The sequence below is a fragment of the Emys orbicularis genome, chromosome 19 (genome assembly GCF_028017835.1).
Source record: "Emys orbicularis isolate rEmyOrb1 chromosome 19, rEmyOrb1.hap1, whole genome shotgun sequence".
Taxonomy (NCBI): domain Eukaryota; kingdom Metazoa; phylum Chordata; order Testudines; family Emydidae; genus Emys; species Emys orbicularis.
Genome location: NC_088701.1, coordinates 20,396,453 through 20,538,277, shown reverse-complemented (window position 1 = coordinate 20,538,277; position 141,825 = coordinate 20,396,453). Strand labels below are relative to the sequence as shown.

At 50.0% G+C, this 141,825-nt stretch overlaps 4 protein-coding genes across 4 annotated transcripts; 2 read left to right on the top strand and 2 right to left on the bottom strand.

Annotated features, from left to right (window-relative positions):
• Window positions 1-9,377: 9,377 nt before the first annotated feature.
• Window positions 9,378-13,964, bottom strand: LOC135891671 (aquaporin-5-like). The gene is made up of 5 exons (XM_065419289.1): window positions 13,602-13,964; window positions 11,910-12,074; window positions 11,562-11,645; window positions 10,830-11,011; window positions 9,378-9,489 (listed from the first exon to the last, which is right to left on the bottom strand). Exons 1-5 carry the CDS (start codon window positions 13,962-13,964, stop codon window positions 9,378-9,380), a joined length of 906 nt encoding a protein of 301 aa, XP_065275361.1.
• Window positions 13,965-33,878: 19,914 nt separating this feature from the next.
• On the bottom strand, window positions 33,879-45,510 carry LOC135891662 (aquaporin-2-like). The gene is made up of 4 exons (XM_065419278.1): window positions 45,148-45,510; window positions 36,897-37,061; window positions 35,569-35,649; window positions 33,879-34,094 (listed from the first exon to the last, which is right to left on the bottom strand). Exons 1-4 carry the CDS (start codon window positions 45,508-45,510, stop codon window positions 33,879-33,881), a joined length of 825 nt encoding a protein of 274 aa, XP_065275350.1.
• Window positions 45,511-78,134: 32,624 nt separating this feature from the next.
• FAIM2 (Fas apoptotic inhibitory molecule 2) lies at window positions 78,135-110,678 on the top strand. Its single transcript, XM_065419257.1, has 12 exons — window positions 78,135-78,149; window positions 82,889-83,078; window positions 90,749-90,852; window positions 91,568-91,632; window positions 93,549-93,602; window positions 97,897-97,947; window positions 98,692-98,731; window positions 100,249-100,286; window positions 101,125-101,212; window positions 102,811-102,906; window positions 108,144-108,197; window positions 110,529-110,678. The coding sequence occupies exons 1-12, from the start codon at window positions 78,135-78,137 to the stop codon at window positions 110,676-110,678; spliced, it is 945 nt and encodes a 314-aa protein (XP_065275329.1).
• A 17,245-nt stretch (window positions 110,679-127,923) lies between these two features.
• BCDIN3D (BCDIN3 domain containing RNA methyltransferase) lies at window positions 127,924-135,934 on the top strand. Its single transcript, XM_065419776.1, has 2 exons — window positions 127,924-128,127; window positions 135,341-135,934. The coding sequence occupies exons 1-2, from the start codon at window positions 127,924-127,926 to the stop codon at window positions 135,932-135,934; spliced, it is 798 nt and encodes a 265-aa protein (XP_065275848.1).
• The last annotated feature ends 5,891 nt before the right edge of the window (window positions 135,935-141,825 follow it).

Below are 141,825 nucleotides of genomic sequence, written 5' to 3'. Positions count from 1 at the left end.
GGCTGCAGGTCTGAGCATCTCTGCTGGCGAGGGCGCAACATTGCCGGCCCTTAGCATTGAAAAATCATCAGTCAGGCCTCCAAAAATCACGAGATTGGCTTAAAAAATCATGAGATTAAAAAAAACAACAATGGTGGGGTTCTTGTCTTCTGGTGTCATTGCCCGTGGGGGTCACATTTTCAGACAGATCCCCCGCAACCGTGAAGGTTGGGAAACCTGCTTTTTATTTAAAATGACAGCTGAGATGTTCTAGTATGCAAATGACTCCAGGTCTGGTTGTAGAGTTGCCAATTTTGCTTGGGCGTATTCCTGGAGGTTTTGTCACATGACATCTTTAATTAAAGATTTATCTTTAATTCTTGGAGACTCCAGGACGATATAGGCAAGTTGGCAGCCCTACTCCGATAGCTGGGACTTTAAGGAAAGGACCAAATATTACAAGACTTGCAATAAAATCACCAGAGCTGGCAACAGCCAGTGCCAGATGCTTTGGGAAGGTGGGAAGGACCTTCCCAAAGGTAACCCCTTGTTGCAGGCCCCGTAGAGGAACAATATGGTCTGAGCTAGGGATGGGATTCTCAAATGGGCCTATGGGAATTAGGCATGTGGCTTCCATTGGGGGGAGGGATAGCTCAGTGGTTTGAGCATTGGCCTGCTAAGCCCAGGGTTGTGAGTTCAATCCCTGAGGGGGCCATTTAGGGATCTGGGGCAAAAAATCTGTCTGGGGATTGGCCCTGCTTAGAGCAGGGGGTTGGACTAGATGACCTCCTGAGGTCCCTTCCATCCCTGATACTCTATGAAAAGCTCTGTGTGTCTAATCTAAGCAGAGTTGCTGGGAAGAGAGAGCGAGAACTTGCTGAGGTCAGGGTTACATGCTGAGAGTTAGCTTTGCAGTGAAAACACACTGCCTAACACACACAAAACACCCCTCGCTCATGTGAGCTGGTGCTAGGACTATGGTTAGCTGGCATGGGCGAAAGCCACTGCTTCCCCCTGGAAAGGACAGACATATTCTCTCATAACATGCTGTGAACGCATTCACGGAACTGCAGGAGCCCCATGCACCAGTGCTGTGGCAGGCTATCCCAGCAACCCTTGCAGCACCCGATTGCAGTGTGCTGGGGAAGAGGGTGGACCACTTTGAGGTAACAGATGTTTTGCATTCCTGGGCCCTTAGTGCCCAGCAACCTAGGTCCCTCCTCCAACCTGACTTTCTCTAGCTCCCCTCAGGATACTACGCCCCACCCTTTTGGGGAAGGCCAGGAGGTTGATCTTACTTTGCAGCTTGGGGGGATCGAACAGTGGATCTGTAGGCAAGACGGTGTTGTTTTATGGGTGTATTAAAAGCTGTGCTGGAGATCTGTTGTGTGGAGGTTTTTTTGTTTTGTTTTGTGGAGGGCAACTGACTCCCCTTTTCTTCCGGATGAGCTGGCAAAGGCTTCTCCCTCCATCCTGTATCTCTATCATCTCTCCAGCATGTCGGGACAGACCAGACGCTCTGCTTTCCCAAATTCTGGGCTTGAGAGACCTGGCAGCTTCTGGCCCAGGCAGATTAAACAGGAGATAGTGAGTCCTGCTTCACCCATGACTTGGGGGCGATGAGACCCGTCGCCCCTAAGGGTGCTGATTTCCTTACTCGGCTCCACTGAGGCTCCCAAGTATTTGGCTTGGCCTACATGTTTCCATTCTAGACTCTGGTTTATATTCTGCTGACGCAAGCTACTGGCTCCTATCGTGGGATTATTTGAATCATCGCTGAGAACGGCTCACACCCAGGATGGAGGTTTTGGCTTTGATGCCTGGAGCATGCTGCTGCAAATGTAGGACGGAGGCTTTCTCCACCCCCACTTCGCCACGCGGTGTTTCTTTGACAGCAGCTGTCTCTAGAAGGTGGAGTTGGGATCACAATTGGTATTTCCACAGCATGGTAAATCATAGGACTGGGGTCAGGACTCCTGGGTTCTATTCCCGGTTCTGAGAGGGATAAGCGGTGAGAGAGGCCGAGTTGGTGACTCAGGAATCCTGCGTTTCGTGCCTGGCTCTGGGAGGGGAGTGGGTTCTACTGGCTAGAGCAGGGGTCTGGGAGTCAGGATTCCTGGCTCCAGGAGGGGGAAGGGGGTCTAGTGGTTAGAGCAGTGCTTTTCCCCTCAAGGCCACCCTATTCCATGTGGTCTCCTCTGCTGAAAAGCACTATAGAAATTCACGGTATTAAGTATCGTTCCAGGTGTTGATCCCACTTATGTAAAGAGATTTCAGATGAGGAAGCTTCTGTAACCGCTTCAGGTGCTTACCTCCTGACAGCTGCCTTGGGTTCGTTATCCGCCTGTCACTCACCAGAATCGAAAACCGCCTACAGGGGCGGCACGGTAACCAGGAACCAAGAAGCGCCCAAACAAAGCTCCAAAGGAACGGTCAGAAAACCAGCCAGTCCGCCCTCGCTTCTGAAAGGCACGAGGGGAAGGCTGGAGGGAGAAGCAGAGATGAAGAGGATGTGGCAACCCTTTCATCCATACGTGTGTGACAAGATCATGGGATTGGTGGATCAGCCCCCCCATCCCCAGCCCCCCTTTATTATGTGTGTTAATGGGAAGGCATAGGGTTAAGGCCTCGAAGAGAGGATGACTTTTGGGGGGCTGGGGGAGATGGTGGAGCTGAAGTAGTTAGCCCGATCTACATGTAAGGTGACCAGATGTCCCGATTTTATAGGGACAGTCCCGATATTTGGGGTTTTGTCTTATATAAGCGCCTATTACCCTCTACCCCCGTCCCGATTTTTCACACTTGCTGTTTGGTCACCCTATTTGGTCCTGCCATGAGGGCAGGGGACTGGACTCGATGACCTCTCGAGGTCCCTTCCAGTCCTAGAGTCTATGAATCTATGAATCTACATGCAGTTTGTGCCCCTGCATTGTAGGCACCAGCTGCATGCTAAAGGCCGCCGGGCCGCACGGGATCCAGGTTCTCGGCTGCCTGGCTGCAGGGTCCAGGCTGGCTGGCCCTGTGTGGCAGGGGCTTGGGGTCCAGGCCAGCCAGCCCTGTGGGTCGGGGCTGCTACCTGGCCCCGCCCAGTGGGGTCTAGGGTCCCTGCTGCCCGGCCCCCCCACCCAGGGCTCCACTCCTGACCCCACTCTGTGGAAGGGTTTCTGGGCGGGAGGCGCTGGGCATAGAGGTCTGTGTGGGGATTGGAGGGGTGCGCTGCGGTTCTCAACCTGCGGCCCACTGCACTAGGTATGGCATTAGCATGGGCTACAAAAACCAGACAGGGCTGTGTCCGTTGCCACGGTGCGGCCCGGAGGGTGCCCTCTGCGGCTTCGGAAGTGCAGACAACTCCCCCAAGGCAGGGGGACGTTAAGCAGCCATTCTGGAGGGGCTAGCTGATAACATGGTGGGGGATGCACGCTTCCTCCAGCGCCCCCCCTAGGCTGACGGATGAATTCCAGGCCCCTCCCTCCCCCCCGCAGTCACTCTCGCAGCTGCTAGATTTGGCTCTGGAACTGGCTCTGCTGCCTAATTGCTAATTGCCTGAGCCATTTGCACAATGGTATGTGAATAAAGGACATGCCAAGCCCTATTGCCCAGAAGGGAGCGAGGCTGCGTTCAACAGACAGACCTGAAGGGCTGCAGGCATTTTTCTGAGTGGCCCTGCGGAGCTACTTTGATTCTGAAGCCGCAGAGACAAAGATCCAGTGTCATCTGAATTAACTAAAGAGATGTCTTTACAGCAGAGCCGTTAAACCCTGGTGTGGCTGCGAATTCAAATGGCCTCCACTGGGTTTAGCTTAATTCACTTTGTCCCCATGTAGACAAGCTCTGATGTCACAAGTGTAATGAAGTTTGGTGAGTCTCATCATAATACCGCTTAGCGTTTGTGCAGCGAGGCGGGGTGGGTCTAATGGCTAAGGCACCCGACTGGGACTCAGGAGATCTCGGTGCTGTTCCCAGCTCTGTCTCTGACCTGCGGGGTTACCTGGGCAAGTCGCTTTTTCTCCCATCCCTGGCCTGTTTTATCTATTTCGATTGTCACCTCTGAGAGGCGGGGACTGTCTCTCAACGTGTCTGTGCAGTGCCCAGCACAATGACGCCTTGGTCTTGGTTGGGTATTGTAATGCTACTGAGCACAGTCATATTCTCCATCCATTGAGCTTTGCCGAAAGGGAGAGTATCATTACAGAGATGGGGAAACTGAGTCACAGAGAGGGGATGCGACCTGCCCACAGTCATGTAGCAAGACTGTGTGGGTTGCAGTCTGTCTCTCCCATTGGCTGAATTCTAGGGTGTGGGTAGCCGTCCTCATAAACATCAGCACCCACATTTTAATATTACCCCAGTGGCTTAATTGAAGGAAGATGATGCGGCCCGGGAGATAGAATTTAGCTATATCCATTTCTGTGCTGGGGGGTGACAGTGGATGCCTCAGGGTAGTGATGGGTGATCTTTCACTTTTGGGTCATGGCTCTGAGTTTAGTCAACCCTGTAATAAGTACCCTGTTGGGCAACCACAGCCGGTTCTTACGTTGAATTTTTTACCAGTAGCTCTCAAAGCACTTTACTCTAGGAGATCAGCATCGTTATCCCCATTTTACAGATGGGGGAAACTGAGGCACAGAGCAGGGCCATGACCTACACAAAGTCACGCAGCAGGATAGGAGCAGAGCTGGGACTAGACCCTCCGTGTTTTGAGTCCCAGTCACGGAGGCTACGTTCACAGCTGCGCTCCACCTAGGGTAACCAGACAGCAAGTGTGAAAAATCGGGACGGGGTGGGGGGTAATAGGCACCTATATAAGACAAAGCCCCAAATATCGGGACTGTCCCTATAAAATCGGGACATCTGGTCACCCTAGCTCCACCCCTGTGCATTAATAGTGCTGTAGCAAAGCAAGGAGCACAATCGAACCGTCGCTTGGTCCTGTCTCCAGGCACAATGGTTTTAACTGCGTTGGGGAGCTTCAGTGTTCTCCCTGCACCCCCCCAAATGCCAGCATGGGAGCTGCCAGGATGCAGATAGATCCGTCACCTTGTTACATTTACCATGGTACTAGCTATACGGTAGATGAGGCCTTCAGATCAGGAGGCTGCGTTAGGCCTTGACCACACTGCAAACTGGCGCCAGCGTCTGGCATGGTTGACCCCTACATGTGGTTTATGAGCACACCCCACATGGCTAGGGCTTGGCTAGGAACCAGAGGAGCTAACTAGTTCATTGCCGCCGGCGGCGTAGGCTCTCCTCAGCGAGGGCTCGAGTTCAGTGGTTCCCAAAGTGGGGATCCGTGGGGGATCTGCCGTGGTTACGTGGGAGGTCATGGCCTTGAGCCAGGGCCAGAATACACCAAAAGGGTGTTCTGGCAGTTTTGCCACATGGAGGACGCCATTTTCTCAAAATGGCTGCCTCCACACCATATGGGGGGGAGGAATAGCTCAGTGGTTTGAGCACTGGCCTGCTAAACTGAGGGTTGTGTGTTCAATCCTTGAGAGGGCCGTTTAGGGATCTGGGGCTAAAATCTGTCTGGGGATTGGTCCTACTTTGAGCAAGGGGTTGGACTAGATGACCTCCTGAGGGTCCCTTCCAACCCTGATATTCTATGCTGTCAGGGTAGGGGTGGCATTCCTGCACTGGCAGGGGTATTCTGGTAGTACCAGAAATGAAAGGGATCTGGGACATTTAGTTAGATGCCAAAGGGGTCCTTAGCGGGGCGGGGCGGGGGAGTTTGGGAACCACTTCAATAGTTCAAACAGGAATTAATTCAGGAAAGTCATGTGGTCTGTGTTATACAGGGAGTTGTCGAGGTGATCACAATGGCCCCTCCTGGCTTTATAGTCTATGATTCTCACCTCTGCTACTGCCTTGACCTTGGGCCAGTCACCGTGCCTCAGTTTCCCCTCCTGTAAAAGAACAGACACCTGCTTTTGTAATGAATCCAGCTCTCCTAACGCTGGACCGTGCTGCTGCTCATGGCGAGCGCTTGTCAAACATCCCAGAATTGCCAGGCCTGTGGGTCACAGTGCCCTGCACCTTGACGGAGTCACTTTCACCAGTGGGTATAAAGCGCTGCTAGATTGGAATGGTCGTGATTTGCACTGGTGTGAAAGACCCACACAAGGGGGTCTAGCCCCTTCTGGTCAGCTTAATTCACTAGAGCCACCAGGAGAAGCTCTTGTGATGAGCAGAACATCAGCATTGTCCACATTTTGCGCCTTCCATCAGGAAATCTACCCACCGCCAGTCTAACCCCGATCGAGCATCATATCTGTGGCCCTGTCATGATCAGCCCAGTGAGGCCTTGGAAATGTACAGGTATCTGGTATCAGAATGGGGTATGCTGTGGAGCCTGAATAGAAGGAGGGGTTTGCTTCTGGCTAGGATGGAGGTAGATCAGCTCAGTTGTGTGTCAGGGAGCCTCGGACTGGAACAGCAGGAGTTGCTGAAAATCAGCAATGAGGTACAGTGGCAGATGTGTGTGTGTGTGTGTGTGTGTGTGTGTGTGTGTGTAACCAGGTGCTGGTAAATTGCATAGTCAACTGCCTGACCATACTTTGGTTCATTATGAAATATACAAAAACAACCAGGAGTCTGGTGGCACCTTAAAGACTAACAGATTTATTTGGGCATAAGCTTTCGTGGGTAAAAAAACCTCACTTCTTCAGATGCAAAACTTAGGCCCAACTAAATCTGTTAGTCTTTAAGGTGCCACCAGACTCCTTGTTGTTTTTGTGGATACAGACTAACACGGCTACCCCCGATATATGAAATATACAGTCTCCAGAGACCAAATAATCTGTATCAATAAAGTTTATTGCCAAAAGTCAATGATAGTGCGGTCCAAGAAGAAAGCAATATGACACCAGTTTCTGGGAAGCCGTCTCGTGCAGTGTTGTTAAATTCACCACACGCGGAAGGCGTGCTCCCCGAGTTCCGCATTTCAGCTTGGAGTATTGAGTGGATGGTTTTACAAGTTACAAAACTCTTTGCACATCCCATAAAATCCAGCCCATCAGTTTGGACCGGTTCCTAAACTTGTTCTATACTTTTGCTTACCTTTGTTTTGGAGACCAGCACTCCAGGTACTAATTTGTGAAGGTACCTCCCCATCTGGTACCGGGATAGAACATTCATGTCTTTTGCCTTTGATACATTTCTTATTTTCTAATGCCAATATTGCCTTCAGCTTTGCAAAGTGTTATGGGCTAGAGAGTATAAGTGAACAGGATTATAGAAGAAGAGCTCGGCCCCGTGTGGCTTGAAAGCTTGTCTCTCTCACCAACAGAAGTTGGTCCAATAAAAGAGATTATCTCACCCCCTTTCTCTCTCAAATACCCCGGGACTGACATGGCTACAACTAAACTGCATAGGATTATAGAAAGACATAGGCCATGCAACTGCTAGAAATATATATACAATATAATGTTGTATTAATATTGTGTGCTTAATGCATATTAATATACATGGTGTGACAAATACATATTGATAATGTGAGATATATATAATTAGCCCATCATATATTGGTCAACACAGGGCTGGAATAGCAGAGGGGCTGTGGGTCAGGATGGAGGGGCATTGGTACACCTGTGTGGGCTAGCGGGGGCAGGAGGGAATTGTGGGTCAGGATTGAGGGGGCAGCGGCACAGCTGTGCGTGGGGGGGGGGCTGGAATAGCAGAGGGGCTGTGGGTCAGGATGGAGGGGCATTGGTACAGCTGTGTGGGCTAGCGGGGGCAGGAGGGAATTGTGGGTCAGGATTGAGGGGGCAGCGGCACAGCTGTGCGTGGGGGGGGGGCTGGAATAGCAGAGGGGCTGTGGGTCAGGATGGAGGGGCATTGGCAGAGCTGTTGTGGTGAAAGCCCAGGAGTGGGCTAGCAGGGGGGTACAGGAATGAGGTGCATTGGCAAATGCGAGTGGCAGAACTGGAAAAGCAAGCAAACAGCGGAAGGTCCGGATTAAGGTGTGTATTTGGCTAAGCTGCGTTGTGTATGAGCTCAGGACTGGCACGGCAAGAGGGTAGGAATTGTGGGTTGGGAATAAGGTGTGTATTTGGCCGAGTTGCGTGTGTCTGAAGCCAGGGCTGGAACAGCAAAGAGTCCGGCTGCTCAGGACTGAGGCAAACTGGGAGAGCCCTTGAGGGACGCTTGTCCAGTATTTGTTTGTGCTTAGGGTTGCCAGTTTTGGTTGGACGTCTTCCAGGAGGTTTCATCACATGACGTCCTCTTTAATTAAAGATTCCTCTTTAATTCCCTGGCAACTCTGGGACAATCCTGGAGCATTGACAACTGTACTTGTGCTCTTCCTCTTATCTCCCTTAATAAATGCCCCACAAAACATACATATAAATAATCCCCTGGTGATTTTTGCACCCTGGCCTCAAAGCCAGCTCTGAAATCTCGTCATGGGGCGAGCAGGCCTACCACAACACCAGACTACTCTTAGCACATTTACAATTCCAGTCCCAGCTCTGCCATGCAGCTGCTGAGTACCCAGGCCTCTATTTTTTGAGTGCCCACCCAAGACACACCTTGGACCTAATTTGCAGAGGGGCTGAGTGCCCACAATTCGCCTGGAAATTAACCCACGGCTGTACCTCAATTTCCCCATCTGCAAAATGGGCTTAATAGAGCTTAGCAGGGGTGCTGCCCGGGGTTAGTGCGACACATCACGGAACAAAAATGATCAGGCACTGGGGCAGCTGTGCTTTCAGGATTAACCCGTGGTGTCTTTTATTGACAATAAATAATACAATAATACAAGTACAAAGTCCAAAATCATATCCTTCATGCACCAAATAAACAGGACTCGCCGACACCAGCCAATGCAGGAAAGAACAGCTTCCCCCGGGGATAAAGGTTTGGGATGTAGGATGCGCCATGGGGAAAATATATTTGCCACAACTCTCTGTCGAAACCAGCCATGCTGGCCCTTAGGCCGCGTCCCATCCCTTTCTCCTCTCCTCCCACCCCCCAGGCGCCCAAGCTTCCATGGGGTTTAATGGGAGCCCTGGACGCACAAGGAATGCGGTCTCCGGCTTGTATCTTGGCCTTTTGCGAAAGGTCAGGGATACGGCTGTACGGAGGTAAAGACACAGCAGACTAGCGAGGAGATTAGCGCATCTGAAGAAGCAGCAGCCTCCTTTACAACAAACCACCTAGTCTCCCTCCTTTCCACTTGCTGTCTTGCCCTTTCCAAGGGCCTAAGCAGAGGCTGGAGAGTAATTCAGAGAAAGGCTCTTGTCCCGGGTTAATTCCTTACAGCGTAGTCAGTATTAAGTGGTTCTCGGGAGAAGCTTGGGAAGGGAAGGGGAAGAAAACAAGCAGAAGCTGGGGGTGCGGTTGGGGCTTACGGGATAAGGCGTCAGGACTATGGAGCAAACCAGGGGCCTGGACTGTTGAGGTTACAGGCCTTTCCTGGCTCCTCGGGCTACCTCCCAATTGGGCAGTTGTGACCTTGTGCTTCGTGGCTGGGGAACAATCGAATTTCCAGCCCCGCCAAGAAGACGCCGGGCCCTAGGGATGACAGAAAGACTTGGGCCTGTTAATCTCACCCATCCGCCCGGCCCTTTCCCCACTTTGCTGTATCTCCTTCCTTCTGTTTCCTGCTCCCCTTTCTCTGTCCCTCCCCCACTTCCCATCTCTGTTGTGCCGTGGGGTATAGCCCTACACAAATGTCGGCTGAGGGGGGAAGCCCAGAGACCTTCAGCTGCTTGGGCAGGGGTGGGGCGGGGGAAGGGAATATCATCAAGATATCTCCCTGCCCCCCATACCAGCCACTCTGATACCAAATGCATGGGGGTGAGGCCTAGTCACACTCTTCTAAAGCAGCAGCTGAATAATCCAAAAGGCCTTGTGCTTGTTTCTCATGGGCTTTTTATTTGCCCCCAACCCCCAAAGCCAATTATGGGGCCACAGAAATGGGCGCTCCAATCCCTTCAGGCCAGGCTGTCTCTAAGAGATACCCACCCTTGTTAAACTCCCACCCCACCCCACAAAGAGCTACTGAATGGCTCCCTGACCCTACAGAGGACTGTCCACGTTCCCATTATCCAGGACCACGAGGGGACCCTGTTGTGTTGACCCTGTAAGTGAAAGACAAGGCGGGCGAGGTAACAGCTGAGAGAGACAAGCTTTTGAGGTGCACAGAACTGTTTTTCACATCTGGGTTTCTTCAGGAAGAGCTCTGTGTAGCTTGGAAGCTGGTCTCTCTCACCCACAGAAGCTGGTCCAATAAAAGATATCACCTTGCCCACCTTGTCTCTCTAATATCCTGGGACCAACTCAGCTACAACAACACTGCATGCCACCCCGTTGGGGTATCTGTGGAGCATTAAAAGAAAAATCAGTGGAAATCACCCACACCCATTTGAGGTGGGCTGTGAAATTCAGACCAGGTTGAGGTGGGCTTTGAAATTCAGACCAGGTTATCACCTCCACCAATGCCCCCCCCCCCTCCAAAAAAGTAAAAAATAAAGAGAGAGTCTGGGGCTGTTTGGATTGGGGGAAATGTTCGGATCTGGGGCTCGTCCCAAAGACAAGTAGTTAAGGCACAATTGCATAATGCTAAAAATCCTGGCACACTCCAGCCATTGACAAGACCTTCTGAGGCGCAGGGGGTCAGTGCCAGTCTGGCCTAGGGCTGATGTTGGTGGGACCCCTTCTTCTGGGTGTGGGTCTCTATTCTTTGGCCAGGAATATTTGTATCAGTCACCCTCACAATCGCAGGGTATATACACAGATATCACATGCACCCTTCTTTTGCATATCGAGACTATTGGTCTTTGGGTTGTGAGGCCACAGATTGAGAGTCTTGGCTTGTTCTTTGGGTTTTCCCTTCCAGCCATCGCTCTTACGGGGAGGTCAGCTCCATGGACTTTGTCCTTTGCTCCTTCTGCTCTTCCCACTCCTCTTCTGGCTCGTAGGTGCCTTTCACGATGGCTACCCTCTCGGAGACATTCAGCGAATAGGGGAACAGGAAGTAGTTGTAAAGCAGGGAGGCCAGGACTGCACCGATGATGGGGCCGAACCAGAAGACCTGGGAAGCCAAGGGTAGAATGATCATCTCTAATCCTTCCATAGCGCTTTTCAGCTATCGATCTCAAAGCATTTTACGAAGATCGGCATCATTATCCCCAGTTTACAGATGGGGAAGTTGAGGCACAGGGCCGTGACTTGCCCCAAATCACACAGCAGGCCAGTGTTAGAGCCAGGAATAGAATCCCCATGTACTGAGTCCCAGTCCACTTCTCTATCCACTACGCCACACTGCTTCCCCACAGCAAGCCGTGGGAAAGCCCAGGGGATTTTTCCTTCCATGTTCATACAGCGCCTGGCGCAGTGGAGCCGTTGGCCTCTAAATGCTTCCTTAATGGCCCCCTTCAGTTGTCATCTCCTAGCGGATTCCCCTCGGCCCCAATTTCCTTATACTCAAACACACCCCTCGCTTCCTCAGCCCTGACCTCCCTCGCTCTTGAGCTGCCAACGACCAGTGGCTCAGCCCCTGCCAACCAGCAACCAGTTTGCTGCAGACCCCTAGCTCTTCTCCACCATGCTGTGAGCCACTGTTACTGGTGGGGGATTCTTACCCAATGAGCAGTGCTGAATCTTGTCACTACGACGGCAGGTGCAAAGGATCGGGCTGGGTTCATGGAGCAGCCGGTGAAGTAGATCTGTAAAGGGACACGGGAATTAAGGCTGATCACATTTCCCTTCGGTCTAGTCCTTCTGCGACTGGGGCATCGCTCCAGGTGTGACTGGAGTAACTGGGGGCTTCCCCCCACAGTCAGTGCTCCTGCCCTACTCCCTACATCCTCCCCATAGCCTGCCCTTCAGCCCTGCTACTTACAGCGCCCCCTACTGGGAGAAGTTGGGATGAGAGTATCTGGGAGCTTCTCCCATGGCCAGCTCTCCTGCCCAGCGACCCAGACACTCACCCCAACCAGGTGACCCAGGGTGACCGACAGGCCGATGGACAATGCTGGGGAGCCTATGACGTCGGTACGGCGTTTATCCGTGGAGGCAAAGATGCACATCGCCAGCTGGAAGGTGAGGATGATCTCGACCACCAGCGCCTGGCCTGGGGTTGTATTGTTGTTGAGCTGCACATGAACAAGAAGGATTGTGAATGGCTGCTGAGCTGAGCCAGACTGAGGGGTTTTGCTACCCCCTAAAAAACCACAGAGCTGTTTAGCGTGAGACAGGAATTCCCCCCGCCGCCCGTTCAAATTCCTAGTGAGGCGTTGCCTCTGGGTCTATCTTATCGATCTATCCATCTATCTATCCTCCATATACCCTCCTCTATCTTTCTGGAAGTCCCTTTCTCTCTGCCTTTCTCCCTCTAGGCATTTACAAATCACTTATCACCTTAAGATTTCTCCCTTTGCTAACACCAGATTGCCCCAGAGCAGCCAGAGACTGTCCGCTCTTCAGTGAGTGAGGGTGTGAGCGATACATGGAGGGAGAGGTGAGGACTGGGACTGGGGTAAGATCCCCCTGTATTGGGGGAACAGTGGGGATCTAGAGAGGATGCCATTGGGGTGGGATGAGCCATCACCACCTGGGGTCGGTGCACCTGTTTTCGTCTAAGGATCCAGCCCCATTGCGCTGGGATGAGGCTGAGGCCCAGTTAGGGGGAAGTGGCGAGGAAGCGCTGGGAAATGAAGGGACATAAGGCACAGTTTGGCTCATGATGACCGAAGTTATTTGGAGGGTGGAGGGGGAACATTTAGGGGCTTGGAGGGGCACAGAACAACCAGTGAGGAAAACACAGCCCCTGAAAACCCGCCTACGAGGCTGAAGGCTCCAAGAATCAACACCTGCACGGCAACTGGTCCACCTCAGAGTGGTCTGAAAGGGGGCCGGAATCCACCTCTTACTGGTCTAACTGGTCACACTCCCCACTGTTGATCTAAGAGATCTCCCAGGGCCCCCAGAGGGGCTCCCAAAATTGCCCTCATGCTGGTCTAAGTGGGCTTCTAATTTCACCCTCTCCTCCCAAAAAACAAAGAGCCCCCCCCTTCCTCCTCCAATCTCTCCTCTGCTGGTCTAAGTGGTCTCCCCAGCTACTTTCCTCAGACTGGTCATACTGGAAAAAGAGATCTTCCAACCACATTCCTCATACTGGTCCAAGTGGGTGCCTATCCTCCTCTCCACACTGGTTTAAGGGGTCTTCCAACCTCCTTCCTCTGACTAGGTATACTGGTCTAAAGGGCTCCTAACTCCCCCCCCCCCCATCCCCCTGGCACTGGCTTAAGTGGGTTCCCCTCCGATCCTGGCTTAACTCCTTTCCCTGCTCTGATCTCCCTGGCTCCAGGAAGAGAGGCTGGAGTCAAGCTCATCTGAAAGCCCTCAGGATAAGAGAAGCATGTAGGAAAAAACCCGCCTCATTAATTGCACAGCCCAATAAACCTGTGCTGTCAGTGCAGTGTCAGTTACGCAAAGGCTGCCGGCACCGTGCTCCCATCTCTCTCCATCTGCATGGACATAGGTATCTCCAGCGCCGGGGTGAACCGGCCTTCGTCAACCCTCGTGGTGGGTCCAATTCCTCCCACGAGGCCGGGAACCCGTGCGTAGGGTTGCTGAGGCCCTGGGCATAATTAATCATCCGTGGGCAGGAAGAGACTTACCGCGTTGACGGCCAGGTTTCCACGGGTGTTGATTGGGGTCACCAGGTAAAGGATGCCTGCCCCAGTGATGGCCCCCACCAGCTGGGCCACCACGTAGAACACCGACCGAAGGAAGGAGATGTGGTTCCCCACCAAGAAAGCGATGGTCACCGCTGGGTTGATGTGCGCACCGCTGACGTGACCGAACATCTGGATCAAGGTGCCGATGGCCAGGCCGAAAGCCAGGGAGATCTGTAGGATGCTCGGCAGGGCCGAGGGCCACTTCAGGGCTGAGCCGAGGCCAAAGAAGACGAAGATCATGGTGGCTAGGAACTCGGCTATGATGGCCCGCAGAAAAGCCATGGTACAAATTTCCTTACACATGGTGGGATCGGGACGGGGCAATCGGAGAGAAAGGAGTGGCAGGCTTCTTCTGTCTGGGCTCTGCGAACAACAGCAAGGCGCAGGGCCATATATATACAAGAGCAGCAGGTAGCTGCATTACCAAGGTGGTGGGTGGAGCCAAGGAACTGGCCAGCCCTCCTGGGCAGCTGGAAAAGTTTACAGCTGAAAATAACTTTAGCACCTCTCAGCCAGTGAAAGACTCAGATGATTGGCAGTGTTCCTTTCTCCTTTTTTTCTCTCCAGACAATGGCCCCCTATCTGATGTCTTTGTGGACTCGTTAGCTAACACCTTGCGTAACTAGCAGGCTGCCTCTTTGAGTCTCGCTTTTGTTTTGGAAGTGGAGCATGTATTTGTTTTTTTGCCACTTTAGATTTAAGGTGGCAAAGTCCTTATTTCTGGCCAGTTTCACTGCCTGGCTGGGGGAAGCTCTCCTGGTCATTTTCTCCTCTCAGTGTCAGTCCAGAGTGACTCTCACTGCTGATTTTACACCAGCATGTCTGAGATTAGAAGCTGGGCTCTGGTGCTTAGCTGATGCAGGATGTTGGGAGCGGCGGGCAGGTGGGGATTTGTTAGAGGATTTATATTGTGCACACCAGCAATCACTAGGAGGAACTCCGGGATTAGAACTGGGACTTCAATTATGTAGAACAAATGCTGAGGCTTTGCAGACAAGTCTCCTGCATGGCTCCAGTGCTCTAAAGGAGAGGTTCTCTGTCGGGATACACGTAGCCCTGGGGGTACGCAGAGGTCTTCCAGGGGGTACCTCAACTCATCTAGATCTTTGCCTAGTTTTACAACAGGCTGCATAAAAAGCACTAGCGAAGTCAGTACAAACTACAATGTCATACAGACAATGCTTTGCTCTCTATTCTCTACACTGAAATGTAAGTACAAGATTTACATTCCAACTGATTTATTTTATAATTAGATGGTAAAAATGAGAAAGGAAGGCCATTTTTCAGTACTAATGCGCTGGGACACTTGTATTTTTATGTTTGATTTTGTAAGACGTCATTTTTAAGTGAGGTGAAACTTAGGGGTACGCAAGACAAATCAGACTCCTGGAAGGGGGACAGTCGTCTGGGAAGGTTGAGAGCCCCTGCTCTAAAGGTTCTGCTCTTCAACGCTACAAAAGAGTTTTCACAAGTAAAATATTAACTGCAGAGAGAATTTTAGGAAGGTGGAATGCAATTCGTCGAGTTGAAATTTGGCTTGCAAACTCCCTAAACCTCGCGCACAAAATTTTTTCTGGGATTTGCAGTCATGGCTTCAGTGATGCATGTGAACTAGGGACGTTGCTCCACCCAGTAGAGCAAGTCCCTGATTCTTAAGTTAAAGGGGAATCTCCCCAAGCTTTTAACAGTATAGGGAATAGAACACACACAGTTCTGATTCCAAATCACTTTGCAAACTGTGTCCCTGTATGGGTTGCCAGAATGCAGCCACCTCTTGGGTGGAACACAGCAGCTGTTAGCAACACTACAAACAAGTTTTCACCAGTAAAATATAAACCGCAGAGAGAATTTTAGGGCGTTGGAATGCAACTCGTCGAGTTGAAATTCGGCTAGCAAATTCCCTAACCTTGCACACAAAAAATGTGCTGGGATTTGCAGTGAACATGAGGGGAGGGTCATGGCTTCAGTGATCCATGTGAACTAGGGACTTTACTCCACCCAGTGAGCTCAGGTGTTAAATATCAACACCACGTCAGCTTCCGGCAGTCCAGAGCTCAGAACCTGCACCCTCTTAGAGGCTTTGGGGGGTTTTGTTGGTTTTTTTTTTGTTTTTTGCTCTAGATGAGCAGGCTGACATGGGAAAAGAGGTGTAAATCTGGAATTATTCCCATTCAAACCCAAGGCGTTTACACCGGCATCACTGAGATCAAAATCTGGCCCTTGACCTTGTTAATGGGTTTAAAAAAAAAAAAAAAGGAAAATGACCAGGTGCCGCATACTCCTCTGCTGAAAGCATCCTGGCCTGGCTCCTGTTGTCCTCGTGCAGTGTCTGCGTTAGTCCAACCTGCCCACAACTCGTGCTCATAAAACCGCCGTCTCTCGCTGTGCTCTGAAGTAAGTGCCAGGGCACAGAGACACGGGGAATTTCACAAAGAGCTCGGGGCCAGGTTCCAAGAAATTGGATCATCTGGTGAGGCCAAAGAGCTTCGCTTCTCTAGAAGCGCCTAAAGGTGGTCAAGATTTTCAGGCTCCCGCTGTGACTCTCCCGGCCAGAAATTGTTTAAAAGGAGATCAGCTGACGAGGTGCCGAGCTCTTGTGAAAATCCAGCGCCTGAGTGGGCAGCTGAGCTGTTTTGAAAACCGGGCCCTGGCTGTGGGGGCAGAGATCTGCAAGATGGCAGCATGTATCTTAGGCTACAATGAGCCAGGTGCCATGGCGGCTAGCCAGGCTACCCTGAATGTCAGTTTCGCTCCCCTACCCACTACTGCCGGCATCCATTGTGATTTTTTCTTCTGGGTGCCACTTATCTGGAAGAGATACCTCTGCTCTATAACACATTCTGGGGGCTACTTTACCCCCTGAGGGCTCTGTGCTGATCAGTACCTTCACCTCCATGTCTCTGATATCTGGCTGCAGCTGCCCAGGAGAAATGGGGGGGAGGCAGGGGGTGCCCTAGAGCAGTGGTTCTCAATCAGGGGTATGCATACCCCTGGGGGTATGCAGAGGTCTTCCTGGGGGTACCTCGACTCATCTCTAGATCTTTGCCTAGTTTTACAACAGGCGACGTAAAAGGCACTAGCAAAGTCAGCACAAACTAAAATTTCATACAGACAATGCCTTGTTTATACTGCTTTATGTACTACGCACTGGAATATAAGTACAAGATTTAGATTCCAATCGATTTATTTTATAATTAGATGGTAAAAATGAGAAAGGAAGGCCATTTTTCAGTACTAATGCACTGGGACACTTGTATTTTTATGTCTGATTTTGTAAGAAGTAGTTTTTAAGTGAGGTGAAAATTAGGGGTACGCAAGACAAATCAGACTCCTGGAAGGGGGACAGTCGTCTGGGAAGGTTGAGAGCCCCTGCTCTAAAGGTTCTGCTCTTCAACGCTACAAAAGAGTTTTCACAAGTAAAATATTAACTGCAGAGAGAATTTTAGGAAGGTGGAATGCAATTTGTCGAATTGAAATTTGGCTAGCAAAGTCCCTAAACCTCGCACACAAAAATTTTTCTGGGATTTGCAGTCATGGCTTCAGTGATGCATGTGAACTACGCAGGGCCGGCTCCAGGCACCAGCCCACCAAGCTTGTGCATGGGGTGGCACCTGGAGGGGGGCGGCGCGGCGCTCCGGCCGCCGGGGAGAGCGGGGCCACGGCCGGGCTCGCCGCCCTCCCCCCGGCGCTCTGGCCGCCCTCCCCCCCCGGCACCCTCCCCCCTCTACCCCCTTGGCTTTCCCAAGACAGAGATTCACACACATTCAATAAATAAACAGAGCCCTTCTCCACCTCTGCAGGTGAGTGTTTGCAAGCCCAGAGTACACCAGGCAGGGGAGGGGGCTGGAGAGGTGCTATTGAGTGTTACCAGGGGGGCTGTTCTGTGCAAAGATAGGGGAATTCTGCTACTGGGCTTCCCCCCCAGCCACAGCCAATTCTCCCATGTCTGCTCCTCAGAGGCCCCCTCCTCCCACCCACCCCCTTCCCTGTCTGAGACCTGAGAAACCTCTCAGGCAGTAGTTCTTAACCTTTCCAGACTACTGTCCCCCTTCCAGGAGTCTGATTTGTCTTGCCTACCCCCATGTTTCACCTCACTTAAAAACTACTTGCTTACAAAACCAGATATAAAAATACAAACGTGTCCCAGTGCCCTCGTACTGAAAAATGGCCTTCCTTTCTCATTTTTACCATCTAATTATAAAATAAATCGATTGGAATCTAAATCTTGTACTTACATTCCAGTGCGTAGTACATAAAGCAGTATAAACAAGGCATTGTCTGTATGAAATTTTAGTTTGTGCTGACTTTGCTAGTGCCTTTTACGTCGCCTGTTGTAAAACTAGGCAAAGATCTAGAGATGAGTCGAGGTACCCCCTGGAAGACCTCTGCGTACCCCCAAGGGTATGCATACCCCTGATTGAGAACCACTGCTCTAGGGCACCCCTGCCTCCCCCCCATTTCTCCTGGGCAGCTGCAGCCAGATATCAGAGACATGGAGGTGAAGGTACTGATCAGCACAGAGCCCTCAGGGGGTAAAGTAGCCCCCAGAATGTGTTATAGAGCAGAGGTATCTCTTCCAGATAAGTGGCACCCAGAAGAAAAAATCACAATGGATGCCGGCAGTAGTGGGTAGGGGAGCGAAACTGACATTCAGGGTAGCCTGGCTAGCCGCCATGGCACCGGCTCATTGTAGCCTAAGATACATGCTGCCATCTTGCAGATCTCTGCCCCCACAGCCAGGGCCTGGTTTTCAAAACAGCTCAGCTGCCAACTCAGGTGCTGGATTTTCACAAGAGCTCGGCACCTCGTCGGCTGATCTCCTTTTAAACAATTTCTGGCCGGGAGAGTCACAGAGGGAGCCTGAAAAACTTGACCACCTTTAGGCGCTTCTAGAGAAGCGAAGCTCTTTGGCCTCACCAAATGATCCAATTTTTTGGAACCTGGCCCCGAGCTCTTTGTGAAATTCCCCGTGTCTCTGTGCCCTGGCACTTACTTCAGAGCACAGCGAGAGACGGCGGTTTTATGAGCACGAGTTGTGGGCAGGTTGGACTAATGCAGACACTGCACGAGGACAACAGGAGCCAGGCCAGGATGCTTTCAGCAGAGGAGTATGCGGCACCTGGTCATTTTCCTTTTTTTTTTTAACCCATTAACAAGGTCAAGGGCTAGATTTTGATCTCAGTGATGCCGGTGTAAACACCTTGGGTTTGAATGGGAATAATTCCAGATTTACACCTCTTTTCCCATGTCAGCCTGCTCATCTAGAGCAAAAAACAAAAAAAAACCCAACAAAACCCCCCAAAGCCTCTAAGAGGGTGCAGGTTCTGAGCTCTGGACTGCCGGAAGCTGATGTGGTGTTGATATTTAACATCTGAGCTCACTGGGTGGAGTAAAGCCCCTAGTTCACATGGATCACTGAAGCCATGACCCTCCCCTCATGTTCACTGCAAATCCCAGCACATTTTTTGTGTGCAAGGTTTAGGGAATTTGCTAGCCAAATTTCAACTCGACGAGTTGCATTCCACCTCCCTAAAATTGTCTCTGCGGTTTATATTTTACAGGTGAAAACTTGTTTATAGCGTTCCTAACAGCTGCTTTGTTCCACCCCAGAGGTGGCTGCATTCTGGTAACCCATACAGAGACACAGTCTGCAAAGTGATTTGGAATCAGAACTGCGTGTGTTCTATTTCCTATACTGTTAAAAGCTTGGGGAGATTCCCCTTTAACTTAAGAATCAGGGACTTGCTCTTTAAGAATCAGGGACTTGCTCTACTTCCGCCCCTGAAGTCCTAAGCGTGCAGGAAACTGACAGCCGTAAGGTCCTAAATGAATATGGATTGGAAACAGCAGAATTCATAATAATCACATTCCCCCAGCTATGTGGATCATGAGTTGAAAGTAAAGTGAAGGAAAAACCAGGTCTGTTAAGCCAAGAAACACCTAAGTCAGCTTGGCCCATTGGCATATTCTGGTCAAAGTTTTGTATGCTGGGTCGTCAAGATAACCTGGCCAGATTCCAACATGAGTAATGACCTTCCACCTCCCATAAACCCTAGCTGCAGTGTCAGTTGGATACCCATAAACTCTGAGCACTTTTTCACAACCTTGCTAGCACAACAGAAGTACTACTGTGTTCCCCCCCAGAGGACGCTGCATCTCTCTGTCAGGTGAGCGATCAACACACATGCCATCCATTGTGCAGTTTCAGACCCACTGGGCCTTAAACAAATCAAAAGACAGTCTATGGAGGACAGTCACCCAACACCGCATTTAAAGACTGTTAACAATCAAACCAGAACGAGTGTAAGTGGGTGAAACTCCCTTGACTTTAATGGAGTCCCTGCCCTTCTTCCATCAAGTCTGAATCTGACTCCAGACCTATTTCTTTGGGGGTGGGGGTGGTAGGGTGACCAGATGTCCCGATTTTATAGGGACAGTCCCGATTTTTGGGTCTTTTTCTTATATAGGCTCTTATTACCCCCCATCCCCTGTCCCAATTTTTCACACTTGCTGTCTGGTCACCCTAGGGGGCAGGGAACCCTGGTGAATTAGGTCTCAAGAGTGAAAATTCTCCAACTGGGAGTGGGGAGGAAGGCTTAGATAGATGAATAGGGAAAACTCCCAGGAATGCAAAAGAGAGGCACTTTGTGGTTGCGCTGAGGACGGGATGTTTCTTTGCCCTCCTTAATAATCTTTGCAATCTTAATTTTGTTCTTAGACAAACAATGTAACCTAATAAGATCAAAACCATCCACTTCCGGAGCTATTTTCTTCCAGAGTCTGATGGGTGTGAACAAATTAGAACTGGCAGCGCTTTTGCCAAACTGCTCTTTGCAAGGTTTGGCACACAGACATGTCCTTTCCCATGAAGGTGTGTGTGTTGTTCAGTGAATAAATCGCTGCTTATTGTAATCTCCGGATGGCTGATTTCATTTTCTGATCCTCAACCGGGAAGCTACTGATTTGTAATTTCCAATCAGCCCAGAGTTCTGACTGGTCAGTTTCAATGTGGGATTGCAAAGCATAGGAGATGGGCCTATCAAATTAGATTAGATTGTAAACTCCATGAAGTGGGCATCACCGTTTTCATCCTGGGTTTGTACAGCACAACTGGGGCTCATAGGTGGTACCGTAAAATATGTAATAACATTAGGAAATCGAATCCTTCCGATGAAACCTACCATCAGGAAAAATATAATGGGGTTAAGCAAAAATAACCGGATTCAGTTTTGAAAAATTTCAGGCATGTATTGATCAGAATAATGATAAAAGTTACACACAAGCAGACAAAATGGCAAGTATCAGCTGCCCCTCCCCTCTTCCTACCCACGTGCTCTTGCCACTGGAGTATTTAATAGTAACTGCTGACACCAGATGATACACGAAAGAATATTCAATGACAACGTGGACATTAACTGTGTATTGTAGTGAACTACCCTGTGTGTGTCCAGGCTAAGAGAGGTAGGTGCAGGGCCAGCGCAACCCATTAGGCAACCTAGGTGGTCGCCTAGGGCGCTACAATTTGGGGGGCGGCGACCGTGGCGGTATTTCGGCATCGGGACCTTCTGCCGCCTCTGTGGAGGGCAGCATTTCAGGGCGGGACCTTCCGCCGCCTAGGGCGGCAGAAAAGCTGGCGGCGCTCCTGGGTAGGGGTGTGTGTGTGTGTGTGTGTGTGTGTGTGTGTGTGTGTGTGTGTGTGTGTGTGTGTAAAAGCACCACAACCTTCCACTAGCAAGAATCAGAACTGCTCAACCATGCACCATCTATCCCTTCATTATCCAGGGTGTCACACTCTTAATCTTCCTCCCATGGTTAGAAGGCCTGGATGATCCATTGCCTTTCTTCCTTCCAGCCTCCAAATCACCAGGACATCTGAGCAAACTTTTTCTCACGGGGGGGAGGGGCAGGATGAAGTTATAGGTCTGCGCTGTTAAAGAAAGACCCCTGCTAGGGATCCTGCCTGGGGGAAAAGAGAGGATTGATACAGGGATATTATGTGTACGGCGCTGTTGCTGTGTGTGGGACTTTGCAGGTAAGTGAGAGACATGGGGCCTGGTTCTCTCCTGCCATGCACACAGGGGTGTTAATCACAGCCCTGCAAACTTGCTGCACACTTCTGCCATGGTAGGATTTCACGCCCACTGTGCACTTATGTAAATGGTGATGCAAGGTGCGTGGCAATGGAACGTCAGGCCCACAGCCTCTGCCCCAGCGATCGTATCAACACCAGGGAGTTGTGGTGTTACCTAGAGATGGGTGTGGGCCACAGTCTCACATCCAAACACTCCTCCTGACACTTGCAGGGGGGTTAGAGTTCCTGGTCTCGCAAACAGCCCCTCTCTTTGCAACGAGCTGCACCTGTGGCCTGGATCTGGCACTTGCAGATGCCTGGAAATGGCAAAAGTTTGGACGCTGACCTGAGTTTTGTGTCTCGAGCCCTGCTCTGGTTCTAGCTGTAACATTCTGGTAGGGACTCCAGGGCAGCTGAGGCAGACAATCAAAACTAGTCATGAACCCTCCCTTGTCAGGTGCAATGATCTAGCCTCTGTCAGTCAAAATAAAGATTGCTTGAGCTTGCCCTTCAGTGGAGCCACTTCCCTACCTGCCTTGTTTATTCATGAGACACTGACAGCCAGTAATTAGCTGGCACACAACTCCCTTTGTTAATCATTCCCTCTCCAGAGGGGATGGCTTACTGAGGCAACCATCAGCTCCAGTACTTCTTTAGAACCACATGTGGGGCATGTCTACGCGACAGATGATACAACCGGAGCGCTGCAGCTGTGTCACTGTAACGCTGTAGTGTAGACACTTGCTACTGTGATGGAAGGGTGTTTTTTCTGTCCCTGGAGTTAATCCACCCCCCTCGAGACGCGGTAGCTAGTTCGACCAAAGAATTCTACCATTGACCTAGTGGTGTCTATGGCCTGGTCTACACAAGAAAATTAGGTTGGGTTAACTGTGTTGGTCAGGGGTGTGAAAAATCCACACCCCTGCGTGGCATTGTCAAGCCAACTTAAGTCCCCGTGTAGACGTTTGGCTCCCACCGACGTAAGCGCCTCTCTGTGCCGATTTCGTTACACCACCTCCCCGAGTGGCACCGAGTCACGGTCGATGTAATTAGGTCGACGCAGTCTCCGTGTAGACCTGGCGTTGCTGACGTCAATTGTTACTGGCTTTCGGGAGCCGTCCCACAATGCCCCATGCCGACAGTAGAATCGATACAAGCGCTCCTGGTGAGGACGCACTCCCCTGACGCAAGGAGCCAAGGGTGCGCACGCACAAGCGATTTAATAACTGCGGTGGCTGGATGCCGACACAGGTCGGCATAATTTTGCAGTGTAGACATGGCCTTCGTCCTGCATCCATCTATGACGTGTATGTTGGAGGGGAATCTTTCAGGTGAGATCCTCAGGAGTGAGGTGTCCTGTACGGTCAGACTGATTGTTAAAGGTGCTGTGATCTTGTGGTTGGGAACTGGCGTGTGATCCAGGAGAGCTGGCTTCTGTTCCCAGAACTTTCACTGGTATAGGGCTGGGCAAGTCGGTTCCCTCTCGCACCCTCTGTCTCTAAGCTGTCTGAAGCAGGGAGTCTCTCTTGCAATGGTTTTGTCTTGATTAGGAATTGTGGTTGGGGTTAGCTAAAACCTCAGCCACTTTGTCTAGTCAAATCCTATGTGTCTGTGCAACACCCAGCACCAGGGGCCCTGATCTCGGTTGGGGCCCTCGGTGCTGCTATGTTCAGATGGCCCTTTAAAAGGAGAAGTTTATTCTGCAAACATTTCCCACTTCTCTGTGGTATACTTTGTCTATCTGGCTGTCAGCCTCCCCCCAAAGGTGACTGCATTTGGGAGGTATTAAATAGTACCTGTATTAACACTTTGCTAACAGTAATACTCCACTCTTTCCTAGTGGCTTCCCTGCAAAGATCTCAAAGCGCTAGACAAACTCTCATGCTTCAGGGTTTAAGTCAACCTCTAACTGTTGGAGGAGTCAGGAAGAAATTTTCCTTGTGGGCAGATTAACTCAAACTGCCTACTTCAGGCTTTCTTCCTCTGAAGCAGCTGATAGTGGTCACCCCTGGTGACAGGATACCGGAGTAGAGATGGACCCACTGGTCTGATCCAGTCTAGCAATTCCGATGTTCCTAAACATTATTTATGCATCACCATCCCTCCCGTGAAGTTGGTCTGTATTATTATCCGGGTGGGGAAAATGAGGCACAGCTAGGAAAAACGACTTGTCCAGGGAATCCGGGACAGAACTGGGATTAGAATCCAGGAATCCTGATTTTCAGCTTCAACCCTCTCACCCATTTCGATGCCACTTCCAATAACTTCCCAACATAGGCTCCAGTTCCTGTCCAACAACAACTGCAGACTTATCTATCTACCAGTTAAGTACTCTGTTTTCTCTTTAATGTGTCCAGTCACCACTGACTGATGTGCTAAGCATTCAGGCAACAAAGATCTGATCTGCCCTTGGGAGTGTGCATGCCTATTGAAATGCACCTAGCGTGACCAGAGGGCAAGTGTGAAAAATCGGGACGGGAGTGGGGGGTTATAGGTGCCTATATAAGAAAAAGCCCCCCAAATTGGAACTGTCCCTATAAAATCGGGACATCTGGTCACCCTAAGCACCAGCCCCTGAGCTGTCTGAATTTCAAGTCTCCCGTTACACCTGCTGGCCCTAAGGATTGGGTGGGATTCATGGGGCAGCAGGGTGAAGTCGTGCAAGGAAAATGAATGGCGTTGTGAAAGCTTCATTTCCATTTTGACACCGGTGCACCATTCTGATCTTGTGGCACCTTGCAGTGACAGAATGGAGAATCAGGCCTGATGGCTTGAGTCCCTTCTCTCCAAGAGGTGTCTGAGGAACACATCCATGCTCTGTCATGGGAGGCAAAGGGCAAGCTGCAGAGGTCCGCAATAGGTCTTAGCCTGGGGTTGCATTGCTGTTTAGTGGGAATGAAAACCACCCCAACAGCCCATTCTGTTTGAACCCGCTGCTGAATGCAATAGATCTTCAGTCCAGTCGCAAACTGGGGAGAGGGGCTTTGTAGACCTGGCGTGGAGAAGTGGGAATGCGGGGGGGGGGGGCACACAAAGCTGCTGGGTATGGGGGACGAAATGGGGGATCCTGGTATTGGAGGAAGGGCAATTAGGGGGGTTCACAGATCCTCTGGTAAGGGGAAGCTGGGGGGAGTCCCTGAAATAGAGGGGGACTGCAGGGCACCTGTGTGTGTATGTGTGGGAGCGGGAGGGGGATTGAAGGAATGCAAAGAGCCCCTGATGTGTGCCATACGCTTGGCCTATAGAAGTTACAACGTGCATGACTCTGTAATGATAAATCAACGATGTGCTTGCTTTCCTCCCAACATATTGCCGTTACTAACAGTAGCTACAATGCAGCCACCTCTGGGGTGGAGGCGATCAATATAGCATGCTGGAGCGGAAGTTGCCGCCAAGGATGCTGGGGCGAACCACCGCTCTAAAACCTCGGTGAGCTCCTTAATACACATGTAGAACTGCATGGACTCGAGACTGCATTGCACCTGGTGGGCCAAATCCAACCGGTGTAAATGGCCGTGGCTCCTCTGAAGTCAAAGTAGCTATGTGGGTTTACACCAGTTGAGAGCCTGGGCCAAGGTCACCTTTTACACCCATGCAAGATGGGTGGAAAACTGCCTGATCAGCATGAGTCTGGTCCGCATAGGCATCCGTGCCGGTGCAAGGTAGGGGAGAATCCAGCCCCTCGCATAGAGGTGGAGTGATCAGCCGGAAGAGGCAGTTTGGATCTGTTACCTGTTGGATGCGTTCCTGAGACAAATCACACAACCCATTCCCACTGCGCAAGGAGATGCACTCAGCAATCTTTGCTACAGTCTTAGCTGGTGTTATCCGCAGCATATCACCCCAGGGTGGGGCATGGGGGATATCGCAGCACGCCCCGTGAAGGTGCAGAGGCCTAGTTCTTGCAGTGGTCAAGGAAGTCCAATAAATGAATCCTCCAATGAATAATCTCTTGGTAAAGATGACGTATGCCAAGAGCTGGGAGGGAAGTGGTTTTTCCCGACCCGTGAGAATTTCCAAGATGTTGAAAAATGGTCCCCTCTTGCCTCAAAATCAAAATCTTGACATTTGTCACGAACGGAAAATCCCCCCAAAATGTTTTGGCTCAGCTTGACCGAAACAATTCATCCCTGCAACTTTGAAATGTTTTGTTTTAATTTGGACCATTTCATTTTTTTGTTTTTTTTTAACCTTAAATTTTGAAACAAAAGCTTGTTTGGAACCAGAAACCCCAAAACTTTTTCCTTTGGAAAATGTTGAAATGGGACATGGACAGTTTTGAAACGTTTCTCCAACGTTTCTGGAAACAGGAATTTCATCAGCGCTGATCCTTTCCCACAAACCCTTTTGGTTTGGATGAATTGGCATTTTCCAACAAAGAACTCCTGATTCCCTCTACATGTGACCCTCTCCACACCAAAGGCTTGATCCAACTCTTGTTGGCACCTAGGTCCACATGGAACATTGATTCCATGTCCCCATCAATGAACTTAACACCATCGGGCTCAGCTTCCCGTTGGGCAGCCCCTGGAATCAACCCACGCAGCAAGGCTGCTCTGACCATGGCCCTCGGAAGCTGGGACATAACATGGGCATAGCTTGAAGCAAAGAGATGCGGGCCCCCAAGAGGAAGGCTACTGCTGGGTTCATGTGGGTGCCACCCGCGTCTGTACCCAGGCTGCTGGCTGACAGGATCTGCAGGATGCATGGGAGGAAGTCCAGGGAAAGCCAATGCCCAGGCTGAAGAAGACAAGCAAGAGTGTCCCAAAGAGCTCAGCAAGAAACACCTGAGCAAAGTTACCTGTGCAGTTTCCTCCAGCGTGGCTGGCGTATGGTGTAAGAGCAATGGCTCCATTGCTTATCCCTTGGGGTGAGTGTATGTGTGTATGTGTGTGTGTAGGGCATCCCATAACTCAATGCCAACTAGAGGACGCTGAAAGCTCTTGCCACCTCTCGTCCCAGGTGGAAAAGTTTTGGACTCATAGAAGCTCCGACCTTTCTTTTCTCTGATTAAACAGTCAGATGCCACAGATGTCCCTTGGCGCCCTCCTCTGTGATTTAGTGTGTAAAGTACCCCAAAAAGGCAACACCCAGCAACCAAGGGCACAAGAGACACAGAGGGGTTGAGTCTCTCTCTCTCTTTCTTTCTCTGTCCGGGGCTCTATGCCATTCTCGGGGAGTTGGGGGAGAAAGGGGTTGATTCTCTTTTTTGCATTGATGTAAATGAGTTATTCTGGTGTGAGTGAGAGGAGCATCTACCCTAGATCTAAGCAAACTCCACAGACCAAATAATCCTTTGGATGAATTAGACTCATTTTATTCTATTTGTGAATTTTCTGGGGTTTTATTTATTTGGGGGACGGGACGGGAAGCAAATTGGCTCTTTGAATTATTATTGGTATCACAGTAGCCCAGCTGAGCTTGGGGATGTTGTTCATGCACATAATCAAAGACAACCCTTGCTCCAAAGAGTCTACAACCTAAATAGATGAGACATTTTAGAGATGGGGGAACTGAGGCACAAGGGATGAAAGCACTTGCCCAAGGACACAGAGAAGATTGTAAATTACACTCAGATCTTCAATTCCAAGCGAGTCCCTTTCCCATACCATTTTCTCTCAGTTGGCATTGTTCACCTTGACTCTTGCAGTACGGCCAATTCCAAACGTTCAAAAATCGTAAGTCAGACCCCAAAAAGCATGAGATTAAAATTAGTTAAATTGGGTTTCTTGTATTTGGGTTTCTGAACCTGTTTGGGGGATTGTTTATGGTTAAATAGAACAGGTCCAAAATTTGCCGGTGGCACACTTTTCCATCAGAAAAAAACAGTTTCATCAAAATCAAAGTCACTTCCAGCAGAAACATGGTGATTTTGATGCAAAAGGCTTTTGATGAGGTTCTTATTGGAATGGGATGTTTTGATTTTTCATTTTGAAGTTTTATATTATCTATTTAAAAAAAAAAAAAAAGTCAAAATCAGATTTTGATTGACTCCCAAATGAATTTTTTCGAAACGTTTTGTTCCACGGGGGATTCTGAAATGTCAGAATTTCTCAAGGATGGGAAATTCTGCCTTTCTATTTTTTAAGCTTTTCTTTGCAACCACAAGGACTAGAAATGAAAGCTGAGATTCTCACCTAATCACCTGACTTCAGGAACTGGGGCTTTCAGAAAAACACCGACTATCCTGTGACTGGCGATAAAACTGGCAACACTGCTATCATTTAGTACTTTGTAATAAGATGGGCCAGAATCAACCCCAATGCCTCTCAGATCTGAGGGGATCTCTTCACTGCATCTGGGACCAAGTCTCCCAGCCCGGGTCGACAGCCTTCTGCTAAGTAAGGCTTGCGCTAGCGTGCTAAAAATAGCTGTGTAGATGTTGCCTTGATGTTGCAACTTGGCCTGGAGCCTGGCCTTTCAATCCCTCTCCTGGGCTCCGAAGCCCGAGCCTCAACATTTGCAAGCTATTTTTAGTACACTAGCATACGTCTGTCTACCTGGGATGGGAGGCTCGCTTCCAGATGCAGTGGAGATGTACCCTGAGTGTCTTCTGGACTTTAGAAGGCCCAGAATGAATGGATCATGTTGCTGAACAAACTTAATTCCCCAGTAAGTCTTCCTACTGGATTCGGGATGACTGACTTTGATGGGGGAGTAGAGGGAGGTATTGGGTGCGCTCAGATGCAGTGGCGATCGTGCATGAAGCTTCGTTCCTCTGCAGTAGCTGGGGATAATTAAAGAACTTCTCCCTCCAGGACTGTCCATCTAGCACCTTTCACCAGCACTAAAGGATCCCTGCAGAAACGCATTATTTTCTGCAGAATGTCCGTGGTCCCAGAAAATCCAGTTCTGCGTGTGGATTCCCCCCGCCGTGTCCCTGTTGGACTGGAAATTCAGCCACCGAGCGCAGAGCCAGCACAGGAGGCCGGCCTTTGATAGCAACCAGCGGTGCCATCTGTGAATGAGGCAAGAGTCTCTTGACGCATATGCTGGTAGGCCCTGTGGCTGGTGAGGGCCAGGCGCAGGCTGGGAAGGAGTAAAAAGACCTGAGGACTTGTAATTCTGGCCCTGGGTGGAAAACTAGGAGGAAAGTCCCCGCGGCTTCTTTTATCTCCCCTATGGAGCTTGCAAAAGCAGCAGATTCCATTTTCCCACCTTGCACAACTGTTCCACGCAAGGTAGGTGTGACAGCTGATTTGAGGGAGCTGGGTTCAAATCCCTAGTGTACCACAGATTTCCTTGGGGACTTCAGGTAAGTTACTTAGGCCATGGCTACACTAGAGACCTTACGGTGGCACAGCTATACTAATACAGCTGTGTCGCTGTAAGGTCTCTGTTGTAGCCGCTCTATGCCAATGGGAGAGAGCTCTCCCGTCAGTGTAATTAAACCACTCCCAATGAGCGGTGGTAGCTATGGTGGCGGGAGAATGCTGTCCACACTGGTCCACACCCCGAGCGACGAACGTTATACCGACAAAAGTGCTAGTGTAGACCTAGCCTTGGCCGCCCCGTGCCTCAGTTTCCCCTCTGTAAAATGGGGTTAATAGTAGGGCTGCCAATTAACTGCAGTTAACTCAAGTGATTACCTCAAAACAAATTACCGCGATTAAAAAACTTAATTGCGATTAATCGCCGTTTTAATCGCACTGTTCAATAACAGTGGAATACTCGTTTAAACTTCTTATGAATATTTTGGATGTTTTTCTACATTTTCAAATATATTGATTTCACTTGCAAGGCAGAATACAACGTGTACGGTGCTCACTTATTATTTTTGATTACACATATTTGCACTGTACTAAAGGTAAACAAAAGAAATAGTCTTTTTCAATTCACCTCATACAAGTACTGTAGTGCAATCTCTTTATTGTGAAAGTGTAATTTACAAACGTAGATTTGTTTTTGTTACATAACCGCACTCAAAAATAAAACAGTGTAAACCTTTAGAGCCTACAAGTCATAAGAACATAAAAACAGCCATACTGGGTCAGACCAAAGTTCCATCTAGCCCAGTATCCTGACTCCCGACAGTGGCCAATGCCAGGTGTCCCAGAGGGAATGAACAGATCAGGTAATCATCAAGTGATCCATCCCCTGTCGCTCATTCCCAGCTTCTGGCAAACAGAGGCTAGGGACACCATCCCTGTCCATCCTGGCTAATAGCCATTGATGGACCTATCCTCTATGAAAGTCCACTCAGTCCTACTTCTTGTTCAGCCAATCCCTAAGACAAACAAGTTTGTTTACATTTATGGGGTCCTACCTGTAATTTCCCACCCTGTAATGCACGTTTACGATAAAGAGATTGCACTGCAGTACTTATGAGGTGAATTGAAAAATACAATTTCTTTTGTTTCTTTTTTTACAGTGCAAATATCTGTAATCAAAAATAATAGAAATTGAGCACTGTACACTTTGTATTTTGTGTAGTAATTGAAATCAATATATTTGAAAATGAAGAAAACATCCAAAAATATTTTTTTTTCTGCAACCATGAAGGTTAGAAACTTACTTTTTTCCCTTAAATGTGAGCTGATATTGTCACCTAATCACATACAGGAGCTGGGAGTTTAAGAAAAGCAGCAAATATCCCGAGACCTGCGACAGAATTATGAGAGTTGACAAACATCCCGCCAAACGGCTGATGGTTTTTAACCAAGGAGCAAAACGATAAAGAGGCCGTATGCCTGCTTGATGAGATGAGAGGCAGTATGGCCTAGTGGCTACTGCGCTGGCCTAGAGCTGGGTTCTGGTCCCAGCTCTGCCAGTAGGTGACCTTGGGCAAATCATCCCCCCCCGTGCCTCAGTTTCCCCATCTGTAAAATGGGGATAATTATATTGCTCACCTTTGTCAAGTGCTTTGCAGTCTACTGAGGTGTTATTAATATTATTCTCCAGGGACTGCAGCCATGAGACTGCGGCTTGCACCAAGCTATGAGAAGCATGAGAGCCCTACGGGCAGCTAATCTAGTGGTCACAGGGTAATGGCCAAAGTGATCCAGACGATAATTGAAGAAGAAAGAGAAGAATAAAAACCCTTTGTGGCAGCCCTCTGATGCTGAGTACCTGCATAATGCTGGTGGCTAGATTGCTGTTTTCGGAGTTAAAAGGACAGGTTCATTTTGGTGGCTTGGAGCCATCTCGGAGCAGCGTGGGGCTGATCATTTCTGAAATGATATGATCTCGCATATCTATAGCACCAGTGTTTCACCCTGCTCCACTGGAATCAATAAAACAATGGGCCTGGAGCATCAGGACTCAAAGGATAAACCTCAAGTCAGGGAGAGAAAGAGGTTATTCCGTGCAATATTTCCATTTCCTTCTTGAGGTGGCAGCCACGCTTTGAGGGTCGGTTTATAAAGGGTTAATAATAATACATGTTACAGACATACCATTATTCATGCTTCTAAGCGCCTCGGGAGCAGATGTTATAGTTGGTTATAAGCAACCCATAGACCTGCTGGATTCTACAGCAATCTATTGCAATTGATTAACCACTTATTAAAACAGTGCCTTCTCTTTTATTGACCCCCGTTAAACTATTTATAAACAGAAGCTTAGCTGCAAAGTGCGGTTCCTTCGGCTTAGTCTTGGGTTTCCTTCAGGCAACTCTGATCCCCGCGACACCAGGTGTGATCTGAGTTACACTAGTGTAAATCTGGAGCGACTCCACTGGTGTAAACGGGGCAGATTCTCAGCTAGTGTAAACTGGCCTAGCTCCATTGCAGCAAAGGAGCCGGATTCTCAAGTGGTGTATATTGCCACAGAGCCAGTGAAGTCAATGAACTGCTGCCCAGATCCTCAGAGGTATTTAGGCACCTACCTCACATAGGCACCTAAATACCTTGGAGAGGATGGGACCAGCTTCCCAGCTGGTATAAATTGGTTAAAGTCAATAAGCCATTACCCCAGTTGTAATTCTGTGTAACTCCCTTGACGTCAGTGGGTTAGATTCTCAATTGATGTAAATTGGTGTCGCTCCACTGGAGTCAAGGGGCCAGCTCCCCAGATGGCGTAAATCAGCATCAATCCATTGAAGTCACTGGCCAGATTGTCAGCTGGTGTAGCTCCATTGACTGGTGTAGTTCAATTGATGCCTGCTGAGAATTTGGCCTACAGGTGTCGCAGAGATCAGAATCTGTCACAAGTGTGTAATAAAAATGTGACATACTGGAGTACTGGTAAGGGACTGATCTTTATTTTGTGTCCCCAGTTGGATGATGTGGGCTGGGTTGATAAAAGGTTAATATGTCCAGTCTCAGCATCCAAAACAAATAAAAAAGCTGTAGTGAGTTGCTGGTGATAGAAAGGTGGCTGCGTTCCACCCCAGAGGTGGCTGCATTTCAGTGGTGGGTGAGTAATCATTACGGACCCACTTCTACCATCTGTTCTCATTCTGAGGAATACCTTTACTCTTGGAATAAATTACTATTCAGGGTCAGGATAGCAGAATTCCTGCTTTGAGCAGGGGGTTGGACTAGAAGACCTCCTGAGGTCCCTTCCAATCCTGATCTTCTATGATTCTATGAATATGGTCTTATGCGGAAGCAGTTTGTAAAGCACTTTGGGATGAAAGATACTATATAAATGTGAGTCTGTTATTTTATTGATTTGATATGTAAAAGCAAATTTAAAGTGCTTTATTTGAAATTAATACAACAAATATTCAACCATGTTTAAAAGAATCATTTTCATGGCTTCGTTCCATTTCATTTTAGCTTTACATACAATCACAATGAACAATAAGTTAAATCTCTATAGCAGAAAGAGAACAGTCACTGATATTGGTTAGTATGGAAATGTAAAAATGAAGAATCTGAATAGATATATACAGTCATTATTTATGCCATCTGATTGCTAAGGTAAGTTTTGGGTAAGTTTCTTGGGTTCTTCTGTCAGCCAGTGAGAATTAAGTTTTCCTTAGGAAAGTAACTAAAATAAGAAATATTTTTTTAAAAAAGAAAAGAAAATTGGTGATTTAAATTATATTTTTTGCAACTGACTCAACTCACATTTTAAATCAGTGAATTCGATCACTTTAGCTCAATCTACAGAGAGGCAGGGCAAGCTTTTTTTTTTTTTTTTAAACTATTCTGATTGGAAGAAGAGGCTTGGGGGCAGGGAGCCATCCTGACATAGAACAGGTTAAGCCACCGCTGCTTTACCTGCTGGGGCAAATGCAGCCACCTCTGGGGTGGGATGCGGCAGCTCTTTAAGAGCCTCACAAGGATGCCTGTGACAATTTAATACAGGAATAAGAAGGAGCTTGGGAATACAGTGAGTTAGACTTGGAGGCAAATGTCTAGGGAACAAGCAGGGAGATGGCTCTGGGGCATACAGAGGGGCTGTAGTTCTCTGTCGAAACATGGGAGCTGGCAGCCCGGAGGAACCAGCCAGATGAAGTTTATAAAAGCTCTCCTGGTAGGATGAATGAAGTATCCTTCATATCTCTGTGGAAAACCTTCTGTGCGGTTCCCTGCATAGAATGGGCCGTGTGTGAGACGCTTGCTGCTCGTTACATGGAGCAAACTCCAGTCTGGATCCAAGCAGCCTTAGTAGTGAGAGAAGTGTGAGATGGGGCGGGAAGTGGACCAGAATAGGTAGCAATCTCCCCGCTCCATTAAATGACAACAGTAATAAAAAACAATGCTAATATATAGTGCTTTCAAGTGCTCAGCAAATGTGAATCCATCCCGAGAGCTCAGTGAAGTGGGAAGTAGTCTTACCCTCCTTCTACAGATGGGGAAACTGAGGTACGGAGAAAAGACGTGACGTGGCACATGACGTTCGGTGGCAGAGCTGGGAATCGGACCCAGGAGTTCTGCCTCCTGGGGTTGCCATGCTGAGGCCGCTAGGGGTCAGTATGTTCTATAGGTGGAGCCGGTGTTTGGTTCAGGCAAGGGGATGTTGATGGATCGTAAAGGTGGAAAGCTGGCGAGCGTAGGGAAGGTTACGTGAATTGCCCAGGGAACGGGGCACAGCTAACAATAGGAGCAAAACTTTTATGGCTCATTGTGGCAACCTCTGGCACCTTTACTCCTCGGCAAAGGGGGGAAAGTGCATTTGTCACCCACGACGTGTGCTTGTCTAGAACAGATGCCGGAGAACGTGGCTAGCTCCTTTTGCAGCCCATGGGGGCTTCGCTAGACTTTCTCCGTCATGCCCCTTGGCAGAGTCTGCGGGGAGTGCAGCTCCATCGACTGCCTCCGGCGAACATCGCGCTCTTCCCAGTCCTCCTCAGGCTCGAAGCCTTTGAAGATGGCGAGTCTCTCTGATAGGGTCTTGGTGTGTGGGAAGAGAATATAATTGTAGATCAGCGAGGCCACCACTGCGCCAGCCAAGGGCCCCAACCAGAAGACCTGGGCAGATGGAGAGAGAAAAAAATAAGGCTTCCAAATGAGCTGTAGGACTCAGACATTTAGCTGGAACTTGAGATGAACACCAGATATTTATGGATCTGAGTCTGGTCTTCAAGCCACCTAGGCTTGAGTTCACTCTGCATTTGGGAACCAATGGGGCTCAAAATTTGCCCACGGCCATACACTTTTCATCCCAGTGGGACACATACATACATCTATATTTGCTCCATCCTGATCTCCGCTGCTGTTTGGACCACAGATGGACCCAAAACAGAACCTTTTGTCCGAACTCCCATCCCCCAAGCGCTAGTGGTTCTGATCAAATGGATCTGAAAACAACCCTGTTTTTTTTTTTTTTTTTTAGTGGTTGGTTTTGTGGAACCAAGATCAAACCAATGAGCTTTTGCAACACCAAATCTAAGTCCACCCCCAACTTCTCATAGCACGGTCCACACTGGTGGCTTAAATTGACGTCAATTATGTTGCTCCGGGGAGTGGCTAATTCACACCACTGAGCGACATAACTTATGTCGTCTTAAGCTGTAGTGGAGCCATTGCCTAAACCTGGTTTAGGGACTGTGATGAAACCAAGTCGTATAACTTCAGTTTTATTTATTTAGCCACCTTAAACCTTGGTGATTTGGGTAAAATGAGATTCAGGTGTCCACCAAACTTGGTTTGATTTACGCAAAACCCCAAACTGAACCAATGAAATTCTGCAAAACTAAAACACAGCTTCCATGGGTTCCCGGGCTCTAGTTCTGAATCTGCTCTTGGCAGGCACATTTTCCGGGTCAACATGCAAAAGAAACATTTTTCAAGATGGCTGTTGCCTGACCTCTGACCCAGGAAGTCAATCAAACTCTCAGAACTTTGCTAAAACTTGCCAAGAAGGAGCAAAGCATCTCTTCCCTCTACCCCTTTTCTGGTTCACTGACCACAAACCTTAGATTCCAAACAAATGCCGTCCACATCTGATGGAAGAATTGGACCACACTGGTTCAGACTAGAGTCAAGAAAGATTAGTTTGATAATAACTAGAGTTAAAGTCTCTGTAGGTTTTGTGCCTACTGCCAACTCACATACAATGAACCACACACCCTTTTGCTGTTGCAACTTAGTCCACTTGGTTAGGCAATTAAGGGCTATGGTTTGCTGCGTCTATTGCTCCCAATCTCTAGATCTTTCTTCCAGGCGGCAACCAGAGCCTCGTTTGGATAATATTATTATTACCCTTCTCACTGTCAAAATGCCAGCAGCTAAGTTGATTCTCGAGAGATCTAGAAATATTGACACGGGCTAGAGTCGGGTCTCCTGAACTAAAAGATGAATCTTTAATTAAAGGTTACGTCATGTGATGAAACTTCCAGGAATACGTCCAACCAAAATTGGCACCTCTATGCGCCGCAGCTCGTCCTGCCAAAACTGCACCCAGATCTGCAGCTATGAGGAGTGCAGGGGGCTGAATTCTTACCCAATGGGCGCTGAAGTCTCCTACTATCACAGCTGGGGCGAAAGATCTGGCGGGGTTCATAGAGCAGCCGGTGTAGTGGATCTGCGGGGTGGGAAAAAGGGGCACGGTTATTATTAACCACCAAGCCCTTTCAGCAACAAGACTATTTTAAAACGCCTTTGCCTGTTATTAACAGGCTTTGTTCATTGGCGCTAGCTTTCTGGCCTCCAGGCTGCCTTGTGCTAGGAAAAGAATGACTGGCATCTTTCACCAACCAGTCGCACGGCTGGCAAAGGGAGCTAAATTCTCTCATTGGCTCCTGCTGGAAGGGGCGGGGCCTGGAGTAGCTGGGAGTTTCCCTACAGCGCTGGGAGCTCTTATGGAAAGCATTGTCTAATGCAGGGTGGTGGCCAACCTGTAGCTCCAGAGTACAGGCACCGACTCCGGGGCTGGAGCTACAGGTGCCAACTTCCCACTGTGCCGGGGGGTGCTCACTGCTCAACCCCTGGCTCTGCCACAGGCCCTGCCCCCACTCCACCCCTTCCCACCCCCTCCCCTGAGCCTGCCGTGCCCTCGCTCCTCCCCCTCCCCCCCAGAGCCTCCTGCACGCCACGAAACAGCTGATCGGGAGTGGAAGGCGCTGGGAGCCAGGGGGCGGGGGAGAGCTGCTGATGTATTACTGTGGCTCTTTGGCAATGTACATTAGTAAATTCTGGCTCCTTCTCGGGGTCCACCCTGCTCTAATGGGTAAAGCACCGAATTGTTGACAGCCTGCTCTGCTACACAGATGTTGGGCAAGTCTCCTCAATTTCCTCCCCTGTAATATGGAGATGATACCGACCTAGATCCCAAAGGGGGTCATTCATGTTTGCAAAGGGCTTTGAGATCCTTGGAGGGAATCTGCATATTAGTCCCTGCTGCATCTTTAGCTTGGGGAATCTAGGGCCAGAGTGATCTATGTTGGGTATTTATTATTTGTAGTGTTACCATAGTGCTTAGGAGCCATGCACATGCACGTGCTAGGCACTGCACAAACACAGAATGTTCTCCATTACTGTAGTATCTCAGCACTTCACAATCATTAACGGACTTAGCCTCACAACACCCCTGAGGGCAGGGAAGTGCTACTTTCCCCCTTTGGGAAACTGAGGCACAGAGCGGCTAAGTGACTTGCCCACACAGGAAAGCTGTGGCAGAGCAAGGAATCAAACCCAGCTCTTACTACACCCAGGCTGATACCCTAACCACTGGGCCACTGTAGAGCACCCAACCTAGTGAAACTACCTGGGACATGGGCATGCTTGTGTGTCATGGCTCTAAAACGCAAAAGCCAAGCCGTTGTGACGCACCCCCAGCAAGTGACCCGCGGCGACAGAAAGGCCGATGGACAAGGCCGGCGAGCCGACGTTCTCGCTCCTCTGGTCATCGGTGGAAGCGAAAATGCACAGCACCAGCTGGAAGGTGAGGAAGAGCTCGACGGTGACGGCCTGGCCTGGAGTCGTGTCGTTGCGCAGCTGAAACGAGAGGAAAGCAGCTGCTCAGGAACAGGCGCGCGCCCTTCCCCGGTGCTTTAGGATGAGGAACAGGTCGCTGATTCAGAGGCATCGAGACGGCTTGGTGAACGGGGCACAAAAGCAAACCAGATGCGTTTTAATACGGCTGAATGTAAATGAAGACATCTGGGAGCAAAGCATGCAGGCCAGACTTACAGGGCAGGGGAGCTCTGTCCTCGGAAGCAGTGACTCTGAAAAAGATTTGGGGGCCGTGGTGGGGAATCACCTGGCTCCGAGCTCCTTGTGTGACACGGTGGCCAAAAAGGGGTAATGCCATCCTGGGAATCATAGCCAGGGGGAATCTTGAGTAGAAGTAGAGACAGAGACGCCGACTCCGTGGGTGCGCCAGCCCTGGAGCACCCATGGAAAAAAATGAGTGGGTGCTTAGCACTCACCGGCAGCCAGCTCCCCCCTTTCCCCCCCAGCGCCTCCCGGCTTCCAGCAACCCTGCCGATCAACTCCTCTCCCGCCCTCCCAGCGCCTCCCACTCGCAACAATCAGCTGTTTCGCGGCATGCAGGAGGCTCTGGCAGGAAGGGGGAGGAGTGGGGATGGGGTGCGCTTGGGGGAGGGGGCTGGAAAAGGCAGGGAAAAGACTGGGCAGGGGCAGGAAGAGGCAGGGACTTGGGAGAAGGGGTAGGTGGGGCGGGGCTTGGGGCAGAGCGGGGGCGGGAAGAGGCGGGACGGGGGTTGGGGGGGCTTGGGGGAAGGGGTCGGCTGGGGGCGGAGCCGGGGTTGAGCACCCCCTGGGCCTGGAGGAAGCTGGTGCCTACGAATAGAGAGTTTATTTTACCTCTGTATTTGGCACTGGTGGGAGCACAGCTGGAATCCTGTGTCCAGTCCTGGTGCCCACAATTCAAGAAGGAGGTTGGTAAATTGGAGAGGGGTTCAGAGAAGCGCCAGGCGAATGATTAAAGGATTGGAAAACGTCGAGATTGAGCGCTTTGAGTCTAGCTATTTAGCTTGCAAAGAGACGGTGAAGGGGGGACTGGATAGCACAGCCTACAAGTATCTCCACGGGGAGCAAATATTTAACAATGGGCTCTTCAATCCAGCAGAGGAAGGTCTAACACGATCGACTAGCTGGAAGTTGACGCTAGACCCGTTTAGACGGGAAAGAAGAGGTTCATTTTTAATGCGGACAGTCATGAACCACTGGAATCATGTACCAAGGATCGTGGGGGATTCTCCATCACTGACCATTTTTAAATCAAGACTGGGGGCTTTTCTAAAAGATCTGCTCTAGGAAGTATTTTGAGGGAAATTCTCTGGCCTGTGTTATCCAGAAGGTCAGAGTAGATGATCACAAATGGTCCCTTCTGGCCTTAGACTCTATGAATCGCCCTACTAAGCCCTGCCTGGTCCCTCCATCTGGAAGGCTTGGAGAAGGTACTTAGTAAGTACGTGCTGTGTAAGCTGCTCCACAGCACTGCCAAGGTCTTACCAGCATCACCCCCTGCAATCCCAGGTTCCCCACACAGCCCAGCTGATGCCCTATCCTGCTCTGCAAAATCCCTGCTCTGTCAGCCCTTCCTCCACTCCAGCTTTGTCACTACCCCTCAGTCCTCACTTGTGCTCCTCGTCTGGATCCCTCCATCTCTGTCAACGTATCCTCTTGCCTTGCAAGGAACATAGGAACTGCCAGAGTGGATCGGAGTCAGGGGTCCACCTAGTTTTTTTGAGCCCTTCAAAACTCTTTGGCCTCATTACTACCTTGTGGCAATGAGTTCCACAGGCTCGTTGTGCATTGCGTGCAAGAGTATTTTCGTTTTACAGAGGTTGCTGCCTTTCCGTATCAGTCAAAAGTCTCCTTGTTCTTGTACGGTGCTATTCCCATGCTGTGCCTCTTTTAAGGACATTCTGCCAAATGTCTAGTAATTGGGAGGTGTGCCGACAAAGACTGTAATGAGCCCCATAAAATTCATGTCACTTGTGACCCGAGACAGTATTTGAAAAGTTCAAGTGTCTGGAAATGAGAGTTTTATTTTTAACAATGGTAATCACTGATTTTCTCTCTCTCTCTCTCTCTCGTGCACACACACAAGCAATATGCACTCAGCATGTATATTTTCCAGGTCAACCTTTTCCAAGCAATCATTTCTGTGCTCAGCAATTGCACTAAACCTAATCTGACCACACTTCGAGATAACATCTCCAGTGTATGTTTTGCAATATAAATGGCAGCTCGTGTTTCCTTAATCCAACGTAAGTGGCGGTACCACTGGATGTTGCTGGTTAATTGTCCAATTTGTGGTGCCACTGGCACTCTGGGGTTGGCTGAGACACGCATTGTTAAATCTAGATGTTTTATACAGAACCAGAAATTTCACCTGCTGTTTTTTTTTTCCTCACTGTATCACCTCTTTGCCTGCCAGGAAGGTTAAGGGCTAGATTCTGATCTCCATTATGCTGGTGCAAATCCAGGGATTGCATAACTCCGGATTTACATTGGCGTTACTGAAGCCTGGTTTATACACAGGATATGTCTACACTGCTGCCGGAGTCGGAGGTGTGACCACAGCGCACGCAGACGTAGCTGAGCTAGTGTTGATCTAGTAGCTAGAATAGCAATAGCAGTGATGTAGTAAAGTGGTCATCAAAGGGTTAACTAGATTACTCCGGGTACTATGGGTTGGAGCTCTGATCCACTTCTCCCTTACTTTCTGTTTAGTCAATGGGAAGTTTTCCCCATACCACCGATTCTGTTGTGATGCAGTTAAACAAAGAAACAAGTTTCCTGCCTGTGGTCCTGTGAGTAGACTGATTTTTGTTGCCCTGAGCTGTCCCTTTGCAAAATCCGGCTAGCTGGGTTCTCTGCTATTGTTAGTGGCGCTAGCTATATCCAAAATAGGGATGTCTGTCTACATGTGTGGCAAATTAAATCACACCTCTGATTGCAGTGAAGACATACCCACAGACTTTGTACAGTCATTTAGGGAATGTGATTCCTTTTTAAGATGCAATAGTCATACCGGTACAGCTCCTACCGTAAAAGTGCTTTACACCAGCATACCTTATTCCTCCTCCCTTACAGGAATAAGTCATACAGGTGTGAGGAATTTTATACTGGCATAACTGCATTCACACTGGGGGAGGTTGAACTGCTTTCACTATAGCGGTATAGTTAAAGCAGTGAACTTTTGGGTGTAGACAAGGCCTGAGAAGAGACGCTAGTCCCTGTCTTCTTCAGGCTTTTAGTTCAGTGTTGCCAACTCTCATGATTTTGTCATGAGTCTCATGATCATTATTGTTTTCCTTAAAGCCCCAGCTCCTGGAATCAAGTGATGATATTCAGCCTTCCTTCTTCAAGAAAAAGTAAGTTTCTAGCAGTGGAGTAAGTAAGTTTCTAGCTTCAAAATGTGACCCCAGGGCACCCCCAAGGCTCAAAACGCAGAAGGCAAATAAAAAAAGCAGCAAATCTAGTATTTTGACGTAATTTCATGATTTTTAAAGCCAATCTCAGGATTTTGGGTGCGCATGACTCATGATTTATGAACATTTGGGGTTGGCAATACTGTGCTATTTACAAACCAGAGCTGATCCTTTCACCTCCCTGTGTAGTGTGAGGAGCTCTCCATGTCACAGGCAGGTTGCACCCTGGGGGGGAGAGTTATAGAGCTCTGGAACGGCAGGCATCTGTCTGTGCCCAGGACAGGTACATGCAAGGAGCAGCGGGACAGTGCAGGCTTCCCCCACCTTACTCACTGGCCTGGAGGGGAGCTCAGTCCCGTGGTCCTTTCACATGCGCAAAGCCTAGCTCTGTGCGTCCTTACTGCTCTGACTGATTCCAAAGCATAAACACGGTGAGCGCTACTGAAGGGCTCACCAACTATTTAAAGGGATAGTACGCTATTCCTATGCCTGACAGCAGCTAAGAGATGCTGTTACCTTTCTGTCGGTCCTGACCTGGATTTGATTCAAATTGCTAGATCACTTTAAAAATACAGGGCCTGACGCGACTTGCCCTCGACCTTGAGTAATCATTTACAGCTGTATAGACTTTAAGGTCAGAAGGGACCATCATGATCATCTAGTCTGAATCCTGCACATCACAGGCCACAGAACCTCGCCCACCCACTGCTGTAATAGACCCCTCACCTATGGCTGAGTACCTGAAGTCCTCAAATCGCAATTTAAAGACTTGTATAAAGCGCTACTATCTATTTAAGGTACTTGTATGTCCCCCCATTATTGTAATATCCAAAGTCTTTAAGGTATTTATCCTCACAGTTCCTCTATAAGGCAGAGGTGTGCTATTATCCCCATTTTACATGTGGGGAAACTGAGGCATGGAGCAGCCATGTGATTTGTATAATATCACACAGGAAATCTGTGGCAGGACAGGTACTTGAACTCTGGTCTCCATCATAGGTCCTGTTTTCTAGATCTTTAATCATTTGGGTTGCTCTTCTCTGGACTGTCTCCTGTTTGTCCATCTCTTTCCTTAAATGTGGCTCCCAGAACTGGACACAATACTCCAGCTGAGGCCTAATCAGCGCGGAGTAGAGCGGAAGCATTACTTCTTGTATCTTGCTTACAACACTCCTGCTAATGCAGCCCAGAATGAAGCTTGCTTTTTTGCAAGTGTTACACTGTTGATTCATATTTAGCTTGTGATCCACTATGACCCCCAGATCCCTTTCTGCAGTACTCCTTCCTAGGCAGTCATTTCCTATTTTGTATGTGTGCAACTGATTGTTTCTTCCTAAGTGGAGTATTTTGCATTTGGCCTTGTTGAATTTCATCCTATTTACTTCAGACCATTTCTCCAGTTTGTCCAGATCATTTTGAATTTTAATTCTATTCTCCACAGCATTTGCAATCCCTCCCAGCTTGGTATCGTCCGCAAACTTTATAAGTGTACTCTCTATGCCATTATCTAAATCATTGATGAAGATATTGAACAGAACCAGACCCAGAACTGATCCTTGCAGGACCCCACTCGTTATGCCCTTCCAGCATGACTGTGAACCACTGATTACGCTCTGGGAACAGTTTTCCAACCAGTTTTGCACCCACCTTATAGGAGCTCCATCTAGGTTGTATTTCCCTAGTTTGTTTATGAGAAGGTCATGCCAGACAAAAGTCAAGATATACCACATCGACTACTTCCCCACATCCACAAGGCTTGTTACCCTGTCAAAGAAAGCTATTAGGTTGGTTTGACAGGATTTATTCTTGACAAATCCATGCTGACTCTTACTTATCACCTTATTATCTTCTAAGTGTCTGCAAATTGATTGCTTAATTATTTGCTCCATTATCTTTCCGGGCACTGAAGTTAAGCTGACTGGCCTGTAATTCCCTGGGTTGTCCTTAGATGGGCACTATATTTGCCCTTTTCCAATCCTCTGGAATCGTACCCGTCGGCCATGACTTTTCAAAGATAATTGCTAATGGCTCAGATCTCTCCTCAGTCAGCTCCTTGAGAATTCTAGGATGTATTTCATCAGGCCCCGGTGACTTGAAAACATCTAAGTAATTTTTAACTTGTTCTTTCCCTATTTTAGCCTCTGAGCCTACCTCATTTTCACTGGCATTCACTATGTTAGATGTCCAATTGCTACTAAACTTTTTGGTGAAAACTGAAACAAAAGTCATTTAGCACGTCTGCCATTTCCACATTTTCTGTTGTTGTTCTCTCTCCCCCCATAGACTAATGGGTTCACCCTGTCCTTGGTCTTCCTCTTGCTTCTAATGTATTTGTAGAATGTTTTCTTGTTACCCTTTAGGTCTCTAGCTAGTTTGATTTCATTTCGCGCCTTGGACTTTCTAATTTTGTCCCTACATACTTGTGTTATTTGTTTATATTCATCTTTTGGAATTTGACCTAGTTTCCACTTTTTGTAGAACCCTTGTTTGAGTTTCAGATCATTGAAAATCTCCTGGTTAATCCAGGGTGGTCTCTTGCCATACTTCCTATCTTTCCTACGCTGTGGGATAGTTTCCTCTTGTGCCCTTAATAATGTCTCTCTGAAAAACTGCCAACTCTCTTGAACTGGTTTTCCCCTTAGACTTGCTTCCCAAGGGATCTTACCCATCAACCGTTTGCTAAAGTCTGCCTTCTTGAAATCCATTCTCTTTATTCTGCTGTTTCCCCTCCTCCCATTCCTTAGAAGCATGAACTCTGCCACTGCATGATCACTTTCCCCCAAGCTGTCTTCCACTTTCAAATTCTCAACCAGTTCTTCCCCATTTGCCAAACTCAAATCTAGAAGAGCCTTTCCCCTAATGGCTTTCTCCACCTTCTGAAATAAAAAAATGGTCTCCAATACAGTCCAAGAACTTGTTGGAAAATCTGTGCCCAGCTGTGTTATTTTCCCCAGAGATGTCTGGGTAGTTGAAGTCCCCCGTCACCACCAAGTCCTGTGCTTTGGATGATTTGGATGAGAATATGGTCCAGGGGAGTCAGGCTAGTTTACATCAGCCGAGAATCTGACTCGTAATTTTTTTGTTCTGGTGCCATGAGCGGCATGGTAAAGGAGAGCCCACATAATGAGAATGCTGGGAGTTAACAGCAATATTACCAACCCCAAGCATTAAAAGACACAAGTCAGGCCTCTAAAAATCATGAGATTTAAAAAAATTAATATATTTGGGGGTTCTTTTTTGTAGCCTTTTAGTTTTTGAACTTTTAGGATACCTTAGGGGCATTTTCAAACTTTTCTTCACAGCCATCAAGGCTGGAAACTTACATGTTTTAAAAATAAAAACTGCCTCTCTCAAAATCATATGACTCCAGGAGCTGAGGATTTAAGAAAGACACCAAATAGCTCAAGACTCGTGATCAAATTATGAGACTTGGCAGTGCTGTTATAGATGCTTTTCTTGTCCTCCTAGGACAGCATGGGGCCAGAGTCTCCACTGGCTTGCACCTGGTGTCATTTACAGCTTGCAAAGAGGATTCATAATGCTCACATTCTGATTTTGTAGCTGCTTAACTGCCCCACACCGCCCTTTTCCCAGGTGTCAACGATGGCACAAAATGCAAGGCAGTGGAGAATCGGGACCCTGTGTGTTAATGACAGGGCATCAGCTGGGGTTTCTAGATACAACTCCCCAAGTTCCCTTGTTTTTCTGCCTATAAGTCAGAGATTTAAATCTCTCCCCGCAATTTGATGTTGCACAGTGTACGAAACCAGAGTCAAATCCTTCTAACTTGCTCCAGACCAGGGCAGGTGAGGCCGAGAGGTGGCACTGCCAGGGTAGGGATGTCTACCGGGCATTGTGATTAACCAGGTGTGTCCGCTACCAGCCTTCGAAAGTAGAGCATTAAGTGGCATTATCTGATGTGAAGCAGCAATTGTATTAAAAAAAACCCGTCATACCAGCTCTGATGCCTGGGTGCCTGGAGTAGAACCAGCATCCTGGAAATACTGGCAAGACCTAACATGGTAGGGAGACAGACTACTACAGGGGGGAGGGATAGCTCAGTGGTTTGAGCATTAGCCTGCTAAACCCAGGGTTGAGAGTTCAATCTTTGAAGGGACCATTAAGGGATCTGGGGCAAAATCAGTACTTGGTCCTGCTAGTGAAGGCAGGGGACTGGACTCAATGACCTTTCAAGGTCCCTTCCAATTCTATGAGATAGGCATATATCCATATTCCCACACCAACAAGGATATTGTAGAGGTGGTGGAATATGCTGCCAGAGAAGGGTTAAGCATGGCAGTGCTAGGAACTACAACATCTCTTATGGCAGGTTGGCTGTGAATGTCCTGACTCTTGTTGGTTGGTCTCATAGGCAGCACTGGGGAATCCGTACGGTGGGTGGGAATTGGGAGCAGGACCTCCAAGTTCTATTCCCACGGCTAGAAGGAAGCCTGGTCTAATAGTTGGAACGCAGTACTGGGTGTCAGGACACCTGGGTTCATTCCCAGCAGAAGGAGGGAGTCGGGTTAGAGCAAGGGGGGTCTGGGAGGCAGGACTCCAGGATTCTATTCCCAGCTATACGTGACCTCGCTTGACTTGCCTTAGTTTCCCCAAAAGCCCTACCCATCCATCACTCCCGTCCCTCCTAAGAGCCCATACGTTGGCGGATTCCTTACCCTGTTGACGGCCAAGTGTCCCCGGATGTTCGGTGGGGTGAGCTCGTGCAGGAGAGCTGCCCCGGCGACTGCCCCCAGAAGCTGGGCCACCACGTAGAAGACAGCTCTGAGGAAGGAGATGTGAGAGCCCACCAGGCAAGCCACTGTCACTGCCGGGTTGATGTGCGCCCCGCTGACGTGCCCCAGGGCCTGGACCAGTGTGGCGATGGCCAAGCCGAAAGCCAGCGAGATCTGCAGGATGTCTGGGGGGGCTGAAGGCCAGTTGAGGGCAGAGCCCAGGCCAAAGAAGATGAAGAGCAGCGTGGCCAGAAACTCAGCAAAGACAGCCCGGGTGAAGGCTACTGAACGGAGTTCCCACATCATGGGGTGGGTTTGCCACGAGCGATCCTAAAAGCTGCTTGATTGCTGCTCCCGTGGCTTCTCCTTGCAAAGGTGCTGGGGTGCGAGATATCTATCTATCTATATATGTATATATGCAGAAAATCCAGGGATCTGCTGCTGACGGAGGTGGGGTCAGGGGCTTTGGAAACCTGATGCTTTTTTTCCTCTTATTCCAGCTGTATCTGGCTTCAGACCCTGCCCCCTCTATTAACCTGCGAATGTGACATTTGCCAAGTTCAGGAGCTCATAAATTAGCCTCGAGAGAATCCATAAAACACAAGGCTGAGCTGTGCTATTCCCTGCATTTTACTACGGTCCCTCTTCCTGTGTCATTCCTTTATCCTCTCTCTTCACCACCACCCACCTTTTCAGCAGGGATGGGAGAATAAGGAAGTGGTGTTTTGGGGGAACTAGAGATGGATCTGAACAGCTTGTCTCAATCTGGACATCCTCAAACTTTGTAGTTTGGATCCAGTCCAAATTATCTATCTATCTATCTATCTATCTATCTATCTATCTATCTATCTATCTATCTATCTATCTATCTATCTATCTATCCCCATACACCCCCTCTATCTATCTATCTATCTATCTATCTATCTATCTATCTATCTATCTATCTATCTATCTATCTATCTATCTATCTATCTATCTATCTATCTAATTGTTTTGCTTTCTTTTTTTCTTGCTCCTCGCCATGTCCATCTGAAGTTTGGCAGGACTAGACCATATTTTTTTTACTGGGCCAAACGATAAGTCCTGGCTCCCCAAGCCCCAGAAGTTTGAGAAGGTTTGAACACGGCTCTCGAGCTGCTCTTTGTGGCTCCGGCCCATTGCTGCACAAAACGTCTAGCTTTTTCAAACCCTTTGTTAGAACACGAGCAGAATGTGGTTGGTTGGGCTTAGCCTCGTCTGTAATGGGCATTTGGGTATATAGCTATAAACCACCCATCAATTTGACGTGTCTGCTGGTGTCTGCCAAGGAGAGACCCAGAACTGGACTGGTACAGTGATGCCAGCAAGTCTCTTTTGCAGTGGCAGAATTGGAACTGGGCGTGCTGCGGGTGAGGGTTGAGGTGCATTGGCAGAGCGGTGCATATGGGAGTCCAGGACTGGAATAGCAGGTTTGTGTAGGGAAGACGTATGGGTCCGGATTGCGGTGCATCCAGAGTTCTGGAATAGCTGGGGGCCTGGGGACTGTGGGTCAGGCCTGCAGTGCACTGGCAGAACTGTAGAATAGCTCAGGATTGGAATAACACTGGGGGCTCTGGGTTGGGACTGAGATCTGCATTGGCAAAGCTCGTCCTGCAAAGATGCGTCTGTAATACCAGAAAGAAGCTGGAGTCTGAAAGAGCCAGTTTTGTCCTGGACCAGCCATTCCAGCATTCCCACATGATAAAGCCATCGGTGACTGCCACGATGGTGTGTCTATAAAGAGATATATAAACTCAGTAGAGCTTGATTCAGCAGGCCTCCAGAGTGCATTAGCTTTCTGACCAAGGAATCCCTGTCTCAGAGTCCCTCCTGGGGAGGTGGGATCAAAAGTACCAGGCCGAGGTAGGACCTGGACTCTAAGAATGATTGGCAAGAAATTATGACCAGTGCAAATGATGCACCTTGGCTGGAGAGTTTAATGAACTTTTTAAAAGTTTCATTCAGAGTCTGGAGGAGGAGGAGAATTAGAGGATTGAGCCGGTTCTTTTTTGGTGACCTGGGCTGACCATCCCTCACCACGGCCTTGTGTTCAGAATCACAATCACGTTTCCTGAGCGCGTGGGCGTTACACACCCCATAATTGCCCTTTCCCTGTTGTTATGAACAATTGTTCCGCTTCCTCAACGAGCAGGTAATGACTCAGCGCGTCTAATTGCCGAGATATTTAAGTCGCTGAGCACAATAGTCAACTACCCAGCTGTTCCTAGGGTATCCAGCATTGCTTTTGTTTGCTCAGGGATCCCGACGACAGACATGGGTGATGCTGCTCCCTCTACCAGGTTAATAGGTCATGCTGAACCAAGGTGAACCCTACAGTTGCCAACACTGTATTTCAAAACTAAGGGCCTGTTGGCTTAGCACCTCCGCCCCACCCCACCTCCTGAGATTATCATCATTATTATTATAACCATCATCATTATTAATAATGATAATAGTTAATAAGCAGGGCTCACTTACATTCACCAGGGATATTTCCAGCTGCTTTTTGCAGCAACTCCCGATCTTGTTGTAAAGAGAGGAAAAAAATAAGGGACGTCCCTTGTAATAAAGGATTGTTAGCAACCCTATGAGCAGTGCTTAATTTGTGCCAGGATTAAGCCTCTGGGCCTGGCAGTTCGTAGCCCCGGCGCCTCTGGGCCTGGCAGTTCAGAGCCCCGGCGCCTCTGGGCCTGGCAGTTCAGAGCCCCGGCGCCTCTGGGCCTGGCAGTTCAGAGCCCCGGCGCCTCTGGGCCTGGCGGTTCGTAACCCCGGCGCCTCTGGGCCTGGCGATTCGTAGCCCCGGCACCTCTGGGCCTGGCAGTTCGTAGCCCCGGCGCCTCTGGGCTTGCTGCATCAGTTATGTGTGTGAAAATCTGTGTTTTGTCTAAAAGCCATTTTTCATGGGGAAAAAAAAGGTTCAATGAAAAGGTGCTTTTTTTTTTTTTTTTTTTAACCACCTCTGCAACAGATCCATCTTTATTTTCGATGGCTTGCTGAGACCATGATAGCCATGCACAGGCAACCCAAGTGAATGTATTCCTGACCGGCTTTGATTGATTTGTTGACACCGGTTCTCATGAGGTTTTGTTTTCTTCTTTCTCTAAGGCCTGGTCTCCCTTACAAAGTTAGAGCAACGTAAACCACCTTGTATCGACCAACTTGTGCACATGTCTACACGTAGGTGCTGACTTTTATTTTTCCCAAGGGGTGCTCCATCCCTGATCTGTCCCAAGACCCAACCCCCTTTCCCAGATTTAATTGGTGTTGGACTGGATGACCTCCTGAGGTCCCTTCCAACCCTAATCTTCTATGATTCTGAATCTTAACTTTCGCTTTCCATTGTGACTATACCGACAACGTACCTCCGTGTGTTTTATCTGTACCTGCTGCCATTGCAGCCTTGAGGGGCTCCCCCTCCACACCTGAGCCAGGTAAGGAGGACAAAGAAAAGGAGTCGGGATGACATGGTCAGTGAGATCCTGCAAGCTAGTGCTGCATCAGACCGAGGGCCTGGAGGATGAATACTGCAGACTGTACGGAGAAGGAAAAGGAGATGCACCAGGACATAATGGGGCTTTTCCGGCAGCAAACACAGATGCTGCAGACTCTTGTTGACCTACAGAAAGTCCCTGCTTGCAGCTTTCTGAACAGTCCCATGTTCCTAAAGATGCGAGCTTTGGGCACCTTCCCTGACCAGCCAACACTGATGTCGGTGAAGCGTTCCTGGTGATCCACCAGCACTTGCATAACCATAGAAAGTAGCCCTTTCTGTTGATGTACTCTGAGGCCAGGTGGTCTGGGGCCAAAATAGGGCTGAGTGTGCCATTTATCGCTCCACTGCACTTTGGGAACCCCATTGCTGCAAATCCATCCATTCTGTCCCGCACATTGCCGAGAATCACAGTCCTGAGTAGCAGGAGACGATAAACTACACGCTTGCATGACAACGGCTGCCCACAGTGGATTTTTTCAACTCCAAAATGATTTCCCACTGACCGGTAGCAATCTGGTGTTGCAGATTTCCACAGTGCAATTGCCACTTGCTTTCTCCACTGTCAGTGCAGCTCTCAGTCTGGTGTCCCTGCACTGGAGGGCTGGGGTGAGCTCGGCACACAGTTCCAGGAACATGGCCTCGTGCCTCTGAAAGTTCTGCAAATGCCGCTTGTCATCCGAACCTGCATTATGATGCAATCCCACCAGTCAGCACTAGTTTCTCGGGTCCAGAAGTGGCGTTCCACCATCTGCAGCTGCTCCGTGAATGATACCAATAATCTTGAATCGGTTGTCACTATGTCCCACAGCCATCTGTCCTCCAAGAATTCATGTTCCCCACGGCTCTTCTTGCAGCTCTGCGAATACTGAAGAATTGTGCGTCCTATGCTTGCAACGCTCATGACAGCAGTGCAGACTCCAGGCGTCTGTCAGAGCTGGTGGATGGGCAGGTTCTGGGGCGGTTAACAGGATTTTCAAAATAGGCGTGAAAATTATGGGATAGAGATGGCATTATGAGGCGGAGAAAGTTGTGTGATGGGAACTTGATCCCTCAGTCCCAGTCACCCCTGTGTGACTCATTTCTGCCCCACCGTGCATTGCCAAAACTTCCCAGAAGTCAGTGCACTGGATGGTGGTGAGTTGCACACTGGGATACCTACCCATGGTGCACCACACTGTGCACTGAAACAAGCCCTACTGGTGAGTACGTGCAGTGCTGATGCAATGATCCAAATATGCACGTGCAGAAGTGATACACTGATGGTGGGGGCTTTCTGCCAACATAACTTGCATCGGCAAAAGTTTGTAACGTTGACACGCGCTAAGAAACACCCTAGCTGTTCAGAACTGCCGTGAGCTGGAAGGAGGACGTAAGAGAAATGGAGCATGAGCTGAGGTGCCTGGGGGAGAAAGGATTATTTTTTTTTGGTGCAAGAACACCGGAGTGGAGACCAGAAGATGTCAGCTCAGTTCTTGGCTCTGCCACAGAAGTCTTGTGTGACCTAACAGAGGTTATGTATGCCACTCTGTTCCTTCATCTGTATAATGGGTATACCTCACAGAGGGATTATGAGATTAAATCAGTGTTTCTCAAACTGGGGTCGCCACTTGTGTAGGGAAAGCCCCTGGCGGGCCGGGCTGGTTTGTTTACCTGCCCCGTCCGCAGGTCCGGCCGATCGCGGCTCCCACTGGCCGCGGTTTGCCGCTGCAGGCCAATGGGAGCTGCTGGAAGCAGCGTGGACTGAGGGACGTACTGGCCGCCGCTTCCAGCAGCTCCCATTGGCCTGCAGCGGCGAACCGCGGCCAGTGGGAGCCGCGATCGGCCGGACCTGCGGACGGGGCAGGTAAACAAACGGCCCGGCCCGCCAGGGGCTTTCCCTACACAAGCGGCGACCCCAGTTTGAGAAACACTGGATTAAATGCATTAACAAATGCCAGGTGCTCAGCTATTGTGTTAATGGGGACCATGTAAATACCTAGAGCAGGGGTTTTCAGTCTTTTTTTCATTTGCGGACACCTAAAAAATTTCAAATGGAGGTGTAGATTCCTTTGGAAATCTTAGCCATAGTCTAAGATTTCCACGGGCCCCCGTGGGTCTGCAGACCACAGGTTTCAACCACTGTTCCATGGTAATGACAACCTTTTGTGGACCCCTGAGACATAGTCTGTGGACCCCCAGGGATCCACGGATCACAGGTTGAAAACCACTGACCTAGATAGACTGGGATCAACCTGTAGGGGAGAGAGAACATTCCTATATGCTGCAGCACAGAGAACATGGCAGTACTCAGTAAATAATATAATGATAGGCTATTATGTGAGCTCATTAATATAAGCAATTAAATAGAATAATAATGGATAGCTCATGCAATTAATACTAACGAGTGGCTAGCAAGGTGGTAATTCATGAGTAACAGTTTGTTAATACAATTAATGAGACGCAAAGCAGCAAGTCATTCTTCCGCTCTACTCTGCTCTGGTTAGGCCTCAGCTGGAGTATTGTGTCCAGTTTTGGGCACCGCATTTCAAGAAAGATGTGGAGAAATTGGAAAGGGTCCAGAGAAGAGCAACAAGAATGATTAAAGGTCTTGAGAACATGACCTATGAAGGAAGACTGAAAGAATTGGGTTTGTTTAGTTTGGAAAAGGGAAGACTGAGAGGGGACATGATAGCAGTTTTCAGGTATCTAAAAGGGTGTCATAAGGAGGAGGGAGAAAACTTGTTCACCATAGCCTCTAAGGATAGAACAAGAAGCAATGGGCTTAAACTGCAGCAAGGGAGGTCTAGGTTGGACATTAGGAAAAAGTTCCTAACTGTCAGGGTGGTTAAACACTGGAATAAATTGCCTAGGGAGGTTGTGGAATCTCCATCTCTGGAGATATTTAAGAGTAGGTTAGATAAATGTCTATCAGGGATGGTCTAGACAGTATTTGGTCCTGCCATGCGGGCAGGGGACTGGACTCGATGACCTCTCGAGGTCCCTTCCAGTCCTAGAATCTATGAATCTATGAATTCTCTAAAGTGCTTTTGAAATAAGAATCTTCGTTGTTTGCACTTCCAAGGCGGGGGGAAAAGGGGGAGAGCTCCCAGGAGTCATCACAGATGATCCATATGGATGAGTCCATATGGGCTGGCAGAAGAAATGGCTATGGATGCAATGGAACTAGGTCATCTTCTGTCCTCGGAACTGAAGGGTAATATTTAGGTTAGATAACATAAGAACCGAACCGAACCAAACCTGGACCTGTCTTGAAAATTTAGGATTCTGCTGGCACAAACCTAGAAGGTGACTCTCACTCCCCTAATTTAACTAGAGAAGGGAGCAGGCCGGTAGTTAAGGCTGGGAACTGGGCGTCTAGGACTCCTGGCTTCTATTCCCAGCTTTGTGCCAATTGTTAATAATGATAATATGTTGCAGCTTTCACCAATATAACTTTATAATGGTGGGTCAGTATCATTACTCTTCTTTTATAGATGGGGAAACTGAGGCACGGCGAGACGGGACTTTCCCAAGATCATGCAGTGAGTCAGTGGATGAGTCAGGAGTTGAAACCAGGTTTCCCAAAACTCCCAGTTCAGTGTCCTGTCCCACTGTACCACACTGCCTGCCTTATGCTTGCCACCTGGGGTAATATGAAAACCTTGGTATTGGGTCACCGGGCTAGTGCTAGTAGCTAGCCTGGGCTCCCTAGGGCCCTGTGACTAGGAGCACACTATCTTAGGCCAGATCTACACCCAGCCGCTAGTTCGGCGGCTGGGAATCGAAGTTCCGGGTTCGATTTATCGCGTCTGGTCTGGACGCGATCAATCGATCCCGGAAGCGCTCGCCGTCGACTGCGGTACTCCAGCTCGGCGAGAGGAGTACCGCGGAGTCGACGGGGAGCCTGCCTGCCGCGTGTGGACCGCGTCTGAACCGCGGTAAGTTCGAACTAAGGTATGTCGACTTCAGCTACGTTATTCACGTAGCTGAAGTTGCGTACCTTAGTTCGAATTTGGGGGGTAGTGTAGACCAGGCCTCAGAGAGCTGAAAATAGAACCCAGGAGTCCTGACTCCCAGTTCCTTGCCCTTTCTGCACTTAGGCCAATAACAACGTCCTACCGTTAACCCAATGGTCCAGCAGGGATAGCTGAGTTACTGGTATAGCTGTGGGCCACTGGACCCATAGGCACCAACTCCATGGGTGCTCCGGGGCTGGAACATTCACGGGGGGAAAATGGTGCAAACCCCCCCCCCCCGATCAGCGCCTCCCCCTCCTTCCCAATGCCTCCTGCCCACTGCGGAGGTGCTGGGTGGAGGAGGAGGAGGAGCGAGGGCAGGGCGCGCTCAGGAGAGGAGGTGGAGCGGGGGCCGGAAGAGGCAAGGCGGAGGTGGGGTCTGGGGGTGGAGGGGTGGAGTGGGGGTGGGGCCTGGGACAGAGCGGTGGGGTTCTGACTGGACCAGCCCTCGAATCCTGTAACTAGGTCAGCTGACTCCATTATTCCGACCACTGAATCAGAAAAACTCCACAGCAATGAACCCGCTGGTGCGTAACGCCGTTATCGGCTCTTAACTGCGATCAAACATTAATGCTTCTTATGAATGCTTCCCCTTGGCCTCTGACGTCTTGAGGGATGGACAAGGGGCTGCTTGCTTCCTCCAGCCCGCGGAGAATGAGGGAAACAGCCTGATAATGTGCTTTGTGCAAATTTACTTCGGCAAGTGCCTAGATTATCCAGATAGCCTGCCTTTGGGGAAAGCACAAACATCTGATGCTATCTCTCTTCCACGGAAAATACCTCTGAGCCACAAGGAATGGGCTATTTATCGTATAAGTATTTGCTTTCAATTTTCCTGCTTGTGTCCAATCATCCGGTTCCGGTGGCCTATATGCTTGCTACGACTCCTGCTCCCTGGCTCTGTAGACCATGGGGGTCCTTGGTCCCTCTCACAATTTGCTCCCACTTCTCTCTGTGTAACGGAGCGAAGATAGCGGATTATTTTTGAAAGGGCTCCGCTCAGGGAAATGAGTAAAAATAAGGTATTTCATGGAGTCCCTCTCTTGTCCCTCTTCTGCATTCCTCTCTCTAGCGTCACTGATTCTTTTTGCATCAGTGGAAACATCTTCTGCCTCTTGCCCACTACTGTAGTTCCCCAAGATATCCATCTCCGTTTGAAATTTTTTAGCGGTCAACAAATGAAAAAAGGTTGAAAACCACTGGTCTAAGCTATTCATAAGGAAACTTATCTGGTATGTGACACCACAGGCAGGCATTTCCCAAGGGGAAACGTCCTTGTCTTACTTCTCTCTTCATCCACTGAACCTTAATTCTGGTCCATCTGAACGTGATGTGTCTGGTGAAGAGCCTTTTTGCATTTGCAGAGTTAATCCAAAAATGGGCTGGAGTATGGGTGCCATAGCTTCTAGGTGGGATCTCATGGCAGTGTCCTGAAATAGAGACAAAGGTAGTTTGCCCTCAGCAGGAAACCCTACCCCTAAAGAGAGGAAGGATGGTCCCGTCGTTAGGATGCTAGCCTAATTCCCTGCTTTGCCATGACTTTGGACAAGCCACTTAGCCTTTCTGTGCCTCAGTTTCCCCATCTGTACAATGGAGATAATAGCACTGCCCTGCCTCACAGAGGTGTTGTGAGGATAAAGACCGTGAGGTGGTAGGGGGCCATATAAGTGCTATTAGAGGCAAGTATGCTTGCAACTTGAGCTGTGTTCTTCACTGATTCCTTGCTGACACACAAAGGGTGGGTTTTGTTGAGTAGACAAGGCTTGTGTCTGCGTCAGGGCCGAGCCTGATGCCCCGTTGCCTTGGTTGCTATTGATACCTGTGCCAGGCGATTCTGGCTTGCTAATATTTTACCCCCACTTTGGATGGCCGCTTGTAACAGCCGCAAGGTAGCGGAGAATCACACCCGGTGACTGGATCTGCTCCTTAGCTTCTATTTCCCTCTTCGCTTTCTTCTGTCTCCGTCCTCCCCTTTTCTGTTTCCACCACAGGCGCCGACTTTTCCTTCTCTTCAGGGGTGCTCTACCCCAGCTCCACCCTGAGGCCCCGCCCCTTCCCCCAACGCTCCTCCTTCACTCCGCCTCTTCCTGCCCCTGCTCCGCTCCCCTCCCCCGAGGCCCTGCCCTCGCTCTGCCCCTTCCCTGAGGTCCCTGCCCACCATCCGCTCTCCACCCTCCCCCTGGCCCCCCCATCAGCTTTTTGGCGGCTGCACCCCCCTATCAGCTGATGAGCAGGGGCGGCGAACAGCTGTGACTGGAGGGCGCTGAGCACCCCACTATTTTTTTTTCCATGGGTGCTCCAGCTCCGGCGCACCCATGGAGTCGGCGCCTGTGGTTTCCCCCACCAAGCCTGTGCCGAGCGATGTGCTCTCACTTGGATGTGCTGCTCGCAGCAGGTTTTCTGCTGCTAACGCTTCCTGTGAGTAATGCGCTGCATGGTACCTCTCCAAGACAATTGGCTGGTTTAGGAATAAAATCAAGCATGAAATTCTGAGTATTCCCATATCCTGCCAAAATGCTTCATTCCTGTACCAAGGCCACGGTCCTGCCAAGGCCCACCGACTGTGGGAACCCTCTGAAGAACATTAAGAGATTTTCCATCGGGTGCCAATGGGAATTTGACTGTTCCGGCTGTTGTGCAAGAGATGCACCTGTCCCTGCAGTGTAAGCATGGATGTGTTTATAATTGCATGCCACAATTGTAACATTGTCTCTCCTCTCAATTTGCTGGCAACCCGGGGAGGAGAATAGCAGGAACGGAGCACAGTATCTCTTTGTTCTTTATGGAAAGGCAATGATCAGATTTATCCCCTATTGACATGTTGTATTAACGCGACACGCAGCCCAGGGAAAAAGTCAACAGTCAAAATTTCTGGCATTTAGAGCCGAATCCTGAGTCCTTGTTTTTGCAAATCTCCCATTGGCTTCCACAGTGTTTGGTGCGCTTGTTTTAACAGTGACAGAAGGATTAATTCACCCCGACTTACTTCAATAACTTCATTGACGTTGTACGTGAGAGTCAGCCAAGGATTGGGTCAGGTGAGTTAGCAAGGCGCTTTTCTTTCCAACTCAGCTATAAGTCCAGTCTTGAATGCACTATTTGAGTTTTTCTTGGTCAAGGTGGACACCAGCACCGTGGTTTTGGAGCTGTGATCTGTAGTGTGTTCTGGGTGACTGAGAGCTCCTTACATCAACAGCGCTGAGCCTCAGGACCCATGAATTTTCCCAATCAAGTAAGCACAGTTTGGGTAATACATGAGTTCTGGTAGTCCCCCTTTCAAAAAAGATGTATTAGAACTTGAAAAATTACAGAGAAGGGCAAGAAAAATGATGAAGGGGATGGAGCAGATTCCATAGGAGGAAACACTAAAAAGATGGGCACTTGTCAGCTTGGAAAAGAGACGACTGAGAGGGGATATGACAGAGGTCTGTAAAATCGTTAATGGTGTGGAGAAAGTGAATAAGGAAGTGTTATTTACTCCTTCTCATAACACAAGATCCAGGGGTCACCCAATGAAATTAATAGGCAGCTGGTTTAAAACAGACAAAAGGCTGTACTTCTTCACCCAACGCACAGTCAACCTGTGGAACTCATTGCCAGGGGATGTTATGAAGGCCAAAAGTATAACTGGGTTCAAAAAAGAATTAGATAAGTTCATGGAGGAAAGGTCCATCAATGGCTATTAGCTAAAATGGTCAAGGATGCAACCCCATGCTCTGGGTGTCCCTAGCCTCTGATCAAGCAGGGGATTGGACTAGATGGCCTCCTGAGGTCTCTTCCAACCCTAATAGTCTATGATTCTATTCTATGATTCTGTGATTGCCAGAAGCTGGGAGAGGACAATGGGATGGATCATTTGATGATTGCCTGTTGTATTCATTTCCTCTGATGCACCTGGCATTGCTCACTGTCAGAAGACAGGATACTGGGCTAGATGGACCAGTGGTCTGACCCAATATGGCAGTTCTTATGTTCTTATGATATACACAAAGCACAGGCTAAACTCCCAAAGTCCTATCCCAGCCTGAAATGGTGTCAGTATACACTCTAGGTTGGAATCTTTCTTTCTTTCTGTTTTTCTGTCTGTCTTTCTCATGACTTGCATGAAGAAACCATTCTCCCACATGAACACTAGGCTCATGAGGCCTGGAATGTGCAGAGAGAGGGGATGGGGCGGGGAGGGAAGAGCATTGTTTCTGTACTTGGAAAATGCAGCGTCTGCAGAACAGCTTCATAGTAGCAGAGATCTGGCCAGGCCCAGCAATACCATGTTATAAAGCAAAAGACAGGGTTGAGTTGGGTGACAACATCCCATTAATAATGTCGGAAAGGAAAGCATTTTTTCCCTTGGCAGAGTGGTGGAGTTCATGGCCAGGGCATGAAATATTCTGCATAAGAATCTCTGGGGGACCAGTTAATAGCATAGCTTGTTCCTCTCAGTCCATGAAATGGATAAGGCTATAGACCAGGACTGCATGTTAAGCAGATTTTCAAACAAGATACACCCCTCCAACCTTGCCAGTCCTTCTAAACAGTTTGTGCTCATTTGCTGCCTAGTCAGGCTTGAACATTACTCCAGGTTAAAATCAAATTGCAACATCATTTCCAGGTGACAGAAGAGAGAGCCAGACCTTCGATTCACCCTGCTGCTGTGAATGTACAAGGTCGTGTCTTTGTGAAATGACTTACGAATAATGAGCCAGGTCCCAGCTGATGTAAATCAGGGTCACTCCATTGACTTTAATGGAGCGATGTTGATTTGCACCTGCTGGGGATCTGGACCAGTATTGGCCTTCCTCATTTAAAATGGTGTCAATGGAAGTCATTGGAATTACACCAGTGTAAAACTGGTGTAAGTGGACTGAGCATTGGGCTATAGATTTATATACATCATTTTCCATAGTGCATATCACTGACTTGGGCCCGAAGCACAGCCAGCCATCTCTGCAGTGGAACCTGCAAAAAGGGCCACTGAGAGAGTCTTTTAATGCCCCTACCCGAGCCCGGTCTCAGTTTTAGGTGGCATCTGGGGCGCTGGTTCAATGCTGTTTCTGACGAAAGAATATCCCTTTCCTTGACTAAATCACCAACCCCGTGTGCATCTGCGCCTGGATTTGTCAGGGGGATGTCTCATGTGTACGCAGTGACTGCTGCTGCTTAGCTTGCAAGACCTTGAGGCAATCAGGTCCCAGCCACGCTGGTGAAATGCTGTTTTGATCTCGTAAGCCCTACATGGCCTAGGTCAGGGGTGGCCAACCTGTGGCTCCGGAGCCACATGCGGCTCTTCAGAAGTTAATATGCGGCTCCTTGTACAATGCGACTGCCCCATCGGCACCCCCGACGTACGAGGAAGCAACTTCAGGGGAAGGGATGAAAACGGAGGCGTTCTCCCCTCCACTGTCGGTGCCGCTCCACCCCAGGTGGGCTTATGTGGACCCCAGTGAGTACTCGCTTGCCCTGCATTGCTATGAAATTCATTTGGCCAGTTTATTGTCCCCGTTCTACTGATGAATGAAGCTGAGGTGCAAAGACTTGGCCAAGATCACAGAGCAAATCAGTGGCAGAGCCAGAAATAGAATCCGGGAGTACTGACGGTAGACTCCACTCCTTCTCAGAGCAGGGGGTAGGATCTAAGGGTCCTGACTGCCAATCCTCTGCTCTAACCACTAGACCCTACTCCAGGGGTGGCCAACCTGTGGCTCCGAAGCCACACGCGGCTCTTCAGAAGTTAATATGCGGCTCCTTGTATAGGCACCGACTCTGGGGCTGGAGCTACAGGCGCCAACATTTCAATGTGCCGGGGGGTGCTCACTGCTCAGCCCCTGGCTCTGCCACAGGCCCTGCCCCCACTCCACTCCTTCCCGCCCCCTCCCCTGAGCCTGCCGTGTCCTCGCTCCTCCCTGCTCCCCCCCAGAGCCTCCTGCATGCCACAAAACAGCTGATGGGGAGGGAAGGGGAAGCACTGATTGGTGGGGCTGCCGGTGGGCGGGAGGCACTGGGAGCGGGGTGGGGGAGCTGATGGGGGGCTGCTGACATATTACTGTGGCTCTTTGGCAATGTACATTGGTAAATTCTGGCTCCTTCTCAGGCTCAGGTTGGCCACCCCTGGCCTAGGTGTTCCAGTCTATTACTCACTAGGAACTGAACTAAGGAGAAATGACTCTTGGGGTCTCTGTCCTACTGCACTACTGGCATATTGGGGGGGGGGGAATTGAAACCCGAGAGGCATGAACTTGCCACAATAGGGATCATGCAATGGTTGAAGTGTCTTCCTGTCACAGGGACAGATTAATCTCCTTGAGTTGTATATTTTAGTGGCAGTTGTATATTTTAGTGCCCCAGGTACTCAGGGTCTGCGGCTCATTGGCCCCCTTTGCTAGTGTGTTGCATGAGCACAGGTGCACACCTTTCCTCTTTGCTTTTCTGCTTTCCTCCAGGTGGCTGGAAACACCCTTCTACACCCGCTGCAAATTTCAACTCCTCACGAAGGCAACGTCATCGTGGTGGAGCCGCTCTCTCGCTGTCTTTGCTGGTGCCTTTGTTGCTTTGTGGGTCAAACCCATGCCCCTGTCCTAGCTTCGTCACTAGTCCAAGTGCGTCAGCCTTGATTATTCCCAGTGTACGGGTGCGGCAGCATGTGCGTTATCTCACGATCTGTGCTGGGGGTACCGCTGATCTGTGTTTTGACCCCATCACCGTTCCCAGGGGTGATTTGTCTGCTATCTCGTTATCTTTGCTGGCAGGGAGGGCTAGAGTGCGTCTAGTTACCATACCTCTGAGAGGCCAGCTATCTAACCATCTTTGCCAAAGGGAGCTGTTGGTGTGCGCCTAGACACAGTGTCTCTAGGAGAGTTGGTAGGTGGACCATTGGACTTTCTTTGGGGGTGGTAGCGGTGCCAGGGGAAGGTGCTCCTTCCCCTGGCTGTTGCTAAAATCTCTCTGAGTATTGATTGGGCGGAGATCATTCTCAACTGTAAAAAGAGGCGGGTTTTATTATTCATGTATTGGACTTGCAGACATCACGCTGTAGGCCCGTGATGCACGGCGTGGGCCGGGGGTGTAAAGGTGCCCAAGTGCTTGGGCTCCTGGAAGTGGGGCAGGCCCCCAGGAAACCCTGGTTCAGAGGCCAGCCCTGCAGCCATGGCATGGCCGCCCCGCTGCCCGTTCAAGTTTGGTCCCCCCACCGCAGAGAGATACAGCACCGCTCACTTGATTTTGCCCCCTGTCATGACGGCGGCCTGCAGGGCCAAACCCGAGTGGGCAGTGGGGTGGCCAACGCTGCTTCTCCTGTGGGGCCGGCTCCTGCACCCGGGCTTCCCCCCAGACCCATGAGGCCTGCCTAGCCGCACCCTGCTTCCAGCCGCCTGTTTCTCCTCGGTTGTGCCCAAAGGACTCACTCAGCGACAGCCTCAAGACCTGCTGCAAGTACCGGGAGCTGTGGTGAGTGCCCGTCTAGGGGAGCTGGCCAAGAGAAAAAAAGTGGGGAGTTGTGTGTGAAAAATTTCTGGGGGGGTGCCCCCGGCCCATGTGAATTAAGCCTGCCACTATCTAGGTCATTGCTGTTATCCTCATGTCATAGCAGGGAAAGGGAGTTTTGTAAGTAACTTGCTTATGATAACAGAGTGAGTCAGCGAGGGAACGAGGAACAGAACTCGGGCTTAGACGCAGGAGTCACTGAATAGAATCCGGTTGGCTGTATTATGCAGGAAGTTAGACGACCTGATCACAATGGTCCCTTTTGGCCTTAGAACCCAGCATCCTGAATCCCAGGCCCTGCTCTTTGTGGATTTGAGCCTTCTGCGTTGGGTAAATACTAAATAGCACTTTCCCTCTGTAGCTCTCAAAGCATTTTACAAAGGGGGGTAGCCAGCGGCATTCATAGAGCTGGTCAGGGATTTTTCGAAGAAACATTTTGTCACCAAAAAATACCGATGCATCAAAACGGACACTTTTCGTGGGAAAGCATCCACTCTGGGGAATTTCTGGCCTTGAAAAATGTTTGCAAATTAAAAAAAAAAAAGTTTCAAAATTGTCCAAATGTCCCGTTTTGATATTTTTGAAATGAAAAATGCCGGTTTTCCCGATTCAAAATGACTTTTCGTTTCAAAATGTAAGGTAATTAGATTAAAAACCCGCTTTAACAAAAGGGTCACAATCCAGATGAAACGTTTCAAAGCGATTGAAATGAAATGTTTCGCTTGACCCCACTTGAAATTTTTCTCAGATTTTCGATGTGCGAAAATTTTCAAGATTTCAACTTTTCATCCCAGTTCGGAGTGGGAAATTTTTTCACAGGATGGCTTTGTTTCCACCACTTGGCTCTGGGTCAAAAAAACAAATGTGTTTCAGAGCAGAATTTGTTGCCCTTTCCCACCCAGCTCTAGTTATACCCCTTTTACAGATGGGGAACTGAGGTACAGAGAGGTGATGTGACTGGCCTGAGGTTACGCACAAAGGGCTGGTCTACACTAAAAAATGTAGTTTGACCCAGCTACGTTGCTCAGAAATCCACATCCCTGAGCGACATAGTTAAGTCCCCCTGTAGACAGTGTTTGCATTGACCTTGGTACCACTCCTGAGGGAGGTGGATTTACTACAGTGATGGGAGAACCCTTCCTGTTGGCGTAAGTAGTGTCTACACTGAAGCGCTATATTTTAAGTATAGACATAGCCATAGTTCATTGACAGAGGCCTGGTCTACACTAGGGGGGCGGGGTTGATCTAAGATATGCAACTTCAGCTACGAGAATAGCGTAGCTGAAGTCGACGTATCTTAGATTGACTGAGAATCACTTCCTTCATGTCCTCGCGGCGCGGGATCGACGGCCGCCGCTCCCCCGTCGACTTTGCTTCCGCCTCTCGCCGAGCTGGAGTTCAGCAGTTGACAGGAGAGCGATCGGGGATCGATTTATCGCGTCTACACTTCACGTGATAAATCAATCCCCGATAGATAGATCGCTACCCGCCGATCCAGCAGGTAGTGTAGACGTACCCAGAGTCAGGAAGGGAACACCATCACCGCTGACCCCCAGGTACGTGCTCAGGCCTGTAGATCTCAGCTGTGTTTCTTGGGGCTGTGTTTGCAGGCAGCTGGGGAATTCATTGTCAGCATTAGGGTTACTGCCTGGGTTATGGGTGCTAGAAACATGTATGCAGGTTACCTGTTTGTGTGAATATGATTTCCCACTCACCCTGTCTATGCTTCTGATTGTTGTCATAAGAACACAAGAACAGCCAGACTGGGTCAGACCAATGGTCCTGCTAGTCCATTAATCTTTTTTTTGACAGTGGTCAGTGCCAGATGCTTCAGTGAGAATGAACAGAGCAATTATCGAGTGATCCATTCTCTGTCTTCCAGTCCCAGCTTCTGGCAGTTAGGGGCTTAGGGACACCCAGAGCATGGGGTTTCGTTCCTGACCATTGTGGCTAATAGCTATTGATGGACCTCTCCTCCAGGAACTTATCTAATTCTTTTTTGAACCCATTTATACTTTTGGCCTTCACAACAGCCCCGGCAACAAGTTCTGCTTTGAAACATGTATTTTTTTTGACCCAGCGCCAAGCAATGGAAACAAAACCAGCATGAACCCTCTGGGTTTTTCTGGATTGTATTTTCAACACTGGCACCATTGTGGAAGGTTTAAAAATAAAAGCAGAGGGTCCGGGTCCCTCCCTAAACTGCTCGTGCGTACTCAGTTGTCTGTTGTTAACTCTTCAGACCCAGCAGGGCCTGTCACTGACAGCTGGGAGACTGTGCCCTGATGAGAGCAGAGAGTTGGTTTCACTCCGCAGATGGTGAAATCTGTCTTTTGCAAAGCTCCCCGGGGCCAGGAAAACAAAACCAAAACCATCAGGTGCCCGGGAGAAGTGACCCGTAAGCAAAATTAATATGAGCTTTGCAAACATTGAGCAAAATGAATAAGCGCTTTGCAAATATAAGTGGGAAACAGCTCCTCTGAAGTGGCACCCTCTTCTAGATGCCAGGTTATTTCTGGCGCCTACTCCCTATTAATTATTTGCAATGTTCCTCTCTGAATTTTTCTTCTGCACACTTCAGTCAGCCCTGTAAAATCAAAAGCTGGTCTCCTAAGCAGGTGTGCTCCTGTTCCTTTGGGAGAAATACCTTTCAAGTTGCCCGGTGTGTGCCCTTGGGCAAGGCCCTTTCCTTCACCCTGCCTCAGTTTCCCATCCCACCCTTTGTCTATTTAGATTATACCGGGACTGTCATGTTAGGTGTGTGCCTACAGCTCCCAAGCAAAACTGGGCCCTGATCTCAGTTGGGGCCCTCCATAAGATGATTAAAATTGAAATAATTGCCCACATTTACACAGCAAAGTTGCGACTAGAACCCAGGTCACTTGATTCCCACTCCAGTACCGTAGCCAATAAGGGGCCTCCCAATCTGAACCACCGTTCGTAATACAAGAAAGAGCATTTAAAAATGGCTATGCATTTTCTATGAACAGCAGCACAGATTTTTAAAGGTATTTAAACATTGCAAGGCCTAATTGATAGAGGATAAGGGCTTGTCTGCACAGGGACACACAGGAAAATTAATCTGTATGAGCTAAAGGTGTGCATTTAAAGTGGTTTAGTTAACCTGCATTAAGCTCCAATGTAAACACTCCTATTCAGAATTATAGGACAAAAAAGCCTGGGAGTTTAAATTCCTACCTTTGTTAAAATCACGGTCTGGCGATGTCTACGCTGGCAATTTAACGACAAGACTTTTGTCTTTCAGAGGTGTTTTAACCCCCCTTCTGCCCCCGAAAGACAAAAGTTTTGCCGAAGACAAGCGCCAGTGTGAACAGCCCTTTGTCCGTAAGAACGCTCTCCTGGCGACAACGCAAACGCCGCTCGTGGGGGGGTGGACGTTTTTTGTGGGCAGGAGAGCCGACAAACAGCGTCTACACGGTGCGACTTTTAGCGGCCAGCTGTAGTGACCCAACCATGGTGCTACAAGCTGTGTAGTGTAGATATATCCTCAGTAAAGACACAGGATTTATGCAAAAACAACGAGGAGGCTTTGTGGCACTTCAGCGGTGATGAAGTGGGTTTTAGTCCATGAAAGCTTATGCCCAAATAAATTTGTTAGTCTCTAAGGTGCCACAAAGACTCCTCGTTGTTTTTGCTGATACAGACTAACACGGCTACCACTCTGAAACAGGATTTATGGTTTATTTCAACAATCTGTAATTTACTAACAAATTTATTTGAGCATAAGCTTTCGTGGGCTACAGCCCACTTCAATAAATTTGTTAGTCTCTAAGGTGCCACAAGTACTCCTGTTCTTTTTGCGGATACAGACTAACACGGCTGCTACTCTGCAACCTGTAATTTATTTTTTACAGGTTTAAAAATTGTATTAAGATGACGTTAAAAAAAAAAAGTGAACGGTACAGAGTTCAAGCATAGAAGTTTATGGTTATCAGGGAATAACGTACAGATTATCGAGGGTGCAAAGTTTGGTTTAAAATCGGTGGCATAAGGAATACATAATCTACAATATCCCCGATTGGGGGTAAAGGGTTGATAGGTCAAAGTACAGCCATTGAGATATGAGGGTATGAAGTTCATAAAGTGGCTATGTTCGGGTGTGGAGTATAATGAGTGGATATGATGATGAGAATGGATTGACCCTCATTTGGTGAGATTTAATGTTCAGGGAGTTTATGGTTCCAGTTCATATGATCCAACGGAGAAAGTCTCTTGGTCCCTTTCTCGTAGTCGAAGAACGATGTCACTCTGGCTCACGCCTCCTGATACTGTCGGTGGCTGGTGATGTGCTCGATGTAGATGTCCCTGGACCATTGGATGGTGTCTGAGACCGTTTTTTGTCTTTTGACTGCAGAGGTGTCAATGGGCTACTTTATTTTGAATGGCCCTTAGAATATGCGCTAAACAATCCTAAAGAAGAGCTCAGTATAGCACGAAAGCCTGTCTCTTTCACCAACAGAAGTTGGTCCAATAAAGGATATTCCCTCCCCAACCTTGTCTCTTTAAAAATTAATTCAGATTGACTTTCCTGAGTGCCCCAGTGTGGACAAGCCCTACATTTTATTTTCAAATGTGAACTAGGCTTCATAGGAGCGGAAATCCCCTTGATTGTCAGTTAGGCTCTTAAGGGGCTAATTCTCTTTTGAAAATGAGATGTAGGCTCCTAAATCAATTAGGCATGGTAATGATGAGTGAAGCAATGTTTAAATACCTTTAAAAATCTGAGCCAGTGTCTATTTAAAAGCTGTGAGTGTTTTCCTTTCAGAAATGTTCCTGTTATATCAGCTGAGAGTGACTATCTATCTATCTATCTATCTATCTATCTATCTATCTATCTATCTATCTATCTATCTATCTATCCGCATACACCCCATCTGTCTGTCTGTCTGTCTGTCTGCAGCTCAATCCCTTCCATGCAGATGTATGCCACATCACAGCCATCCCTGTCCATGGAATGGGGCCAGGGCGTGAGAAACTGGCAGGGAATGTTTGGAACCTGGGTGTATCCTCACCTCTGCTGTGCAAATCTGGGACTGCATAGCCTCAGCGGTGTCTGAGAGCCATTGTGGGATCGTTAGTCAGCCCGTACGTCCCATGACTATCCTTATTAATAATGGCAACAAAGGCAGAGTCCTCCTCATCATCCTAATTTTGCTGGTGCCCAAAGGCCTTTGAGCCTTTCACAGAACAAGTCTAACATAATTACAAAGATAAGGGCTGTGTGCCCGACTAAATCCCTCGAGAGGAATCAATGCAACAGAACCAATGCCAGCTGGAAATAAACAAGGTGAGTAACACATGCCCACAAGCCTACAAGAGCCATTGGATGGAACTCCAACTTCCTACCCTGTTTTAAAGTGGAGCTTGATACATTTATGGATGGGATTATATGGCCGGGGATTGTATGATAGAAGGGGGTTGGACTTGATGAACAAGGAGGTCCTTTCCAATCTTTCCTACCTACATTCCGATGCTGCAGAACAGCTCAAATGCAAACCGAGCAGGGGAGAATTAGACAATTTGTCTAGGGGAAGGTTCTATCCCTTTTCCTCTCCAGCTTATCCCACAGGACCAGCAGGTGCCAAGATGGGATGTCTGATGACTCCTCTGTCTACTCCTGTGGAAACAGGGATAGCTCATGCAGATCTCTTTAGCCGGTACACTTGAAAAGTCTGGATGAGCCGCAGTGGGTAGCCCTCAAGCATAAAGTAGTAAGGATCAGGCTTTTCAAAAGGCGGTCACGGGTTCAGAGAAGAATCCTGAGAACGATCAAAGGATTAGAAAACATGCCGTAAAGAGAGAGACTCAAAGAGCTCAATCCATTTAGTTTAACAAAGAGAAGGTGAAGGGGTGACTTGATTACAGCCCATAAGTAACGACACGGGGACACGAAGATCTAATAAACGGGCTCTTCAATCTAGCGGAGAAAGGTCAAACGCGATCCCACGGCTGGAAGTTGAGGCTAGACAAGTCCGGCCTGGAAATAAGGCGTCAATTTTTAACGGTGGGAGTAATTAACCACTGGAACCATTTACCAAGGCTCCTGGTGGATTCTCCATCCTGGACCATTTTTAAATCAAGATGGGATGTTTTTCTAAAAGATCTGCTCTAGGAATTATTCTGGGGAAACCCCCTGGCCTGTGTTACACAGGAGCGCAGAGTAGATGATCACAATGGCTCTTTCTGGCCTTCGAATCTATGAATAGCAGGACCCATTATGCATTATCCAGTGCCCAAGGGAGTTGGGAGCCCAACCCAGCTGACTTTCAGTGGGAGTGGGCTGTCTCCAAAGCGACCAGAAGAGTAAGATCCTGACTCCCCATCGGGTTTCAATGGGATAGGGGGGTAAAATTTTCAAAAGTGCCGAAGTCCCACTGAAAGTCACGCCTTTTGGAGAAATACCTCTCCAGCGTGTGCCCTTGGGCCTGTCCCCTCTCTGTGCCTTGGTTTCCCCTCCCGCCCTTTGCCGTGCCTTGTCTATTTCGATTGTGAGCTCTTTGAGGCACTGTGTGTGTGTGTGTGTGTGTGTGTGTGTGTGTGTACAGCTCCTAGCACAACGGCCATGATCTTGGTGGGGGCCTCTGGAAGCTGGTTAAAATGGAAAAGAATTGCCCACGGTCAGCTTCTGGTTCCCAGTCCAATACTGTGTCCTTGAGACTGCCAGTCTGAACCAAGGGCATTTAAATATAGATTTGAATTTTATATTGATGGTGTCTATTTAAAACCTGTGAATTTCTTTCTTTCTTTCTTTCTTTCTTTCTTTCTTTCTTTCTTTCTTTCTTTCCCAACTTCTGTACTTCTACCATGTTCCCTGAAGATTAATCCCTTCCATGCTGATGTATGCCATCCCTGCCCAAGGGGAATGTGCCAGGGCAAGTGGCAGGGAATGATGGGAACACGGATGTATCTGCAAATCTGGGCCGTTTCAATGTCAGTAGCGTCTGAGAGCCAACATGTGATCCTTAGTCAGCCTGTCCGTCCCATGACTGTCATTAGTGATAATGGTAGCAACGACAGAATCCTCATCATCCTTTTAATTTGCAGATACACCCATGCGCCTATAATTCCCTGCCGGTTTCCCACCCACTGGCTCTAATGCGGAATACTTTGAAAGTCAGTGGGACTCAAGCATCTAAGTCATTCAGGGATGTCTACACTGCAGCTGGGCACGGGTCTCCCAGCCCGGGTAGACAGATGCTGCTAACAGGGATCAAGATAGTACGCTAAAAAACGGCAGTGTGGATGTTGTGACCCGCTAGGCTTGAGAGGCCGAGATGTAGCATCCACACTTCTGTTTTTAGCAGGCTCACTGGATCCCTGTTAGCGCAAGTCTGTCTCCCCGGGCTGGGAGGCGCGCTCCCAGCTGCAGCATAGACCTATGCTGAGGTGCTTTGGGAAATTTTACCCAGTGCCTCTAAATTACTTGGGTGCTTTTGAAAATCCCAGCTGGGGCGATTCTCCAGCTTAGAGGCCACCAAGCTGTATTTCGTTGAGTCCAGGTGGAATGGCCCCGGCTTCTGACTATGCCAGAGTGAAACTGCCTCCGTTCCAGGAATGAACCAATACAGAGAGGAAAAGAAAACTCCTTCCCATCAGAGCAACCTGCCCCCCATGCCCAACTGGTACAATCCTTGTCAGCTTGCTTGCAGCAAAGATCAATGAACATGGCTATTGCTGAATATGCCAGCTCTGATGATTTTGTAATGAGTCTCATGAGACTCATGATAATGAGTCTCCTTAAAGCCCCAGCTCCTGGAGGCAAGTGGATAGGGAATGATTTCAGCCTTCATTCTTCAAGCAAAAGTAAGTTCCTAGCCCTCGTGGCTGCGGAGAAAGCTTCAAAATGTGACCCCAGTGCACCCTAAAGCCTCAAAAAAAGCAGAAGGCAAATAAAAAGAGCAGCAAATCTAGGATTTTTACACAATCTAATGATTTTAAAGCCAATCACATGATTTTTAGTGAGCCTGACTCATGATTTTTCAACATTTGGGGTTGGCAATACTGTATATAAGGACACCCCCATTTTTCCCCCCTGGCAGGCAATATTGTTTCCATCTTATCCAGGCTGGGTTTTGACCTTAAGACTTGCATGCCTTGTGCCGTCCGGCCAGACAGCATGTCTACATTGAAATGGAGTGGCCATGATCTGATGAATATAGATCTGGGACATCAACAGCATGCTTGGAGGCATCGTAAGCTGTGCTGTGCAATATCAGGTCTCTGGGGACTTGGATTTGCTGTGGGCACTGAATAACAATGGTGATAACGCTTGTCGCTGCAGGGTTCCCTAAGGGCCAATGAGAAATTATTTAGCTCCGCCAATTGCAACCTCCCCAGAAGCAATGGAACCGAGCAAGTCCTACCATCCTAATACACATCTGTCAGCATCACCAGGTGTAGCAAAGGCAGCCAAAATGCAGCCTATTGCTAGCTTGTCTGGCAACCATCACTCAAGGAAGATCACCTGACATATGAGCTAACATCTTCTCTGCCCATGAGCTGAAACCAGATAGTATTTCATAGACAATGTCCTGTCCATCCAGGGACAGCCCGGAGCTAACTAGCCAGCCCCATCACTGTCATCTTTGCACCTCAAGGGAGGTTTGAGACTAGGAGACAATTGCACAAGAGAAGATCTTGACGGCACAGGCCAAAGGTTAGCATAGTTCAGCTGGGTCAGCAGTTTCCCTTCCATCATGCGGGGATCTGCAGACGTCTCATTCCTAGCCCGCGTCATTGGTCGGTATGATATGACGATGTCTGCATTTTCCAGGAAGAAGCAGCCGAACCTGAAATTGCGTTTGAGGCGCTAATGGTTACATAGGGCAAGTCGATAAAAAAACCAGCAAAAAATTAGCAAAATGTTTATTGTTTTTCATTGATTCTTTTAAAGAAGAATTTCTACTAGCTCCAGAGGAAACTCTGTCCCCCCCTACTTGCATTGAGTAAATCTATCTATCTATCTATCTATCTATCTATCTATCTATCTATCTATCTATCTATCTATCTATCTATCTATCTATCTCCACTCACTCACTCACTCACTCTATCTATCTATTGAATCTCAGAGTTTATATTGTTGCCATGCCTACAGTATCTAGACAGCTGCCATTGGCATGTAAAATCAATAGCAATATCAAAGTCTCTCCTGGGCTTCATAGAATCTCTGGCCCTGCTCCATTTCTGGGGGATAAAATCTCTACTTGGGATATATCTGTTTATTGGTATGGTTCTTTCGGTCGATTTTTTGTTACAGTTTTTTTGGAGTGGGTTGTCTGGCTAGCTGGGGGCGTCCTTGCTGTTCTTGGTATGGTGGAAAGGCTTTTCGGAGGAAGGTGTCTGCAGTATTTCCTAGAGACAGTTAAGCTCTGCCTTCACCCACTCTCCTCTGGAAGCTCATGCAACAGCTGGATCTTTCTTGGTGCAGAATGGTTTGTCCTCAGCTCTTGCATGCTTTGTTCTGGGCTTTGGGATCTGCATGGTCCCAGATAGGAACACAACCGTCTCAACGTTTGGTTAGTGCTGGAGTATTTCCCCTGAAGTATATAGGTCTACAGGAGGGGAATGAGGGTAGCTGGCCGCTTATTGCTAGGGGATAGAATGTGTTGTAAAAATCTCCAAATGAGACACTGCAGTATCCGTGTGGTTTACAGAATGTGCTGGCCTCTAGTATCATTTGTAAAGTATTGTTTTAAACAAAAAAGAAATTTTGGAATAGATTTTCCCAAGGTGGTCCTCTAAAGTCACCCACCTAAATCCGTATTTAGGGGAGAATGCTTATTTAGGCTAAGTATCTTAGGAGCAAAAGTCTAATTGACTTTCAAAGGGACGTGTACGCCTCTATCACCGATAACAATCCCTAGCGCTTATCCAGCGCTTTTCAGCAGCAGCTCTCAACGCGCTGGACAAAGTAGGTCAGGCACATGATCCCCATTTAACAGATGGAGAAACTGAGGCACGGGGCGGTAAAATGACCGGCCAACCATCCTGCAGCAGGCCCGTGGCAGAGCTCGGGGTGGAAAGCAGGTTTCTGAGTGGCAGAGCTGTGCTCCATCCACTAGGCAGCACTGCCTATGCTTAGAGTATGTCTCCATGGCAATACAAGACCTGTGGCACGGCCAGCTGATGAGCTCGCAAGGCTCGGGATATGGGGCTCTAAAATTGCAGTGTTTTGGCTCGGGCTGGAGCAGGGGCTCTGTGCCCCCAGCGGGGGGAGGGTCTCAGAGCTGGAGCCTGAATGTCTACATTGCTCTTTTTAGCTGCATAGCCTGACCCCGTGAACCAGAGTCAGCTGACCCGGGTTCTGAGATTCAGTGCGGAGGGTTTTTTATCCCAGTGTAGGCATCCCCTTAGGCACTTTGTAAACACATAAGTGCTTTTGACAGTCCCAGCCTCAGATGCCTATAGGTAGGTCGGCTTTTTGGATAGGCTGAGCACCCCGAACTCCAGCTGAAATCAACGAGAACTGCCAGCCATTCATCACCTCTGAAAACAAGGCCACTTATTTAGTTGACAAAATGTGGGGTTTGGGTGGTTCAGAGGGTCACATATAAAAATACTGACTATAAATTATCAATGGGTACATTTCACTACATCGAGCCAAATTCTGCTCTCAGTTAATCTGGTGTAAATCCGGAGCAGTGCAGATGCCCACAGTTTGAATACTGTGTGCAGTTCTGGTAACCCCATCTCAAAAAAGATATATTAGAATTGGAAAAGGCAACAGAGAAGGGCGACAAAAATGATTAGGGGTATGGAACAGCTTCCATATGAGGAGAGATTAAAAAGATTGAGACTTTTCAGCTTGGAAAAGAGATGACTATGGGGGGATATAAAATCATGACTGCTGTGGAGAAAGTGAAAAAGGAAGTGTTATTTACTCCTCATAAAACATGAACCAGGGATCATCCTATTAAATGAATAGGCAGCAGGTTTAAAACAAACAAAAGGAAGTATTTCTTTACACAATGCACAGTCAACCTGTGGAACTCATTGCCAGGGGATGTTGTGAAGGCCAAAACTATAATAGGGGTTCAAAAAAGAATGAGATAAGTTCATGGAGAATAGGTCCATCAATGGCTATAAGCCAAGATGGCTAGGGATGCAACCCCATGCTCTGGGTGTCCCTGGCTTCTGATTCCTGGAAGCTGGGAGTGGACGACAGGGGATGGATCACTTGATGATTCCCTGTTCTGTTCATTCCCTCTGGGGCACCTGGCATTGGCCGCTGTCAGAAGACAGGATACTGGGCTAGATGGACCATTGGTCTGACCCAGTATGGCCGTTTTTATGTTCTTATTTCAGTGGATTCACTCCAGATTTGCGCTGGTGTAACTGAGATTGAAACCTGCCCCACAGATTTCAATGTAATTGCTGCTCTCCCTTGTAAATTGCACAGGAACATAGTCTCGTGAGGCTCCCCAGACCTCTCATGTGGATGCACAAGGCACTAAAAATATCCCAATCCCTTTGTTTCTTCCATGTTGGGTGGATTAGTCTCTGGAGCAGGGAACCTGCTTCTTATTAATCCACAGCAGCGCCAGGGAGTAGCAGCTGGTGTATCTGCTACTATGTGAGTCCATTAGACCATAGGTTCTCAAAGTGGGGATCACGAACAGGTGTCAGGGGGTCAGGACGACCTGGGAGAGGTCCCAGTATGACAATAGATTGCATTGACAAAACCATTACATGGGGAAAAGGATGAAGTCCTGCTATCATGAACTTGAATCAATACCCAATGCTCCCATGTGAGGACATTCAATGATCCTGAATCAACGCGAGCTCTTTACCGTTGACACAATCTCACGTGACATTCTCATAAGCAAACTAGGGAGGTGTGGTCTAGATGAAATTACTATTAAGTGTGTGCAAAACTAGATGGTTCTCTATCAAAGTTGGGGACGTATCTAGTGAGGTCCAGCAGGGTCCGTCCTGGATCACCTACTATTCAATATTTCATTAATGACTTGGATAATGGAGTGGGCAATATGCTTATAAAATGTGCAGATGACACCAAGATGGGAGGGGTTGCAAGCACTTTGGAGGACAGGATTAGAATTAAATAAAAAAAACCATGATAAATTGGAAAGTTGGTCTGAAATCAACAAGATGAAATTCAATAAAGATAAGTGCAAACCCAGGGTTGTGAGTTCAATCCTTGAGGGGGCCATTTAGGGATCTGGAGCAAAAATCTGTCTGGGGATTGGTCCTGCTTTGAGCAGGGGGTTGGACTAGATACCTCCTGAGGTCCCTTCCATCCCTGATATTCTATGAAAGTACTACACGTAAGAAGGAAAAGTCAAACAAACAGCTACAAAATGCCTCCGCTGTAGTATTGCTGAAAAGGATCTGAGGGTTACAGTGACTCGCAAATTAAATATGAGTCAACGATGTGATGTTGTTGTGGAAAAGGCTAATATCATTCTGGGTGTATTAACAGGAGTGTCGTATATAAGATATGGGTGGTAATTGTCCCACTCTATTCGGCACCTGTGAGGCCTCAGTTGGTAAAGAGTTGAGAAAACCTGACCTGTGAATAGGATTGGAAGGATTAGAGTTTTATCAGTAAATATCAATAAATGTTGATTTCACTGTACGCACACAAACCTACACACAAAATTTCCATTGATAATAATCAACACTTACAGATAGGCAAAGTAAGAAAAATTCTTCTTGAGAACGTATTAGTTTGATTTAAGGCTATTTACTTATATATATACATATGATGTTTACAATGTATGTTTTAACTGTTATAAGACATTAACTTTTTGAATCTCAATTAAATCTAATTAAATAATTGCCTGACCTTCCCCATTGTGTGACCCCCATAATTTCCTGCAACTGTGAACATTTAAATTGATAAACATAGAAAAAATGCTTAACACCCATGATTCTGTACAAGTGTGAAAATTTAAATTGATAAAAATTGAAAAAAAAATGCTGAAAAATAAACATTGATACTATCCATCAAAATTACTTGGTGATTTCTTGAGGTCCCTTCCCACCCTACCTTTCTATGATTCCCATAAAGCCTTTTTGATACTTATGCTAGTCCCTCTCCAAAACGAACACCTGTCTCAGGGATGTACTTGTTCCTGCCTTAGAGCAGAGGGCCGAACTAGATGACCTTTTGAGGTCACCTCCCAGCCCTACCTTTCTATGATTCCATGATACCCCTTTTATTTTATTCAGCACAGAGATTCATGTTGTGATCTACCAAGGGGACGCAGTTCCACAAAGCAGCAAAACTAACCTCATTTCTCTAAAACTTCCGGGGGCCCGTTTCTGATGCTTTCCAAACTAGCTCAGACGCAACTCTGGATTTTAACTCTCATGCCACATTGTGGTTTTCACCATGAAGAAACGCAGGAGCGAGTCTAGCAAAGCTTGTGTAATTCTTATTTGTTCTCTCCTTCCTACATTCATCACCTAGGCTGACCTGACAGATTGCTCTGTCACTTTAAGGCACCCGCAGGTCACCTGCTGTTCAACCTGATGAGCATTTCAGAGTTCACTGGCACGGGTCTCTGGATCATGTTGTTATATAAAGTACCTTCCTAATAGTTTGCTTTAGACAAGGGACCGTACACAGGCATGGAAAGACCATGTTCATTTCAAATGTCACCTGAACCTGTTTTACTCCCCCAGTCCTGGCAGTGCAACCTTGCATACCTGTGCAACCACCTTCACTTAATAGCATTTAATTTACAGGAAAGTGGTAAGAACATGTTCTTCTGGGGAGGGGGTGATGACCCAAATGTTCTCCTAAGTAGCTGAATAATTTAATCCCAGGGAGTGTCTTGTCTTAATATTTATCCGTCCACTCATTGCCACCCTCTGGCATAGTTTGTTCTACTTTCAGGGAGTGTGGAATTTTGTTTGCTTTAGTTTTTAACTTTACCATTGTGGTTGTTTCGTGAAACCAAAAACACTCCCCAGATCTGGAGGCATTTAAAGAAGCGTGGAGAAAGTTTTCCAAAGTGGTTTGGGCCCAGATCCATAAAGGTATTTCAACCCCTCAATACCTTTGAGGATCTGGCAACTTAGTGACGTAGGTGCCCGTGCTTAAACGCAGACTAGCTTGTCTTTTCCGAACTGACTCGTGCCAGGACAACGGAACGCATCCTTCAAACGACAGAGCAGCCGTGAAGCGGCTTGGCCGGTGATCTTACGTCGCTCGAGTGGAGCTATTCCAGATTGATGCTGGTTCAGTTCACACAGCTTCTGTGTGTAGACAAGGCCTAATGCTTTCTGTAATCTGGAGTGGAGTGCACCAGTGGGTAGTACAGGAGACCAGGGTTCAAACCCCAGCTGCCCCTGGGTTGTATAGGCCAAACCTTCCAGCCTGCAGCTTAGAATATGTTGCTCGCTGACGGAGGGAGATTGTACAGCATGTAAGGGGATTGGAGGAAGGATGAATTTGTGAATGGCTGGATTTGTGATGGGGCATGGAGAACTCTGGCTTCAATTCCTTGTCTCTGCCACATACTTCCTGTATGACCGTGGGCCAGTCATGTGATCTTTCAGCTCCTTCTCTATAAAATGGGTATAATAATGATCCTTCCTGCTCCCTGTCTGGAATGAAAACTCCTCTGTCTTAGGGCAAAGAAAAACCTGTGGCTGGCCTATGCCCGCTGACTCGGGCTTGAGGGGCTTGGGCTGCAGGGCTGTTTCCAGGCTCTGGGACCCTCCCGCCTTGCAGCCTGAGCCCAGATGTCTACACAGCGGTGAAACAGCCCCGCAGCCTGAGTCAGCTGGCACGGGCCAGCCGCGGGTGTCTAATTGCTGGGTAGACCTACCCCCAGAGGTGAAAGTAAGCCGGTCCGGTCCGGCATACCGGCAAGAGCCAGTATGCCATGCCGGACCGCACCGGCTTCCGTGGCAGGGATTTAAAGGGCTCTGGGCTCCCCGCTGGGGAGCCCAGAGCCCTTTAAATCCCGCCCGCAGCTCTGGCGGCCAGGCTGGGGCCAGGATTTAAAGGGCTCGGAGCTCCCTGCAGCTGCGGGGAGCCCCGAGCCCCTTAAATCTTGAGAGGCCCCGCCTCTTCCGGTTGAGCTCACGCCTCTTCTGGATGAGGCCACGCCCCCCTCAGGACTCCGGCAGTACCGGTAAATCCTGTAAGTTACTTTCACCCCTGCCTACCCCTGGGTACTAACATGGCCCCACAACCACAAAAGCTGAGCACCTCCCAGTCTTTAATGTGTTTATTCTCACAACACCCCTTTAAGACAGGGCAGTGCTTTTAGCCTCATTTTACAGATGGGAAACTGAGGCACATAGTGACTGGGCAGAGGTCATGCAGGAAATCTGCGACAGCTCAGGGAATTCAACCTACATTGCCCAAGTCCCAGGCTAGCACTCTAACTACTGCATAGTCCTTCGTCTTTCTGGTGCAGTGGCTGGCTGCCTCTTGCTGGGCATTTGTAATGGACCTCAGAAACAGGCAAACCTCTTGCAAACACCAGACTGTGCCTGAAACACCTTTTTCTATTTCAGAGGCTTGCCTGGGTGTGGCGATGCTTTGTTTGTGTTTTGTTTTGCTTCCTAACCTAAGGCTGGCTGTAGTCTGCCACCCTTTGATCCCTAATCCCTTTAAAATCCCTTGACAAGTGGGTGTGGCTCCTTCCAGAAGGACAGGGATTTAAAAAGCCAGTTTGTAAGCGAAGAGGGGAGTTTAGAGAGAGCATGTGAGAGCCAGATCCACCCCCCACCTGCTCTCCAACCCCCCCCAAGCCACACACAGGAGCAAGCAAACAAACCCCACCAAGAGTAAAAATAATGCAGGCAGAAGTCCAGCAACAGAGAGGAGGCTGTCCAGTTTATTGCACTGAAAATAGCATATATGATGACCTGCCTTGTGGGCAGGTGGCGTATGTGTGAATTCGGTGCAAGCAGTTCATGGACCTCAAGGACAGAAGACGGGGTCTTGAGATCAGAGTGGCTGAACTGGAGGGGCTAAGGGAAGTAGAGAGGTACATAGACGAGACTTTCCTGGACACAGTAGAGCGGTCCCACTCCCAGCGAGGAGCATGAAAGTGTTGGGGAAGGAGAACATCAAGCAGGAGCAGAGAGAGGTGATCCCATAGTTGGGACCCTCCTTCCAGATGAGGTCATGGTATCCACTTGCACTGCCTAAGGGAGTAAAATCCCACCCTTAATTTTTCTGGTTACGCTTTAGATTAAAGTTCCCGTGTCAAGGGTAAAAGTGCTGCAGAGTGGAAAGGGTTAACACTGCAGCTAGTCACAATTCTTCTCCTGAAACCCTTGTCGACAGAAAATTGGGTTTTTGGCTCAATGTAATTTTCAGGGGAAATGTCTGCTTTCCTTGAACGCGTCTGATTTTTTTGTTAGGAAAATGAAAGCCGAAAATTTCAGCTGAAAACTGATTTTTGGGAGGATGTTGGCAGTGTTTGGCTCAAAACGGTGATTGGGGTGTTTGGGTTATTCGATGAAAGGGTTGGAGTCACCCCAGGGCAGGGACATAGCATAGGACCATTGTAGGCCACCGTATGCTGATCACTTGATTCCCCGTTCTGTTCATTCCCTCTGGGGCACCTGGCATTGGCCACTGTCGGAAGACAGGATACTGGGCTAGATGGACCTTTGGTCTGACCCAGTGTGGCCGTTCTTATGTTCTGCTGCCCGCGCTGTACAGCCTCCAGCACTGAGGTCTTGTTGGGGTGGAGTGTGATGGGTGAAGCTTTGGTCTCACCCCGAGCATTCCAGCTGTCCTGCTTGTGTAGTTGAATTCATCTCCCTTCATTCAAACTCTGTTGTTTCTAATTTCCCTCCAGATGATCGAGCGTGTTAATAACAATCGCTCCTAGGCCACAGAGCTGGGGGCCCTGAATGGGGGCTCCGACCCTGGCTTGTGAAGTCCTTGCTGAATCCCTCCTTGCGTTACAGAGGTGGGGCTGAGTCGGGTCTGGGAGTGGGGGCTCCATCCCCTGAGCTGTGAGGTCCGTGACCCTGCGCCTGTGTCACAGAGCTGGGTCTGAGCTGGGGGGTCTGTGTGGGGGTTGCACCCTGTTGTGGTGAAGTTCTTGATCCCCTCCCTGCGCCATAGACCCGGGTTTGAACTGGGTGCATGAGTGGGGGCCGTGAGGTTCATGATCTGCTCCCTGCGTCGCAGAGCCAGGGCTGGGGTGACACTGGAAATGAGCCGCACCGGGGCGCATTTCACTCCTCCGTCTCGTGTTACAGATCTTGTCTCAGGCCTTCCTTTGAGCCCGGAGCAGCTCAGGGGCAAGGCAGAGCCTTTCACTCCAAAGCCGTCCTCTCCTCCCTCCCTCTGCCAACAGGGAGGTGGAGACGGCATGTTCGACTGTCAGGGCCGCTGATTTCGGTTGGACGTATTCCTGGAGGTTTCATCACGTCACATAATCCTTCATTAAAGATTAATCTTTAATTCCTGGAGATGCCAGGACAATCCTGGAGGGCTGGTAACCCTAGCGACGGTGTTGCGGTGCCATGGGGAAATTACTCACCCCCCTGGGCTGCGATTGGCTCTGATGTGATGTAGCAGAGAGAGATGCTGCAGGAAGAGCATGTCTTCTGCATCCCTCCACTTCTCCACCCCCCCTCAGCTCCATCCTGGCACTTGCTGGGTGGCTTTTGTCCTGGCATGTGATTGCATCCTCCTCTCCCCCCCACCCCCCGTTTTGCCTGGCTTCCTTCCCCCTGCCCTGCGGAGTGGAAATGGTACAGTCCTTTCTCCAGCAGACTGGTAGCTCGGTGGATGTTGCTGGAACGTAAGAGCATCAGCACAGGCTGCAGAGGCTGGCTTGACTGCAGCGTGCAAACCTATCACCAGGCGGGCACAAGAGAGGCAAGAGGCGTTCTCTCTGCTGCGGCTCGTAGTGCTCTGCACAAGTGTTGGTGCACAACGGTCGGTGTCCCAAGCAGGAGAGCATCACCCGTGAGGCACGATGACCCAAGGGAAGGTAGGTCGGGACCCAAACACCAGGCTAACCTTTCTGCCCCCAAACTTTGCAAAGGGGGAATGGGACTATTTAGGCCCAGGGATTAAAAATCATAGTGTTGAGATGGAGCCGAGAGGTGGGCGTCCTTGCACTGCCCAGCTGCATGGTGCATGAATCGGGGGCCTATAACAGAAGGGATCCGGCAGGGAAATGGAGCGGAGGGTTATATCACCGGGAGGTTATAGGGTGAGTGTTCCGATTCAGTCTGTATTTGTGCATAGCCCTATGGTATCCTGCCCATGCCGAGTTTAGCTCCATCCTTGCGCTTTGTGAAGGTTATTTTTTCTGTACCACCAGCAGGTTGGCTAAAAAGGAGCAGGTTTAACCCCTTGTCCCCTGACATGTAATTAATTGAATTGGGATGGGGGAGGGGGGTTGTGCTTTCCCACCCACCCCTACCTCGAGAAGTCAGTTGCCATGGCAACACAGCATCCTCTGGTTACCACACACACACACATAACTATATATATCTAATCCTGGATGCTTCTGGGCTGCAGGATTCTCTCTGGCTGAGTTTTACTTTTGAGCCCACACGGACATGATGCGCTGTCACTATAAACACCAGATCAGTGGCTGTCTAGATGTAGACGGTGGCCAGCTACCCCAGTATCTGTTATGCAGTTAGGGGGACCAGACAGCAAGTGTGAAAAATCGGGATGGGGGGGGGGTAATAGGAACCTATATAAGAAAAAGACCCAAAAATCGGGACTGTCCCTATAAAATCGGGACATCTGGTCACCCTATATGCAGCCATGGGCTGGTTACATAACTCCCGGCCGATATGTATGCAGGGGTTACATAACCAGCTAGTGGTCTGTCCTGGGACAGCGAGATATGTTTTCTTTCTGGGTAGCTACAGCAAGGATGCTCCTTGATTGGCAGGGGGAGAGTCAGAGCCAATATTCTGCGTGCGGTCGGTACCACATGCTCTCTCTGATGGGATGCAGTGGGAGTCTGAATACAGGAGGGGGTAGATGCTGGGGCGGATACCAGCTCCTTATGCAAGAAATCATTGCATGAAAAGACCATTTTGCAAGGATTTTGTTCCTCTTCCTCACCTTCCCTGGGCTTTTCCCCCATTTGAATGAGGTCATCTCATCCTGGCTCATGTGGCGTTGATGCAATGTCTGCCATTGGTTGACGACAGACAGATGTCATCGCTGATCGGTTTATACTGGTTTTGCCTAGCTGGCGATTCGTTCGTGTTGTGTTGTGATGGATTTATTGTGGCTTTCTCTAGCCAATGATTGGTGTTGGTTGAGTTCACCTGGCCCGTCGTTGGTGCGGTCTGAGTTGAGGTTGCCAGCGACTGGTGCACGTTGAGCTGACACAACCAGTGATTGGTTGATATTGGTTTTATCTAGTTGTTGGCTGGTGCATATGGAGCGAGGTTAGCCTGTGATTGGTGCGTAGTGAGCTGGCGTAGTCTTTGAGTGGTGTTTGTGGATACATACAAAACTGTGGGGCTGGCATGTAATGGGCTGGTACCATCTGTAGCTGCTTTGCTCTATATCATGCTCATTATCTCTCTCTATACAGGTACATATCCTCTCTCTATAGGTACATCTTTGGATCTTTTATAATTTTGGGATTGTTTATGGGCCCAAGCCTTCTTCCCTTAAAGTCAATGACAAACTATCGTTGATTTCAACGATACTATTCAAGGATATTATTTCAGCGACTAGGATGGCGATAGACTTCTTTTAATAATAATAGCAATAATAATAATAATACCTACTTATATAGCACTTTTCATTCACAGATTTCAGAATGCTTTGTAAAGTAGGTGAGTAGCATTATCCCCGTTTACAGATGGGGAAATTGAAGCACAGAGAGGGGAAGTGACTTGTCCAAGGTCACCCAGCAGGTCAGAGCTAAAAATAGACCCGCGGTCTCCCGGGTTCCAGTCCAGTGTTCTATCTGCTAGGCTAGAATGCTTCCTATGTTGGGCCACATCTGTCAGGGGTGGTGTAGGAATATTTAATCCTGACCCAGCATAGTGGGGCTGGATTGGAGGACCTCTTGAAATCCCTTCCAGCCTGAATTTCTATGATTTCTAAGACCTTGGCTTTGACCATGCAGGTATGATGCAAAGATGCCTGGAATACACAAGACTTTCCTTAGTGAAATGATGATTTCCTTGCACAAAAGCCTGGATAATTGATCCCTGCATCACCTGTGAATGAGTTTTACTGGTCTGAGTGGCCTAACTGGGGAAAGGCTTTGGCTCAGGGCTTTTCCGTTAGTCATAGACACAGGTGTAAAAGAATTATTACTTAAACTTCCAGCTCTATTTTCACTCTGATTTATGCTCTAGCTCAGGCAGAAGTTATGGGCTTGATGCAGGAATTACTAGATGCAATTCTCTGGCCTATGCAATGCAGGAGGTCAGAACAGATGAACACAATGGTTCTCTCTGGCCTTAAAAGCTATTATTTAATGGTAGTTTCAAAGAAACTGCTGATGAAAGTGGATCTGCTTCATGTCCAATTGTCCGGGCCCCATTTGGGAACAGAAACACCCTGCTGATAGGAGAACATTCCCATGAACATAGAGATTCTCTGATGTGTTGCTGATGGGTCTTTGCTGGATGTTTCATATAAGGAAGTTTCTCGAGAAAGTTCCTGGAGTGCTAGCTTAGAGACTGATGGCAGTGGATAAAAAGCACCTAAGGGCTGACCTACAAATATATTTAGGTGAAAGTCAGTGGGAGTTAGGCACTTTTGAAAATCCCACAAGGCATCTATCTGGCCCTAGGGACTTTCAATGGGACTTAGGTTTCTAAAGTACTGAGATGTTTCTGAAAATTGTACTCAGTGTAAAGGATGGAGGCCACAATTTTCAAAACTAACAAGTAGAGCTGGTTGATTTTTTGTTGTCTGAACCTTTTCCTTGGGGGTGGGGGAGGAGGGAGGAGAATTTTTTTGACCAAATGAAATTGTTCATGGGTAAAATGTTTGTTTTTTAGTTAAAAAAAAAGGGGGGGGGGAATAGTGGTTTCTTTTTTCTTTGTCGAAGAACTGAACATTTTTTTGTAGGAAATGTAGAAAAAAAATCAATTAAAAAAAAGGTCCCATGGACATTAATTCACATTTGGCATCTAGCGCTAGTGCCTAGTGATTTTAGGAGCCCGCCGTGAGACACCCCAAGGCAGTGAGACTCCGACTGAGGCTCGCAAGCTGCAAGTGGCTCTTTAATGTGTCTCTTTGCAGCACATGATATTAAAACATGGATGATTTAATTATTAACCAATTGAAGTTATTAACCAATCAGGATGCTTTTACTATATTATTAACCAATTGTAGTTGATAAAATAATAATACGTGGTCAGTCATTTAGCTGTGAGAAATATATATATATATAGTAAATGAAACAATGAATTCACATGACTGTGGCTCTTTTGGGTAATGTTGATCGCTAATTTGGCTCCTGAGGTCAGAGTATCACTGCTCTAAGGGTTCTAATGGACAGAGGACTCTCCCTCAGCCATTTCCAACGGCTGTGCCTCCTCTCACACTCAGTTGCCTATAATTTATTATCCTGTGTGTCCTCCCCAACTGATTTTCATCATCTATGTTTTTTTCCTCTCCTCCTTTCCCTTTCTATCCCTAGTTTGCCTTTTCTTCCCTCCATTTCTCCTCTCCCACTCCCCTCTTCTCTCCAAATCTGTCTCTAGCTGGACCTTTCTCTCCTCCATTTTGTCCTTTCCCTGGTCACCCCTCCACTCATATCAGTCCCTCGTTGGCCCTCTCTTCTCCTCCATTTTGTCGTTTCCCTGGTCGCCCCTCCACTCGTATCTGTCCCTCGTTGGCCCTCTCTTCTCCTCCATTTTGTCCTCTCCCACTCCATATCTGTCCCTTGTTGGCCCTCTCTTCTCCTCCATTTTGTCGTCTCCCTGGTCGCCCCTCCACTCATATCTGTCCCTTGTTGGCCCTCTCTTCTCCTCCATTTTGTCCTCTACCACTCCATATCTGTCCCTCGTTGGCTCTCTCTCCTCCAGAGGCGTAGTGAGTGCCCTCCGTACCCTCCGACCGGAGGGGCCCCCGCAAGGAAGGGGGCCCCTAAAAGTGGCAAAATAAATACCGCATTCCAGTTTCTGCATTGTAAGGGGCCCCGCCCGGACATACGTTCGGAGGGGGCCACCGTTCGGAGGGGGCCACGTTCTTTGTTGCTACGGCCCTGCTCTCCTCCTCCATTTTGACCTCCTTCCACCTTCTCTTCGGATGGGGCCTGGAGTGAGGTTCTGTTCACCCTCCACTTTCCAACTTTGGGGGAGGGATAGCTCAGTGGTTTGAGCATTGGCCTGCTAAACCCAGGGTTGTGAGTTTAATCCTTGAGGGGGCCACTTAGGGATCTAGGGCAAAAATCAGTACTTGGTCCTGGTAGTAAAGGCAGGGGGCTGGACTCGATGACCTTTCAGGGTCCCTTCGAGTTCTATGAGATAGGTATATCTCCATATATTATTATAACCCTGAATGTTTCCAAGTGTACCGGACTGAATTCACCCAAAGGCGAGATCCAAAGCCCATTGAAGTTGATGGGTGTATTTCCAATGACGTTGATGAGCTTTGGATTAGGCCCAAACCACAGATGAGTTGCCATCTGTGATGTGTCAGCTGATGGTTCCAGCTGTGAGGTTGTTCTTATTCCTCTTCGTTCTATCATGGCTATTTTAATCCTGATTTCTCTTTGCCACACAGCTCTCTGTGAATAACAAGCCTCCTAACTCCGAGGGACAGCAGGGACAGGGAGAGAAAAAGGACAATGCAACCGCCCCATCGGCACCCCCGACGTACGAGGAAGCAACTTCAGGGGAAGGGATGAAAACGGAGGCGTTCTCCCCTCCACCGTCTGTGCCCCTCCACCCCAGCTGGGCTTATGTGGACCCCAGTGAGTACTCGCTTGCCCTGCATTGCTATGAAATTCACTCGGCCAGTTTATTGTCCCCGTTCTACTGATGAATGAAGCTGAGGTGCAAAGACTTGGCCAAGATCACAGAGCAAGTCAGTGGCAGAGCCAGAAATAGAATCCGGGAGTACTGACGGTAGACTCCACTACTTCTCAGAGCAGGGGGTAGAATCTAAGAGTCCTGACTGCCAATCCTCTGCTCTAACCACTAGACCCTACTCCAGGGGTGGCCAACCTGTGGCTCCGGAGCCACATACGGCTCTTCAGAAGTTAATATGCGGCTCCTTGTATAGGCACCGACTCTGGGGCTGGAGCTACAGGCGCCAACTTTCCAATGTGCCGGGGGGTGCTCACTGCTCAGCCCCTGGCTCTGCCACAGGCCCTGCCCCCACTCCACCCCTTCCCGCTCCCTCCCCTGAGTCTGCCGTGTCCTCGCTCCTCCCTGCTCCCCCCCAGAGCCTCCTGCACGCCACGAAACAGCTGATGGGGAGGTGCGGGGAGGGAGGGGGAGGCGCTGATCGGCGGGGCTGCTGGTGGGTGGGAGGCACTGGGAGTTGATGGGGGGCTGCTGACGTATTACTGTGGCTCTTTGGCAATGTACACTGGTAAATTCTGGCTCCTTCTCGGGCTCAGGTTGGCCATCCCTGCCCTACTCCCTCTCAGAGAGGGGGATAAACTGAGGAGTCCTGACTGTACGGCCCCTGGTAGGGCTGATTTCTTAGTAAGCAAACAGCTGGTCGTGTTATAGTGAATCTCAGGTCGTGTCTTTGGTGGATGCATCTGACTCCTGGCTTGTTTGGATTGAATTTCCAGGTGTGTGTGTGTATGGGGATTATTTCTGTTACATCCTGTAACTGCATCCTTAGGGCTCCAATGATGGTAAAGATGCATCCATGGAGACCTCCCGCTGCAGGGAAGCATGGGGCTAGTAAGTCGCTGAGCTGTTTATCTGGAGCTCCCTGAAGACACTTGCACCTTGACTGCCTCTGAATCTTTCTCCCTCGTCCCCTTCTGCCTTGGTGTACGTGTCCGTAACAGAGAGGCGATAAATAACACGTAATTGCAAGTTACAAGGTTATAAATACACTGGGGGATTGCTTTGATCTATCGACTCCAGACCCATGCAGTTTATGAGCCTGGCAAAATTCCCACGTTGCAGCTGTGTGCCCAGTTGTATGTGCCATCATATGGAGTCCTAGGAGCACCGCCAGCTTTTTTGCCGCCCTAGGCGGCGGAAGGTCCCGCCCCCGAAATACCGCCGATGACCGGGGTGGCCAAAGATCCAGCCGCCGCGGTTGCCGCCCCCCAAATGTTAGCGCCCTAGGCGACTGCCCAGGTCGCCTAATGGGTTGCGCCGGCCCTGTGGAGTCCCCCCCTCCCCCATAGCATCTCCCTGGCAGCTCCCTTGATGGCCACCACATTCCTCTTACTCCAGGTCCCTTTCCTCTTTCTCTGATCTCTCTGACCCCTGCCTGGCTGCAAGCTGGGGGATCCTATATCCGGGCTGTGTGTGTGTGACATTGCACTGACAGCCACTGTGTAATGTACGAAGTACCCAGAGGCAAACATAAATGCACTGAGTGGGGCAAAAAGATGCGGCTTGGTTTATTTTAGCGTGGGAGGCCAAACATTACCTGCCCTGCTCTTGAATAGGCAAGAGCACTGGGTTCACCTTATTAGCAGAGTGGCTAGATCCCGAGGCTGTCACACAGGTTAAATTTTCATTGACTTGGAGTGTTTGCCTAGGAAAGCAGTGAGTTAATGGGCAAAGCAGGGGAAGAAGTGGCAGCATCTTGGAAGTAAGGAGTGAACAGCACAGGCTCCGGCTTGTAATTTTCCCTGGGGGTGCTCAACACCCCCTCAGCCCCAGCCCCGCCCCCACTCCATCCCTTCCCCCAAGCCCCCACCCCCGCCCTGCCTCTTCCCACCCCTGCTCCATCCTGGCCCCACCCCCACTCCACCCCTTCCCCCAAACCCCCACCCTGCCTCTTCCCCACCTCTCCTGCCCACTCCCCTGAGCGCTCCCCATCCCTGCTCCTCCCCTTCTCTCCCACCACCTCCTGCACATTGCGGAATAGCTGATCGCGGTGGGTGGGAGGCGCTGGGAGGGAGGGGGAGGAGTTGATCGGCAGGGCCGCCGGTGGATGGTAGGTGCTGGGGGGTGGGGTGGGGGGAGCTGGTTGCCAGTGGGTGCTGGAGCACCCACGGGGTCAGCGCCTATGGTGAGCCAGCTTAAAGGGAAAGATGGCCTAGTGCAGGGGTAGTCGATTATTTTTTGTCAAGGTCCAAATTTCTTGGTCAGGGTATAGTCCAGAGAAAATAATAATAATAAAATAACAATATTGATAACAAGTAAATAAAAATATTCCCGGGTCTGTTCAAAAGCATCTGGCGGTCCAGATTTGGCCCGCAGTCCGCCTACCACTGGCCTAGCGTTTAGGGTGTTAGCCAAGGATTTGGGTCAAGTCCCTGCTCTGCAACAGCCTTCCTGGGTGACCTCGAGCAAGTCACTGAGCCTGTCCGTGCCTCAGTTTCCCATCTGTAAATTGGAGGTAATATATTACCCTCTGGAGCGGTGCTGGGAAGATAAATGCATTATCGATGGCAAGGGGGGATTTGATAGCAGCCTTCAACTACCTGAAGGGGGGTTCCAAAGAGGATGGAGCTCGGCTGTTCTCAGTGGTGGCAGATGATAGAACAAGGAGTAATGGTCTCAAGTTGCAGTGGGGGAGGTCTAGGTTGGATATTAGGAAACAGTATTTCACTAGGAGGGTGGTGAAGCACTGGAATGGGTTACCTAGGGAGGTGGTGGAATCTCCATCCTTAGAAGTTTTTAAGGCCCGCCTTGACAAAGCCCTGGCTGGGATGATTTAGTTGGTGCTGGTCCTGCTTTGAGCAGGGGGTTGGACTAGATGACCTCCTGAGGTCCCTTCCAACCCAAATATTCTATGATTCTATGAGGCCTTCAGATCGTAGGGTAAGAGGAGCTGTATGAGAACCTTTGGGAGGTGAGCTTGCATGCCTGGATGGTAGGGCAGGTGACAGTGATGCAAAGAAGGAGGAGAGGAGACGGTCTTTGGGGAGATATGAAGCTGCGGTGCTTGGCACTCTTGTGTGACGGCTGTGGCCAACCCAGCAGAGACAGAACAGGGCTAACCAGGTGAGTCTATATAGCTTGAGCTGGCAGCTGTAACAGACTCACGTCCTCTCTGGCATGGAGGGGCAGGGGGCGCTAGGCATAAGCAGACTAAGCAATTGCTTAGGGCCCTGAGCAGCTCAAGGGAGACCCCTATCTGCTTTTTTATGTCTTGTGTGTGGGGCCTCCCCCCTGAGAATATTCCTACTTAGGGCCCCCAGTGGGCTAGCCCTGCCTCTGGAAGGGGGCGGGGGGCCCACATTGACAAGGGGGTTTGAACCTTTGGAACTCTAAAATAATAGACCGTTCGTAACCTGTGCACAAAATAGGAGAATTACAAGGATAACCGCACTTCAGCCTGCGGAGCACACGACAACGGCTGTTCTCGAGGGCACTCAGTGGACCGTCTGGTGTTGCACGAGAGGCTCCGTGCAAGGTGGTGTTTTTCACCTTCCCATGATGCCGTGGGCATTAAGCCCATCGGTGAGAGCTGGGATGCAGGACTAGATGGGCCAGTGGTTAACTGGGTTTGGCAAATCCAATCCCTGAGCTTGCCGTGAGTGACATTGAAGGTACATTGCATAGCATAGGCTGGTGCTGCTGCTGGATTATGGAGGGCTGTGTTGAATTTAACTGCACCCTGGATCTGAGGCCGAGAACAGAGAAGTTACTGGACTTCCAGCAGCGAGGACAGCAAGCTGAGGCACTTGGGACACAGGGACTCAGGATCCTGGGTTCTATTTCTGGCTATGCCAAATGTTCCCCATGTGACCTTGAGCAAGATATTTAGGCACCTACGTCCCTCTCTGTGCTTCAGTGTCCGTGTTTGTAACCTCCAGCTGTTGGCACCTGCCTGCATCACAAGGGAACAGTGGAGCTAAATTTGGAATTGCTTGTAAAGATCATGGAGAACCTTGGGTGGGCCGGGGGAGGGAGGTGCAATAAGGCCTTGGTAATCTCTTGGTAAACACGTCCTTCTCAGTGCCAGCGGCTCTCCCCATTTCCCTGGGAGGGGCTAGAGAGGAGCAGTATGGTCTTCAATCTCTTGGTAAACACTTCTTTCTCAGCACCAGCCCCTCTGCGTGTCACGAGCGACGATATTATTGTCATCTGTCCACACCATGGTTCTTATCAACAGTGCCATCGGCTTCCAGTCAACTCACTTATCGTATTTACATCTCAATGAATTATGGGAGATCGATCAACCTCTGGCATTCATGGTACCCCTCTATCATCATTGTCACTGTACATGCCTGCCTGCCTATGTATCTATCTAATTATGGTATTTCTCACTCTGTCTACCTGATCTGATGTGCAGTATAGGATGGACGAATGGTTTGAGCACAGAGCTGGGAGCCAGAGACTACTGAATTCTAAACTTGACTTGTATGCCTGTTCTGTGCCTCAGTTTCCCCATTTCAGTTATCCCTGATCCTCTCTCACTAGATGGTATTGCCTAGTGGCTAGAACACTGGACTGAGACTCAGGATGCCTAGAGTCTATTCCTGGCTCTGCCATTGGCCATCTGGGTGACCACAAACAAGTCACTTCCCCTCTCTCAGTTTCCTCATCTGTAAAATGGGGATAATGATACTGACCTCCTTTGCAAAGTGCTTTGAGATCTAGTGATGATAAGGGCTAAGGATTATTATTCTGCAACAGCATCACTGGTTGCCACGGCTACGGTTACATCACATTCTGCCCCCTACTGTCAACTCAGTCATCCAGATAGTCCCATGTACCTGAGAATTTCCCTGCTCTTACCCTTCCCATAGATCAGGGGTGACGTTTGCTGCAGGCCTGGCTTAGATGCGCTAAACCTCAGAGATGATCCACTGGGCAGGTTTGCTCTTCCCTGTTTGTGTTTCATTATAGGCAAAGAAGGCCTCTTAATGAAGAGCTCTGGTTTGGGAACAGGTCTAGAAGGCAGTAAGGGACCTGGGTTCTCTCTGATCTAGGCTCAGTGCTGAGACACTCCGTGTCTGTGGGCAAGTCAGTCAGCAGCCCTGCGTGTAACTCGCATCAGGGGCAGCGCAGAGGACCTCCTTGAAAAAGCAACCTGTGCGCCTGGGAAATGAGTTGTCACAAGAAATGAGGCAGGCACCTGTTAATTCTCAGGCAATTAGACAGCGCCAGGGGATTGCAGAGTTAGTTTAGCAGAGGGCTGTGGGTGACAGGACAGCTGCATCCATGTGGGGGTATTTAATATTCAGTGAAAGGTGAGGCCTCTGGCCATGGCTGGAAAGTAAGGGTGTAATCTGAGCCTTCATGATGGCTATTAAAGATCCCATGACACTGTTAGCAAGAATACGGGTGTTCGCCCCGTGTCTTGGCCACACTTCTAGTTTGGATAATTGGGTCCCACTTCTGTAAATTCTCCCCAGAAACAGGATTCTGCTCTGCCTCTTGTTCACTGTTCAGCAGCGGCTGTGCCCCGCCCCCTGAAACTTTTGAAACTTTCTTTTGATTTCATTTTGATTTTTGATTTTTTTTTGATTTTCATTTTGATGGTTTCTTTTGATGTCATTAAAAAAAACAGTTCAAAAGCATGAAGAATGTTTTGATTGGGTCGATACAAAACAGTTTGTTTGACCCCCTCCTCCCCCCACTCCCGTTTTTTCTTTTTACTTTCCGACTTACCCAAAATTTTCAAAAAAGGTTCGTTTTCTATCCGACCTGACACAATTCCCTGCTCCCTGCCCCCCGACTTTTCAAAAGTGCCGGTGAACCGAAAAATACATTCTTTGCCCCGCTCTGCAAGTCTACTCCCAAGCCACAAGAACTAGCCTGATGGTCAGGTTATGGAGCAATCTTCAAGTGGATCATTGAGCTCCTCCTGCTACGGCAAAACTCGTCTGGGCTCGGTGGCCATTGTTCCAAGGTTAACAGCTCTTTAGTTGAGTTTGTTTAACCAGAACTGGGACATACTTTATCTTTTCTTTTTTTGAGTTATGACTGAGTTAATCAACAGCTTTTTTTTTTTTACAGTAGGTTGTGACCTTTTATGTTGTCACATACGGCAACTCCCAAACCGCTCGCTTAACAGACTTAAAACTTTCCATGCTCTCAGTGCTCAAAGGGGAGGAAGGGGAAGGTTTCCAGAAAGGTGCTCCTTTGATAACAGTTACAGACCGCTGAGAACACGGGGCCCAGGTCTCAGTGGATCAAAGGCCATTTTATGCCTCTCTGGCAGTGTAAAGTGGACTCACAGTGGGTTTAAACCGCCCCCTGAGAATCCGCTTTTGTGGAGGGCCTTCGCCAGCTTAGGGGATGGGTAGGGAGCCTGGCCAGAGGACACTCTGCTGTGACAGTTATCTCTTTTTCAGAGCCCATAGGCAGCCATGAGAAGTTAGGGTAGCCCAAAGGTTGCTCTAATGTATACTGAGACTGGGCCCTGAATACAGAGTGCCTAACGCCCTCTCGCCATGCCCAAGTTCAGGTAAAGATAATCGGGTGGGCAGTGTTCTCCAGGGCCCCCATCCTCGGAGTGGGTCACTATATGATGTCAGCATTTCTGCTCCAGGACTCCCTCCGTGGGGGTGAGGCACAAGGGTGTGTGAGGCCATTTCCTCTTCTCTGGGACCCCCACCCAAATGTGGTACAAGAGCAGGTGACCTGGGGCTCATCCGTGGGGAGCGTGAGGAGTTGCCTAGCTCGGCCTTGAGATCTTAGAGATCATCCCCATGACACCCAACAGCTGATACGTCCCAGTGAACTGTCTCCCAGCAGCCAGTTTGTCCCACGTCCTGTTGAAACGACTCTCTCCTGCTGCTGAACGACCGACGCCAGGCAGTCCAGTCATGTCCCGCAGCTCCTGGTGCCAGCACGTTGGCACCTGATTTCTCTGCCTCGGGGTGTGTTACAATGGAGAGGGAAGTCAAGTTCTGGAAGGCGACCGGTGGCTTTGCATTAAGTCCTGCCCGCCCACACTCTAGCGTATGCAGTTGTTGCAGGGGGCATGCTATTGTTCTGATCCTGTCATGCCAGGGCAGGGCTTGTGGTTGCAGCTCCCAGGAGATCTGCGCTTTTAGTTCTCTTCGACAGAGCGGCACTTATCGCTGTTGGAGTGTGGACAGCAAAACGCTTGTGCCTCCCAGCTAGGAGCTCCTGGGGAAGGGTCTTTTCTTCTCTTGACCTTTCCTTTGGTCTTGAATTGTGTCTCAGGCCAGGCATGGACTGAGGCAGGATCTGAGCTCAGGCAGGATCAGGATGCAGCGGATAATTCAGAGTCAAAGCCACAGGAAGACGTCCCTGATGTGGTTGGCTGGGTAGGAAGATCAAGGGCTCAGGAAGACAGGGTCTAAGCTGGGATGCCTAGTGGAAGTATCTCCTTGGGCTGGTGGTGCAACGTGTGTGGCAAATCTTGAGGTTTGGGGGGTAATCCAGGCCTGCTATAAACTTGAATCCACCCCTGGTTTCAGACAACACCCCAGTGCCCCCTGGGGAAGTGGCAGGACACAGCTGAGGTGACAGGCAAAGCTGGGAGGTGGCATCTGATGTGCCTTTCTCTTTCCAGGTGCCAGCCCAAACTACGGGAGTGGAGGGTACCCCGGAGACACGGAGCTACTCACGACCTTCAACTGGGATGACAAAAACGTGCGCAGAGTGTTCGTCAGAAAGGTACCTCCTGGGACAGCCTCCCAAGCTTACATAGGGATCCTGGCTGAAGCTAATGGGCCCCAAGAGGAGTGTGTGTGTGGGAGAATGAAGTAAGACGCTGCTCCATGATCCCAGCCAGTGCAATGATGTGCTAGCCCAGTGCACGGCTTGGTGAGACCCAGCGAGCGCCACGCTGCAGGGCCTTCATGCTCACGTCAATCGGGGCACGTTCAGATCTGCGTCTGAGCTACCTGGCTCAGGCCCACTGTGGAGGATGAGCCCAAAATGGCGCAGAAAGAGTTAATTAACGGTGTCGGATTCTGGTGATACCGCAGGGCCGTCTCCATCACGCGTTTGGAACACATGTTCTTAAGGCGGATTAGGGCAGCAAAATGGTTCCTTGGCCAGATGGTGTATATCAGCATAGCTCCATTGAAGTCAATGGACCTGACCCCCAACTGGGGTAAATCCACGTAGCTCCAGTGAAGTCAACGGGGCCAGATCCCCAGCTGGTGTAAATTGGTGTCGCTCCACTGAAAGCAATGGGCCAGATTGCCAGTCGGTGTAAATAACACCGCTTGAGTGATGTCAATGGAGCCACTTACATCACCTGAGGATCCGATGGAGGGTTTCCATCAGCAGAGGATCCAGATAGGAGAGCATGGGGGCAGAGTTTGCCTCCAGCCAGGCATGACTGTGATCCGCACTGACAAGATGCTGTGGTTTCTCGTTTCAGGTCTATGCCATTCTTATGCTCCAGCTGTCTGTCACGGTCAGCATTGTGGCTCTCTTCACCTTCTGGTAGGTCTCTGGAGTTAGCAACAATCCTCAGCTCTGATGTCTTACTTGTGCACTTGGGTATCTTTTCCTCAAGTATCGGTCACTCAGGTCCTTGAGTGACCGACACTTGGTCATTATCAGTGACTCGGGTACCTGGATAACTTTCCCTTGAGTGCTGTCTGTCACTCAGGTACCTGGGTAGCTTGCCCTTGGATGTTATCCATCACTCAGGTACCTGGAATTTTTTTCCGTGGGTATTAACTGGCATTGATACCTGTGTATCATTCCATTGAGCGTTATCTGTCACTCTGATACCTGGATATCTTTCCCTGGGGCATTATCAAGTCAGCCCCAGATATGTGGGTATCTTTCCCTTGGGGAGTAGCTTATCCATACTCAAGTAAGCAGGTATCAGGCTCCCTGTAGCTCCGATAACTTAGTGTTTTGGGTGCACATAGATCAAATTACATTTAGGATTAATAATAGATCACCCATCACTTGAAGAAGTTCAGCGACTTGTCTAAGAAGCTGGCAGCCCTTTCCCTCCAGCAGGCTTGGCTGCATAATTGAGAACAGCGGGGTGTCTATAGCTCGCTCCTTTCGAAAAAAATAGTTCATAGTTAATATGCATATTTGGGGAGAGCCCTGGATTCCGAGTCAGGTCTCCGGGGTTCTAATATTGACTTCAGAAGGGAGCGTGCAGCCTCCTAGGAATCAGTCTCCCTGGCTTCTAATTCTAGCTTTGCCACTGACTGTGGGATCTTGGGCAAATCTCCTCCCCTCTTTATGCCTCAGTTTCCCCATCAATAAAATGGGGATCATGACACCGGCCTACCTTCCACGGGTGCGTGTGATGCTTCTGTAATTAGTTTGTATAGGAAAGTGCTTTGATGACAGGTTATTATCATGAACATCACTGCAGATATCATAGAATCATAGAAGATTAGGGTTGGAAGAGACCTCAGGAGGTCATCTAGTCCAATCCCCTGCTCAAAGCAGGCCCATTGAGCGAGGCAATGTACACACACACATAGTAAAAGACAGTCCTTGCTCCAAATAGCCGACAATCTAAATGGAAAACGCACAAAGAAAGGATTATTAGACCCTGTGTACAGATTAAGTGACTCACACAAGGTCCCACAGGAAAGCGATGAGGGAGGTGGGAACTGAACCTGTTCTTTATGTACCTTAAGCTAGTGCCTCCTCCACAAGACTGGCCTTCCTATTGAACAGTTTTGTTTATTTCCAATCAGTTAAACCTCAGCAGGGAGGAAGAATGGCCCAGTGGTTGGGGCGCTGATGTGGGAGACCCAGGTTCAACTCCTGCCTCTGCTATGAACTTCCTGTGTAACCTTGGGCACGTCACTTAGCCTCTTAAATGCCTCAATTTCCCACCTGCAAACTGGGAGTCCCAGAGAAGACATGGGCATTGCCAGGATACCATCACCCATGGAAATGATGCCCCTACGCCTACATCCGTCATAGATTCCAAGCCCAGAAGTGATCATTTAGTCTGGTTTCCTATATAACACCGGCCATAGAAATTCCCCAGAACAGTTCTGAGAGCCTATCCTGAGATATAGACATACAGAATCGGCAGCATAGATGCTTCTAAACTAGTCATGTTGCTAGTGCTTATGCTCACACGTGCATGTATAACCCATTGGTGAGTGCGTGGTACAGGTCCCGCTCTGTACTGAACCGCAGAGGGTAGGAGCTATGGCAGCTTGGTCCTATAGCAGCTCCTGCTTTTAGCTCTGGAGTTCCGGGTTGAGTCTCTGGTGTGTCTGCCAAGATGGCGGCCATCACCCGCATGCCACTCTATACCCACTACGCACTTCCTTGGGATACGTTTAGCCAACAGTCTGTGAAGTGATTGCTGTTCCCTGTCCTGTGAATGACCCTCCCTCTCTCTTTTCTTTCTCTCTCTCCTGCAGTGAGCCAGTCAAAGGTTACGTCCAGTCAAACCCAGCCTGGTACTGGGCTTCCTAGTAAGTATCTAATGCCTTTTCCCATTCTTAAATGGTGGAGCAGATTGTGTACGGTTGAATGTATTTGGAGGCACTTCTAGAGCACGCTGCTGCATCGGAACACCTGCCCCCACGTGCAGGAGAGGAAATTCACCTTTGAGACGAGAAACAAACATGAGCCTGTGGAAAACAAGAAGTGTACAACGGAAACCTCAGTGTAACCTTAGCTAGAGTGTTTGCTACTGTGCTGAGATGAATGCAAACAAAACACTTAACGCTATCAAATGTACTGCAGGGCACTTTAAACAAAATATTGTTAAGGTCCCACCCGGCAGCCGGTTTCGAAATATCACCTTGTGTTGTTGAATTCAGTAGAAGTCAGAGTTGAGAGGATTTTCCAAGCTGCAGGGTGAAATGTTCAAAAGCACCCAAGTGGCTTAGAAGCCTGACTCCCATTGACTTGAGGTCCTAAGTCACTTAGGCACTATAGAAAAGTTTACTCATAATCTATCACTTTTTAAATTGATGAGAAAGACCAGGTGGCAAAATTCCACTGTGCCTGCACAAACAGGAGGTCAGACAGATGATCACAATGGTTCCTTCTGGCCTTAAAATCTATGAATCTGTGAAGCCCCTCCAACTTAAATGCTCATAGCTTGAAAATCACTGTACCAATTTTCTTTATTATTATCAATAATAATAATAATAACATAACAATAACAACAATAATATTTTTTATTGTGGTAGCCCCTAAGAGCCCACTCATGGACTAGGACCCCATTGTGCTAGGCACTGTAAAAATGCAGAACAAAACAAATGGACCCTGCCCCTAAGAATTTACAATCAAATTATAAGGCAAGACACAACAGCTGATTACAGACAGACAAGGGAGCACAAGAAAACAATGAAACGATATTGGTCAGCATGCTGAGCAGAGGGCTCAGCAATCCAGCTGCTTAACTGTTGTCAAATTTTCTTCAAACTTGGCCAGCTTGCTTAGATCTCAGTGAGATCTACAAAACCAGCCAAGTTTGATATATCTGCTTTTATCCAGTATCGTGTTATCTCTGTGAAAAATTGGCACTTAGAACGGGTGCATTATGTTCATGCACTCAAAAGCAGCTGCATTGATGTGATTCGGACTATATAAAAGAAAATTCACCTCTGAGCTGAGACCAAGCATGGCAAAAATCAGCCCAAAGGGAATTAGCTTGACAAAGTTATGAGCAATAGTAAAAGAGGTTTAGAATGGAAGCTGAACTCAACCTTGACCACTAAGGATATATCTACACTGCAGCTGGGGTGTGTGACTTGCAGCTTGTGGAGACATACCCACAACTAGCTTTAATCTAGCTAGTTTAGGTACCAATAGTGTTATGTTCACATCATACACACAGAGAAATTAGATAAAAACATAAATACCCTTGTTGGAAGGTTGCAACATAACATTGCTTTATTTCTTAGCATTCAGAACGATAACACATAAGAACCCAAAACAGAGAGGGAGAAAACAGGCTGCTCCCTGACACAGAGAGGCACAACTCACCCCATCTTACTATAATCTGTCTGCAAACTGACTGCTGGTGCTCCCAGATGCTTCACTACAAAGCCTCCTAGCCTGCATGCAAGCCCAAGAGAAGTTCCATCCCCCCACTCTTAAATGTATCGCTTGCAATTCCAACACAGTGCTCATTACACCACAAGTAGCAGCAAGAGCGCGGTGGTGTGGGCTTCAGCTTGGGCAGCACAAGACCCCCCTGGGTATGTACTCAATTGTGTGGCCCACATGTCCTCACTGCTATTTTCAGTGAGCCAGTTAGGTCAAGCTAGCGTGGGTATGTCTACATGAGCTGCAAAATCACATCCCTGGCCGCTTATGTGTGCTTTGCCTGTTGCAATATTTGGGCCAGATCCTCAGCTGGTGTAAAGGGAAGTCAAAGCTGCACAGATTTATACCAGCTGAGGTCTATCTGTCTGTCAGCCATTGAAGAATGCAACAAGTATAGAGGAGGAGCTGAAAAGTACGTATGAGTCTGGATAGGAATGCACTGGATTCGAGCTCAGATCCCACCCATTGGGCATGCTGACCAGTCATCAGGCCTGAATAATCATTGAGAATGTATCTTTTTTAGCGGAGGTGTTAAAAATATTTGCCCAGGCAGCATTTCCTGGGTCCTCTGCAAGGTTAGTGTCTGCATCCTGGCAGTTAATTAAGCAGGTGGGGTGTGAGATGCAAATGGCCATGAACAGGCCACGCTGAACCTGTTTCTTGTGAGTTCACACCCAAAACCCAGAGGTGAGAAACTAGCTTAGAGAAAGTTGGCGAAAGACCCAAAATAGCAGCCGGAGGAGGAAGCTGGTGATGATGCAGCGTTCATGCCCTTACAGGATAACACGTTCTCCTCAGCACTGGGAGTAAGGTTTGGTAGATCTGAGAAAGCCCCTTTTGAGACGTGTGGATTCAGATCCTGCTTCTAATTAGGACCCATACTTGTTATCAAGGCAGGTTCCCCAGATATCTCACCAGCTGCCTTTCCATCTCCAGACCTCCTTGTTTGTTCATATTCTTCCCTCGCAGTGTCTGATGCCAGTCAGTGTTCTTTTGCAGCCCCTACTTTGGGGAAGGGATCCTGGATGATGGGATTTCTATCTTTCCTTTCCTTCCCATCCATCCACTCGACTTATCTATTCTTTCTTTTCTTCCTTCCTTCCATCCACCCACACATCATGTCTCTCCGCTATCCATTCTATTGATCCTGTTGCTTTATTTATTCCCTCTGGGCCTGCTTCCCATATACACTAAGACCCCGTTACACCGCTCTGGCAGTGGAAAGGGACCTTACATTGGTGTGACTGTAATGTCCACCCACTTAAAGGTCCCTTTATACTGCCAGAGAGGCAGAATGACGCCTTAGGGTAATGAGAATCAGGTCCTCTCTCTCTCTCTCTCTCTCTCTCCGTCTGTGGGAAGCCTCCTTCCACTCTTCCATGATTATTCCAGTCCCCAGCACTTTCTGTGGCTTCCTCCTGCAGGAACAGAGCACAGATCTATCAACGGCGCATTTATCAGGGACTGTGAGGTTTGCCTCCCAGTTCGTGTTCCTTATTCATTAGACACATGAGCCGCCAGTTCTCTGATTACCATCAATGCCTTTGGAACCTGCCTTCTCACCTACTGCCGGGCTGCCTCAGGCACTAGGGGTGATCGGTTTATCATTACAGGATAACTGTCAACCCTGTGGAAAAACACAGGGCCGTGTGATGCTCTGGGGAGGGATGGAGGATCCCTTCATTGCTGGGAGCAGGTCAACTCTCTGGAGCTGCTCAAGTGTGGAGATGGTCACCTCTCTGGAGATGGTCAATTCTGGACATGGTCAACTCTCTGGAGATGGTCAACTCTGGAGATGGTCGACTCTCTGGCAATTTGCCTGCTTGGTTTGTGGACCAGTTTAATAGGTTTTGGGCTGTGTGGGGTATTCTCCCCTCGGATTCCTTTTCCTGTTGAGTTTATTATTATTACTTATTTATGTATTATTGTAAAGGAAGGATAGTCTGGTGGTTGGGGCACTAACCTGGGATTCAGGAGACCTGGGGTTGAGTTCTTGCCCTGCTACAGACTTCCTGTGTGACCTTGAGCATGTCACATAGGCCTAGATCCTCAAAGGTATTTAAGTGCCTAACTCCAGGTGCCCAAATATACCTTTGAGGATCTGGGCCTTCCTCCCTCTGAGTCCCAGTTCCCCTTCTGTAAAATGGGGGTTGCACTTGGACACTAGGATAATGGGTGCCAGACAAATACCATAGGGTACATCTACACTGCAAAAAAAACCTCCGGTGCTGAGTCTCGGAGCTCAAGTCAACTGACTAAGGCTCATCCTCCGGGACTAAAATAGCAATCTAGACATTCGGGCTCAGGCTGGAGCCTGGACTCTGAGACCCACCCCTCTTGCTGGGTTTCAGAGCCCGGGCTCCAGCCCAAGCAGGAATGTTCACACTGCTAGTTTTAGCCCCGTAGCATGGGTCGAGTCAGCTGACCTGGGCTATGAGACGTGCTGCCGTGGCGCTCTTTCTGCAGTGTAGACGTACCCTAAGAATCCGTCTTAAACCTCCTCCTGTCTCCGATCTGGATCTGGATGGTAAAGCCATTCCCCAGGGTGTTCTAAGGGAGTTCGGCTGTATAGCACCCTGGTGCGTCAGCAGCAAAACGCAGCAGGAACAATCAAGCCCGAGAGTGCTCCATTTCCCATGTCAGCCGCATTCAGCGCCAGGTTCTTCCTCCGTCACCCATCCTTTGTCTCTTTCTTCTTTCTCACAGTGCCGTGTTCTTTGTGACATACTTGATCCTGGCTTGCTGCTCCGGACCCAGGTAAAATACTTCCTTCTGCTTTAAACAACCCACTGAACTGACGTACTAGTGCTTTCCTATCACGGCTCAAATCCCATATGTTCCTGACTCATGGGCTGTAGCACACGGTATCCATACCGAAGTTGTATCTCCGAGCAGACGCAGCCCGGATGCTGCATTGTCTGTAGCAGAGGGGTTGCAGTCATGTCTCAGTGCTGTGCTATAGCAGAGGTAATGCAGTTATATCTCCTTGTCCGAGATTCATGGGGCCATGTGCTCCTAGGCAGCAGACATGATGCAGTTGTGTGTTGGTGCACGGGGCAGTTGTGTGTTGGTGCACGGAGCGGTTGTGTGCTGACGCATGGAGCAGTTGCAAGTGGCTGCATCAGAGTTGCAACTTGGTAGGAAAAGTCTAAGTTGTATTGTAACTGTAATAGCAGAGGTGATGCTGATGTATCTCGGTGATGCCCAGCCGTAGATGCTGTTTATTATTATACGGTGAAAACGCTGCCGTCTTGTCCCAGAGCTGGAGATTCCTGGTTGCTTCGCTGTAATATAGCGGATCCATTTGTGTCGCAACGTAGAAGTCCCCTGGGCACCGCGCTATAGTTACCCAGCAGAATTAACGTTGCGTTGCCTCACCGGCATGTGCTGCACAGATAATTAATTATGTAATTCACATTAGGCAACGCATTATGCAACACCTTTAAACCACTCTGCTCTTTGGATAGTGTTGCTGACTGACTCTTTTCACGTCACTTGCAGGAGGTATTTTCCATGGAACCTGATCCTCTTGAGTATCTTTGTAAGTAACTTACTGGCACGGTGACTGACCTGCCCTTTGGAGTGTCGTCAATTTCATAGAGATTAAGGAGTCCAGAAGGGACCATTGTGATCATCTGGTTAACGCAGGCCGTAGAGATTGGTCCAGTAATTGATACCTTAAACCCAATCCCTGCTGGTGGAACTAGAGCTAGATAAATTGAGATGAAGCGGTACTCTGTAAAAAAAAAAAAATTTAGGAGGAGGCAGGCCCAGTGGGGCAGAGGGGTATCTGGGTCCCATGCAGCAATGTGGAACTAGGGAAGTATCATTCTTAGCCCTACGCATTGGGATGTGCCCTATTAAACCCCTCTTGTGGGCTTTACCCTTTGAAGGTTAGCATCCATCATCCAGAAACAGTCTCCATTGGGGCACCTGTTAAAGAGGTTTCGCTGCCTTCTTGCTTACGCTGGGTGCCACAACTGGAGGAATTGAAAGACGTCTACAATAAATGGGTGCCTGTCTCTGGACAGAGCCGAGCATCTGTCTGTAGTAACAGCTCGCTGCGCTGCGGTAACTGAGGGGCGGATGCGGAGCAAAATTGGGCCGGAATCAGGAACGCCAGTTTCATCTTGGTTCCCAGCCTGTGAGCAGACTGTGGGATTGCAGCACCGCCCCAGTGCAGCCGCCAACTCCTGTCTATGGGTCGGGATAGCTTCTGCTGCCCCTCTGTGACTCCTAAGTGGTCCACGTAGTTAGGGTTGCCAACATGGTAATATTTAAAAACTGGACACTCCAGCAGGAGTGCTGGAACCTCCCTTGCCCTGCCTCTTCCTCCTGAGGCCCCACTCCTGCCCCGCCTCTTCCCCCCCAAAGCTCTGCCCATGCCCCACCTCTTCCACTGAGCCCCTGTCCTTGCCCTGCCTCTTCCCCTGAGGCCCCACTAGGGTGACCAGATGTCCCAATTTTATAGGTACAGTCCCAATTTTGGGGTCTTTTTCTTATATAGGCTCCTATTACCCTCCACCCCCATCCCGATTTTTCACACTTGCTGTCTGGTCACCCTAGGCCCCACCCCCGTCCACTCCTCTTCCGCCCTCCCCCAGTCACTCGCTGCTTTTCCCTTCCCACCCACCCCTTCCTGGGTCAGGAGGGTAGCCTACAGAGTCGGGGTTGGGAGCTGCAGCCACCCAACGAAGGCAGGAGGTGGCCCTGGCTGGAGCAGGTGATGACCCGGCGCCTCTCCACCTCTCCCGCTCGCAGTAACTGGACTTTGGGTGTCCGGTCAATAGATCTGACCGGACACTGTCAGGTCCCCTTTTCAACCTGACTTTCCAGTTGAAAACCAGGCACCCAGCCGCCCTACATGTAGCCTCACCACTGGGTTAGGCCTGGAGGAAGCCTACACCCTTAGTGGCCAAGGGAACTGGGAAGCCTTCTGCCTTCACCCCCCCTGCCTCCATGAAGGACAATTATGGGACAGCTCTGAGTAATTATTCGTGGAGTAACTAAGCGCATACCCCAACACTAATGCTTTCTCTTTCTCCCCCCCACCCCTAGACTCTCTCCATGTCCTATCTCACTGGAATGCTCTCCAGGTAGGTCAATCAGTTGGGCATCAGATTTCTTTTCCTTAGTTTGGCTCCACGTCCCAGCTCTTCTCTGCAGCTCCCTTCCTTGGTTTCCCACGTTAGAATTATCTGAGCAACGCTGGCCCTTTGCTCCTGCTAAAATAGCCAAGCAAAACCTGACCCTTCCTTTGACATCGGCTGCAACCTCCAGTGGAGGCCGGTGTGAACTCCATGTGTTTTGCCAACAGCTGGCTGTGGGGAAGCTCAGATCAACTCCAGCCCCAGAGAGAGCCCCCCCCGCCACCACGCGTCATTGCAGGGGCATGGGCTTTTGGGGAGTCCACTGCCACTCCTGTCGCGGCATCTCCAAGCAGGAGGTGCTGTAGGGAGCGGGGCAGGAAAGCTGGCTGTGGGGTGGCTCAGGGCTCTGCCATTCCCATCCTCTCCCAGCCGCTGTGTAGGGAGCAGAAGCAGTGTCTAGGGGGCAGTCCCACCTCTCTTACTGCAAAGCACAGAAGGAATATTAACAGATCCAGGCTTCTGCCAGCCAAAGAGGGATAGAGGGAAGCAAATTGGAGGCTTGAGGCTGGCCTTGCCAGCAATTTTCTTTCATCTATAGCAGAAGGAGAATCCACACATCAGTCATTTCTTAGGCTTTTCCATACCTATCTAGCCAGGAACCCCCACTGTCTAGCCATATGGGAAGTGAAGGGTAATCTCAACCCCTGATGCTTGTTTGCCTGACCCTAGCATCCATGCTTTATCTGCCTACCTCTGCTAAGCCCCTGGAGCTCCTAATTGTCTCTCTCCTTCCATCCATTTGTGGGATCTAATTAGAAATGTGGTTTCCATGTTCCTTTTGCAGCTATTACAACACCACGTCGGTTCTCTTGTGCCTGGGGATCACAGCCCTGGTGTGTCTTTCCGTCACCATCTTCAGCTTCCAGACCAAGGTTGGTGTTGATTTAGTTGGTGTTGGTAGATTTAGTTGGGGTTGGCCCTGCTTTGAGCAGGGGGTTGGGCTAGATGACCTCCTGAGGTCCCTTCCAACCCTGATATTCTATGATTCTAAGGTGAGACTATCCCAGCATGTAGGGCAGGGGGGCAGGGGATGCATCTCAGAGCGGGGAGGAGGGAAAGAGGAGCTGACACTCATGCAGCAAATGGTTTGGCCAGGAAGTATGGATCTGGGAAAGCAGCTAAAGGCCGGGGGAGGGGGGACAGGTGGGGTACAGGAGGGAATCTCTGACAGGGATGGGGGTTGCAGTATGGGTGCGATATGGGTCCTGGGGAGTCTTGGATTTTGGGTGCAGTGGGATGACAATGCTGAGGTGGATAAGGATTGGATATAGGTGGTGAATAAGCTGTATAATAATGATAGGATTTGGAGTTATAAGGTCCAGAGTGTGATGGGTGCTAGGCTACAGGATTTCGGGTGTAGGTGGGGTATGTTGAGTCCTGGTCTATAAGGTTAAGGGTACAGGATTTGGGGTAGGATGAGTGCTGGGGTAGAGGGTTTGGGGTATAGGTGTGGTATGAAGGGGGCTGGGTATAGGAGGGCTCTGATGGGTGCTAGGTGTGGGGTATAGGTGGGGTCTGATGGGTGCTGGGTAGCGGGTTTGGGGTCTAGGCGGGGTCTGATGGGTGGTGGGTATGGGATTTGGGTATAGATAGGTTATGGTGGGTGCCAGGTTTGGGGTCTAGGCAGGGTCTGCTGGGTGCTGGGTAGGGGGGTTGGGGTATAGGTGTGACATGAAGGGTGCTGTGTATAGGTGGGGGTCTGATGGATGTATGATCTAGGTGGGGTCTGATGGGTACTGGGTAGGGGGTTTGGGGTATAGGCAGGGTCTGATTGGTGCTGGGTATGGGGTTTGGGGTCTAGGCGGGGTCTAATGGTTGCTGGGTATGAGGTTTGGGGTATAGATAGGGTCTGATGGGTGCCAGGTTTGGGGTCTAGGCGGGGTCTGATGGGTGCTGGGTATGGGGTTTGGGGTCTAGGTGGGGTCTAATGGTTGCTGGGTATGCAGTTTGGGATATAAGTGGGATTTGATGGGTGCTGGGTATGGGGTATAGGCATGGTAGATGGGTGCTGGGTATGGGATTTGGGGAATAGATAGGGTATGATGGATGCCAGGTATAGGCGTGGTCGATGCGTGCTGGGTATGGGGTATAGGCGTGGTCGATGGGTGCTGGGTATGGGGTTTGGGATATAAGTGGGATCTGATGGGTGCTGGGTATGGGGTATAGGCGTGGTCGATGCGTGCTGGGTATGGGGTATAGGCGTGGTCGATGGGTGCTGGGTATGGGGTTTGGGATATAAGTGGGATCTGCTGGGTGCTGGGTATGGGGTATAGGCGTGGTCGATGGGTGCTGGGTATGGGATTTGGGATATAGGTGGGCTAGTGACTGACAGGGCGACGTGTGTGATGCTGGGTGAGTGGCTGAGCAGGGGGCACAAAGGAGCCAACACCTCATCACTGAGTCCCGTGCGCCTTGCCCACCGCCAGCGCGCTGAGCCAATAAAACCAACGGCCCCTTTTTACCTCCACAGTTTGACTTCACCTCCTGCCAGGGCGTCCTCTTCGTCATGCTCATGGTGCTGCTCTTCAGCGGGATCATCCTGGCCGTTCTCCTCCCCTTCCAATACGTAAGTGACCTCTTCTCTCTTCAGATCCCAGGTCGCTCCCATGGTGCTGCCTCTGCAGGGAGGATGTTCTTGTGCACGGGATCAGATGGGGATGGCCCGTGGTGCAAACCACGATGCAGCCTGATTCCTAGCTGGCAGGGGCAACCTCTCTTATTTGGGCATGGGGGTTAAAGGTGGGTAAGGACCTCCCTCCCCACTTTGGCTGCTTCCTTGTCCTTCCAAACACCGGGCTAAACTCATCCCTTGGAATAATTTGGATGCATCTCCCGCTGGAATCAACAGGTTCTGATCTCAGTTACAGCTGTGTCAGCCCAATGGTGTCACAGTGGATTGACACCAACGTAATCCAGATCAGAGTGACTCCGGGGGTAAGTATGTGATCTGAACAGCATTGCCTCTGGATGGAGCGAATATTTCCCTCTAGCTGCCCGTAAGTGGGTGTGTCCCTCTAGCTACCCATCAGTGTGTACCTAGGTGCCGACTCCGTGTGTGCTCCGGGGCTGGAGCACCCACACAAAAAAAAATAGTGGGTGGTCAGCACCCACTGGCAGCCCCATGGGTCAGCGCCTCCTGCTCCTCCTGCCCACCGGTGCCCCCGCTGAACAGCTCCTCCCCCTCCCTTCCAGCGCCTTCCGCCCGCCATGATCAGCTGTTCCGCGGCATGCAGGAGGCACTGGGGGGAGGGGGAGGAGCGCTGGCAGGAAGAGGCGGGGGAGTGGGCAGAAAGAGACGGGGAGAGGTGGGGGCTTGGAGGAAGGGGTGGAGTGGGAGCGGGGTCTGGGGCGGAGCACCCCCGGGATCTTAATAAGTCGGCACCTATGAGTGTGGATGTCACCTATGAGAAGTGTGGGGCATCTGGGCACAGCGAGGCTGGACAAACAAAGTGACGGCTCAGGGTGATAAGTGGAGACTCTCAGTGAGCCGGAACTCACAGTAATTTGCCCCTTTATCAGCATTTTCCAGCCGCTGTAGAGTTTCCACTGAGGATAAATTGCTGAATGAGAGCTCCCGCGAGGAGGGGGTGGGCGGAAGCAGACACAAAGGCTTGGAGATTGGGGGAGCCGTCACAATCAATCGTGTTAATAATCGTGCTGCCAGGAAGTGCAAACAGCTGAGCCGCCAAACCTCCCATGGGTCAGAAACAGCTGCTGAGCGGGCGAAGGCAAAGGCAGGGAGTCGCCCGGGGTGTCCTATCAGGGAGCAGCCGAGAGTGAAACAGTCCAACTTCCCACTCCAAAAAGGGCCGGGGGAAGAATTGCTCAGAGCCACTGTCCATTGGTGTGGCTGATTGGTTCAAACCGACTGGGTGTAAGATTGGCAGCTCTGTGGGTCAGGGCCTATTTTATTGTTCTGCGGTTGTCCAGCGCCTAGCCCTGTGGTCTGTGACTGGTCCTGGTCTGTGACTTCAATGCATATAACAATAATGAAAATAATTAATAACTCCCTGATGGCCAGTCCTGCAGCGCCCATTTCTCCTCCCCACAAGATCTGCGTAACTCCTCCTGAACTTCATGGAGTGACTCTGGATTTAAAACCAGTGTCACTGAGTAGCAGCGACTTGAACTGCTTTGGGGGGAAAAATCCCACCCCCGCCTTGCTACTGCAGAGTTGAATAAACAGCCAAACCTTTTAAATCCAGGAGCAGAATATCAGCTTAGTGATTGTATTCAGAAAAAGCTAAAGTGCAGGCAGAGATAAGCTCAGGAAATTGCCCCATAGCTTGTTGAATACAAGCCGGGAATTGAAGGAGGTGATAGACAAGCCAGGTGCTCTGGGCAAATGTGGTTAATTGTATCTATCCCCATCCAGGGGGCAGCAGTGTGCTTGAGTGGTGTGCGTACTAGACTGAGTCTCAAGAGACCTAGGTTCTATTCCTGCTACTGGCCTGCTGGGTGATCTTGGGCAAGTCATTTCCCCTCTCTGTGCCTCAGTTTCCCCATCTGTAAAATGGGGATAATGATCCGGCCCTCCTTTGTAAAGTGCTTTGCGATCTACAGTTGAGAAGAGCTAGATTATTATTACACATCTAGTTTTCTAATCTAGTCCCATACACATCTATCTAGCTAATTTTCCTTCCTTTGCACTGAACCAGATTATGTCCTAGGGATTTTGGGGAGTGGCTGCCTGGAATATCTGGAGGTTCAGGTCTCCCCCCACACCCCTAAAATCCTCTGAGCTGAATAAAGCTCCATTCCCTTATGTGTGGATGTCAGACATCAAAGATGGACATGGGGAACTAACTAGAAATGGCCCCAGTGCAGCATTTCAGACCGTCCAATGTTGAGCAGTGGCAAGGTCCACATTGAAAACTAACCCTGTTGAAGGGCATCAAGACAGGGATTTTCAAAGTAGCCTAAAAGAGTTAGGCGCCCGATGGGATTGAGGTGCCTAACTCCCTTAGGGTGTGCCTACACTGCAGTTGGAGGTGTGATTGCAGCATCTATAGACATACCTGAGCTAGCTTTAATCTAGCTAGTGCGCGAATCAATTGCAGTGACGCTGTGGCAGGACAGACTGCAGGGTGGGTGAGCTGAGTACAGACACACGGTCCCAGACTGCCCAGAATCCCATGCAGCCGTGGTTGCACTGGGGCCCGAGCTAGCTGGATTCAAGTTAGTTTGGGTCCGTCTGTGTATGTTGCAATCACTCTTGTGACTGCAGTGAGGACATTTTTGGAAACCCCGGCTCATGTGTTTAGTGTCCCTTTTGGATTAATGCCAGACAACCCTCCTCATTCGGCCCAAACCTCGGCCCTTTGTGCCTTGCCTGGGGGTGGCACTGATCCTAGATTGACACTGGAGTTAACTGATAATGAGATCTGGTCCAACTGAATGAAAGGATTTGTTCCTTCCTGGGAGATTGCGTTGGCTGAAAATGCTGACCTTTGCCCTGGTGGCACCGATGGGAAAGGTACCGGGGGTCCTGCCTCCCATTCTCCTGCTCTAATGATTGCACCACATTCCCCTCCCCGAGCTGGGAAGTGAAACCAGGAGCCCTGGCTCATAAATCAACTGCTCTAACCAGTCCAGCACACCCTGCCCTTAAAGCTTGGACTAGAACCCAGGAGTGGGTTCCCCGTTAGCTGCTTTAACCACTGCACCGTGCTGCCCTCTCAAAACTGGGTGTAGAACCCACCGTTCCTTGCTCCCAGTTACATGCTTTAACCACCTTCCCGTCTCAAAGCTGGGAATGAAAACCAGGAGTCCTGATGGCCAGTCCGCTGGTCTAACCACTGCGCCAGGAGTCCAGAGGCCCAATCAGTGGCTCTGATCCTTGCCCTGTATTCTCCCCTCCCAAAGCAGGGAATAGAACTCAGAAATCCCAATGCTTAGGCCCCTGTTCTAGCCACTAAAGCGCTGGCTACTGATTAACGTGTTTGAATAAATCCAGCAATATCCAAGGGCCACATGTGTGTGGCCAGCTCTCGGGGGATTATTGTCACGCTCACCTACCTCACCACCCTCCTGCCATCACCCCTCTGCCACATTTTCTGTCTCTTTCCACTCTGGCGGATGCTTCTGGCGCGCGACGCTGTTCAGGTCCAACAAAGGTGTTTGTTGTTCCCGACCGACATCCTGCGACGGGTGGCTAATGACGGTGATTGATTGCAAAGGCGAGGAGTGGGGGTGCTGGCATCCCAGCCTTTGGCGTCTTGTTCTCCATCCAGGAGCTTTTATTTTGCAATTCTTCGTCGCTGAGTGCTCAACGGACACTGGGAAATGTTGACAAAGGAGGACGTTGCCCAGAGTCTGGCAGCCTCCATTAATCACTTTGGGGCCGCAGTTGTTTACCTGTATCCGACTGGGTCCTATTGGCTGTTCCAGGGCTCCCCAAGCAGTTGGGCACGTTCCTTTAGGCTGGAGATGGCTGCATTCATAGAATCATAGAATTCATAGAATCCTAGATTATCAGGGTTGGAAGGGACCTCAGGAGTTCATCTAGTCCAACCCCCTGCTCAAAGCAGAACCAACCCTATCTAAATCATCCCAGCCAGGGCTTTGTCAAGCCAGGCCTTAAAAACCTCTAAGGAAGGAGATTCCACCACCTCCCTAGGGAACCCATTCCAGTGCTTCACCACCCTCCTAGTGAAAAAGTTTTTCCCAATAGCCAACCTAGACCTCCCCCACTGCAACTTGAGACCATTACTCCTTTTTCTGTCATCTGGTACCACTGAGAACAGTCTAGATCCATCCTCTTTGGAACCCCCCTTCAGGTAGTTGAAGGCTGCTATCAAATCCCCCCTCATTCTTCTCTTCTGCAGACTAAACAAGCCCAGTTCCCTCAGCCTCTCCTCATAAGTCATGTGCTCCAGCCCCCCAATCATTGTTGCCCTCCGCTGGACTCTCTCCAATTTCTCCACATCCTTCCTGTAGGGAAGGGGCCCCAAACTGGACACAGTACTCCAGATGAGGCCTCATCAATGTCGAATAGAGGGGAATAATCATCTTCGAGCACAGCTGCTTTAAGCAACTGTCAGTACTGGCCTCTGAATGGAACCTGTTCTTTCTTGGAGGCCAAGTGCTTTCGCTCATGACTTGAGGACATGTAACGACTAAGCCCAGCATTTTCGAAAGAGGCGTCTGATGCGTAGTGTCTCGATGTGAGATGCAATGGGTCTGCCATTCAGAACGGCAGAGCATTCGTCGTGCCAGCAGATGTCAATGGCAGCCAGGGGCGTGCAGAAAGGGGGAGCAAGCAGGGGCACCCCCAATAATCGTCGAGAGTACAGAACTCCTCCGGCCCTGGGAGGTAGAGGGGGAGAGTGAGCTCCTGCCGGGGCAGTGGGGGGAGGGGATGGATGAGGGAAGAGCGAGCTCCTTTCAGGCCTGGGGGGTGGGAGAGAGATCCTGCCTCTGAAAGCAAGCCCCGTAGGGTGACCAGATGTCCCGATTTTAAAGGGACAGTCCCGATTTTTGGGTCTTTTTCTTACATAGGCTCCTATTACCCCCCCACCCCCGTCCCGATTTTTCACATTTGCTGTCTGGTCACCCAAAATCCTGATCCATGTGGTCCCTTTTCTAACTGTAAGGCCTAGGGGTGTGTGAGATCATGCCCCTTCTAAAGGGTCGTTGTGATCCTTATGTGGCTGGCTCACATGCTCAGTGTGGTCTGGTGGCTCATGTGCTAGCTCAGGAGACCTCGGTTCTACTCCCATCTCTGGTGTGAGTCAAGCCCTCCCGTCTTGCTGGTTGGGTTTCTTCCTAAAGCTGACTGGTGCATTTGTCTATTTCCTGTAGGTGCCGTGGCTCCATGCCATATATGCCGTGCTGGGTGCGATTGTCTTTACTTTGGTAAGCGGCGCCGAATCCCAAGGAATGGGAGTTTGATTGATTGATTTGGCCGAGTTCAATCAGGTAGCAAATCGCCTGTCCCTTGCAAGGCAAGACGAGCATGGGGAAGGAGAGGGAGGGGAGTTGTACTGCAGGAGACCTTCATGTTCAAAGGTGGATGACGAATAGCAATCCATGGGATCATCTGGGCCTAGTCCCTAGTGTGCCTGTGTCTTTATCACCACATCAGAGCTGTGTCTGGCACGGCTGGTGGCCCTGGTTTAAGGCCAGCCACGGTATGGAACAGCGGAGGGAGTGAGGTTCATCGGCAGAGCTGGGAGAGCTTTGGCAGAGCGGTGTGTGTCTCTGGGCGTGAGGCAGTCAGGACCGGGGTGGGGAGGCAGCGAGGGAGAAACCTGCTGGTGACCGAGCAGCCTGGGAGGAACTCTGCGGAGCTCCAGGAAGCAGAGACCTTCAGCGTGGAGAAAGATTTGTTTGGATATTGATTGGGAGTGGGAGGTACAGCGGGGCCTTCGTTACCTCGAAAGGGGATCGAACTTCTAAATGTCCTGGCCAGGGGAGACCCAGACAGAGACAGGCCACTGTGGGGCCAAGGAAGCAGTCACAAGGGGGCGCTGGAGGGAAGGGCCCCGTGCAGTCCTGCATCCTGCCCCAAGGTGAGGCCCATGACGAGGGGCACTGGCAGAGCTGTGGGTGCTGGCAGCCCAAGACTAGAGTAGCAGGGTGTGGCATGGGGGCAGGATTGACATCACGTGGCAGAGCCATGTGTAGAATTTAGGACGGAGACAGCAGGTGGAGGGGGGTGCTCCATTGCAGCCCGGGGGTGTGTGTGCCAGAGCTGTGGGTCCCATGCAGAACTCCCTGCCCCCGCTCCCGAGGCCCCAACACTGTTGGGTCAAAAATACTTGCTGTATTACACCAAAACCAAACGCTGGGCCCGTACATGAGGGAGCTTCCAGGCAGCGTATGCAGCAAGTGTTTCTCCAGAGCGTATTTTAGCCGAGTCGCATTTGCTGTTCAGAAAGCAGGAAGCACCCGCCGGAGGAGCATGCGGAGCCGCCCCCAATGGGGGGTCAGGAGGACACCCGCCTTGGGGCGAGGCGGAGCCCGCTGGGAATAACAGCAGTTGAGCAATTTGTTTAATAGCTAATAAAGTCAGTTATGAAGAACTCGGCTGTTTTACGATCGCCCTGTAAAGTGTGCCCAGGGTTAAATGGAATAGAACTGGCTCGTAAATGTAGACCGTCAGATCCTCAGCGGCTGAAGCCGATGGACCGGGCCTCTATGGCCAATTATTATTTCTGTCCCAGAATTCCTTAGGAGACCCAGACCCCATTGTGCTGGGCATTGCATCTTCACACATGCTGCCCCAAAGAGCACAGTGAAACCAGGGAAGGCGCAGGGACGCGGCGAAAGTTAATAGACAAGACAGACGCAAGGTGGTAGGGGGAATTGGAGGCTCAGAGACCAGCCCACGGTCAGACAGGTTAGCAGCAGAGCCAGCAGTACTATTCAGGTCCCCTGATTCCCCATCTTCTAGACCGGGCCCCCTCTCTGCGCAGTTTGGCAAAGTCACCTAGTCACCGCGCCGGGAGGGGAAGGGTAGAATTCTTTATAGCTGTAGCGTGACTGCACCTGGAATGTTGTGCTGGGTTCAGGACAGCACGTTACCAGGCAGGTATTTGCTGAAGTGGGAGGAAATGCAGAGAAGAACCACAGAAACAATCCCGGGGCTGGGGGAAGGGACTCGCAAGGAAGACTCAGGAGCGCTCCTTGGCCAAGCAGCGGCCAAGACGGGGCTGCGGGGGTGAGACGATGGAAGTCCCTGAAGGTAGTTATCACCAAGGAATTGCTGGGGGTGGGGTATAACCAGGAGGAATGGGATGAAATTAAGAAAGGAGGTAACTTCAGCATAAGTTGCTTGGCCACGAGACCAGTCCGGGTGTGGCGTTATCTCAGTCAACCTGTGGAACTCCTTGCCTGAGGAGGTTGTGAAGGCTAGGACTATAACAGGGTTTAAAAGAGAACTGGATAAATTCATGGAGGTTAAATCCGTCAATGGCTATTAGCCAGGATGGGTAAGGAATGGTGTCCCTAGCCTCTGTTTGTCAGAGGGTGGAGATGGATGGCAAGAGAGAGATCACTTGATCATTACCTGTTAGGTTCACGCCCTCTGGGGCACCTGGCATTGGCCACTGTCGGTAGACAGGATACTGGGCTGGATGGACCTTTGGTCTGACCAGTACGGCCATTCTTATGTTCTTATGTTCAAGCATGCGATGCATTGCCTGATCCTCTTTGTGGGTCCGTTTTCCCTCTCTCTCCCCCCAGTTCCTGGCATTTGACACGCAGCTGTTGATGGGGAACCGCCGGTACTCACTGAGCCCGGAGGAATACATCTTTGGAGCCCTCAATATCTACCTGGACATCGTCTACATCTTCTCCTTCTTCCTCCAGCTCTTCGGCTCCAGCCAGGAGTAAGCGCAGTGAGAAAGTGTCTGTCCTCGCTCGGCGAAACAGAAAAATGTTAAAAAAAACAAAACAAAAAAAAGAGAGGGGGAAAATATAGCCAATCTTTCTGGTCCCTTTGCCAGCTCCATTCCATCTACTGAGCAACCCCCCTGGTTCCTTCTGCAGCTTGTACATATGCTGTTAACCCTTTGTGACCCAGAAAGCAAACTGGGGTGGAAATGCTAGGTTTCCTCCCACCCCCTGAAATCAAACCAGAGCAGGGTCGGTAGTGCCGGCAGGGCAGCAGTCTGGGCTCTCCCATTTGCAAAGGTCACTAGGGTTCCCCATCTGGCTTCGGCACATTATTGCATGTAGGCACGTTACCGTGTGTGCTACTGAGATGCAAAGCCCGGCTGTGAAAGGGAAAAAGATGGGGGTTGGGAATTTGCTGGGGTTCTGGCAGGAGAACCAGCAGCTGGACAAAGGAAGGGAGCAGGTTAGGGTTTCAGGACTGCCTAGGTATCCACCTTCCTTCCTCTCTCCCGCCTCCATGCACAATCTGAGTCATGTGATTGCAGTAGAGACGCAGCCCAGAAGCGAATGGCGCCTCTTGGCAGTCTTGCTAGCAGTCATCCACCTGGTGCGAGAAGAGCGGCTCTCCATCGGGGAAGCCCCCTAAGAGACATCCCCAGCACCCTCCGGGCCTTCCCGTGTCTCCTTTCTACCAGACCACAAAACTGAGAACACCCTTTCCTCCCATAATGCCTCCCAGGCCAGGCTGATCACTGATGTGGGACTCACTTACCTAGCCAGCTGCCTCAGGGGATGAGTAGACTGGAGCTGTCTAAGGTATGAGCCCCAGGCGGGATTGCAAACAGGTGTCAAGGGGTCATGATAACAACCTGCCCTTTCCATATCACTAAATGTGGCGGGAGGGTAGGTCCCAGCTAGATGGGTCCCAGGATGGGAAAGGTTGAGAAGCACCAGCCTATGCAAAGCCAGGATGCCTGTGTCCATGGGGAAGATGGTGAGATTGGACAAAGACCCTAGGGACTCATATGGACTCATTAGTGTCCTACAGTAATGGCTTCGAACTCTAGATGCTCCATCGTGCAGTGCGTCCGGGGTCACCACCACCACAAATGCAGTTGTATTGCTTGGTGAGCATGCCCAGCTTGGAAGGTCAGAGAGGTATCTGCACCACACCCCGGTGGTACTGCCCGGATGCCCCTATGCATGCTCCCCAGCTGCAGATTGGACAGCGGGCGCTGGAGAGGTCTTCTTTCTAACCACTGGAGAGCATCACGTCCACCAGCAGGGTTGGGTGGCATTAATACTGTTGAACAAGATTCCCTGACCCCGCCCTCCTCCATCGCAGCAATGCAGCAGAAGGCTCCTCCTCCTGAGGCGACTTCTGAGATGCTGAAACTACGGAGTTTGTAAACACTGACGTCACGTGAGTCACCCAAGAACGGGGTGCCAGCTGCAGGCACCCTAAAGGTGGATCTCCATGCAATTGCCAGGCCTGCTACCTGTCAACTGGCACGAAGCATGAAGAACCAGGTGTTTCTCGCACTACCCTTTGCTGGTGAGCAGATGTTTCATCACCTCTCCACGGAAGGCACTTAGTACTCAAGGAAAAATAGCTGACACTGCGGCCTGCCGCCAAGGAGGCAGGGTCTGATCAGATCAGCAGGGACAGAACCAAACGAAGGAGGAGCTGTGTCGCAGTTGGACAAAATACCGACATCCCCATTTAAAAAAGTCCATTCTACCAACATGAATAACATGGCAGAGGAGCTGATCTAGGGTTATCCTGCCCCATTGTTGCACCTTCAGGGGAACCCAATGCAGTTCTGAAGAAGGAAACTGAGGGCTACACCCAGGGGTACCCAAGAAATACCCACGTCATTTAGTGAGGGCTACCCAGGTGGCATTCCGAGAAACCACTTGGAATAGAGTGCCAGGTCTTAGCGCCCTTGTGCCAGGTTGTAGGACCCTGAGGACAAAAAACAGCTGTCCTGCTGACTCATCCTGGCAGCCAGATCAGGTGGATCCTATTAGCGCCAACCCAGGATATAAAAGGGATTTTCGAGTGTCTCCCTGAGACAGAAAAAGCACTGGGGTCAGGGACAGAGGCGGTCCTTCAGGGAGCAGTCGCAGAAACAGCAAAACTCAGGAGCAAGCTCCGGTGACACGTTTCTATTTGTTGTTATTGAACTTAACAGTAGAGGGGGCCCTAGGAAAAAGGGTAAGTTTGGGCTCAAGCCTGGGTGTGTGAGGAGAAAAGGGGGAATGCCCATGCTGCTGACACAGAGTAGCACCCTGAGAAATGCCCACTATCCGGATGGATCGCTGAGGACCACCCAAGAACCGCCCAGGCGGGGTTCTCTCTCACAGAACTATCCTGAGCTCATGCTATGAAACGCCAGGTAGTGAAAGCAGCCCCTTTGCTATTCAACTATTCAAGCCCTCGTTTTCAGCTCCCCTGCCCTCCAAGTGGGGCTGCCTTTGGACGCCTCGGAGTGCACCAGTATCTTTCCATCTTCGCCCTGTTAATATCCCCCATTTGGAAATCAACCGGCTAATTAACTGCAGGGCCCCAGGCTGAGATAAGATAAGAGGCATTTAACTCTTATTTAAAAGGCGATCCTTCCCCCTGATACGGCCCTTTATCTGAAATCTCCCTGGGAAGACCAGGGCATGTGCGTCAGCGGGTTGCTTCTAGCCGTTCCAACCCGCTGGAGGGGGAACCTGTGCCAAGCTCTCCATACTGTACATTCCTTCTCCGCTGCTCTCCGGCTTCCCAGGCGTGCACACGCCTTCCACATGTGCCTCGGCCCCACGCTGAGCGAAGCAGAGGAAAGTTACTGTGCACAGGGTTGTAGGAAGTCAATCTCTGGCTCCTTCCCTGCGCCTCTGCTGATCCCCCCGTGTTCAGAGATAATCCTGCTCTTCCCACACCCCCTTTCCCTTCCGGTTCCTTATTGCCTGATCCAACTGCATCACTGCGTCATGAGTCTTCATTGACACCAGTGCAAAGCGGGCACGAATCACAGGTGTAAATGGTGACATGTGGTGTGAGTTTAGCAGAGAAGCAGGCCTGAATGCTACAAGGTGAAAGGAGACAGCTGGGTTCATACCGGTCCCGGCACAATTTGCTTCTAAACATATTTGCCCTGCCTGTCTCCTTGAGAATGAGTTCTTACAAAAGACAACCCCTAATCCACAGATTCATTTATATATGAAATTCCTATGGCCTTCAAAGGAAGCAAATAGGCTGTTATATATTGTAGCAAATCCACGATCACATTGGCTCTTCCTAGATGTTGCTGCACTGCACGCAGTGGCCATTTAGAACTTCGCGGCGACAGTAGGGATAGAACATGGATCTTTCTAATCCAAAAGCCCAACCCCCTGGGCTAAAGGAGAATCTCCATTAGCTGCTGGCAGTATAGGACCTATGACACACAGTTGAATTCTGTTTCTATCTCGTAGAGTGCGGTGGTGCACATATATATTAGCTGGGTCAGTGCAATATCTTGCACAGGATACTGCAACCCTTAAAACAATACAGAGAGGAGGGTGGAGGAAGGAAAATAAGTGCCCTGACCAAGAAAATTATTGAGCACTTGGAAACAGGGGACAGATGCAATTGCAGGGGAGAAATTGTCTGGATATCCCCCTCCCCCATTCCCTAGTCGAACCCTCTCTGCAAGGATCTTAGCATAAACTGAAATCACAGTTTCCCTCATTATCTACCCCCCCCCCCCAGAGAGCTACTGCAGAGAAGGGCAAATGCTTCCCTCTGCACCTACGCCAGGGCTGATTTTTGAGGTGTTATCAGCCTCCTGAGTTGCAGTCTTCCAGCCTGAGAAGGACCCGGATCTGGATACTCATATACTTTAGGGAAAAGTCCAGCTCCAGGTCCAAACTTTGCAGCTGCCTCCTGTCTCTACAATGGGTTGAATCAGAACCCTGAATCCAAATGCCTCCTGGATTTGGGGAGAAATTTGGATCTGGCTCCAGGTCCAAACTTTGCCCCCTCTCTCTACAAGCGGCTTAAGCCAAATGCCAGGTATACTTTGGGAGAAGTCCGGATCCGGATCCCCCCTTGGCCCTATCTCTTCTGCAGTGTGGAGTTGCAGCTACTGCTCCAGGTCCCCCTGTTTTCCAGTGGAAAGCACCTGCATGGCACCTGCTAATCTCTCTCCAGGGGAAAACAATTAAACCAAAATAGCTTGCTGCCCCTTTGTGTTTCTTGGTGGAATTGCAGGGGTTCCCATCCTTGCATGTCCTGTCTGGTCCGGTCGCTGCCGTCGCTGCTGCTGCTTAGCCTCCTCTGTGGGTTGCAGCCAATCCAGCTCTCCAAGCAAGATCCTGTTCCCCGTTGAAGCCAGCAGCAAAAGTCCCTGGTGCTCAGGTACAACAGGGATGAGGAACGCGTTAGCACTGAGAGAGACGAAGTCTCTGTCGGTTTCAGTGACGCAGGATAGGGGCCCTAAGGGAGACCCATCAGAGGGCAAGGGCTGGGTTTTCCCTAGGTGGGCTTGGGTGATGCGGGATTGTTTGTCTCCATCCACACAGCTCCCCTTGCTATGTACTTGTTCTCGATCCTCGAAATCCCAGCTCCACCTGTGACCAGCGCACTCCTCCCTCCTTCCATTCCTTTGATTTCATTGTAAATAAAATTTTGTATTTTCTCTGGACATTGCTAATAAATTGTTGCAAAACTGGGAGGATCCTTGTTTTTCTTTTTGACGGAGGCTAGGGTGGAGGCAGAATAACATACAGCAGGCTTTGTAGATTAGATTTTTTTTTTTAAAGGCCAGAAAGAACCTTTAGATTATAGATTCGAAGGCCATAAGGGACCACTGTGATCATCTCGTCTGACCTCCTGTATAAAACAGGCCAGATGATTTCATATACTTACTGCGGGATTGCGCTGAGTAATTTGTGTTTGACTAAAGCATCTCTTCCCAGAAAGGCATCTAGGCTTGATTCGAAAACGTCAAGAGATGGAGACTCCACCTCGACTGTTAGTGGCTTTTGCCCAATAATCACCCTCAGAGTTAAAACAAAGCGTGCCTTATTTCTCATTTGAATTTGTTTGGCTTTAACTTCCAGCCATTGGTTCCTGTCCTGCCTTTCTCTGCTAGACTAAAGAGCTCTTTAGCAGCTGATATTTTCTCCCCCTGAAGCATAGGCACCGGTTTCCTCCAGGCCCGGGGGTACTCAACCCCAGGACCCGCCCCTTTTCCCAAGTCCCCACGCTCCCCGCCTCTTCCTGCCCTGCCCCCATCCCACCTCTTCTAGCCCAGTTCTGCCTCCTCCCCCAGCATGCCCCATCCCCCACTCCTCCCCCTCACTCTCAGAGCCTCCTGCACGCCGCGAAACAGCTGATCCTGGTAGGCAGTAGGCGCTGGGAGGGAGGGGGAGGTGCTGATCAGCGGGGCAGCAGGCGGGCAGGAGGCACGGGTGGGAGGGGGGAGCTGGCTGCCAGTGGGTGCTAAGCACCCACTAATTTTTTTCTGTGGGTGTTCCAGCGCCGGAGCACCCATGAAGTCGGTGCCTATGTCCTGAAGGTACGTATACACTAACCAAGTCGCCTCTTCTTTTGGATAATCTAAATTGAGCTCATCCATAGGCGCCAACTTTCCCCGGCGCTGGTGGGTGCTCGCGCCCCCCTGGCCCCACCCCGACTCCACCCTTTCCCCGCTCCCATTCCAACCCCTTCCCCAAAGTCCCCGCCCCAACGCCACCCCCTCCCTGCCCCTATTGGACCCCTTCCCCAAATCCCCATCCTGGCCCCGCCTCTTCCCCGAGCGTGCCGCGTTCCCCCTTCTCCCCACTCCCTCCCAGCGCTTGCTGCGCGAATCAGCTGTTTCGCAGCGCAAGCGCTGGGAGCCAGGGGGAAAAAGCGGGCACGCCGTGCGCCCAGGGGAGGAGGCGGAGGCAGAGCGGAGGCAGAGCGGAGGCGGAGGTGAGCTGGGACGGGGGGGCGGGGTGGGGAGCTGCCGGTGGGTGCTAAGCACCCACCAATTTTTCCCCGTGTGTGCTCCAGCCCTGGAGCACCCACGGAGTCGGCGCCTATGAGCTCATATATATATAATTTTATTCTCACAGCTAAATGACTGATCAAGTATTATTATTTTATCAACTACAGTTGGTTAATAACATAGTAAAAGCATCCTGTTGGATTGGTTAATAGTTAAATCACACTGTCTTTGAATATCAAGTGCTGCAAGCAGGGGCGGCTCTATGTATTTTGCCGCCCCAAGCACGGCAGTCAGGCGGCTTTCGGCGGTGCGCCTGTGGGAGGTCCACCGGTCCCGCAGCTTGGGCGTACCCGCCGCCGAATTGCCGCCAAAGCCGCGGGACCGGCGGACCTCCCACAGGCATGCCGCCGAAGGCTGCCTGACTGCCGCCCTCACAGCGACCGGCAGGCCGCCCCCCGCGGCTTGCCGCCCCAGGCACGCGCTTGGTGCGCTGGTGCCTGGAGCCGCCCCTGGCTGCAAGGAGCTGCAGGAGACTTTAAACAGCCACTTGCGGCTCACAAGCCTCAGTCTAAGTATCAGAGGTATATATATATATTGCAGTTATTAAATGTGAAACCTATCATGGGACAGAATTCCTAGAAAAGGAACTGACCTGGGTCATTGCCATATAAACATCAGTCTATCCATTACCATATATAAGAAGGATAATTAGGAACTCTCAGTGGTGAAGCCTGTTATGATCCTCAACAGAGTAAATTGCGGATGACTCAGGCTGCTTTCGACACGCCCGGCTTCTTATGTGGCAGTGTTTAATTAGCTCGGTTTCACCCTGATTGTGCCAATGCAATATATAATAGCCGTTGATTCTCAGTGAGGGGCGGTGCGTGCCTGGGCTCAAAGGAACTGCCATCTGGGATCAAAGCAGTGGTAGGATCCTATGTCTGACAGAGGCCAGTATCAGCTGGTGGAAGAAATCCTAACATGTGAGTTAAGGGGTACCCTGTCTACTGGATTACAGGGTACACCCTGAAGCATGAGGGCTTATATCGCTGTGCACGGAGGGGTGTAGTACCCCTAGAAGGCCTGGTATGGAGCGGACAGCCAAGAGAGCTGGGGTGCAGTCAAGGAGCCCCTGGCTCTGGGCTATATAAACTGGGAAAGGAAGCTGAGCAAGGGAGGAGGGACTAGGAACCATGCTGGCTGCTATAGGGTCAGGTCACTAGTCTGACCTGGGCCCTCGTGACTGTTCAGAGTAGAAGTTTGGTTGCTCCAACTCAAGGCTCTGTGGTAAGGACCGTGTGATCTGGGTTGAGCGGCTCCTCCCTTGACGGGAGGCCGAAGGGAAAGGGAGAAAGCCTGCCTGTTCAGTTTGTTAAACATAAAGGTACGGCTCCACTGTAATTAGACACCTGTGGCTGGCCCATGCCAGCCGACTTGCGTTGAGGAGCTTTTTCACTGCAGGGTAGACGTTCGGGCTGTAGGCGCTTGCGAGGTGGAACTGTCCCAGAACTCAGACTTGCAGCCCCAGCCAGAATGTCTACACTGCAAATAAACAGCTCCTTCCCACAAGCCCTGTGAGCAAGTCAGCTGGCACAGGCCAGCCACATGTTTTTCATTGCAGTGTAGACGTAAGAGAACTAGGAACTTTGCTAGCTGGGGTTGGTTCACAGGCCTTCTTAAAGGGGACATGTTTTTTTTTTTTTGTTCATTTGGTTTTTCCCTCCCCTTTCTCAGATTCTGTATATGCTTCCCCATTTTTATTTACTCCTATTCAGTATAACAGCAGATGGTCTCATTTGCCACAGAATTCTCCAAACCTTCTTGAATCCTGCTGTGCTTTAGTTCACAATATCTTAGGCCGGTGGTTCTCAACCAGGGGGTACATGTACCCCTAGGGGTACTCAGAAGTCTTCCAGGGGGTACATCAACGCATCTAGATATTTGCCTAGTTTTACAACAGGTGACATAAAATGCACTAGTGAAGTCAGTGCAAACTAAAATTTCATACAGACTTGTTTATACTGCTGTATATACTATACACTGAAATGTAAGGAAATGAATTGGAATATAAATATTGGACTATTTTCTAATGATATGGTAAAAATGAGAAAGTCAGCAATTGTTCAGTACTAGTGCGCGATGACACTTTTGTATTTTGATGTCTGATTTTGTAGGCAAGTCGTTTTTAAGTGAGGTGAAACTTGGGGGTACGCAAGACAAATCAGACTCCTGAAAGGGGTACAGGAGTCTGGAAAGGTTGAGGCCAATGAGTTCCACTGGCGAATTGAAAAGAATTCCTTAAATGCACATAGCACTTTTCATCTCAGAGGATCCAAACCCCAAAGTCACATTCCCCAGCCTCTGAAATGCAGCTGCCTGGGGGTGGTAGAAGATAGCTGCAGTCTAAATAGCACAGCATTGCGAGATAGAAAATGAGAACAATATGGAATCCAGCTGAAACTAAAGGAGAAAAGGCATGGAAATGTAACGCCAACAGACCCCGGTCGTCGTCAGGTGGGATTGAACCTGGGATCTCTGGAGCTTAGTGCATGAGCCTCTACTGCATGAGCTAAAAGCCTGGCTGTTAGCTAAGGCTGTAGAGCAGACTCATTAATTGCTCTCTTTAAGTGGTCTCGATGCCACTAGATGGGACACAACACCACACCCAGGAGGTGTGAGGGTTACATATGCAGGATGGAATTACCAGCATTGCCATTTGGCTAAGGCTCAATAATACTAACATGCAACTAGCGATAATTCACTGATTAACTGAACCAGTCCTGGGGAGTTAGCCCTGAGAAGAAAGGCAGATCCTGGGGGATTTGGGAGAAGCTGACTGAGTTGAGCAGGAGAATATTCCATTCGAATAACTTGATGCCACCTGTTAATTCTGGATTTATTGTGGTTAATACAACAGGAGCATCTACGCGCCCTAACCAGGTTTGATTCCCCCGTTTGTCACTTGCCTCACCCCCATGTTGAGACTGCATGGGCTAGATGATTTAATAGGGCTTTACCACTCCAATCTGTGATGCTAGTGTGCTTAACATTCCCGTAACAGGTGGATTTAAGCATGCATTATACTCAGGGGTTAGTTCTGGTGTGGGAAGTTAGTGATACTCTACTCAAGCTCCGAGAAGGTTTTCTTTGCTGCCACATGGCCTGTTCCAATGCCCCCTGTAGCCACTGGGGCCCAGATCCTCAAAGCAGGTATTTAGATTCCTAACTGTGGTTGCATTCAGTGAGAATTAGGCACCTAAATGGTCATTGGATCAGGTTTATAGGGACCTGAAACCCTTGTATGGTGTGGGAACACTTTGTGGTTTCCCCTAACCCTCTTCCCCAATGTGATGGGGCATCTGCCTCACACTGGCCCATAAGGGGTTAATAGAGCCCTAGGGAGGCTGCGCAGGAGGCAGCCAATTAGAGACGGGCTGCGAGAAGCAACCAATCAGGGCCAGGCAGGCCCATATAAGAAGGACTGCAGGCTAGAGTAGCTTCAGTTGCTCCCTGGAGCTTGAGAAGGGAGGACTGGTGGCCTTGCAGGAGGAAGAAAGCTAGTGCCTTGGCCAGAGCAGTGCTGGGCAGGATCAGGGGAGTGAGAGCAAACTCCTGGCTGGCTGCTAAGACTGGCATAGAGAGGCCCGGAAATAAGAGTGCTAGGGCTCCGGGGAAATGGCCTGGGAAGTAGACTGAGAGGTTGGAGGGGACACAGAGCATGGCTGCCATGGGCTGGGATCTGGAGTAGTGCATGGGCCTGGGTCCCCTCCCCTCATCCCTGAGGAAGTGGCTGGCCCGTTGGACTGCGGTACTGTCCCCCAGAAGAGGACACCAAGGTCCTTGGAGCGACACAGGTCCAGAAGCAGAAGTGATGGCGGGCAAGACACCACCGAGAGCCGGCGTACCGACCTGTGGAGCTGATCCGTAAGATGACCAGCGGGAGGCACTAACATGGTGAGTCACACCCAACACACACTTCCATTGGAAGCGGGATGTGGAAAAATGAGCCACAACTTTCAGGAGGCTGCATCGGCTTTCCCCGCTGCTGACCCACAAATGTCAGGAGCTCTAGCTATGTGGTATATAACTTAGCACTGCATGATATCTGGTTATTACAATGCTCTAAATGGCTGTGGCCAGGGAAATATTATATGTTATAATATAAGAACATAAGAGCGGCCGTACTGGGTCAGACCAAAGGTTCATCCAGCCCAGTATCCTGTCTGCCGACATTACGTGCGTCTGACGCAGTGGGTATTCACCCACGAAAACTTATGCTCCAATACATCTGTTAGTCTTTAAGGTGCCACAGGACTCTTTGTTGCTGTTTACCGACAGTGGCCAATGCCAGGTGCCCCAGAGGGAGTGAACCTAACAGGTAATGATCAAGTGATCTCTCTCCTGCCATCCATCTCCACCCTCTTACAAACAGAGTCTAGGGACACCATTCCTTACCCATCCTGGCTAATAGCCATTAACGGACTTAACCTCCATGAATTTATCCAGTTTTTTTTAAACCCTGTTATAGTCCTAGCCTTCACAACCTCCTCAGGCAAGGAGTTCCACAAGTTAAATATATAAAGATCATATATCGTTATATGTTTGTAGAAATTCCTAGAAAAGCAACTGACCTGCGTCATTGCCATATAAACATCATTTAGCCAGTGTAGCAGCTGCTTCAGAGGAAGTTGCAAGAAACCCTAACATGTGAGTTAGGGTGTCTACAGGGGTGGATTCTTCCTACCCCCCTCAGTTAGAGGTTGATTTATGCCCTGAAGCATGAGGGCTTATAGCTTATATCACCATGTGATGGGGTGTACTACCCCTAAAAGATACAGTCTGGAGCTGATCGCCCAGACAGCTGGACCGTAATCAAGGAGCCCCTCGCTCTGCCCTGGGGGCTGGGCTATATAAACAGGAAAAAGGAAGTTGAGCAAGGGAGGGACAACAAAGGCACTAGGGCCGAGGTCAGGCTAGTGATCTGGGGGGTTGCACCCTATAGCGATCACTAGTCTGACCTCGGCCCTAGTGCCTTTGTTGTTCAGAGTAGAAGTTTGGTTGCTCCGACTCAAGGCTCTGCAGTAAGCGCTGTATGATCTGGGTTCAGTGACTCCTCCCCCGACCTGATGCCAAAGGGAAAAGGAGAGAGCCTGTCTGTGCACTTTGTTTAATAATAAGGGCCAGAGGTGAAAGTAAGCCGTTCCGTTCTGGAACGCCATGCTGGACTGGACTGGCTTCCGCGGCGGTGATTTAAAGGACCCGGGGCTCCTGCCGCTGCGGGGAGCCCTGGGCCCTTTAAATCACTGCCAGAGCTCTGGCAGCCGGGCTCGGGCGGGGATTTAAAGGGCCTGGAGATCTGCGGTGGCCAGAGCCCCGGGCCCTTTAATTCGGCCCTGAGCCCTGGAGCTCCCAGCTGCCTCTGCAGCTGGTAGCTCCGGGGTGATTTAAAGGCCCTGGGGCTCCCAGCCACAGCCGGAGCCTTTAAATCTTGAAAGGCCCCGCCTCTTCCGGTTAGTGTGGGTGGCCCTTCATTCTCTTGTGTTCGACAGCCCAGCACACACCTTAGAGGGAACTATCCGCAGGCCACCTGAATGGAGCTCTGGTCCGCGGACCACAGTTCGAGAACCTCTGAACTAACATACACAATGCTGTGATTTGGAACAAACTTTTCTCCAGCCCTTGTTTGAGTTGATTGGCAGATCCCTACTCCTAGCAATGTAACCTCACTTTCTTTGGCACTTCTTTGATGCGTCATAATTTTTAATCTCTGCTGCCAAAACCCTAGATTTATCGTCTGCCCACAGTAATTTTAATGCCATTCTAATTATGGCTGCCACTGGATTGATCTCTTGCCATATACTTTGCCTGATTGCTTCCTGCTGTGTATTCTGCAGTTCACTCCATTCGACACTCTGCTGCTGCCTGCCCTCATTTCTCTGCTCTCTCAACTACATTTTTCATTTGAAGAAGTGTTACCTGCATTCCAATGACTGGTGCTACCTGTATAGTCTATAGATGGTCGGGGTAATCTAGCCTAGATTTTTCACCAGGACTCTGGAATCCATTCCAGATTTTTCCACTGAGTCTAGTGCATGATGCTGGAGCAGGACTCTGGGAATACTCTGTACATACCCATACATCTCAGGCAGGACCAGTAAAACTCAGAATTATAAATCCCACTTCTGTATTTCAGTGACTTGATTAGAGGCGCTCCCTACTAGCCTGTTGTTGCTCCGGTTTATTGCCGGTTTAGCTTTTTGTCCTCATTGTCAAATAGCCTGGCCAAAAGGAATGATGGATTTGTGATTAAGGCACCAGCAGGGGCAATCTGACTTCAATGCCTTGCTCCGCCACAGATTTCCATTGTGAGCTGGGGCAAGTCATGTGATCTTCCTATGTCGGAGTTCTCCGTCTGTGAAATGGGGATAGTTATGCTTCCTTTGTCTGTCTGGTCTACTTAGATTGTAAGTTCTTTGGAGCAGGGACTTGCTCTCACAATGTGTTTGTAGACAACACACTCCAATGGGATCTTGATTGGAATTTTTAGGGGCTATATTAATATAAAATAATAATAATTAATAGCAATTGTCATTTGCTGTCTCCCCAAGCACCTGAATCCCTTCTTAAAGCTCCTCTCTTTCCCCCAGGAAGCTTCCAACCCTGTTCTGATGGATCAGAAATTGGACTCCCTGGCCCTGCAAGATATCTCACCACCATGGCTAAAAACCCTGGATGTGTGCCACAGAGATGAGACTCTATTTCTAGATATTAAAAAATCTGCTACTTCTCTCCCACGGCAGAACAATTATTTAGCTTCACTTGGTGTTTGTACAACCTCACTCACTCCCTTGGTGCCAGAAAAGTATTCTCATAAGTAAAATAACCAATAATAAAATGATTTTAATAATTAGTGTCTTGGCCTCCTGGTGAGGAATGCAATAATCCCAAAGTGGGGGCCAATAAAATCACTGCATGGCACCGTCATTTATTATTGCATCTCTGACCTATAACAGTCAGGCATAAGTCTCCAGAACTGGAGCTGCAGAACCTATGTTGGTAACGCTGCTGGTTATTTTACAGGAATGCTTCCACCGGCTGGCAAGCGCTGACACTGCTGCCAGCTCCACTGGTGGTGCAAAGGTGATCATCTCATCTCTCAGCCTGCATAGTTCTCTGTCCATCATAACAACACCTAGCTCTTGTGTAGCACTGTCCATCCATAGAACTCAAAGCTAACGGTTCTCCAGCTCTATGGCTGAGGTCATTCTTGATCAAACCCATTGCTAGCGGTCCCGGTGGATGTAAGGTGTGATATTTAACTTCCACATCAGTTACTTCCCATAAAGGTGTAGATGTATTTTTAGGGATGGCTTGTCCATATGAGCCATTCGGCTGCATTGCCAAAGAATTTTATTTTTGTGGGCACAACATTAATGGGCACAACATTCAGGGCTGTTTCGACTCAAGCAGGCATCCACGCTATTTATCCTATTTCGATAGCACCGTTCACCCTAGTAGCTGTTCAAGGCCATTTAGGCCTGCAAAGCTCTGTCCGCAATGGATCCAGCAATTCTCCTCTCCCTGGTACCGCCTTATCCCTCTAAAACGTGGGGCATAAACAAAATAGCTGGTGATGTGGCACGCCATGAAGCGTTAATTGGCACTAGGTTGAAGCCGGTTGACCTGCCTGACACACTTGCATTTTCTCCACTTGTGCCTATTGCAATCATCCCATGCTCACAGCAATGGAAAAATGATCTCTTCCGCACAGCATCCCATACACAGTGCGTGACTTGAAGATGCTTCCTGTTTAGGAGGCGGTAACCATCCCCTGGGCAAAATGAAGTGGGAGGCTATCTTGCCAATTAATAATTAACCCACTAATTATTAATTAGCATTAGTTACCCAGCCTGCTCCTGGCTCTGGAGCAAGATTTAACTCCACCCCAGTGTGTACATTCTCTTTACTCATATATTTGAAACAGAATCATAACCATGGAGTTTAGAGAAGGAAAACTCCTAGCAGGCCGCTTCCTTCTGCCACTGCACTGGGTTCTGCACATGTGGGCCCAGTCACAGGCTCGGGACCTAATTGCTTTCTTCCTTTTGATTTCCTAGTGCATGATGTCTGTCCTTTGTAGGCCTTGCAAGCAGCTGCCCACTGGCTAGGGTGACCAGATGTCCCGATTTTATAGGGACAGTCCCGATTCTGGGGTCTTTTTCTTATATAGGCTCCTATTACCCTCCCCCCACCCCGTCCTGATTTTTCACCCTTGCAGTCTGGTCACCCTCCCACTGGCAGACTGCAGCAGCTGCGTGGACCCCTACTGAAATCAACGGAGCTCTGCATGGATGCCGGGATTCAGCTGCACAGAGCAGGTTGCAAGCTCGGGGCTTTAGTCGCTAAGCTCTTCAAGGCAGAGACTGTCTTAATCTTTGGGTTTGCATAGCCGTGAGCACATTGTCAGTGCCAAACAAATAGTAGCTAAATAGAAATCAATCAAGGGAGTGATACAGCATCTCACAGGAAAGGCAAAATCCTCCAGCATGCAATAGGGCTAGGTTAAAATGTTCAAACTTGAGTGACCAAAGATGGGCATTTAAAATCTAGAGGTAGACAATTAATTCAGTGTGCTGATTTTTTTTTTTAAGGTGTTGAGCACTCCCATCCACTTACTTAGGTGCCTAAATATGGATGTATGTGCTTCGTTTTGGACCCCAACTTTGCAAAGCATTGGTTTTAAAGCTCTTACTGACGACCACTGTATATAATACTTTGCTGATGGACAGACCGCTCTATTAGCATTTTTATTTTTAACTTTCAGCGCCACCATGCGGGCATGTTTATACACTCTCATTTGTGGGTCATAACCCTGAATGCCAAAGCATAATGATTCATTTAAGGATCATTTCAAACACCATGTACATTAGTAGCTGCTTTACTTTTTTTTTTTTTTTTCATCTGAACCTGTACAGCTTGGGGGTGAAAATTTTACTGGGACTGGGAGAGAGGAAGTGGGCTGGGGTGACGTGAGGGGTTTTTAAGCCACAATGTTCTCTACCACTGCAAAATGTACAGGGTGTCATTTCCTCCTAACTCCAGCTTCCATAGCTTTACCCATAGGCGCTGACTCCGTGGGTGTTCCGGGGCTGGAGGGTGCTCTGCACCCACCGGCAGCCAAGCTCCCCTCCTCACCCCCCCCAGCTCACCTCCGCCTCCTCCCCTGAGCGTGCTACGTCCCCACTTCTCCTCCCAGACTTGCCATCGCGAAACAGCTGTTTTGCAGCGTAACAAGCTGTGGGAGGGAGGGGGGAGGAGTGGGAACGGGGTGCGCTCAGGGGAGGAGGCGGGTCCGGGCTGGGGATTTGGGGAAGGTGTCCAATGGGGCAGGGAGGGGGCAGAGTTGGGGCAGGGACTTTGGGGAAGGGGTTGGAATGGGGGCGGGGTAGGGGTGGAGTTGGGGCAGGTGGCGTGAGCACCCACCGGCACCAGGAGAAGTTTGCGCCTATGCAGGCTCTATCCACGTCCTTGGCCCTCATTGTCTACTTAAGCAGTGTCCTGTTAATAAGGGCCTGGCCTATAGCTGACGGAAGGTGGATTCTAGCACTGACTTGCTATGACCGGTCTCTCCCCTACTCCACGCCTTAGGGCTTGTCTACACTTGGTATCAGTAACATCATGTGTGGGCACTCTTATTCTGGAACACGGAGTTCTTCAGGAATAGCTATTGTGCTTTAAATTCGTAGTTAGTGCCCATTATGCCTCTGGCGTTTAGGGCAGCGACGAAGCTCCTCCACTCCTGTCTGTTTCTGGCATGTCTTTCAATGGTTCCCCAGCCGTGCCCCGGGTTTTTCAGCTCGGCTTCCACAGCTCTTCGCCATGTTTTCGGGCAGCCTTGTTTTCGCTTGCCTTCAGGTGTCCTCCTTATTGCTATTCTGGTGATGGAATCCGTTTCTATCCAAAACACATTGGCAATCCATCTCCAACGCCTCCTGGTAATGATGTTGCTCATATCTGCTTGGCTGTACTGTGCGAATAGGTCTCGGTTTGAGCTTGTTCTGGGCCAAAAGATACAGAGGCTGTTTTCTGAGGCAGGTTGTATGGAATGAAGACAGGTTGGACATGTCATACATTGTCATGCCCCAGCATTCTGCACTATAAAGTAGTGTTGAAAGTATACACCTCTGATAAATCTTGAGTTTGGTTTTGGTGTTGTATTTTGATGATTTCCAGACTGTATTTAAGCTCCTGAAGGTGTTCCTGGCTCTATTGATTCTGTTCATACCCTCTCTTAATTTAAATTTAAAATTAACTTTCAGGTGTAGACAAACTCTTACTTTCCCTTCCCTGCCCTTTGTCTGTCTGATCTATTTAGAATGTAAGCTCTTTGGAGCTGGGACTGTCTCTTATTATAGGTTTGTCTCCACAAGAAAGCTAATCCAGAATAAGATAGCGTGTGAATTTAAAGTAGATTAACTATTCCTCGTTAACTCTGTGTGGACACCATTATTCTGGAATAAGAGTGCCTTGTCCCAAATTAGTTTAATCCAAGTGGATTAAGCTAATTTATAATAAGGCATTTTTATTCTGGGAATAAGAATGGAGTAACCAATTAGCAACATTAGTCCGGAAAAAGACCAGGTGTATATAAGGTCTATGTAATTTCCATTACATGCGTCTGACGAAGTGGGTATTCACTCACGAAAGCTTATGCTCCAATACATCTGTTACTCTTTAAGGTGCCACAGGACTCTTTGTTGCTTTTTTAAGGTCTATGAGTGCTTCACACAGTGAGACCCTGCTCTCTAGGGTGACCAGATGTCCTGATTTTACAGGGACAGTCCTGATATTTGGGGCTTTGTCTTCTATAGGCGCCTATTACCCCCAGCCCCCTGTCCTGATTTTTCACACTTGCTGTCTGGTCACCCTACTGCTCTCCCTTGGGTTTTGTAAGCCCTACAGGAATAGAAACAATAATAACCCATGGCAGGGCTGGCAGGAAGTCCTATAAAGAGACCAAAACTGGGCATCATAGGGCCTAAATTTCCCATTTGAGCAGCACAACTCCCAGGGATGTGCATTGGGGGGGAACCCAATTGCTGCTGCACAGGGGTTCTGTGGCGCTTTCCTCCCCCTGTCTCCCTTCTCAGCCTCCCCGCCCCAGCGTCTCAGCTCGCGCACGCGCAGCTCCGCCACACGGAACCTTTCTGCCCCCGGCCAGAAAAGCATCGGCGCTTGGTAGCCCGCCGGGCGGCCGAGCCGAAGGACCGGACAAGATGGCGGCCCCCAGGAGGGAAGGGGCCGAGGAGATGCCCAGCGGCTCCGAGCCCGGGGCGGCCCCCTACGGGAACTTCCCCAATTACTCCCGCTTCCACCCGCCCGAGGGCCGCGTCCGTCTCCTGCCGCCGGCGCTGCTGGGGCGGCTGTTCCCCGCGGGGCCCTCCCCACTGCTGGGGCTGGACGTCGGCTGCAACTCGGGGGTAAGAGGCCGCCCGGGGCGGGGGACACTAGGGTCACGGTAACATGGGATGGGGGGAGACGTGAGGGAAGGGCGGCGGGATAGCTTGGGGGGCAGTGGACTGGGGGGCGGGCTGCGGTAACATGGGGGAGGGAAGACCAGGGGGAAGCAAGGGGGGCAGTGCCCAGGGGGTAACATGGGGAAGGGAAGACCGGGGGGCAGTGGACTGGGGGTAGCACGGAGGTGGGGGGGGGGGAGAGAGAGCATGGTGGGGCAGTGCCTAGGGGGTAACATGGGGGGGGGGAAGACCAGGGGGAAGCAAGGGGAGCAGTGGACTGGGGGTAGCACGGAGGTGGGGGGGGGAGAGAGAGCATGGTGGGGCAGTGCCTAGGGGGTAACATGGGGGGGGGGAAGACCAGGGGGAAGCAAGGGGAGCAGTGGACTGGGGGTAGCACGGAGGTGGGGGGGGGAGAGAGAGCATGGTGGGGCAGTGCCTAGGGGGTAACATGGGGGAGAGAAGACCAGGGGGAAGTAAGGGGGGCAGTGGAGTGGGGGTAGCACGGAGGTGGGGGGGAGCATGGTGGGGTAGTGCCCAGGGGGTAACATGGGGGAGGGAAGACCAGGGGGAAGCATGGGGGGGCAGTGGACTGGGGGTAGCACGGAGGTGGGGGGGAGCATGGTGGGGCAGTGCCCAGTGGGTAACATGGGGGAGGGAAGACCTGGGGGAAGCAAGGGGGGCAGTGGACTGGGGGTAACATGGGGGAGGGAAGACCAGGGGGAAGCAAGGGGGGCAGTGGACTGGGGGTAGCATGGAGGTGGGGGGGGGGAGAGAGCATGGTGGGGCAGTGACCAGGGGGTAACATGGGGGAGGGAAGACCTGGGGGAAGCAAGGGGGGCAGTGGACTGGGGGTAACATGGGGGAGGGAAGACCAGGGGGAAGCAAGGGGGGCAGTGGACTGGGGGTAGCATGGAGGTGGGGGGGGAGAGAGCATGGTGGGGCAGTGCCCAGGGGGTAACATGGGGGAGGGAAGACCTGGGGGAAGCAAGGGGGCAGTGCCCAGGGGGTAACATGGGGGAGGGAAGACCAGGGGGAAGCATGGGGGGCAGTGGACTGGGGGTAGCACGGAGGTGGGGGGGGGGAGAGAGAGCATGGTGGGGCAGTGCCTAGGGGGTAACATGGGGGAGGGAAGACCAGGGGGAAGCAAGGGGAGCAGTGGACTGGGGGTAGCATGGAGGTGGGGGGGGGGGGGAGAGAGCATGGTGGGGCAGTGCCTAGGGGGTAACATGGGGGAGAGAAGACCAGGGGGAAGTAAGGGGGCAGTGCCCAGGGGGTAACATGGGGGAGGGAAGACCAGGGGGAAGCATGGGGGGCAGTGGACTGGGGGTAGCACGGAGGTGGGGGGGAGCATGGTGGGGCAGTGCCCAGGGGGTAACATGGGGGAGGGAAGACCTGGGGGAAGCATGGGGGGCAGTGGACTGGGGGTAACATGGGGGAGGGAAGACCAGGGGGAAGCAAGGGGGGCAGTGGACTGGGGGTAGCATGGAGGTGGGGGGGGAGAGTGCATGGTGGGGCAGGCCCAGGGGGTAACATGGGGGAGGGAAGACCTGGGGGAAGCAAGGGGGGCAGTGGACTGGGGGTAACATGGGGGAGGGAAGACCGGGGGGAAGTGGAGTGGGGGTAGCACGGAGGTGGGGGGGGGGAGAGAGAGCATGGTGGGGCAGTGCCCAGCGGGTAACATGGGGGAGGGAAGACCAGGGGGAAGCAAGGGGGCAGTGCCCAGGGGGTAACATGGGAGAGGGAATACCAGGGGAAAGCATGGGGGGCAGTGGACTGGGGGTAGCACGGAGGTGGGGGGGGGATAGAGAGCATGGTGGGGCAGTGCCTAGGGGGTAACATGGGGGGGGGAAGACCAGGGGGAAGCAAGGGGAGCAGTGGACTGGGGGTAGCACGGAGGTGGGGGGGGGGAGAGAGAGCATGGTGGGGCAGTGCCTAGGGGGTAACATGGGGGAGAGAAGACCAGGGGGAAGTAAGGGGGGCAGTGGAGTGGGGGTAGCACGGAGGTGGGGGGGGGGAGAGAGAGCATGGTGGGGCAGTGCCTAGGGGGTAACATGGGGGAGAGAAGACCAGGGGGAAGTAAGGGGGGCAGTGGAGTGGGGGTAGCACGGAGGTGGGGGGGAGCATGGTGGGGTAGTGCCCAGGGGGTAACATGGGGGAGGGAAGACCAGGGGGAAGCATGGGGGGGCAGTGGACTGGGGGTAGCACGGAGGTGGGGGGGAGCATGGTGGGGCAGTGCCCAGTGGGTAACATGGGGGAGGGAAGACCTGGGGGAAGCAAGGGGGGCAGTGGACTGGGGGTAACATGGGGGAGGGAAGACCAGGGGGAAGCAAGGGGGGCAGTGGACTGGGGGTAGCATGGAGGTGGGGGGGGGGGGAGAGAGCATGGTGGGGCAGTGACCAGGGGGTAACATGGGGGAGGGAAGACCTGGGGGAAGCAAGGGGGGCAGTGGACTGGGGGTAACATGGGGGAGGGAAGACCAGGGGGAAGCAAGGGGGGCAGTGGACTGGGGGTAGCATGGAGGTGGGGGGGGAGAGAGCATGGTGGGGCAGTGCCCAGGGGGTAACATGGGGGAGGGAAGACCTGGGGGAAGCAAGGGGGCAGTGCCCAGGGGGTAACATGGGGGAGGGAAGACCAGGGGGAAGCATGGGGGGCAGTGGACTGGGGGTAGCACGGAGGTGGGGGGGGGAGAGAGAGCATGGTGGGGCAGTGCCTAGGGGGTAACATGGGGGAGGGAAGACCAGGGGGAAGCAAGGGGAGCAGTGGACTGGGGGTAGCATGGAGGTGGGGGGGGGGGGGAGAGAGCATGGTGGGGCAGTGCCTAGGGGGTAACATGGGGGAGAGAAGACCAGGGGGAAGTAAGGGGGCAGTGCCCAGGGGGTAACATGGGGGAGGGAAGACCAGGGGGAAGCATGGGGGGCAGTGGACTGGGGGTAGCACGGAGGTGGGGGGGAGCATGGTGGGGCAGTGCCCAGGGGGTAACATGGGGGAGGGAAGACCTGGGGGAAGCATGGGGGGCAGTGGACTGGGGGTAACATGGGGGAGGGAAGACCAGGGGGAAGCAAGGGGGGCAGTGGACTGGGGGTAGCATGGAGGTGGGGGGGGAGAGTGCATGGTGGGGCAGGCCCAGGGGGTAACATGGGGGAGGGAAGACCTGGGGGAAGCAAGGGGGGCAGTGGACTGGGGGTAACATGGGGGAGGGAAGACCGGGGGGAAGTGGAGTGGGGGTAGCACGGAGGTGGGGGGGGGAGAGAGAGCATGGTGGGGCAGTGCCCAGCGGGTAACATGGGGGAGGGAAGACCAGGGGGAAGCAAGGGGGCAGTGCCCAGGGGGTAACATGGGAGAGGGAATACCAGGGGAAAGCATGGGGGGCAGTGGACTGGGGGTAGCACGGAGGTGGGGGGGGGATAGAGAGCATGGTGGGGCAGTGCCTAGGGGGTAACATGGGGGGGGGAAGACCAGGGGGAAGCAAGGGGAGCAGTGGACTGGGGGTAGCACGGAGGTGGGGGGGGGAGAGAGAGCATGGTGGGGCAGTGCCTAGGGGGTAACATGGGGGAGAGAAGACCAGGGGGAAGTAAGGGGGGCAGTGGAGTGGGGGTAGCACGGAGGTGGGGGGGAGCATGGTGGGGTAGTGCCCAGGGGGTAACATGGGGGAGGGAAGACCAGGGGGAAGCATGGGGGGGCAGTGGACTGGGGGTAGCACGGAGGTGGGGGGGAGCATGGTGGGGCAGTGCCCAGTGGGTAACATGGGGGAGGGAAGACCTGGGGGAAGCAAGGGGGGCAGTGGACTGGGGGTAACATGGGGGAGGGAAGACCAGGGGGAAGCAAGGGGGGCAGTGGACTGGGGGTAGCATGGAGGTGGGGGGGGGGAGAGAGCATGGTGGGGCAGTGACCAGGGGGTAACATGGGGGAGGGAAGACCTGGGGGAAGCAAGGGGGGCAGTGGACTGGGGGTAACATGGGGGAGGGAAGACCAGGGGGAAGCAAGGGGGGCAGTGGACTGGGGGTAGCATGGAGGTGGGGGGGGAGAGAGCATGGTGGGGCAGTGCCCAGGGGGTAACATGGGGGAGGGAAGACCTGGGGGAAGCAAGGGGGCAGTGCCCAGGGGGTAACATGGGGGAGGGAAGACCAGGGGGAAGCATGGGGGGCAGTGGACTGGGGGTAGCACGGAGGTGGGGGGGGGAGAGAGAGCATGGTGGGGCAGTGCCTAGGGGGTAACATGGGGGAGGGAAGACCAGGGGGAAGCAAGGGGAGCAGTGGACTGGGGGTAGCATGGAGGTGGGGGGGGGGGAGAGAGCATGGTGGGGCAGTGCCTAGGGGGTAACATGGGGGAGAGAAGACCAGGGGGAAGTAAGGGGGCAGTGCCCAGGGGGTAACATGGGGGAGGGAAGACCAGGGGGAAGCATGGGGGGCAGTGGACTGGGGGTAGCACGGAGGTGGGGGGGAGCATGGTGGGGCAGTGCCCAGGGGGTAACATGGGGGAGGGAAGACCAGGGGGAAGCAAGGGGGGCAGTGGACTGGGGGTAGTATGGAGGTGGGGGGGGAGAGTGCATGGTGGGGCAGGCCCAGGGGGTAACATGGGGGAGGGAAGACCTGGGGGAAGCAAGGGGGGCAGTGGACTGGGGGTAACATGGGGGAGGGAAGACCGGGGGGAAGTGGAGTGGGGGTAGCACGGAGGTGGGGGGGGGGAGAGAGAGCATGGTGGGGCAGTGCCCAGGGGGTAACATGGGGGAGGGAAGACCAGGGGGAAGCAAGGGGGCAGTGCCCAGGGGGTAACATGGGAGAGGGAATACCAGGGGAAAGCATGGGGGGCAGTGGACTGGGGGTAGCACGGAGGTGGGGGGGGGAGAGAGAGCATGGTGGGGCAGTGCCTAGGGGGTAACATGGGGGGGGGAAGACCAGGGGGAAGCAAGGGGAGCAGTGGACTGGGGGTAGTATGGAGGTGGGGGGGGGGAGAGAGAGCATGGTGGGGCAGTGCCTAGGGGGTAACATGGGGGAGAGAAGACCAGGGGGAAGCAAGGGGAAGGGGCAGTGGATGGGACTAGCATGGCAGAGGGGAAGATCCTGGGGTAGCATTAGGGTTGGCAACCCTCCCGGATTTTCCGGGAGTCTTCCAGAATCGGCCTTGATCTCCTACTGAAACCAATCCAAGAGATTTTAATAGGCCAAAGTCCGGTCGTCGGTGCAGCAGGGCTAAGGCAGGCTCCCTACCTGCCTGGCTCCGCCTGGCTCCACCTGGCTCCTGGAAGCAGCCGCCATGTCCGGCTCCTAGGCACAGGACTGGCCAAGGGTTTTCTGCGTGGTGCCCCTTCCCGCTGCCCCGAGCGCTGACTCCGCAGCTCCCATTGGCCGGGAACCACCGGAATCTAGTTTTGCGAATCTAGTTTTCCTTTCTTTTGTCGTAATGCCTGAACGTTGAAACAAAATGTTTTGGGATGAAATGAAATGACAGCTCTAGTCCTGACCACCTATGGTTATTTTAAAATCTCACGGTAATTTTCATAAGGTTGGTGTTTTGGCAGAATTTCAAGGCTCCTACCTACGTTCTATTTCTCTAAATTCCCCCTGTATTTTACCTGGAATATTCTTTGTTTGATATATATTTTTGCTGTGAACTGTGTGTAGATGTGGTGCATTCTACTCCAGAAGTGGGTGTGATTCTCTAGTGCATAGAGAAATGATCCAGTGTATAAGTTGGACATGGCTTTAAAAATGGCTTTTGCAGATAAAGAGGACTTTATTAGACTGAGAACTATATTTAAAAAAATGCATTTGAGTAAAAGTACTACTTTGCATTCTGTTTTGGATGCATTTGTTTTATCATTTGTTATGGTTGTTCTTAATCTCCTTGCATTATCTGAGTGATAAGTGAGTGATTCTAGACCTCATTTCAGATGAGCTTTCAAGAGATCAACTAAACATCTGATCATAAGGCCACAGAGTCTAAAACAGGGGTTCTCAACTTTTCTTTCTGAGGCCCCCTGATGTGCTATAAAAACTCCACGGCCCACCTGTGCTGCCACAACTATTTTTCTGCATATAAAAGCCAGAGCTAGCATTGGTGGGTAGTAAGCAGGGCAATTACATCGGGTCCCACGCCTCAGGGGGCCCTGCAAAGCTAAGTTGCTCAGGCTTCGGCTTCAGTCCCGGGTGGCAGGGCTCAGAGCTCCAGGCTTCAGCACCGCGCCGCATGGCTTTTGCTTTCTGCCCTGGGCCCCAATGAGTCTAACACCGGCCCTGCATCGTGGACCCCCTGAAACCTGCTCAGGGGCGGGCCTGGACCCCTGGTTGAGAACCGCTGGTCTAAAATACAGAAGCCAAAGAGGAAATGTTTGACCACTAGAGGGCACCGTATCCCTACATAACCTAATACTCTTTTTACTTGCACACTAGAGATAAACACAGCTGTGTTTATTCCTTGGTATCATGTCATTCGGGAATTTCACCTGCAACTTTGATGGTAGGAGACACATTTTCCTATTCAATGGAACAGCCTGAAAAAGGAAATGGAAGGGAAAGCCCTGACAGGACCTATCTTATGGCTTTATAACTATTTTTCCATAAGTAATTAGGAGGAGGAAGTGCATTATCATCAATATGGCCTTCTAAATCTCTATTCAGGTTATTAGAGTCCTCTGAGGCTTATCTAGAGAGCCAAATATAGCATTCACCTCTCCAAGGGAAGGGGGTATTCAGCAAGATGTATATTGGCAGAACTAATCTTTCCCCATAGTAGTCAAGGCAGGATCCTGGGTGTCAAGGGACCTGCCTTCTGTTCCTGGCTCTGCTGCTGATTTGAGGTGTGATTCAAAACCCAGTAGAGTCAATGGAAAGACTCCAATTGAATGAAATGGGCATTGGGTTAGGTCCTTGCTGCATGAACCTGATTGTCGCTTTAATGCCTCTAAAATGGGGATAACACATAGGGAGGTTGTGAGGCTTGAATAACGAACATCTTTGAAAGCCCTTAGAGATCTTCAAATGGAAGGTGCTGTGACATTTTTTTTGTCCTGGTTCCAGAAACGATGAATCCATCAGTGGGTTGCCCTACTCTGCCGGACTTCGAAACCTCAAGAAAAATCTGAGACCTGATCCTTGTATCTCAGTGGGCCCATATACCTTGGTGATATGTTACTGAGCAGGGCATGCTGAATGAATCCATGCTGTTTTTCCTTCTGCAGGAGCTAAGCGTTGCTCTCTACAGACACCTCCTTGGTCTTCAGGAGAATGAGGCCAGCCCTGATCAGCCGGTTGTTGGAAAGATCCTGAACCTCCTGTGCTGCGACATCGACGCAGCACTGATCGAGAGAGCTGAGCGATGCAGTCCCTTTCCTGGCTCCATCTCCTACGCCACCCTGGATGTCATGGATGCTGGCGCCCGGGAGTTGTTCTTGAGCTCCTATCTGAGCAGGTTCAGCCGTTCCACCTTTGACATCGGCTTTTGTATGTCAGTGACCATGTGGATCCACCTGAACCACGGGGATGATGGCCTGGTGGAGTTCTTATCCTACCTTTCATCTCGGTGCAACTACCTGCTTATTGAACCCCAGCCGTGGAAGTGTTATAGAGCAGCCGCCCGGCGCCTCCGGAAGCTGGGTAGGAATGATTTTGACCACTTCCGCTCTCTTGCCATCAATGGGGACATGGCAGAGAGGATAACCCAGATCTTAACCGATGACGGTGCCATGGAACTGGTGTGCTGCTTTGGTAGCACAAGCTGGGACAGGAGTCTCTTGCTTTTTAAATCAAACCGATTGACTCAGAAGCAACTCTGAGAAAGGGCAGCCCTGTGCCTGATGAAAACATCATCCTGCACCCAGGCAGAGGGGGAGAGAGAGAGGTAATGGTCTGAGCATAGAACTGGGAGCCAGGAGCTTCTGAATCTGCATCTCAGATCTCGCGCTGATTCCTCTCACCCCTCTCTGCCTCAGTTTCTCCATCTACAGAACGAGGATGATAATTGTGACCTGTCTCTTGGGGGTGCTCGGGTAAAGTGCTTTTGAAGTTAAAAAGTGCCATATAAGTTCTTTGTACATACACTGGAACAGGTTATTTCATGGAAAGACAGTGCATTTGCCTATTCCCAAGGGAACAAAAATACACTTCCATTTATCACATGTGAGAATCCGTTTCTTCCCTCATATAATATTTTCTATAGTTCTGTTTTATGACTGCGCTTCCAAGAAGGCTAACGGCATTTTGGGCTGTATAAGTAGGGGCATTGCCAGCAGATCGAGGGCCGTGATCGTTCCCCTCTATTCGACATTGGTGAGGCCTCATCTGGAGTACTGTGTCCAGTTTTGGGCGCCACACTACAAGAAGGATGTGGAAAAATTGGAACGAGTCCAGCGGAGGGCAACAAAAATGATTAGGGGGCTGGAGCACATGAGTTATGAGGAGAGGCTGAGGGAACTGGGATTGTTTAGTCTGCAGAAGAGAAGAATGAGGGGGGATTTGATAGCTGCTTTCAACTACCTGAAAGGGGGTTCCAAAGAGGATGGATCTAGACTGTTCTCAGTGGTACCAGATGACAGAACAAGGAGTAATGGTCTCAAGTTGCAGTGGGGGAGGTTTAGGTTGGATATTAGGAAAAACTTTTTCACTAGGAGGGTGGTGAAGCACTGGAATGGGTTACCTAGGGAGGTGATGGAATCTCCTTCCTTAGAGGTTTTTAAGGTCAGGCTTGACAAAGCCCTGACTGGGATGATTTAGTTGGGATTAGGTCCTGCTTTGAGCAGAGGGTTGGACTAGATGACCTCCTGAGGTCCCTTCCAACCCTGATATTCTATGATTCCTAGCTGTAAGTGATATCTGATGGACAGTTCCAAAGGGGTGTGGATTTGGCTAGCATTAAGAGCTGCCCGGAACAGTATCATAAGCAAACTTCAGCAGTCTGCCAAAGTGTGTGGACTTTGACCGTCCCATGGAATGAAGTTTTTGTGGGTCGTGTATCCATGTAATACAAACAAAACAAAAGTGAGATATCTTTGATAAATAACCTTGAAATAAACTATTTATTTTGAATCAAACATGCATTTTATTTTTTCTCGTCAAACTTTCCATTCAACCAATGAGTCTATCCAGTTACATTTTAGGAATCAAGGGTTCTGCTAATTGAGTTTATAGTACAATTGCATAATAAGAGCAATGCCTCTGCCTGTATATTAGTCATAGGAAAATAATTAATACTTCATGAAATCAGGGGGCTTGGTTGGAATATCTTATTTTAAATTAATGGGAAAAACTATTTTCAGGTAAGGCAGCTGTAATCAAATTTTAAAAAGCCTTAAAATGTGGGAAATACACAGTTAAGGAATTGTCAAATACTTCTTTTATATATATTTCTTTTCATTTTTTCTCCTTACACTTTCTTTAATGATACTAATGATTTTCAACACATTTCCAATCTTAGATCTACTTACTGTTGTTCTTCTGTGTATAATAAAGATAGTAAACATTTCTAGTACTTTCGGTAATTAGTAAGATTTACGTGTATTCTGAAAAAACTGATTAAAAGTATCTTGTGGTATAATTATAATTTGCACACTTCTTCAAAGACTTTAGGTAGGTGGAAGTTGTAAGATAGTCCAGTTACGTGTTCCACTCTTTTCTTATAATACATATCCAGGTTTCACTCCAACTATACTGTAAGTGATTAGTATAATTAAAGGAAATGTACAGATATAAACAATGAAAGGGAAAATTGACTGCAGTGACACAATCTTCCACTAGGTGGAGTTTTTCTCTAACCTTTCATGCAGTTGGGCAGAATGCCACAGATTACATATCTATATGACTCTGACTCCCCCCCCCCCCCCCCTTATTGGAGCTTTCTAAGTGACAGTATAATTGTGTGTAGTGCTTGAGGAAACAATTAACAAACCCGTAATGAGCTTAAATTTTAAACCAACCCCTGTGGTAGCCATGCACAGCCAGCCAGAGAGTTCTAAAGGCAAAGGGTGAGCAAAACTAGCTGTTGGAATCTCTGAATAATTATTGGCAAACAAAGGTATATTTCCTTTTGGTGACCTGGATGGGCAGGGATCACAAAAAGTCCTCATGGCTAGTGTTCAAAGGCATCAATCAATTGCTGTCAATCATAATAGTTTAAATTGTCGCTTTCAGAAATACAAATTTGTTCAAAGAAGTAAAGTAATAGTAATTGACTGTTTAAAACCTCCTTTCACCCAGCAAGCCTCAAATCTCTTCCATGCTCCGGTGATCACTTTGCCCCCTACTAAAATTCAGCGACCCATGAGGTTGAACCTATGAGGTGCAGTGCACAATTCCAGAGCACAGTTTAGGATCGAGTGAAGACCACTGTATCCAATCAAAACTCCAAGGGGAGGTGATGTGGACCATGGCCAGCATCTAAAGCTAGCAATCAAAACTGCTGTTACATAAAGTTCCATGTGATCGTTAATGGACAGGGGGCTGGCTCATCTCACTTGATAAACAGCATTTCCGGTTTACAGCACCTCTCCTAGCATCATGCTGAAGCCTTGTTTCATTGCCGACTCAAAGGAAAGAATAAAACCATGACTGAATCAACCAGCCCTACTTCCTGCAGTAAAACTGAGGCTTTTGCGTAGAGGGCTCCAATCCTGATAGACTGACCCAGCCCTGACACCATCCGAGTAATTCGGACCTCTTTTTATTCTACTGAAGTGATTAGAACCTCCAATGAATCCATGATTCATTCCGATGTCATAGAATTAAAGGGCTCACTAGATCGTCTGGTTTGACCTTCTGTATGTCTTAGGCCATGAACGCCCTCTGGCACGTGTATGCTAAACCCAACAATTGAAATGAGATGAAAATATTACAGCCCCCAGGAGCCTGGATTAGATCATTATGTGCCACAGGCAGAGAGTAGGAGGGAGCGCGGTGCACCAGTGCTTGAGTCCCCTACAATGGCAGGGAGTTGATTACATGAGAGAGAAACCCAGATAATCCTGGGAAGTGACCCACACCCACACACTGCAGAGGAAGGTGAAATCCCCCAAGGTCACTGCCAGTGTGACCTGGGGGCAAATTCCTCCCCATTCCCATGTATGGCAATCAGTTAGACCCTGTGCAGGTCCAGCCAGCCAAGCAGCTGAGAGAGGATGTTCGGTGCCACCTCAGAGCCCTGACTCACCCTGCCCAATATCCCATATCCAGCCATGGCCATCCCTGATGCTTCAGAGGAAGGTGATTTTAAAAGGTTTCCCAGAATACAGTGTGTTTGGGGGGGCAGGAAATATCCCTTCCTGACCCCTGCCAGTGTCTGGCTGAAACCCTGAAGCATGAGTTTTAGGAGAATATAAAACAAATCAGAAGTGAGCCCTGCGCTCCACCATCACAAGCAACCCCCTCATACAATTGCAATTGTAAATTTGTGGCTGCTGTATAAAAGCTATGGTATTTGCTCAAACAACGAGGAGTCCTTGTGGCACCTTAGAGACTAACAAATTTATTTGGGCATAAGATTTCGTGGGCTAAAACCCACTTCATCAGATGCATGGAGCGAAAAAAACAGTAAGCAGAATATACATTCTAGCACATGAAAAGATGGGAGTTGCCTTACCAAGTGGGGGGTCAATGCTAACGAGCCAATTCATTTAAGTTGGAAGTGGCCTATTCTCAACAATTGACGAGAAGGGGTGAATACCAAGGGAGGGGAAATTACTTTTGTAGTGCTAACCAGGCCAATGCAATCAAGGTGGCCCATTTCCAACAGTTGACAAGACAGTGTGAGTATCAGCAGAGGGAAAATTACTTTTTGTAGTGGCCCATCCGCTCCCAGTCTTTATTCAGGCCTAATTTGATGGTGTCCAGTTTGCAAATTAATTCCAGTTCTGCAGTTTCTCGTTGGAGTAGCAGGAAAATATTTTAATCCAAGTAACTGGTCAGTAGTGGTATGGATTTTCAGTCTCCAAAGAGTTAACTTCTTCTACCCCTTGCCCTATGGGAAAGTCAGCTGGGCAGAGTGGTTGGATCGTGAGCCCTAGAAGGCTTGTTTTATTCTATCTAGCTAGATCCTCCAGCTTTTCAGCGTGGAGTAAACAAGTTTCCACATCTCATTATTACTAATCTTGTTACAACAGATTTTAAAACTTCGACTGTGTTAGCTATTGATGGTGGGGAAACGAATCTGCCATCCATTTCCCTAAAGAGCCAACCCACCCCTCAATCTCTCCGCCGTAGGTTTTTCTCTAGCGCCTATCACCCGGGTAATCAAGGGCACATCTCTGCGTACCGTGCGGCAGTGGCGTAGCCGGACTGGTACAGCCGCGCTGTACCAGCGCGTGTGGTGAAGACGCTCTAGGCCGAGTGGCAGAAGCTATGTCGGCGGGAGAAGCTCTCCTGTTGACATGGTGCTGTGCACACTAGCGCTGACGCTGGCCTCGTTTACGTGACTCGGGGGGGTGGAATGTTCACACCCCTGAACGACATACGTTTTGCTGACATGGTAGCGTAGACATCGCCTCAGAGTCTGATCTACCGCCCCTTGCAGTTGATGGGAAAGCTCCCACTGACTTCAGTGGGCGTGAATCCGGGCCTCTCCACACACCACCACAAAATCTCTCTCCTGGTGACTGAGCCTACCCTTTTATGCCCTACCTATCTATTGCTGTGAGCTAAATTGTCCAGTTGGTGGCGCTGACGCACCACAGAATCCCGGCTCTTGGAAGTCTGTTTAGTTCAGTATTTGCTGCTGCTGCTTTCCCCCCCAAACGTTTCTTTCTCTAAACCTTTCAGATCAGGCAGATTCAAGGTTCACATTAAAATGGGGGGAAGAAGCAGCTTCCTCCTCTGCAGTGGGGCTCACCCGCTCTGCTTCCTGGTTACCACTGCAACCCCCCCTCCCCCCCGCCCTCACCAGGGGATGATTTGTATTCTTGGCCCACCAAGAAACTTCTGAAGAGCAATGTGCCAAGATGGTAGCAGGAATTAACCAAACTGTCCATCTGGGGATGCTTGCCCTTCACCCCTGCGAAGAGACCCCTGGCCCATGCTATTTCCCATCTCCTCTGTGATTCCCCACCTGGTTTCATTCCCTTTGTGGATTACACAGTACAAACCGTGGGTTTAGATGGATTCATAGGGCCCACACTGGTGTGAATCGGGAGTAAGTCCTGCTGCATTCAATGGAATTAACTCTGGATTTATTACATCAGTGGGGCTGAGATCAGAATCTGGTCCAATACAGTTTGAATGTAGGGGTTTGAAAGGTTTGTCCACACACATACATACACATGCATTATGCACAGAAACATGCGCGCACAGGAGCAGTTACCGGTGCTCATAGCTTGGTCACAGCTGGAGATGGGTGAAATCTTTGGGGACCCCCCCCAAAAAAACAGTTTTGCTGACGTGTCCGTTTTGCCCAATTGTTCCTTTAAAAACCAAACATCAGAAAAAGTCAAAACATTTGGTTTTGACAGTTTCTAAATGAAACATTTTGATTTTTTGGGGTTCATAATTTTTCACTTTCATTTGATTTTTAAACATTCAAAACCACTTACACGTGCTCAAAATAAAAGTGACACAGTCCTGTAGGAACATGTCCATTTAGAAAAAAAAAAATTGTTGAGGGGAAAAAAAATTGAAGAAAACCTTTCAGAAACTTCTTTGGGGGTGGGGGGAATTTTGAAATTCTCTGGTTTTGTTCAGACTCGGC

Excerpts from the sequence above, each read along its gene's own strand:
- BCDIN3D (XM_065419776.1), top strand. The coding sequence starts at position 127,924 with ATGGCGGCCCCCAGGAGGGAAGGGGCCGAGGAGATGCCCAGCGGCTCC. Across the intron at positions 128,128-135,340 it reads ACGTCGGCTGCAACTCGGGG|GAGCTAAGCGTTGCTCTCTA; the intron begins GTAAGAGGCCGC and ends TTCCTTCTGCAG.
- LOC135891671 (XM_065419289.1), bottom strand. The coding sequence starts at position 13,964 with ATGTGTAAGGAAATTTGTACCATGGCTTTTCTGCGGGCCATCATAGCC. Across the intron at positions 12,075-13,601 it reads GAAACCTGGCCGTCAACGCG|CTCAACAACAATACAACCCC; the intron begins GTAAGTCTCTTC and ends GTTCATGTGCAG. Across the intron at positions 11,646-11,909 it reads CCCTGGGTCACCTGGTTGGG|ATCTACTTCACCGGCTGCTC; the intron begins GTGAGTGTCTGG and ends GTCCCTTTACAG.
- LOC135891662 (XM_065419278.1), bottom strand. The coding sequence starts at position 45,510 with ATGATGTGGGAACTCCGTTCAGTAGCCTTCACCCGGGCTGTCTTTGCT. Across the intron at positions 35,650-36,896 it reads CCGCGGGTCACTTGCTGGGG|ATCCACTACACCGGCTGCTC; the intron begins GTGCGTCACAAC and ends CCCACCCCGCAG. Across the intron at positions 34,095-35,568 it reads GAGACTTCAGCGCCCATTGG|GTCTTCTGGTTGGGGCCCTT; the intron begins GTAAGAATTCAG and ends CCATCTGCCCAG.
- FAIM2 (XM_065419257.1), top strand. Across the intron at positions 100,287-101,124 it reads CTCACTGGAATGCTCTCCAG|CTATTACAACACCACGTCGG; the intron begins GTAGGTCAATCA and ends TTCCTTTTGCAG. Across the intron at positions 101,213-102,810 it reads TCTTCAGCTTCCAGACCAAG|TTTGACTTCACCTCCTGCCA; the intron begins GTTGGTGTTGAT and ends TTACCTCCACAG.